This window comes from Daphnia pulex, chromosome 10, assembly GCF_021134715.1.
Source record: "Daphnia pulex isolate KAP4 chromosome 10, ASM2113471v1".
NCBI lineage: Eukaryota > Metazoa > Arthropoda > Branchiopoda > Diplostraca > Daphniidae > Daphnia > Daphnia pulex.
Window position 1 is genome coordinate 4,708,102 of NC_060026.1, and position 138,706 is coordinate 4,846,807.

At 38.7% G+C, this 138,706-nt stretch overlaps 13 protein-coding genes and 8 long non-coding RNA genes across 31 annotated transcripts; 10 read left to right on the forward strand and 11 right to left on the reverse strand.

Annotated features, from left to right (window-relative positions):
- Positions 1-24,004: 24,004 nt before the first annotated feature.
- LOC124204265 lies at positions 24,005-25,095 on the forward strand. The gene is made up of 4 exons (XR_006878803.1): positions 24,005-24,240; positions 24,323-24,539; positions 24,619-24,739; positions 24,806-25,095. It is a non-coding gene; the product is annotated as an uncharacterized LOC124204265 (long non-coding RNA).
- A 1,729-nt stretch (positions 25,096-26,824) lies between these two features.
- LOC124204266 lies at positions 26,825-27,864 on the reverse strand. The gene is made up of 4 exons (XR_006878804.1): positions 27,585-27,864; positions 27,278-27,501; positions 27,085-27,208; positions 26,825-27,018 (listed from the first exon to the last, which is right to left on the reverse strand). It is a non-coding gene; the product is annotated as an uncharacterized LOC124204266 (long non-coding RNA).
- Positions 27,865-29,180: 1,316 nt separating this feature from the next.
- LOC124204264 lies at positions 29,181-31,416 on the reverse strand. Of its 4 annotated transcripts, none has more exons than XR_006878801.1 (7): positions 31,280-31,416; positions 31,112-31,202; positions 30,980-31,053; positions 30,662-30,918; positions 29,778-30,578; positions 29,548-29,704; positions 29,181-29,475 (listed from the first exon to the last, which is right to left on the reverse strand). It is a non-coding gene; the product is annotated as an uncharacterized LOC124204264 (long non-coding RNA). The 4 variants fall into 4 exon arrangements; XR_006878799.1 differs by having other exon boundaries at positions 30,662-30,900; positions 31,280-31,415; XR_006878800.1 differs by having other exon boundaries at positions 30,662-30,921; positions 31,280-31,415.
- A 103-nt stretch (positions 31,417-31,519) lies between these two features.
- Positions 31,520-33,784, forward strand: LOC124204274 (ethanolamine kinase 1-like). 3 transcript variants are annotated; one of them, XM_046601320.1, is made up of 8 exons: positions 31,520-31,655; positions 31,735-31,906; positions 31,961-32,098; positions 32,157-32,419; positions 32,478-32,704; positions 32,910-33,132; positions 33,220-33,300; positions 33,369-33,784. In XM_046601320.1, the coding sequence occupies exons 2-7, from the start codon at positions 31,778-31,780 to the stop codon at positions 33,284-33,286; spliced, it is 1,047 nt and encodes a 348-aa protein (XP_046457276.1). In that variant the 5' UTR covers positions 31,520-31,655; positions 31,735-31,777; the 3' UTR covers positions 33,287-33,300; positions 33,369-33,784. The 3 variants fall into 3 exon arrangements, with proteins under 3 accessions (XP_046457276.1, XP_046457278.1, XP_046457277.1); XM_046601322.1 differs by lacking the exon at positions 33,369-33,784 and having other exon boundaries at positions 32,910-33,164; positions 33,220-33,252; XM_046601321.1 differs by lacking the exon at positions 31,735-31,906 and having other exon boundaries at positions 31,534-31,655.
- A 78-nt stretch (positions 33,785-33,862) lies between these two features.
- Positions 33,863-34,782, forward strand: LOC124206084. The gene is made up of 4 exons (XR_006879557.1): positions 33,863-34,153; positions 34,219-34,347; positions 34,413-34,556; positions 34,622-34,782. It is a non-coding gene; the product is annotated as an uncharacterized LOC124206084 (long non-coding RNA).
- A 102-nt stretch (positions 34,783-34,884) lies between these two features.
- Positions 34,885-35,607, reverse strand: LOC124206083. The gene is made up of 2 exons (XM_046603722.1): positions 35,146-35,607; positions 34,885-35,082 (listed from the first exon to the last, which is right to left on the reverse strand). The coding sequence occupies exons 1-2, from the start codon at positions 35,473-35,475 to the stop codon at positions 34,969-34,971; spliced, it is 444 nt and encodes a 147-aa protein (XP_046459678.1). The 5' UTR covers positions 35,476-35,607; the 3' UTR covers positions 34,885-34,968.
- A 531-nt stretch (positions 35,608-36,138) lies between these two features.
- Positions 36,139-38,208, forward strand: LOC124206082 (lysosomal-associated transmembrane protein 4A-like). Of its 2 annotated transcripts, none has more exons than XM_046603720.1 (7): positions 36,139-36,501; positions 36,578-36,902; positions 36,965-37,052; positions 37,124-37,174; positions 37,239-37,344; positions 37,426-37,534; positions 37,604-38,208. In XM_046603720.1, the coding sequence occupies exons 1-7, from the start codon at positions 36,373-36,375 to the stop codon at positions 37,861-37,863; spliced, it is 1,068 nt and encodes a 355-aa protein (XP_046459676.1). In that variant the 5' UTR covers positions 36,139-36,372; the 3' UTR covers positions 37,864-38,208. The 2 variants fall into 2 exon arrangements, with proteins under 2 accessions (XP_046459676.1, XP_046459677.1); XM_046603721.1 differs by having other exon boundaries at positions 36,224-36,501; positions 37,124-37,169; positions 37,234-37,344.
- Positions 38,209-38,751: 543 nt separating this feature from the next.
- On the reverse strand, positions 38,752-48,817 carry LOC124206081. 2 transcript variants are annotated; one of them, XM_046603718.1, is made up of 17 exons: positions 48,262-48,817; positions 46,130-46,406; positions 45,924-45,953; positions 45,551-45,666; positions 45,323-45,447; positions 44,989-45,104; positions 42,913-44,913; positions 42,269-42,469; positions 42,114-42,194; positions 41,915-42,001; positions 41,646-41,781; positions 41,058-41,342; positions 40,820-40,957; positions 40,388-40,674; positions 40,097-40,266; positions 39,799-39,995; positions 38,752-39,737 (listed from the first exon to the last, which is right to left on the reverse strand). In XM_046603718.1, exons 1-17 carry the CDS (start codon positions 48,409-48,411, stop codon positions 39,656-39,658), a joined length of 4,479 nt encoding a protein of 1,492 aa, XP_046459674.1. In that variant the 5' UTR covers positions 48,412-48,817; the 3' UTR covers positions 38,752-39,655. The 2 variants fall into 2 exon arrangements, with proteins under 2 accessions (XP_046459674.1, XP_046459675.1); XM_046603719.1 differs by having other exon boundaries at positions 40,820-40,954; positions 48,262-48,799.
- A 3,186-nt stretch (positions 48,818-52,003) lies between these two features.
- LOC124204940 (three-prime repair exonuclease 1-like) lies at positions 52,004-53,421 on the reverse strand. Its single transcript, XM_046602188.1, has 2 exons — positions 52,667-53,421; positions 52,004-52,587 (listed from the first exon to the last, which is right to left on the reverse strand). The coding sequence occupies exons 1-2, from the start codon at positions 53,066-53,068 to the stop codon at positions 52,165-52,167; spliced, it is 825 nt and encodes a 274-aa protein (XP_046458144.1). The 5' UTR covers positions 53,069-53,421; the 3' UTR covers positions 52,004-52,164.
- Positions 53,422-54,047: 626 nt separating this feature from the next.
- LOC124204941 (biogenesis of lysosome-related organelles complex 1 subunit 6-like) lies at positions 54,048-54,969 on the reverse strand. Its single transcript, XM_046602189.1, has 4 exons — positions 54,675-54,969; positions 54,502-54,589; positions 54,339-54,425; positions 54,048-54,269 (listed from the first exon to the last, which is right to left on the reverse strand). The coding sequence occupies exons 1-4, from the start codon at positions 54,791-54,793 to the stop codon at positions 54,150-54,152; spliced, it is 414 nt and encodes a 137-aa protein (XP_046458145.1). The 5' UTR covers positions 54,794-54,969; the 3' UTR covers positions 54,048-54,149.
- A 262-nt stretch (positions 54,970-55,231) lies between these two features.
- Positions 55,232-57,643, forward strand: LOC124204937 (exopolyphosphatase PRUNE1-like). Its single transcript, XM_046602186.1, has 8 exons — positions 55,232-55,495; positions 55,597-55,793; positions 55,851-55,883; positions 55,959-56,013; positions 56,088-56,295; positions 56,359-56,774; positions 56,837-57,046; positions 57,127-57,643. Exons 1-8 carry the CDS (start codon positions 55,460-55,462, stop codon positions 57,469-57,471), a joined length of 1,500 nt encoding a protein of 499 aa, XP_046458142.1. The 5' UTR covers positions 55,232-55,459; the 3' UTR covers positions 57,472-57,643.
- An 845-nt stretch (positions 57,644-58,488) lies between these two features.
- Positions 58,489-64,614, forward strand: LOC124204935. 3 transcript variants are annotated; one of them, XM_046602184.1, is made up of 13 exons: positions 58,489-58,649; positions 59,468-59,641; positions 60,609-60,789; positions 60,975-61,073; positions 61,199-61,276; positions 61,584-62,351; positions 62,496-62,768; positions 62,851-62,996; positions 63,078-63,199; positions 63,273-63,491; positions 63,574-63,672; positions 63,823-63,872; positions 64,090-64,614. In XM_046602184.1, the coding sequence occupies exons 2-12, from the start codon at positions 59,606-59,608 to the stop codon at positions 63,857-63,859; spliced, it is 2,058 nt and encodes a 685-aa protein (XP_046458140.1). In that variant the 5' UTR covers positions 58,489-58,649; positions 59,468-59,605; the 3' UTR covers positions 63,860-63,872; positions 64,090-64,614. The 3 variants fall into 3 exon arrangements, with proteins under 3 accessions (XP_046458140.1, XP_046458138.1, XP_046458139.1); XM_046602182.1 differs by lacking the exon at positions 63,823-63,872 and having other exon boundaries at positions 58,490-58,649; XM_046602183.1 differs by lacking the exon at positions 63,823-63,872 and having other exon boundaries at positions 58,490-58,649; positions 60,612-60,789.
- A 256-nt stretch (positions 64,615-64,870) lies between these two features.
- On the reverse strand, positions 64,871-67,126 carry LOC124204939 (N-acetyl-D-glucosamine kinase-like). Its single transcript, XM_046602187.1, has 8 exons — positions 66,774-67,126; positions 66,632-66,683; positions 66,486-66,570; positions 66,312-66,410; positions 65,990-66,242; positions 65,802-65,925; positions 65,447-65,621; positions 64,871-65,380 (listed from the first exon to the last, which is right to left on the reverse strand). Exons 2-8 carry the CDS (start codon positions 66,676-66,678, stop codon positions 65,111-65,113), a joined length of 1,053 nt encoding a protein of 350 aa, XP_046458143.1. The 5' UTR covers positions 66,679-66,683; positions 66,774-67,126; the 3' UTR covers positions 64,871-65,110.
- A 458-nt stretch (positions 67,127-67,584) lies between these two features.
- On the reverse strand, positions 67,585-70,670 carry LOC124204936 (DDB1- and CUL4-associated factor 10-like). The gene is made up of 9 exons (XM_046602185.1): positions 70,128-70,670; positions 70,049-70,065; positions 69,858-69,971; positions 69,572-69,783; positions 69,241-69,491; positions 68,860-69,180; positions 68,559-68,797; positions 68,162-68,489; positions 67,585-68,091 (listed from the first exon to the last, which is right to left on the reverse strand). Exons 1-9 carry the CDS (start codon positions 70,335-70,337, stop codon positions 67,768-67,770), a joined length of 2,016 nt encoding a protein of 671 aa, XP_046458141.1. The 5' UTR covers positions 70,338-70,670; the 3' UTR covers positions 67,585-67,767.
- Positions 70,671-71,129: 459 nt separating this feature from the next.
- LOC124204942 (polyadenylate-binding protein-interacting protein 2-like) lies at positions 71,130-72,502 on the reverse strand. The gene is made up of 3 exons (XM_046602190.1): positions 72,287-72,502; positions 71,735-72,096; positions 71,130-71,676 (listed from the first exon to the last, which is right to left on the reverse strand). Exons 2-3 carry the CDS (start codon positions 72,089-72,091, stop codon positions 71,587-71,589), a joined length of 447 nt encoding a protein of 148 aa, XP_046458146.1. The 5' UTR covers positions 72,092-72,096; positions 72,287-72,502; the 3' UTR covers positions 71,130-71,586.
- A 25,649-nt stretch (positions 72,503-98,151) lies between these two features.
- On the forward strand, positions 98,152-99,104 carry LOC124204279. Its single transcript, XR_006878807.1, has 4 exons — positions 98,152-98,250; positions 98,325-98,527; positions 98,586-98,938; positions 99,006-99,104. It is a non-coding gene; the product is annotated as an uncharacterized LOC124204279 (long non-coding RNA).
- Positions 99,105-99,111: 7 nt separating this feature from the next.
- LOC124204280 lies at positions 99,112-99,614 on the forward strand. The gene is made up of 3 exons (XR_006878808.1): positions 99,112-99,227; positions 99,292-99,442; positions 99,508-99,614. It is a non-coding gene; the product is annotated as an uncharacterized LOC124204280 (long non-coding RNA).
- A 38-nt stretch (positions 99,615-99,652) lies between these two features.
- Positions 99,653-100,533, forward strand: LOC124204373. Its single transcript, XR_006878855.1, has 3 exons — positions 99,653-99,786; positions 99,845-99,963; positions 100,057-100,533. It is a non-coding gene; the product is annotated as an uncharacterized LOC124204373 (long non-coding RNA).
- A 13,666-nt stretch (positions 100,534-114,199) lies between these two features.
- LOC124204260 lies at positions 114,200-115,874 on the reverse strand. The gene is made up of 4 exons (XR_006878798.1): positions 115,630-115,874; positions 115,347-115,571; positions 114,783-115,274; positions 114,200-114,721 (listed from the first exon to the last, which is right to left on the reverse strand). It is a non-coding gene; the product is annotated as an uncharacterized LOC124204260 (long non-coding RNA).
- A 1,152-nt stretch (positions 115,875-117,026) lies between these two features.
- LOC124204155 lies at positions 117,027-118,179 on the forward strand. Its single transcript, XM_046601182.1, has 3 exons — positions 117,027-117,038; positions 117,108-117,348; positions 117,911-118,179. The coding sequence occupies exons 2-3, from the start codon at positions 117,112-117,114 to the stop codon at positions 118,115-118,117; spliced, it is 444 nt and encodes a 147-aa protein (XP_046457138.1). The 5' UTR covers positions 117,027-117,038; positions 117,108-117,111; the 3' UTR covers positions 118,118-118,179.
- Positions 118,180-129,506: 11,327 nt separating this feature from the next.
- LOC124204180 (accumulation-associated protein-like) lies at positions 129,507-131,670 on the reverse strand. Of its 2 annotated transcripts, XM_046601228.1 has the most exons (3): positions 131,143-131,670; positions 130,830-130,928; positions 129,507-130,754 (listed from the first exon to the last, which is right to left on the reverse strand). In XM_046601228.1, the coding sequence occupies exon 3, from the start codon at positions 130,677-130,679 to the stop codon at positions 130,170-130,172; it is 510 nt and encodes a 169-aa protein (XP_046457184.1). In that variant the 5' UTR covers positions 130,680-130,754; positions 130,830-130,928; positions 131,143-131,670; the 3' UTR covers positions 129,507-130,169. The 2 variants fall into 2 exon arrangements, with proteins under 2 accessions (XP_046457184.1, XP_046457185.1); XM_046601229.1 differs by lacking the exon at positions 131,143-131,670 and having other exon boundaries at positions 130,830-130,944.
- Between the last annotated feature and the right edge of the window lie 7,036 nt (positions 131,671-138,706).

Consider the following 138,706-nt stretch of genomic DNA (forward strand, 5'->3'; position numbering starts at 1 on the left):
GCAAACAAAAGATATTTCCAACATTTTTTAAATAGCACAATTTTCTGTTTTTTTAATTAGGTTAATGAGTAATATTGTTTGAAGGTTTGGCGCTAAGTATTTTCCCATGAACAAAGTAATGCAGTGGACCCTTGATACGTCTGTCTTTAAAAAAAGAAATCCTGTGCTTACACAACAACAATATCTATTATAAAATTGTGGGACACCAAAATTATAGTTATATACCCATGGACTTTTTGACGATGTGTTTTCTGTTGAGGGGTACAAATGTTCGATGGACTTGGCCATCTTTAAAAACTCCTGTGCTGTAGGAATTTTTTTTTTCTATCCTCACCTAAACTTACAAGAATCTGCAATTGTACGGCAAGATAATTCTAGACTAAAAATTTTTTTGAACATTGTTATGTTCATGAAAATTGCCGCAAAAGCAATTTTTTTAAATTTCTATTGGGCAGAGATTCGGAGGCTGAGTATTACCCAGTTTATTGCACCTAACTTTGACTTTTTACATATGTACATGAGGAGAGTAGGGGGAAAATTTACAATAGAACATTTTCATCTTTGTGTGGAAACTGGGCCTGACGGCAGCTCTGGTGTGGGCAGACCAGTGGCAAAACAAGGGTGTAAAACAATGCACCTGTCCGGCTTGGTTAGGCTTTGAATACCACCGGCCAAGCTATGTGTTCAAGAAATGCATTAATTACGCTACAAAACATGTGCTGTCAAATTCAACTACTGCGTAAAAGTCAAATGGTATTAATGATGAAGAAACAAGACAAATAGGAACGAGGAATTGTTTTCCTATTTTGAACACAGCAGCCTGCATGTTTTTCAAACAAAATATGAAACCCAGTTATAAGAAAACATCTCTCATGTGCAAACTTCTCATTTCAAACAAACAGTTATAAAAAAGTGCAACAGGATCGATGGCATTGAGAGTCTGGTTTGTTACAAGCACAATCTGCCCCTCTAGGATCACGAACTGGAATTCAACCGTTTCCTGAAAAGGGATTGGCAAATAGTTGAGCGAGCGTTTGGGTTGCTGAAAATGAATTTGCGCAGATTAAAATTGTTAGATGTTTTCCGACTTGAAAGTGCTCGCACAATTCTGATGGTCACCGCATGCTTTCACAACTTTGGATTGCAAGTAGATGGTTGGATCGAGTTTGCTCCACAAGTACGTGACAATAATGACGACGAAGAAAATGAGAATTTCTTCGCCGATGAAAAAGAAGAACTTCATTTGGGCCTAGAAAAGATAAGGAGGATAGCAGAAGAATTTGAAGTTTAAAATTAATATTTGAACAAATTCAAAATCAAAAATTCTTCTATGGAAATCTAATGTTCTTTTTCAGGACTGTATTTCATAAAAAAACGTTACTTCTTCAGAACAGCTACACAATCAAAACAAAGTGTAAAGAAAAATAGTTCAATGGTAAATGAAAGTGACAAGATTCTGACCAGAAATTATAAACATAAACTGAATTTCAAATTTTCTCTTTGACGGCTAACCAGCAGATTCAAACTTAAAAATATACTTGATCGACCTAATCTGGAATTATGTGGTTTTAAAAAAAATATTTCTGACTGAATTTGCGAAAAATTTCTATGGAAGCTTGTTCCATTGCCTTTGCTGCAGCAATAATAGCGTCGTTTTTATCCTTTGACGATTGATTTTTACTTTTTATTGATTCAATTAACTCATTGTCCCTCTCCCTGCAATCTTCCTCGAGATCAATCAAACGGTCAAGGGATTCGCTATTAGTAATATTTTGACAAGATCTTTTTGCGGCGGGACATGGCTCATTTGTGTTGGCTTTTTTCACTTTTCCTCCTGCCCCAACTTCAAATACGTATGGAAGAGCAGTTGTATCTGATTGGTCTAAAATTTCATCCATCACAGCAAAGAATGGCAATTGGGATCGCCGTCCAGACGAAGTCTGAGTCCCTTCTTTAACTTTCTTAAGCTTGTCACTGATTTCATTGTACCGTTCCTTCATCGATTTCCACTTAACCGAGCAGCGTTCACCAGTGACAGTAACACCATTATACTTTCCATGAGCTCTGCTACCTGAGTTGAAGGGAAAACAGTTAGAAATCGTCAAAAAACCGGCAAAAAATAAAACAACCAAATTACCTCTCCCAAATTTTCTTTTCCGTCTCGTTTTTCTTGTCAAAACAATCAAGGTCAACGGTCAACGGTCAAAACGACGGAAGTAACTGATTAAGAGATGAATTTCAGCTGGTTTCCATTTTGGCCCACTTTTTGATATTTCGGATTGTGATGTGATGGTTTTCTCAGATTGTGTGGTGATTGACACAACGGGTGTTGCATTTACATTTAAATTTAAATTGTGAGTCTTCAATTTTCCAAAAAGATAACAATTAGAAACCTAAACTTGTAGAAGCTGTCCCATCACAATGTTCTCGGAATGGAGCCGTATTAGCATCTAAACAAATAATAGATATATATTAGTGCATATGTAAGATGCGGGGACCTTTGATCAAAATAGCTGGACGTTTTTGGGAGGTTTGACATAGAACCCGTATAATTCGTCAAAAGGAAATGGTGGGTGAGCCTATGGGAGAATCACTTTGATTTTGCACAGGTGAAGGAGGTCGAGAAATCCATAAAAACGTTCTTTATACGTTTAACCAGTTAGTCATCCGATTTCCGTCTGAGTGTTCTTCTCTAAATCTCTACCTAATACCAACGTAGCGTGTATTAGATTTGCTATTCCAATTTCATCGTTCCCTTCTTTTGTGGATTCTGACACTTCAGCAATTTTTATTGTTTCAGAGTCTTTTCCTTCCGACTCAGATTCGTCTCGCCTAAGCATTCTCTGTTTCTTTTTTAGTCTGGTATTATAAGCTGGACCTTTTCTCGGGTCAGTTTCTTTGATTTTTCCGTTTTACAGGAAAATCAAGTAATAAAAGTACAACGTACGGTACTTTTTACTTTTAAACGAATAATTTAATACAGTTTTGCAATAGTAACTTCCTTTATTGGATTCAAGATGTTTTTTTTAGTTTATAGTATCAATATCCATATAATTCATTCTTTCTTCTTTACTTTGGAGGGAGGTTGAATCCGGGAACTTATTGCAAATTCACAGTACCATTACACCAAACCTTATCAATAATTTTTGCAATGCCCAGCATGTTTCATTGCTAATTATTCGTAAAACACCCCATCGATGATATTTCGATGAAGCTTTTAATTTGCCAAATATATGGTTTCAACAAGATACCTCGGGTAGTACAGTCATAGGTGAAAGTGTCTTTAGCAAGCAAATGGATCTGTATGTTTTATTTTTAAATTGACGGTAGGGATTCTACTACGCCTACTGTACCCCCAGTATTTGACGCCTTTTTCTCTTTGTCCTTCGTAGGTAAAGGAAGACTAGAATGGAAAGAAAAAGTGAAAAATGCATCGGAGAACGGTAAGCACCGTAGTATATAACGTTTTAAATCTTTTTGCATATCCCTTTATTTGCATTTTGTCTATTGTTAAACGTCTTGATGACGAAAAAAGCTTAAGTCCTTGAACAGTTCAAACCAGTGCTCAGTTGGAATTTTTCTTCACGACGCATGCTTTCTGTCAACATTTGTGCCTGTGAATTACTCTCTAAAATCAATTGATAATTTAAGTGAAAATCTAAGGAAAACGATTTGAACATAACAACAATTTCGTCGATGTCTAGACATCATTTATTGGCGTTCTCATCACATTTTTCAAAATTAAAACAATCATCAAAGTGCTCAAATCCATTAAATATTCATAGAGTGTTAAATCTCGAAATCTTCTCAAGGCTTGAAAAAGATAAATTTCTCTTGAATTATGTGAGGCTATAAAATGTAATTGGTCTGATGTACATGTTTATCCTGGACAAAATCTATGTACCACATGCATTAAAGAGAAGGTGAAATTGAAAAACAAGAAAATTGTGAAGAAATCAAAAACTTCGTCCAAATTAGATGACATGGAATCCAAATAGACGCTCATGCAAGATTATTTCGATTATGAAAAATGAACTGCCATATGTGAGATGAAATATAATGAGATGAAATGAATGAATTATGAATGAATGAAATATACAACAACAACAAACAAATACTTTTCAAAATTTTTATTTAGATAAGGAACCTCGATTGCAATCCACCTTCAAGAAAATACACACGGAATGTTTGAACATTGATATCATCTTGCATCTCAGTCGTGTGATGGCCCCATCATTGGGGACTGGCTCCCGGGCAGATCTTGCTCTTCCTCAATTTTTCTGGCTAATTGAGATAGCACCACCTGCACTTCTTTCTGTAAATAATCAACACGATAAATTAAAATGTTTTTTGGGCAATGAAGGGGGATTGGGTAAGGTGATAACTTACCACAGTCAGTGACACCTGCTTGCCTCCTGAAAGCTTGTCTTCTTGAATTTAAATTTTGATCTCTCCTCGTGCTCACACCAACACCTGGCTCTCTTTTGCCCACCAGCTTCGTCAGAAGAGTTTCCCATTTCGAGATCATCCTGCGGTTTCTTTGCAGGTTACTTGAACCCTGCATGAGAAAAAAGATTTGGAAAAAAAATTTTTAAATTTTTTAAAATTTAGGGCACAAATAAGGATACTTACTCTTTGGTTTTGGCCAATCCCATTTTTCACGCAGGACATACTGCAACGGGGGCCAAATTACAGATTTTGCCACAGCAACAGCAGCCAAACCCAGAATGCCTTCCCCAGAATGCCTCCAGTTCTGAATCCATTGCTGTTAAAATTGCTGTTAAAAAACGAGTGCGACTGATGGGAAGGAGTAACGTCAACGTGGTCGGTGAGAGAAAGAGAAAGAAGCGGGAAGACGAATGAACAGTCCAAGATTTTACTTTTAGCCTGCGACGTTTTCAGATATGGCAAAGTGATCTATTTGATAAAGAACATTTCTTATTTTATATTTCGGTCAAATGGAAGGGTCATGGACGTTCAGGCCCCGGCGTTCAGGCCCCTGCTTTCAGGCCCACTTTTAAAGTGGGCCTGAACGTCTAGCTGTTGGGCCTGAACGTCCAAAATTTTAAATATTTATTTTTCAGGACAGTGGCGCTAGTAAGCCTGTTTCCGGCATGTTTACTTGCAATTCGGTAGGGCGTACACGCAGCTCTACTGTATCTTCACGAACAGGAATAGGGAGATCACACCGTAAACTCCACTCACCAGCAACAAGCTGGCTGTCTGATGGAGTGATGACAGGGGATGGAGTGATGACAGGGGTAATGACGATGTTGACGACATTGACAGCCATATCCGGCCAATCATCGAATTGAATCATGGAAGTTGGAAATCCAGCACAGTCGATTGGGGTTAAGGTGGACACGGCGACCGTAGTTGTGTGTTGTGAACGCAATCCTGCAATTGCACTTGGCCTTGCAGGAGGTTCACTGGTGGTTGGCTGCTGTGGTGTCGGCTCCTTTCGTGATCTCATAACCCGTTTGGTAGGTGGCTTGCCAGGGTTAGCTTTGGCTGCTCTTTTGGGGGGAATTGCAGGCACTTCCACGGTTGTAAGATGACTTGAAGTGGCACACTTCAAGTAACACTTAACACTAATCACTTCGTTGTTTTTTTTTTCATAAGGACGTAGTCCTGGGCTGACAGAGTGCCTGGAAAAAGACAGGCCCGATGAACATATTCTTGACATTCCATACATGTCACAATTTGGGGATTTCTTGTCGACGAGAAATCCTTCTTGCACTTGAAGCAAGATGTAGTTGTAGGGAGAAATGCTGCCATTGTAAGATTGATGAAACTCGTAAGATAGAACAAACTCGTATTTCAAAGTTGGATTGACTGACGTTCGCGGTAGACTAATAAAATGGAGTTGCCAGATTTCGAGTCGATTTCGAGTCAGCCAAGGTGATTTGAAATCAACGCATTGCGGCAATCAAAACTGTTCTCACAAAAGCTCAACATTTCCTTCAGTTATCTCTTCTCAACATCCCTGGTTTCTTGTATCTTTTTCCCTAAATAAAAAATAATTATTCGTTACTATGATTGGTTCAATATAATAATCATAATAAACAACCATCAATTAAATGTTGTAAATAACAATGATCAGAAAATTGATAAAGAAGGACACAAGACGCAATGGAACCGTCGTAGAGAGTCGTAGAGTGGTTGTCGTAGAGAGTTGTCCCAATCTTCAAACTCTATGCCTTTTGAGTGATAGTTATAAGTTGGTCAGTACTACTGACGAAGGACGAAATTGTTTCAAAAAAGATCAGTCCATACAAAAGAAACTTGAGATTCTGTGTTTAACCTCAGAGAACTATTGGATTTCTCCTCAAAATCTATTGACTCTATTGTCCTCCCCCTCACTTATTTATATCTACATTAAAAGATGTGACACCCTCACAGACAAAATCCCACATCGAGTGGCAAATCTTCATTCTTTCTGCAATCTGGAGACCTTAGTATTTTATCGCTGTAGTTATATCACCAAAAGAGGGGTTGATGTTTTTATGAAAGAAACTAATCCCCTCAGAAAAGTTAATATTGGGGACTGTGAGAAGATTACACAAGAAAATTTTAACGACTGGGAAAAGACTGCCATTTGGATAAAAAAGAATTGGCAAATTAACTTTTATGTAAGCGATTATTAAAATGTAAAAATGGGTTTTTGGTTACGTTCGAAGTTGCGTACAAAACGCCATAAATGAACTAATAAAGTTGAAAATCTTTATCTGGTTTAGAATTTTGCTAGAGTATCTAATATGACACCCAACTTTTGTACGCAGGGAAATATGCAACGAAGTTAAGTCATCTAAGATTATTTTGAGGATTCGAATCCCAAATGTAAAAAAATTTTCATCGTGAGCGCTTGTGACGAAGAAATTAATCAGCGTTATATGTACTTACAAACCATTGGCCAAAGAGCGAGAAAAGTGAATCTGTTTATTCATATAAATCTATTTCCTCTTAAAGACTCCTACAGGCTTAATTACGTACTTAAAGTAATTAAATTCTTCGTGGGAGGACGAGGGGATGTTTAGAATGTTTTAGGTTTTAAGGCACTCGTCGCACGGGAAAGGAAGACAACAGTGGACTTAATTTCGATGGCAGCAGAAGCAACACGATTTAACACTTAACAGTCGCCCTTTCCGTATTTGACCAACCGCTGCAAGCTTTTGACCGCCTTTGACCGTACTCCAAATCCTTCCGTCATACATTTATCTACAACAATATTTTACATTTATTTAGTATTTGATCTATTATAAAATTAAACAACATAAACAACATTTAACTTGTTTTTCTCAAGCTAATCATGTAGGCTAAGATGTAACGCCATGGATTCGGTAAAATGGTAACGTGAAATAGAAGCAAAGGAAAAAAATACTAATATACGGGCGGGTACCCATTGATTACTACAGAACAGGAAATGTTAAACGATTTTGCAATTTGACTTTTCTTTGTGATATTGATATCAATGTAATTAGATGAGTTGTAAAACAATACCTGTTTTCCCTATTCACTAACTTTACCCACTTTTTGTGTAGCTAGTAAGTTTACTCATATTAGCTGCTCACAAAATTCCTTGTTCTGAGTCCAAATCGTTTTGTATTACAAGCTTAAAATAAAATAGAATATTTTTTTCTTTTTAATAAGGTTAGGTCGGTCACCGCCTCAATAAACGATTTCAGTTTGCCTTCACTTTCAAATGTTCAAAAATGTTACAACATGTAGTCACTGCAGATCAAGCTGAGAGTAACTGGAAGTCAGAGCTGGGTTTAGAGTACTTCTTTTACAATCATGATGACAGAATTAATTTATACGTGCTCAGCACTACTCAAATGATGAACACTTATAAGAAAAGACGTAATAAATATATTTTGCTCTCTACACTCGCTATACGTTCTGGAATCTGGATAAGCATAAATTATTAATCAATCTTTACAATTTTGCAACCTTTTTCCTTATTAGGTAAATTAAAATGTCCTGCGGCCTAATCGAAATATTCATTTTTTTTCCTTATTTCAGTCGATTTCAGTCGATTTCAGTTCTACCTATGTCGGTTAGTCCTAAGTCGCCATTGCCAGCCCCTGAATTTATTATTCAAGACGATATCTTTTCCAGAAAATTGTTTTCCAATTAAAAACAGACAAGGATTTTTAGAGGTGGAATATTATTTGAAATATCAGCCAGAAAATTGCGCAGAAATATTGGCAAGTTTCTTGACGGATTCATTGAGGATCCAATCTTACTGTAGGCTACTTGTTTTGCTTTTTGTAGATTGATAATTGCTTAGGGATTATTTCCGAGGAAGCAGCCATAGATCCGAAGATGATGATTTTTAGTATATTAAGCTCTTTATTTGAAAAAAAAAGACAAAGAAACGATCCTTCTGTTACCCATTCTTAAGGATTCTATCATATTTGAGGTCAACTACTTGCAGACCATTCGACGAGGAGTAAAACTGGATTCAAACTTGAAAGGTTAAAAAGCACTGCCTCTTTATTAAAATTGCACTCCAGGAAGCTGTTAATGGCAGGAGTTTTGGCACCGACAACTTTCTGTTAAATATAAAATATGGATCGTGCAACAAGGTCTACACAAAAACAACACATGCTTACTACACACTTCTGTCTCCAAAAACAATATCCGAATTCTCAATGTGAATAGCTTTGCAACAAGTATTTCTGATTTCTAGTCGAAAGTAATTACGAATAAAAACCCAAAATCTCAAACAAAATGTATCCAGAAATTTTTTAATGACCTTTGATATTGTAATGTTTAAGATATTATATCCAAAACCCTTCGTGAAAATATTAGAATTTCTGTAAAAAAAATCAATTTTAACAAGCGATCTCCCACTCAACCGGACCGAAATACCCTCTTTTTGGTGGAGGTATTTTTCGGATCGTAATCCGGAAAAGGACTCTAAAAATCCGGACTATGTTTATTCTGTTCAGAATCACGAGGCGATTCCAACGGAATAAAGTCCGGATTTTTATCTTTTCCCGTTCACGAGATAATCGGGATTGAAAATCGTGAAATATCACGAAAATCCAAAGTCTCCCCCTCCGACTACATCGCTTTTAGCCGTATATTCGGCTTCTAAAAAAAAAATTGATAAAAAATGTAGCCCTTTCATCCCTATTTCAGAATCCCAAAGGATTTTTAATAATTCTTTAAGATTCACCCATTTCGACACATTTTTCAGGTCCTATCTATATACATCGATATACAAGGCCTTGATACATAGGAAACAAGGTAAAAAGCGAAGGAGTGGACAGAAAACGGGGCGGAAAGCTGGCTTGAAAAGCCAGCTTGAAAAGCTATTGATCCTCGTCTATCCTCCACTATCCATTCTTCATTAGGTCTTCGTCTCCTCTTTATTCATTTCCTTCCTTCTTTCATTTTGCTGTCTCTTCCTTATTCCTCGTCTTCTCACTTTTTTCTCCATCCTCCTTGGAATCTTCCTTTTCTTCTTCCTTGCCCTTCTTTCTTGGTATCTTCTTATTTCTCGTACTCGTCCTACTTCCACAACTCAGTTTTCCGTAGGACTTTGCCATTTTTTAACCGATGGTCCAACCTCCTAAAGACCGTCTTGTCCTTCCTCTAAGAAAAGCATGTTTACTGGCAGTAAACTTGTGTTTAGCTATATAGCTAAACAATTTTGTTATAGAATCCCGTCTATTGTATGTATACATAAAATTATTGTCGGTAGATAAACTCATTTGTTTACTAAAATCATTTGTTTTCTCTTTCTGGAGTGATTTCATTCCTTTCATTTTGGTTCATATAGTTTCACAATCTAAGGTCTGATTACGACCCTCAAAATGGTTTATAAGACCTATAGTTCTAACGTTATGTAATAAGAAAACATTACTGAAAATCACGGTTATCATTACTTATCTCTCAATAAAAACAAAATCACTTTATATTTAAATAACGTTTATGAGTGAACTTATTCATTTTAATGTCATTAGCTTCATGGCCATGAAGAAATCCGGTTTTGCACCTTTCTGGTAGTACCATTTTATTATTCACCCATTATCTGTTTTCGTCCATAATAGGAAACACAAACTAAAATGATGAAGTGCAGAAAGAAATTTAAATGTGCAACTTAAATTGTATTATTCATTTTCACTGAAGATTTCATTATCACCCAAATATACAATGGAGAACAGTACATGGCCATCTTTAGATGAAACCAAGGTCACGATTTTAAAGAATTTTTCAAAGAAGAGAAAATCGAGTTTCAGGGAATCAGGATACATAGTAATACATAGTGAGGTAAGCAAATGCCTCCGTCATTGAGGTAGTTGAACTTCGTTTGTCCGATATGTGGAGGTAGTTGAATTGCAGTGTCGTCGACTTTGAGAAAATATTGCCCGTTAATATCTGTAATCCTGGAAAGAAGCATCTTTTCTGCCTCAGCTGTTGCAACTGCTGGAAAGACTACCCTCTGAAATAAAATAAAATACTTTATAATTCAACAAAATATCGACTTATAAATATGAAAAATATTATGGAAAACTAACATCGACTGAATGAAACAACACTGGTCACGATTCAGATGTCGGGGTTCTAGACTTTCTGTCCTTTCCTGTCTTATTGAGTAGAAAGTTGTGTAACAACAAATGGAACTCAAGGAACGTGACTTTCAAGGTGTAAAAATAAATTTCAAAACTATGAATGAAAATAGAAACTCTTATATATCGAAATTTTCCTCTGCCTTGACAAGTTTTTCTAACGTAATTTTTACCTCGTGCGTTTTTGTAACTTCTTTACGACATTACGTAACATTTTTTAACATTTTTCCACGATTGCACGGGCGATTGTCGATTGTCTCGGGCGAAGAATTGCTTAAAAACTTAAACTCATCTTCAATCTAAACGAAAAATGATCAATTATAGATGTGTTGTCAAGAGTGCTAACACTTCTTGGCTAAAAACTTGCAGGTTCATTCATTACAGTCGTGAATATTTGTTCAATATTTTAGTTGCTGTGACCTTGTCTTTAGCTATAAACTTCCTGTGGCTTTTTCGAGTCATAGCAAACTTTTCCAACATCTCTTCTCGGTAGTTGTTCCGTTTATCTGGGGAATCGAGCACCTGCTCAGGCAGGAATTTTTCAGCATCAAGAATGTCTTCAAGTGAAACTAGTGTTCTATAGCTAAACAATTGCGTTTTAGAATCCCGTCTGAAACATAGTGTTTAGGTATTTTATCTAGACACAAGGAACACCCACAGTCAGCATAGGTAATACTGTAGCGCATTAAAGGAAACCGAAGAAATTTGTGCTCATAAACTCAGGTTAGTTACTGCGTCTATTACATCTCTGAGATATTTTTTTTACTTAACTACCTATTTTCATTTTGCTATAGCACCTTTCTTGAGCCGTCGATAATCTTTTCTTCGAGATTGACTGCAATTTCTACAGCAGCAACATCCTTCAAAAACATGATTTCTGACGCCAAAGAGGACAAGAACTCAAGGTCTCGCATACCATAAGCAGCCTTGACTGCACTCACGCGTACCACTATTCGAAACTCTTCAATAAATTTTGTTATTGCAGCGAACCATCCAGATGCACTACCATGCTTTCCAAAACATTTGGTAATTCAAAAATAATTTTTTTTTTCTAGTTAAGGCTGTTTGTAGTGTCATAGATAGTGGTGTAGTCCCCACTACCAAAATATAACCCAAAATTCATTTCACAGATTGAGTTCTTAGAAGAATGGATTGCCATGGGAATCTGCCTGGAAAAACTGTTTTTTATTTTTGTCGGAGTGTCGTTGAATAGGAACTTAACCTACGTGATCCCAAATTTCCACAGTGATATTGGAAAGAACTCTTAAATTTCCTTTCAAACCGCAATAATCCCTGGGACTCGCATTTCATCGGAAGTCACATTTCCGCTATTATGAAAACTGTTTTTAGAGGTAAATATTTAAGATTAACTTGATATAATTTAATCTAAATTAATAACATTTCAAATAGCATCCCAGCCAAGGTGGAATCCGTATGGTAGAGGACGTAATCGTACGCTTTGTAGTTTAATCGAACCTACTTCATTGGAAGATGACTCGGACCCAAGTTGGACCCTGGTAGTACATGAAACTTCAACAGGTAGGTAATTTCGCACGGGGAGCGCGTTTTTTTCCGTTTTTTTTCTCAATATCAAAATGATTAAAACAGTTTTTTTCACCGACTATTTTAAATGTAATTCTATTCTAAATTCATTTGTTTTAATTTCCAAAATAGGGTTTCCGATATTGAACTTCACAGTCTACTTAACGTTTTCCTGTTATTTGACATTACTGAAGAAGAGAATTACGAAGGGAGTATTCTGCAAAATTCCTTGAGTATGAACTCGGATTCCTTCCTTTCTGTAATTGAAGTAGTCGATGAAGCAAGACAAGTTGTTATTACTAATGTAATTGAGGTATAAAACATTGTTGTTGCTCTGGATGATGATATCGATGAGGTTCGTCACCAGTCATCATTTCTTGCGTTGAAGAGTAAGTTATATTTTTTAAATTTCATAAACTCATGCATGGTAGTATCTAGATCATTTATATTTGTTAATATAAATGTTATCTATTTAATAAGAGGGAAGGAGCTATTAGTGATGGATATTGATACTTCGTCAATAATTCAGATTTTCCAATCACAAGAGCCTATTACGTACAGGAACTGGGTTTCTTAACAAAACTTAGGAATGATATAAAAAAAGGTAAATTTAATACAATCCTCATTGTTTAGTTACAGCAACATTAATGTCGTGTTAAGGTAAAACTCTATAACCAGCCGAAATCGTCATATACTGTAGCAACAGTAACATGCCCCATTGGACAGCAACTGTGTATAAACCTCGTATAAACCTATAATCAAAATGAAAATAATTTTTAACATACACGGAAATGCTGCATGAAAAAATCGATGCTATATTGGAACGTTCAATTAGTCCACTGAAAGAAACCGAACCATTTTTATCTTATTAAAAATTTGATGGATTATGACATTTGAGGGATAATGATGTACATCAAGTCAGCAAAATATCCATGTAACAACTGCGTCTCAAAACCGGAAGTTGTCTGCAAAACCTCTGAATTCCAACATTGGACCCACAAAAATGGCTCCTATCAATAAAATGAAATAAAGCAAAACATATAATTAATTAACTAGTTAAGCAATAAATGTTAACATAATGCAAAAAAAAACAGAAAACAAAGATTATGTTTACTGATCATTTTTTAACCAAATCATGTAAGACGAGTAACCTGAGCCCCGTTCAAATCCGGGGAACTTTTGTCTAGCGTAAAGTCGGACTGTTTTGCTATTCGCTTTCCTGTAGCACGATCTGCCCGTAATAGATTTTATCGTGGAAAATCTGCTCAGTACCTTACTTGAAGATTTCGTCATCACGGCGATGCTATAGACATCTGGTGGTGATGCTGGTTGTTGCGTCATCAAAGATTGCGTCATCACGGCGACGACATCTGGTGTTGGGCATGTTTGGGCATGTTCCATTTTGGGGGAGGAATGCGTTTAACTCGTCTGAAAAGGAAGTGCAAACAAAAGATATTTCCAACATTTTTTAAATAGCACAATTTTCTGTTTTTTTAATTAGGTTAATGAGTAATATTGTTTGAAGGTTTGGCGCTAAGTATTTTCCCATGAACAAAGTAATGCAGTGGACCCTTGATACGTCTGTCTTTAAAAAAAGAAATCCTGTGCTTACACAACAACAATATCTATTATAAAATTGTGGGACACCAAAATTATAGTTATATACCCATGGACTTTTTGACGATGTGTTTTCTGTTGAGGGGTACAAATGTTCGATGGACTTGGCCATCTTTAAAAACTCCTGTGCTGTAGGAATTTTTTTTTTCTATCCTCACCTAAACTTACAAGAATCTGCAATTGTACGGCAAGATAATTCTAGACTAAAAATTTTTTTGAACATTGTTATGTTCATGAAAATTGCCGCAAAAGCAATTTTTTTAAATTTCTATTGGGCAGAGATTCGGAGGCTGAGTATTACCCAGTTTATTGCACCTAACTTTGACTTTTTACATATGTACATGAGGAGAGTAGGGGGAAAATTTACAATAGAACATTTTCATCTTTGTGTGGAAACTGGGCCTGACGGCAGCTCTGGTGTGGGCAGACCAGTGGCAAAACAAGGGTGTAAAACAATGCACCTGTCCGGCTTGGTTAGGCTTTGAATACCACCGGCCAAGCTATGTGTTCAAGAAATGCATTAATTACGCTACAAAACATGTGCTGTCAAATTCAACTACTGCGTAAAAGTCAAATGGTATTAATGATGAAGAAACAAGACAAATAGGAACGAGGAATTGTTTTCCTATTTTGAACACAGCAGCCTGCATGTTTTTCAAACAAAATATGAAACCCAGTTATAAGAAAACATCTCTCATGTGCAAACTTCTCATTTCAAACAAACAGTTATAAAAAAGTGCAACAGGATCGATGGCATTGAGAGTCTGGTTTGTTACAAGCACAATCTGCCCCTCTAGGATCACGAACTGGAATTCAACCGTTTCCTGAAAAGGGATTGGCAAATAGTTGAGCGAGCGTTTGGGTTGCTGAAAATGAATTTGCGCAGATTAAAATTGTTAGATGTTTTCCGACTTGAAAGTGCTCGCACAATTCTGATGGTCACCGCATGCTTTCACAACTTTGGATTGCAAGTAGATGGTTGGATCGAGTTTGCTCCACAAGTACGTGACAATAATGACGACGAAGAAAATGAGAATTTCTTCGCCGATGAAAAAGAAGAACTTCATTTGGGCCTAGAAAAGATAAGGAGGATAGCAGAAGAATTTGAAGTTTAAAATTAATATTTGAACAAATTCAAAATCAAAAATTCTTCTATGGAAATCTAATGTTCTTTTTCAGGACTGTATTTCATAAAAAAACGTTACTTCTTCAGAACAGCTACACAATCAAAACAAAGTGTAAAGAAAAATAGTTCAATGGTAAATGAAAGTGACAAGATTCTGACCAGAAATTATAAACATAAACTGAATTTCAAATTTTCTCTTTGACGGCTAACCAGCAGATTCAAACTTAAAAATATACTTGATCGACCTAATCTGGAATTATGTGGTTTTAAAAAAAATATTTCTGACTGAATTTGCGAAAAATTTCTATGGAAGCTTGTTCCATTGCCTTTGCTGCAGCAATAATAGCGTCGTTTTTATCCTTTGACGATTGATTTTTACTTTTTATTGATTCAATTAACTCATTGTCCCTCTCCCTGCAATCTTCCTCGAGATCAATCAAACGGTCAAGGGATTCGCTATTAGTAATATTTTGACAAGATCTTTTTGCGGCGGGACATGGCTCATTTGTGTTGGCTTTTTTCACTTTTCCTCCTGCCCCAACTTCAAATACGTATGGAAGAGCAGTTGTATCTGATTGGTCTAAAATTTCATCCATCACAGCAAAGAATGGCAATTGGGATCGCCGTCCAGACGAAGTCTGAGTCCCTTCTTTAACTTTCTTAAGCTTGTCACTGATTTCATTGTACCGTTCCTTCATCGATTTCCACTTAACCGAGCAGCGTTCACCAGTGACAGTAACACCATTATACTTTCCATGAGCTCTGCTACCTGAGTTGAAGGGAAAACAGTTAGAAATCGTCAAAAAACCGGCAAAAAATAAAACAACCAAATTACCTCTCCCAAATTTTCTTTTCCGTCTCGTTTTTCTTGTCAAAACAATCAAGGTCAACGGTCAACGGTCAAAACGACGGAAGTAACTGATTAAGAGATGAATTTCAGCTGGTTTCCATTTTGGCCCACTTTTTGATATTTCGGATTGTGATGTGATGGTTTTCTCAGATTGTGTGGTGATTGACACAACGGGTGTTGCATTTACATTTAAATTTAAATTGTGAGTCTTCAATTTTCCAAAAAGATAACAATTAGAAACCTAAACTTGTAGAAGCTGTCCCATCACAATGTTCTCGGAATGGAGCCGTATTAGCATCTAAACAAATAATAGATATATATTAGTGCATATGTAAGATGCGGGGACCTTTGATCAAAATAGCTGGACGTTTTTGGGAGGTTTGACATAGAACCCGTATAATTCGTCAAAAGGAAATGGTGGGTGAGCCTATGGGAGAATCACTTTGATTTTGCACAGGTGAAGGAGGTCGAGAAATCCATAAAAACGTTCTTTATACGTTTAACCAGTTAGTCATCCGATTTCCGTCTGAGTGTTCTTCTCTAAATCTCTACCTAATACCAACGTAGCGTGTATTAGATTTGCTATTCCAATTTCATCGTTCCCTTCTTTTGTGGATTCTGACACTTCAGCAATTTTTATTGTTTCAGAGTCTTTTCCTTCCGACTCAGATTCGTCTCGCCTAAGCATTCTCTGTTTCTTTTTTAGTCTGGTATTATAAGCTGGACCTTTTCTCGGGTCAGTTTCTTTGATTTTTCCGTTTTACAGGAAAATCAAGTAATAAAAGTACAACGTACGGTACTTTTTACTTTTAAACGAATAATTTAATACAGTTTTGCAATAGTAACTTCCTTTATTGGATTCAAGATGTTTTTTTTAGTTTATAGTATCAATATCCATATAATTCATTCTTTCTTCTTTACTTTGGAGGGAGGTTGAATCCGGGAACTTATTGCAAATTCACAGTACCATTACACCAAACCTTATCAATAATTTTTGCAATGCCCAGCATGTTTCATTGCTAATTATTCGTAAAACACCCCATCGATGATATTTCGATGAAGCTTTTAATTTGCCAAATATATGGTTTCAACAAGATACCTCGGGTAGTACAGTCATAGGTGAAAGTGTCTTTAGCAAGCAAATGGATCTGTATGTTTTATTTTTAAATTGACGGTAGGGATTCTACTACGCCTACTGTACCCCCAGTATTTGACGCCTTTTTCTCTTTGTCCTTCGTAGGTAAAGGAAGACTAGAATGGAAAGAAAAAGTGAAAAATGCATCGGAGAACGGTAAGCACCGTAGTATATAACGTTTTAAATCTTTTTGCATATCCCTTTATTTGCATTTTGTCTATTGTTAAACGTCTTGATGACGAAAAAAGCTTAAGTCCTTGAACAGTTCAAACCAGTGCTCAGTTGGAATTTTTCTTCACGACGCATGCTTTCTGTCAACATTTGTGCCTGTGAATTACTCTCTAAAATCAATTGATAATTTAAGTGAAAATCTAAGGAAAACGATTTGAACATAACAACAATTTCGTCGATGTCTAGACATCATTTATTGGCGTTCTCATCACATTTTTCAAAATTAAAACAATCATCAAAGTGCTCAAATCCATTAAATATTCATAGAGTGTTAAATCTCGAAATCTTCTCAAGGCTTGAAAAAGATAAATTTCTCTTGAATTATGTGAGGCTATAAAATGTAATTGGTCTGATGTACATGTTTATCCTGGACAAAATCTATGTACCACATGCATTAAAGAGAAGGTGAAATTGAAAAACAAGAAAATTGTGAAGAAATCAAAAACTTCGTCCAAATTAGATGACATGGAAGAAGCATTTGCGTGCGGGGAACATATTTAGTGATGACAACGAGGTTTTTTCACTAATGAGACCCATGTCTCTATCAAATCAATTTTCATCTACGCTATATGTAACACCCGCCATCCTTGATCCCAAAAGATCAAAAGAGAGGCAAGCAGGTGTGATTCTTAAGAAGGCAGAGAAAGTTAGAGGTGCTTTTCTCAAACTTCACGAACCTCTAATCAGAGAAGAGCTGTTATAATTAGTTCAAAATCCATCATTGGCAATTTCAATTTTACATTGTCGTCTGATTTATTATTAAAGAGGGGAGGGTATCAAAACTTTATCCCTAAATTAGTAACCTTCAATTAAATATTTTAGAAAAAAAATTAATCAAAACTTTTGATTAATTAAGATAGCGCATGAAAAATTCAATAAAAGTGTGTATTTTAAATCTTAGATCATCAAACAATGGGTCTAAAAATTAAGCAAAACAAAAAACGCGTGGGAAAAGTGGAATACGGCAGAATGAAAAAAAAACATTTTCATTTTGCCGTATTTTAAAAAATTATGGTCAAAAATGGACGAAATTTTGAAAATAAGTATTTCAGTGCAATAGAAAACCCTCTGTCCAAATTTTGCTCAATTCTAAAATATTTGCGCGCCAAGGATTCCGTGATTTCGGCTGGATTGACCCAGTATTGAAAAAACTTGAGGAAAAATTATAATGATTGGAATTTTCTTTCAATTATACAGATCACCGTTTCGTTTGGGGAATTCAGCTTAAAATGTACGGTGTCTCCTTTCTCCAGATGAAGAAACTCAGCCGTATGGCGTCAAATATACTCTGATAAATATCTCAACACTCTAGTTTCAGTAATATTACAAGAAATAATACAACAATCACGCCAACTAATATTGGATTAACATCACAGGTGGATGGGTGGATGCAACAACGAAAGAAGAAAGCAGACAACATGCGATGCATTACATTATTTGTCACTTTATGGAATTCAAATAGGACGCCCGTTTTGATAATAGCCACGGGCACCATCTATGAAGCCAATATTTTCCATATAATGAATTTTGATAAAATTGCAACAAAAATAATTTTATAAAATTACGAAATTCTTTCATTCAATTTAGATTATTGTAAAGAGTTTATTATTCTTGGGGTAAAGGGGAAAGTGTTAGTGGGTCCGAGTTCAGTTTTTTAAATATAATTTATGCTGGAACGGGTAATATCCAGTTTATTATACTTATACCGTTGTGGATGCATGATGGACTTGTGCTCATCTGCTTCAAATGTTGATTAAGAAATAACTTCACAAAGTGTATAGCACAATCACTTCTTCATGGCATAATAAATGTCTTATAGATCTTTTTCTTAAAGACGTATGAGACGCGTGAACGCGTGTCGTTTGTTTGGTAAATCGTGTATTTATTTCATCCGAGTATTTTGACACACTTTCGTAGGTGGAGGGACTTAAGATTTTAAGCAATACACGATTGATATAATGAGTTGTTCGTTTGTTTGTTTTTTTAGTTTGAGAACAACAAATTAAAAACGGACGTCCGACATTTGGACACATACGATAGATTATTTCTCTATGTCTCTCTAACGGAGAGGCATAGCCTTTACTATCAATCCACTTACTTTTAGGTGCTTTTTAATTCAAAGCAAATAGCAATATGTGATATGAGTTTTATAGTAAAAGCCATATTAATCAAGATCTGTCGATAGTTGCTCGATCAACACCAAAAGGATTTGCTGTGGAAAGACACAAGAAACCGTGACGAAGAGTTTACCGCTATCGAATTTTGAGGAGGCACACATTAAAATGCTCAAGTCGTTCATGTAGAGTGCCTGAATGATCGAATCAAATGCTGAATATTCATGAAATTACCACATGAAAAAGAATACAGTTACCTTTGAAAAGCCTCGAATAATCTTCATTGGTCAATCATGTTCTTCAATTTTATTTATTAAGTTCAGTTGGCGCGCGATTGAATATTGGCCGCTTGCCGGAAGTTAATAGGTAATGAGATTATGACGAAATAAAAAAAAGGAATTGGAAACCGTCTTGGTATTGAACGAAACCAATTGCAGGACTTGGTCGAAAACGTTGCTATTAACTTGGAATGTCTTTCGTTTATGACAATATTTCCTTAGTTTTTTCCACCAATCACACAGGAAATTTGCTTTCAGAATCTAGATCGCGTACATGCGGGTTGATTCCAAAATACCCTTTGGTCCAAAATACATGTTGCCAATCACTTTTCCAAGTCTGACAGAAATTGTAGACAAGGCAGAACCAGCACAGATTGATTCTTCTAGCTGATAAAAATTAGAAATGTCCATTCAACGAACGTTGGATTTCTGCAACAAGGCCTACCACACCACCAAAATGTACGTACAAGTATCCGAAAAGTACATCATGAAGAGAATCGATCACATGCAGTTAATGCGCACTCTTCCCCTCAGTGAGCATGAAGAAGGCAATAAAAAGTTGACAGAACCATATGAAGAATTAGTCAACACAAAATCTAGCTTTGGCGAATGCCAAAAATTAGCTGATGTTTAGTGTCTACTTGAACTTGAATCGAAATGGAGGATGCAACGCCCACATTATGTTAGGCTTTTCCTGGACAAAAAAGTACGCACCCTAACATTGCCTAAAAATCCTAAGGGAGCATTGCGACGAAACAGCTCTTTGCCCTGAATGCCAAGCAAATAAGGCCAAGAACTAAAATTACACTTATTGCTCATTATTGCACAAAATTACGCTCATTGCGTCTAAGTTTTCCGCCTTTTCCTGAAGATCTGTTTTCGCATCTTCTACTTCCCTCTGAACCTTTTCTACCATTTTCTTTTTAACGTTTGCTTGAATTCTCCAATTCCTCAATCTTTCTCCTAATTCTGGTTCGCAATCTTCTCAATGTCGTTATATTTCACATGTTGATTCTGTTATAGCATCAATTACTTGGCTTATCAGCTTATCCATAGTCCTAGCAGAGCTATAGAATATTTGTAGGGCCACTGCCATGTTAACTCCTCTCGGAAATGTTTTCCAGAGCTGAAGCCCAGATTGTGAATCGATAGTGAAAATCGGAGCAAAGATATCGATATTGAGGCTTGCCATATGTCCGCTTTTCCCTCCTCCCTACTACTTTGCCTCCCCCTACTCCCTCCTTTGCCTTAGGGTCTGTTGGGGTGGCCACTCCTTATCGATGGTGTAGGCTGACGTTATGACCCCAACAGAAAGGCAAAGAGGGGAGAAATGTTGTTATCGCCAGCCAAAATAAAGCATGTTTTATTTTATTTTATTTTTTTTTTGTTCTTCGCCATCACTAGAGTGTGCTAGTCTCCATCCGACTTTGGGGAAAAGGAGGTAGAGACTACGTCAAGACGAAAGCACGGGCGAGATAGGGAAGCTCCAGGCTTGAACTAGTCCATCAAGTTTGTTATGCCCCTAGTGGGACAGTAATGTTTTCATTGTGTAAAAAATTGTGTAAAAAATCAGTTTTTTAACTTGAAACAACTTTAAACTTTTATTTCATCAATCTTGATTTGAAAAACGTAACCACGTTACGCATTGTTGAAAAATGTATCGTTTCAAAAGATCATTTTTGATCAAAAGATTCTTTTGATACCTTGTTTGATCAGGGGTATGGAGAGATGGTTGCCAATTACCATGTTAAATTTCCCATAAGGGGTCGTCCGCATTTTACTAAAAGGTCTCTTTTAATGTCCATATGTCGCAACGTCCTAGATGGCGTTGATTCAAAGAGACCTCCGTATCATATCCAAACAAAATCGCTAGTAAAAAAGTAGCTTCCCGTCGAATTCCCTTATGGGAAATTTAACATGGTCAAACTTAACAAGGTTAAGTTTAAAGGTAACTGAAAAAAATCATGGGTGTGCGGAAACTATTTCCGCGTGTTTTTGCAAAAAAATTCTTTCTTTTGGGTAAGGGGATGGGAGATATAGAAAAAAACCGGAACTGTCCAATATGGGTCCGGTCTACCCTACATAATAGAGCTGATAGAACCGACAAGCCCGACATGCTTGTCAAAAACAAAACAGTTGATCAAAAGTGTAATTTCGACCGATAGATGGCGAAATCCACAAAATATGGCGCACATTTTAAAAAACTTTAAACAACTCATCAAGTTGAGAGAATTTTGCCGTTCTGTAATTGGCGTCAAATCTCGCTTGAAAGGCGAAAAGGAGTTGGTTCATATTAATTGTGTCCATGCAACGTTAAAATCTTTCCGTTGCAGATCTTTTTTACTCCTTTAATTAGTTGTGTCACGCTCGTGAGAGAAGTTGGTAGTGCTTAATGCGTACTGGTGCAACATTTCAAAGGATTAAAAGCTTCGTAATAACAAAGCTTTTTTGGCAGTTTTGTTCGGATAAGTTTTTATTTACCAATTTTTAGGCATTTCACTAGTTTTCAGGTACTTTTATTTTTCTAACTGCAATTGTATTGGATTTGTACCCATACAAATTTTTGTATTGGTAAAGTACATCATATTTTTTTTTAAACTTATCTAATCTTGGCCATATAATTTTTGTTTTTTAATTTGTTTATTTTTGTGTATACTTATAAGCTGGACGTTGTTGTTAATTTTCCATTCTTTTTGGATACGGGAGGGAAGTTGTTGCTTTTTTCAGGTTAATGGCTTTTGTCGTTTTTGAATTGCGGGTCCCCGTCGTCTCGTGAATTTGAACCTTGGGACTAGTTGTTGGTTTTTCTTTTTAGACAGCTTTTGAATTTTTCCCCAACCGAGTATATATCACTTTTACCTTTTAGGGAAGAAGGACAGTAGGCTACTATCTGTAGAGAATCTGGTCTCCAGTTTTTCTTTTCAGAGTCCAGAAACAACAGAAGTTGGCGGTTATCTCGCTGCTCAGGAAGCACCTTACAGAACGCATATCCATCTATAATTATCTATCTATCATCCAACTGGAACCGCCGAAATGAGACCAATCGGAAACCCAACTGCCGTAGTCGATCCTGAACTCCGAGTCTACGGTGTGAGTAATCTGCAAGTCGTCGATTGTTCCATGATGCCCAACGTACCTTCCGGCAATACTAACGACGCTCCAGCAGTAAAAATAAGATCATTCACTCGACTTTTAACTTTGTATTCCAGGTTTAATTTTAATGAATTTGAATTCCATCGCAGATTATGGTGAGAGAAAGGTGCTGATTTGATAAAATCCTACTTTTTGCTGAATGTTGCATACCAGAACGACATGATAATAGACTTGGATTTTATAAACATGGAATAGTAAAAAACATTTTGAAATTTGAAACATCGGTGGCAAAGTTTGTGTGTTTTGTATTCGTTTGCTCAAAACGTGATGAGCCTCTTATCCAGTGTACAGCGTGTTAATCATTAAGACGCACATTGTATATAAAACCTTAAAGGAGCAATTATTTTTTGGATATTAATACTTTTTTTCAATTATCGAAAAAGAAGTGGACATTTTAAATCAACTCTTTGCTTTGGAAATGCTCTAGTTTTTTATTTCGCCGTTTTTCACATTCTTTTTAGAAAAAAATCTGCAACTCGTCTTATTAGATCATTTATAGCGAAACGACTCGCCCAGTGCATACCTTATTAAAACAAAATCTGAATTTGTTTTTTTTCTAAGTTCTTGCGCCAAAGAAATCAAATTCAGATTTTGTTTTAAAAAATGTGAAAAAACTCGCATTTTTTTACAGAATCTAGGCATTCCATCTAATTCCCTTTAAAAATATAGAAAAAACAAGGAAAAATTATGAAAAATTTATTGGGAATTAAACAGATTTGAACTTTATGCTACTATTGTGGGAATCCACCGCTATACCCACTTAACTGTCAATCGCTTTCTTTCAATCTATTCTGACCATCGGGCAATGCAAGTCAGACACACAGGTATCCAAAGGGTGGAAAGAATCTGCAGAAATGTGGAACAAAAACCGATACTTACGACCCTCTGGCTAGGTACTATGGCAACAGGAAAGGGGCAGGGAACCCAAAATTGGTCCCACACAGAAGCGTATACGATGATGGGCCGTGACTAAAGTAGGCCATGCTTTTGGGAGGCTGTCACGTGACAAAAACCAAAGCCTGGTCTCGGGGGGTGTACGGAGAATGTTTTATTATGGGTTCGAAATAAACCATTCTCCGTACCACCCCAGTTTTTGAAGTTCTCCGTACCACCCTATTGTTGAAATTCTCCGTACCACCCTATGTTAAGACCCAGTGCACAACGAGGCTTGACAAGCCTCCGCTCATGGATTGCAATGAAATAAACGACTGAAATCCTCACAAATATCGGTTTATGGGGTTTAATAACAATATTTAATTTCCCTTTTAATTCTATTAAACCTTTTTATCATTCTATCTAATTATTGTGCGATGTATTTACTATCGATTCCTAAGAATCGATAGTAAAATAAGTTGTTTGTTTGTTTACGTTTTTTTAAACATGACGTCTTTAGACGAAAGAGCAGTGCAGAAGCTCTGCAGGCATTAGTTACGCCTGAAACTTTCGAAGGAATTGCACGATGAAGCTCAACGGGAGAAGCAACGCGTAATCGATCAACGAGTTTGAATAAGCCAGGAGAAATCTAGTGCTAGGCTTGTCTGTCAACCTGAGCTGGCCTCAGGAGCTAGAGCTATCAAGGAAGGCTCAATTAAGAAGTATCTTAACATGGTCAATGTAAGAAGTGTTGCTTTTGTTCAACTGTATTTCTGTTTTAAACAAGCTGTATTTAACTTGGTGTTTTCTTACATGTTTATAGACCTTGGAACGGAAGACCCAAAATCCCAAAAAGTCATATGGTGTAAATCCTGGCAATCTCAGACTAAGCGATTAAATAGTTTTCATGGAAAGCATGTGCAGGTGTCATTGAATAATCATTGCCATTCCATTGTCTTATTTGATTTGTGTGAAAACCAAACAGTTTTCGTGCAGTGTCAAATGGTGTAAGTTTCATTATGAAGGTGCTGAAATCTCAGGTAGCTAAGTTCACTGGTAATCCAGAGACATAATGTTAAGTTTAAAAAGTTTATTTCAACCACAATTATATTTTTATAGATACCCAAAGAATGCGTGTATTGCTGAATAGATAAATTTGATCGTCTCAATGAGAAGGGTGTTATCGTGACACAACCACATTTAAATAGTGGTGTATTCCCGTGACACACACTTGGTTCAGGTTAAAGCTACTTTGCTCACCGTATTACATATTTTATTTATATCTTGTCTCTCTTTTCATTTACAGTTCCTTTGATGAAACAAGATGGGCATGTTTGTTCGCTTCTCCGCCCGCTGAATCTTCGTTCGCAAAAGGTTAAGATTTCATGGATGAGTTTACGGAAAAGAAAAAGAACTATTGGACGAATTGTTGTCGGGCGTAGAGGCGTTTGAAGAAGGAGACTTCGGATATGCCACTGAAGCAACTGAAGATGGCGATTCGGACGCCTTAGCCATCAACAAATTACTATTATTTTCTTTTGCAAGTCTGTAGGCTAATGCATGAACCAATTTATTCCATACAAATATTAAACTGAACTCTCCAGTGTTTTACTTCAAGTTGCTCGAAGGAAGGTTTTGAAGTGCCGATAAATATAATGACCGACTCGTCGGATGTCTACTGGTACTGGGGCAGTCTATTTTCGTTACCTTATGGTTTTGAGTCTAATTCTGGGTTAATAAATGGTGACAAACCGATAAAAGCATCTATCTATATGAGAACTACATCTCGCCTGAATTTCAATAAATTCCCGTCAGGGAAATCTGCCGAAAATGAGGCTCAAAGATGATTTTCTTGGAATTTTAGCCGCCAAGAAGCTGGATTTTATTTAAATTTAGGGATAAATAGCTAATCAAAAATAGTTTTTATAAGTGAAAAAGATAGAGTATAAGAAGGACAACAACATACTGAAAATTGAGCAACTTTCTTTGGCTTATAAGATACGAATAGGGGTAAAAACGCCAGCCGTAGAGCGTGCGGAAGTAAAAATTCTTTGGCCGTTGATTACACATACGTGTGTACATATTATGCTGATTCTGAATGCATATTTCGATTCAGCGTAAAAAGTTGAGATAGAGGTGTAATTTTCATCCATATTGGTGGTCAGCCGCATAGTAGCGTGCGTGAAAATAAAAATTCGTTCACAGTTAATTACCCATTCGTGTGTTCATTTTAGGCTTATTACGACCTGATATTTCGATTCAAGGTAAAAAGTTGAGTCTAGGGTGTAATTTTCATTCTTTTTGGGAGTAGCCTGCGGGAGTTATTAGTTTACGACTTGTTTTTTTTTAAGGGAAAAAGCGCAGCAACTCGCATACGTTAACAGGGCGGACTTTTTTCGGAAAAAAGTTTGATCGCAAAAAATTCAATCCCGCAGGCTACCGCCAAAATGAATGAAAATTACACCCTAGACTCAACTTTTTACCCTGAATCGAAATATCAGGTCGTAATAAGCCTAAAATGAACACACGTATGGGTATTTAACTGTGAACGAATTTTAATTTCACGCACGCTACTATGCGGCTGACCACCAATATGGATGAAAATTACACCTCTATCTCAACTTTTTACGCTGAATCGAAATATGCATTCAGAATCAGCATAATATGTACACACGTATGTGTAATCAACGGCCAAAGAATTTTTACTTCCGCGCGCTCTACGGCTGGCGTTTTTACCCCTATTCGTATCTTATAAGCCAAAGAAAGTTGCCCAATTTTCAGTATGTTGTTGTCCTTTATATTGTCTATCTTTATCACTAATTAAAACTATTTTTGATTAGCTAGTAACCCCTCAACTAAATTAAAAACCAGCTTCTTGTGCTAAAATCCCAAGAAAATAAACTTTGAGCCTCATTTTCGGTAGATTTCCCTGACGGGAATTTATTAAATTTCATGCGAGATGTAGTTCTCATATTGATAGATGCTTCTATCGGTTCGCTATATTTTATTTACGCAGAATTACGCTAAAAACCATAAGGGAACGAAAATAGACTGCCCTAGTCGACATCCGACGAGTCGGCCATTATCGCACTCCAAAACCTTCCTTCGAGCAAATTGAAGTAAAAACACTGGAGAGTTCAGTTTAATATTTGTATGCAATAGATTATTGGTTCATGCATAATACAGACTTCCAAAACAAAATTTAGTAATTTGTTGATGGAGTAGACGTGAGCTCGTCTAAGGCATCCGAATCGCAACCTTCACTTGCTTAAGTGGCATATCCGAAGTCTCCTTCTTCAAACTCCTCTAAACTCCTCTACGCCCGTCACCAATTCGTCCAATAGTTCTTCTTCTTTTCCGTAAACTCATCCGTGAAATCTTCCCATTGTGCGAACGGAGATTCAGCGGGTGGAGAAGCAAACAAACATGGGCATCTCGTTCTGGTTTTTGAACAATTGCTTACTTATATCGTAGAATTAACATCTGTGCATCAATGAACACATCGTTCGATCAAAGGAACTGTAAATGAAAAGAGAGACAAGATATAAATAAAATATGTAATACGGTGAGCAAAGTAGCTTCTACCTTGAACCAAGTGTGTGTTACGGAAATATACTACTATCTAAATGTGGTTGTGTCACGATAACACCCTTCTCATTGATTTGTGACGATCAAATTTATTTTGTCAATATGCGCCTTTTTTGGGTATCTATACAAATATAATTTTGGTTGAAATAAACATTTTAAACTTAACGTCTCTGGATTACCAGTGAACTACCTGAGATTTCAGCATCTTCATTATATAACTTACACCATTTGACACTGCACGAAAACTGTTTGGTTTTCACACAAATCAAATAAGATAATGGAATGGCAATGATTATTCAATAACAACAGCACATGATGCTTGTCATGAAGACTATTTAATCGCTTAGTCTAATTGCTAGGATTTCCACTGTCTGACTTCTTGGGATTTTGGGTCTTCCGTTCCAAGTACTTGGTCTATAAACATGTAAGAAAAGACCAAGTTAAATACAGATTGTTTTTACAAAGAAATATAGTTGAACAAAAGTTACACTTCTTACATGGACCATATTAAGATGGATACTTCTTTTGAGCATCTCTTGAGAACTCTCGCTCCTGAGGCCAGCTCAGGTGGACCAGCAAGCCTGCTAGCACCAGATTTCCCCTGGCTTATTCTTACTCGTCGATCGATTATTCGTTGTTTCTCCCTTTGGTATTCTTCAAGCTGCGTATAGCAATTCCTTCGAAAATTTCAGGCGTAACTAATGCCTGCAGAGCTTCAGCACTGCTCTTTCGTCTAAAGACGTCATCGTTTAAAAAAACGTAAACAAACAAGTCCTGTTGTCTGCACCCAAACAACTTATTTTACTATCGATTCTTAGGAATCGATAGTAAATACATCGCACAATAATTATATAGAATGATAAAAAGGTTTAATAGAATTAAAAGGGAAATTAAATATTGTTATTAAACCCCATAAACCGATATTTGTGAGGATTTCAGTCGTTTATTTCATTGCAATCCATGAGCGGAGGCTTGTCAAGCCTCGTTGTGCACTGGTCTTAACATAGGGTGGTACGGAGAATTTCAACAATAGGGTGGTACGGAGAACTTAAAAAACTGGGGTGGTACGGAGAATGGTTTATTTCGAACCCATAATAAAAAATTTCTCCGTACACCCCCCGAGACTATGTTGAGAAACATAGTAAATACGTGCTCAAAACTAAAATGTTAACCCATAATAATACCATGATGACCAAATAACCTTTCCAATGATTCAACAATCAACAATCGTAATACTTAAAGACATAAACTCAACGTTTTCTTAATTTAAGAGACGAAGAGACGACGATTGCTTTCACAAGGGTGGTTGGCGTATATTCAATTTTACATGGCAACTGCGCATATGAACATGGCAACGTTGTTAACCGTGTTTTTGGCGCGAAATATTTTTAGCGCGAAAAACTGCAGAAATTGATTCTAATCAACTGTTTCGTGTTTCCACAATCTGCTCTATCAGAATCACTCGTAAGTTCAATTTTAAATATTTCAAGTTAATGTTTATCTAAATTTTGAACATTTTAGACTATGGCACCGATTCCCTTAACCACAACGATTGACGAAATTGAGGAAGCTATTTTCATGGTGTAATGAAGCCCATTACCAGTGCGTTGTTGAAAGAGGATCTTGACGTTCACTGGACAGCATATGGGACTTTTTTCTTCTGCCTCGTTTGGATGGGGTCCAAATTTGGGCCCCCAATTATCTATTTCTGCATGAGAAAGGCAAATGAGTGGCACAAGAAGAAGAAACCAGAGCATGGACAAAGTGTTTTGGAAGCGGCAGATCAGGTGGACAGCCAAAGCCAGTTAGCTGATCAGATTGCAACATAAGTTTTTCATTACAGTATTTCAACAATATGTGTTTTTAACATTTTCCTTTTTTTTTATAGCAAAATCCTGCAATCTTTGGACCAGAAATTGGATGCTCTAATTGCATCCAAAGGGAAAAAGGAGTAATATCAAGATTGAACATTCGTTTTGTATTACATTCAGTGGTTTACTATAAATAAAAAAAATTTCCACTCTTGTTTCTTTTCTTCTCTTTATTGGTTTTAAGCAGCTTCATTGCTGACGTACAGATAACAATAGACAACATTTCGGCAAAATGGACAGTTGTTTATTACAAGCAAGTAGTTTACGCCTTTGTTGCTCGGAACTTCAGTTCCACCCTTCTGAATGCAATGCCTAAGAACAAGTTGAGTTGGTGAAGACGAGTTGTCATTCATGTTCCAAATTCTGGCAGTACTATCGCCAGAGCCAGAAGCCAATAAATCAGTTGTTGGGTTCCAAGCGCAGATGAAAATTTCAGATTCATGGCCACGAAGTACAGTTGATTTGCTGGCAGGTATCTCTACTCCTGTTTCCTCTTCCCGGCATTCATAGGGGTTGGCTAATAAGAAATAGTTGAAGGGAAAATAAGTAAGCAGTTCAGGGGATCAAAGAAAAGTATTGACTATCTTACGATAGGAATGCATGGGTTCATCTCCATTGGAATTTGGTGGTTCTGTCTTTACCACTTGTGCTTTCTGATTGTTCTGTATTTGCTGTTGACGACTTGCAACATCAGGCATCACAGCATCAATGAGTGATAAGCTTTCCATGGGTTGTTCCGAACCATCCTGAAAAACAAATACATAAAAGAGTAAAAATTTGGTGGTAGATAAATTTCATCATATTTAAATTGTCACACACATCTCCAACACTGATCTCAGCTGCTGTGAAATGGAAACCCTTCTGGGGCACGTCAAGTGAAGAATCCGGATTCGGATTCGTTGGATTCGTCACTTGACGGTTTGGATTCAGAAAAGGGATTCAGGGTGCGTTCTGAAAAAAAAAAAAACTTTTACGCTGACAGGAGGTGGATACGGGACATCTTGCGGCGAGATTAATTACTTGCAAGATCAATGCTAATGATTTCTTTCTAAAGTTGACAGTGACGACGAATTATATGCGGAATTATGTGAGATGTATTTTGCATGATTTTAACAGATTTTACTATCAGTAATTTTTTATTGACATTGAGTTAATCTATTTGACCCTTTGAAGACCAATCTTTAATAATTTAACTAAAATTTACATTTATTGCATTGGTAATTCTGTCTGTTCTATGTTGTATGTTCAGAAATGATTCATTGGAACTGTTATTATTCAAAAGTTTATCAGAGAAAATATAATTTTATTTATCGTAAATCATTCCGGGTAGCCTAGTTATATATATTTAATCAACACATGAGTTCCGGTCGGGCCACGTAAAAAAGAAGAATATGATTTATGAACGACATCCCGCTTACACACGAAAAAGACGATCTTTCGTGTTATTAAATTGTAAAGTGTTTATTGAGAATAAGATAAACTGGTCGTCAAATTTGGTAACTCGGAGAAAGCTGGCCTTCTTTACCGAAAGGTGTTACAAAAGGGCATCGAACCCTTGGGGCCAAAGATCCATCTTTCTTTATTACCTACCTGGAAGATGAAGAAATCCTTGCAAAAAAACTTTCTCACAAAACAAAAAAAAAGTTACCACATTGCGCGGGGAATGAAATTTAAACCATTTCTTAAACCACTTTACAACTCACCTCAATCTATTCCTTGCTAAGTTGTAAATCTTCACTGTTTGTTATAACACCATAATCTGACTCATCTGCTGAAACGTATGGAGTATTTACTCCAGAGGGGCCTAGTGCATCTTGGAATATGTAGTTAACTTCTGTCCCTGTCAATGAAGTGTTCAATAACAACACATTGACTTAGACACTTAGTCGACTCAACCTGGCTGGGCTCGCAGGACTTGTGGTTTGGTGAAAGCTGTGGCAATCTAAATGATCAACGACAACTTCTATTAACTTTGAAATTAGAAAGGAAGTGAAATTACATATGCTCTAGTACTTCATTACTTGTGTGGTTGTGGAATCGCTGAAAGTTTCCTCAACCATGAGTGCCCATCGCCAGGCCATTGAGTGGAATGTTCCTTCACAATGGAAAAAAAGATTTAAAAATGCATTTCTAAATAGGTGACATAGGAATACCTTTCATTTGCTACAAATTTATCAATTCAAGCAAGGAAGACGCCTTCAGCGAAGGTCCAGCCAGCACTTGCAATATTAGCACAATAAATTCCTGCATGAATCGGCAAAGCAATCAATGAAATCCATACTAAGTGAAACAAACAGTGAAATTTATACTACTGTACCCACCACGAAAGCGTCTAAATCTAAAGAAACACTATGACTCCAATTGACGTATAGCTCGATCAATTCGCCAACAAACAAGGAATACTTCGCTGTAGCGGCGGCTGCAGTGAGATTGCACGGATTTTTCAAATCCCTCTACCGGCAATCCGTAGGAACTAAATTTCCCGTGTTAGCTGTGTTAGGCTGTTAGCTTATGGGAGACGGATTCTTCACTTGACGTACACGGGTGTACCCCTGGATGATGGTGACCATCCGGCAATGCTGAAGTAAACAACTGCAGACGACATCCAAATCAGATTGAACAATGAAGAATGAACATAAAGTTTTCAATATCAGAATATTTTGGAAGGTACGACCGTACGAGTCCGCTGTAAAAGAAGTAATGCTCTTACAAATTATTTTACTTGCAAGTTATTTATTATTTCTTCCTACAATTTCTGGTGAAAAATTTACATCAGTTACGTGTAGCAATAAAAAATAAGTCCAGCTTTGCAATCAATTATGGATGTCTCAACTTGCAAGACTGTTGAATTGCCAATCACAATTGATAAAAAAGATCTCATCAACAATTTGTGGGAGCTCATATTTATTTTGAAGCCCCAATGGGACCAATCTAATGTTAAACACAAAGTAATGGCTATAGATCTGTATAGACAAAATATTATATAAATCATAAATTTTTAGATTTTCAGTGATGGAATAACAAATTCTTTAGTGGGAGTTTTTCAAATTAGTGACAAACATAATATGATACTTGTACGTGTGTTTGGAGAAAATACTGAAAAAATCATTGATCGGAATGCAGAGCTAAAAAATATGAAGGTATTCAATAAAAAAAACAGAGGTAATTTTTTAACTTATTAAATATTTGTTCCAAAAGATTCTTCATACATTGGGGTTTGGTCCAGCATTGTATGCATCTTTCTCCAATGGATTAGCTTATCAATACTTACCTGGTGAAATACTGACAGTCAAAACTTGTTTGAATGAAAAAATTTATCCAAAGGTTGCAGAAAAAATGGCTCAGTTCCATCTACAGTATGATAATGTGAAGGAACGATTGCCCACTGAGGAGAGAAATTCATTTGGTCAATCTATCCTGTGGACCAAATTAATGAATTTTATTAAACTCTGTCCTGAAAAGTATGAAGTTCATCTCTCAGTAGAATCTAGAATGCTGCTACTTTTAGATTTGTTACAGGTATTGTTCAGGTGACACTTCAAAAGATAAACTGTTGGAAGAACTGAAGTGGTTAGAAGGAACACTTGTACACTTAAATAATCATTTGGTGTTTTGCCACAATGATTTGCTACTAGCCAACATACTCTATGACAAAGATCAAAATGTCATTGCATTTATCGATTTTGAATATGCAGGTCCAAACTATCAGGCATATGATATTGCCAATCACTTCTGTGAGTTTTCAGGTATGTTTTGTTAGGTATGTAATTTGGAATAGTAATAGACAAATTTAAAAAAAATAAGAATTATAACTAGTAAAACTTCATTCATCAACTACGTGAAATTGGATATACGTGCAAGATTCTCGCGAGAGAAGAATACATAAAAATAATGTAGCTACACGAATTGCATATGTGTACGAAATGTAAATCTCGTATACCTTTTTTTAAGGTGTCGAAGATTTCAACACGTCTCGCTACCCAGATGAAGAATTTAGGAAAAACTGGGTGACTTGCTATTTGAAGACCTTTTGTGGAGGTCAAGATGTTGGGAATGAAACTGTGCAGCTGTTACTTCATCATATCGAACTGTTTACTCTTGCAAGCCATTTTTTCTGGGGAGTTTGGTCACTCATTCAAGCTGCTAATTCCTCTATTGATTTTGACTTTGAAAAGTATGGTTGAGTGGCTGCATTTTGTTAATAATGTGTGTGAAAAAACGATCAAGTTATCCATTTAATTATCCATTTAAATTGTTACAGGTATTCTTCTTTGCGTCTCAATGAATATTTTAAGAAGAAAATTTTCCTTCGTGAAAACCAAGAATGAGTCAATGAGAACCGGTAAAAAAAAATAGCTCAGTCAAAAATACCCTATTTTCTTTGCGATTTAATTTTTGAATTATTTTTAGGTAGTGCAGTGTGTGATGGAAAACTCATTCTTTTACGGGAACCCTGATTAAACTTATTCACACTACTTCAGGATCCATTCCACACACATTTCTCTTAATAAACACTCGGAAGGACGATTTATCAACATCGTGGTTGTTTTTGTCAACAATGAATTTTCTTTTTTTTTATTTTTAAGTGCACTTTTTCCAATAGTTGATATACCTATTTTCTCATTAAATATTACCAATTTGTTATTTCATCCAGTTTCTTACACATAAGTGACAACTAAAACTGCCGATTGTCGAATTTTCTCTTTGAACTTATTGATCTGATTCTTGCCATAATACTTTTATAGGAAATTCAAAAAATTATAAGCCAAAATGTTATTGCGATTTGACCCTATCCCAAAAAAATAAACGTAGTTTTCGTGGGGCAATATAGGGCTCTTCGGGATCTGTTTTATTTAGCCGATTTATCTGGCAACGCAGCATGGCTCTAGACTTATTTCGAACAATAATGTAAAGTCAAAAATTTTTGCTTCTGAATCCAAACAGCAAGGCTCTACTGTTTTGACTAAAGTGTTTCTTGTGTGTTGAAATTTTCTTTCGATTGTTAACTGAAATGAGAATTTGTAATGTTGCTAAGTGTGGACGTAAGATCAGTGATGGTGTCAAATTGTATTCTTTGCCAGAAAACAGTGTTCGTCGTCAGCTTTGGCTTGACAAGATTAAGATTAAACGTAGAAAAGCTAATCGTCATACCAAAATCAATAAAATCTGGATATGCTCAAAGCATTTCTATTGAGGTATAATTCTATCAAGCTAGTTATTGCTATTTATTGCTAATACATACTCTGTTGTGCTATATTAGGGAAACCTGCAAAAGATATCTACCCGAGGCATCCAGATTTTGTGCCATCATTGTTGTTAGGGGATGAGCCACTAGAATTAATAGACTCACCTCTACTTTCTGAAATTCAGGATCATTCTTTGCCGATTGGTAATATTCAAACTACAAATTTACAAGTGTTTGTCAATGTAAAGCATTTCATTTTCAACTATTAGATGAGCTTGATCAACACAGCATTCCAAGTAATTGCGAAGAGAGTTTACACACAACCATAGAATGTGAACTTCCCAGCAATGAGAACCCATCGGAGACTACATTACATGTAGATTCATTATGCCATGAAAATACTTCACAGAGTGGTAAAGTAATTACATTTTTGTTTATTTCTTATTGCTTGCCTAATGCTTTTTTCCAATTTTAATAGCATTACTACAAGGAAACGAGATTGACTGTAGGCCTATACCAATTCCTGCTGTGGAGTGCTTAACAACATCACAAGTTAGCAATTCAACAACTAACCTGGACGATAATCTCGAAGGAGACTTATAGCGTCTACGATTAATCGAGCAAGTGTCTCAGTTAACGAAGCAAGTTGTATTGCTTCAGTTTAAGTTAGATTGTAGAAGCATTATCAAACTGAATAATGAATATTACAAAAAACTGAATATTACAAATTGAAAAGGACGATGACGTTTGCCAGTTTTATACTGTATTCCCTCATGAATTTCAACTGAATATACACTGACGATTAAAAGACATCCAATGTTGTTATTAAGTATTAACCCCTACAGCACAGGTACAATGAGCGTATATTACACAGCCATCAACACCTATTACAGCCCATGGTGAGTGAGGAGTTTCGCTGATAGCTTGAGATGGAGTTACCTAATTGTGAATTAGAACAGAAAATATAATTCATGTCAATAATAAACAACTTTGAGGGGTTACCTTAGCTTTAACTAAAACCACTCCAGATGACAAACACATTGCCATAAATTGTTTCAGCCAGCCATCGTTCACTGCTTGTTTTGACTCAGCTTTGAGACCTTTGAAGGCTCTCTTTGTTTTCTCCACATCTATAATACTTCTGGAGAAAACTAAGTAGGCGAATATATCCCCATGATCTATTTTGGGAATAATTGTGCAACACTGAAGTCCTTGTTTCCACAAATCTTTAGATAAACTGTAAGGGCAATCACACTGAAGAATATCCAATTTATCAAGGTATTTTTCTTTGGCTTCTACTGAAAGCCCACTAACATAATTCGATAAAGACATAATATTTCAAAACATGAAACACATTTTTCAACACACAAGAAACACTTTAGTCAAAACAGTAGAGCCTTGCTGTTTGGATTCAGAAGCAAAAATTTTTGACATTACATTATTGTTCGAAATAAGTCTAGAGCCATGCTGCGTTGCCAGATAAATCGGGTAAATAAAACAGATCCCGAAGAGCCCTATACCTTTAAACTAAAAGAAATTGGTTTCTCGCTGCAACTTTAATTCCATTAGATATTGGTGGGCGCATTTTTTCAACAAACTTTGTTTCTACCTAATTATAAAGGTCATTTTCAATTTGAAATTAGTTATTGTACGATGTCTAAAACATGGAAATGAAAGGTGTTACATAGCTAACTCAATTTTTTGGAGCGCCACGCTAATGAACTTTTCCCGTACGGTTTTTCGTGCGTTCTCTTACTACTTTTGGTAGTACTGTAAAAAAGATAGGATATTTTTTATTTCTTTTGCCTTTATGCTTAATGCTTCAGTCCCATTTTTAATATTCTCAATTTTCTAATATACATTCGCAAAACAAGCTTTAAAATTTTTGCTCTGATAGCATAGTTAATTTTATTTGAATACCGTTAATAAGGGGTGGGCCGGTGGGCTTATTCTTATTGGCTATGCACTAAATTCTGCACCCAATAGCGGCAAAGAGCAAGGAATTTTAAGCTACGGCAACGGCTTATTCTATTACTCGATACATAAGTAAGTGACCGATAAATTGTAAATCGATTAAACAATCGTACCGTTCCATTTATTATTGACCAACTTTGGCTTCTTCTAGTTTATATTCTAGCACAATTTCAGGATACCTTTATTTCATTCAGTTACAGTTTATAACTGCTGAATCAAGAATAATATTAAGAGAAGACTTTTATTAAGTTCACAATGCGTTTCAAGTTTGGTAATTTTGGTCGTTTGAGAAGTGCTGGAAGTCTTTATGAAGAGAAACGTTGGCGTTGTTGTCTTTGTTGTCATGTGAGAACTGGTACCATTTTTTTAGGCGTGTGGCATCTAGTAAGTAGATTTTTCCAAGAAATTGTATTTTATTTATTGTTATGCCATAAAAAAAATGTAAATAATTTTTTCTTAGGCTTTGCATATGCTGTCACTGGCTGCTATTGCTGTCCTAGTGTTGCACCCACAAACTATTAACCAAAAATCTGGTCCCCGTAATGGAAATGGAATATCATTTGCTGAAAATGACATTGACCAGGACCTACTTGCCATCCTCCCAACACCGCTGAGTGCTGAAATTCATGAAGAACCTCAAGCACTTCCATTATCAGAAACAATAACAGGATCTGTTCAGAATGCCAAGCCAAATACTGATTCATCTTCCAAACTTTTGTATGGATCTTTTGTTTATAAAGACTGGTTTGGTGAGCATCCACCTCCAGATCGTCATGTCACCTACCGTAATTTTTAATCATTCTTCCAAAAAATTTATTGTAGAAGTAATCAAAATTTTTTTATACAGAGGATCTGAACATTAGTATTGGTGTCAACTTCTGCACTTTAGGAATCACACTTCTTATGATTTATGGAGCTGTACGAGGAAAATCAATGTAAATAATTTTATTTTATTAGGCACAAAACCAAAGCTCTTATATAAATATTTTGAAATACCCATTTTTAGTTACATCATGCCATTTTTTTGCCTCCAGGCATTTGAATTTTTTGTGACTAGGTAAGATGTGTGGATCAATAAGTACCATAAAACTTTTATTTATAAAAATGTTATTGGCTACTAGTTTGTCAGTAATTGGGTACTTGTCATATGTACCAGACATCAGGCAAGTTTTGATTAAAAGTCCAAATATCCCATTGAGAAATGAATTACTTGCAATGGATCCACAGGTAATACAGAATTTTTCAAAGTTGCATTTATTTGCAGCATTGCATGATGTAATTTAACTAACTTTGTTATTGTATCATTAGTGTCTCTCTCTCTTGATTTTGGCGGGAATTTTGTTGATGCTTATGGCCAAAGCCTATTTCATCAGCATTGTTTGGAGTTGCTACAAGTTCCTTACTATGAGGGCTGAAGGTAATAGAGATCTAAGATTATATAAAGAACATCAAGATGCACATCAAAAGATTAAATTCTCATTTTCAGCCGTCCTTGAACGTGACAACTGTATATCTGGTATTGTCGATGGACAAAATCTGCTTGAAATACCTTCCTCGATGTGCTCACCTGGTTCAGATTTGCCAGACTATGCCACTGCTATGACCGATCCTCGTTTCGCAAAAAAACCCATTTATCCAGTTCCTCCTCCACCTTATGCCGCCGTAGTTGATGTTGCATCCGAGTCCGAGGCGTCTGAATCTGAGGCTGTTAACGTTGCTCTTTCTCCGGAGTCCCCCAAACCCTAAGGTGATTCTTAGTCAATGGCAATTACGAACTTCTAAAAACGTTGTTAAAGTTCGGATCGAGAAATCAACAAGCATAGTGCTACCAAGAGTTCACTTCTTATAATATTACTTTTTTTTTAACACGCTTCGGTTAATGAGAATTAGGCTGCAACCGTAGTTTTTGTTTAGAAACGCTGAATTTCTTTCGTCTCTTCTGATGTATTCTACCCCTTTGATAAAGTCCCGGTATTTAAAAAAACGGGTGGCACCTACATCACATATTACCAGAAGATGCTAGAAATGTGTATAAATAACCTCTTTCGATTGACGTACTATACCTTTCCAATAAACTTAATATGGCTGTAATATCCTCTTTAAAAATTGCACCGTTAAATATTTCTTAAAATGATTATTATTTTTTACATAATTCCTTAATTATTTCATGGGCACTTTATTTATTTTAATGCTGCATACGTGAATTCTGGAATAGTGTTTTCAGCTTCGTCGATGTATTGTTAATTTATTTATTACCGTTAGTTTTTCTTTGAATTAGGGTGTAGTACCAAAAATTCTTTTTTCAATTCTTGTTATCCAAATACCGTTAAATATTAGGCAAGTGCTGATGTGTAGTTGGTGTCTGTAAAAACAGTTAGATCTACTTGATAACGGAAAGGAATGGCGAAATACCAATTACACCAAGTTGTTGACTTGGTTGACTCGAATCTCCAATTTGTCAATTTTTCAATTGCGAAAATTATTCCATTTGTTCGAATTCCCTGTTTCGATTTTAATAGGTCAATCTCTATATGCTAACTTGGCTATCCAAGATCAAAGAAATGAAATTGGTTGTTTGAAGCGTAGAATCCCAAGAATATTTTAGTTGCAACTTTTTTGCATTTCTGTTATGGGTTGTTGTTTTTATTAAATGTATTCACGATACTCATCAATTTCATAGACAAGATCTCTTGACAAATACAGTACATGAGTTAGATCCTCATTCACAGCAAAAACGAAATCAAGTTAACCGACTGTACACAAAAATGGGTTTTATAAATGGTAAACGTTCAAATTACCTGGATCATATTGATATTGCGTATGCTTAATACTATTTAAGGCCAAGGTGTGTTAGGATACTCCATGCACTTGTATCGAAATAAGCTGCTCAGTTTCAGTGTTTTGTTAGATTTTACTCTTTTACAATTAAGGCCCCACAGCAATTTAAAAAAAATCTACACTTACACAGGATAAGGGAAGCAGCTGATATCATTTCGAAATGGTTATCACTCGCACGAATTTGCCGTCTATCCGAACTGCTGCTGCTGCTCTGACGTTGGTAGCGTCGAAACACGCGGGTCATTTGACAAAAATGATAATTAAATTTGACGCGCAAGGACTTGGCCATGGTTTGCTAACTTATTCGCTTTTACAACATTTTAAATAAGACACGAGGATGATTTCTTTTTTTTTCTTGAAAGGACGTAGTTTAGGAGGAGAAATGCTTATGATAGCACGTCACTGGCAAACTGAACACGAATATTAAATGCACGCTAGCGTATATCATTTAAAAATACTTAACACAAAAGATATTCATTACTGATTTAGGACAGTCATAAGATTGAATCATCGGGAATCAACTTTTTCCTGTTTGTATGATTGCCAGTAAAAGGTCACAATTTGTATCGAAATTCCGTCATTTCCAATACGGCCATCTTGAAACGTAGTTTGGTCGTACGCCATTTGCTTAAACTTTGCATTTGTTGCGTGAAACGCGAGCAACAGTTTAGATAATTAGAATGTAAGGTAAATCAATGATTTACAACGTCACTGGCGTGCAATTCCTTTCGTCGCTGCCGTCGCTGCATTCAACGATTCCGTTGCAAACATGACTCTTTGGCCTATGTGGAAATGAACAAATTATAACGTCGTCGACAATATTTTTAGGCAAATTAAACTTACAGGCACTGCCCTAGGAGGCATCGGTGGCCGTTGGTACAGAGCGAAGGTCTCCTTGTACTTCGATAGGTCCCGTTGACGACTTGATCTATCCATGTGACATATCGAGCCACTTTTGTGTAGACCCCAGGGCGGTTGGCTCTTGCACAACCGTATCCGTTGCTGGTGACACCTTGTAGCGTCCATCGACCATCAGGTTCCTATTTGAATAGATTCGATCAACAAAACAAGTCAATTCATTTCCATAGCTCAACAGGTTTCAGAATGATAAAAGTTAACGGATAGAAATTGAACTAGATACCTCGCACATGAGGGGTCCGCCAGAGTCGCCCAGACAGGCGTCACGGCCTCCTCGATCGAATCCGGCGCAGAACATGTTGTTGGTGAGACGATAGAGAGGAAGGAAAAGTGTCCTCTTTCGACACTCTTCTGTCGAGACTAGAGGTAATTGCACTTGCTGCAGGGTGTCGGCTGTTATTGGCGAATCACAAATCAAGAAAGGAAATGGTTTAACAAACAATACCAATGAACAATAACAATGCAACGGTTATGTTGTAATCCATTGTTCAAATAGCAGTAGGCGGATGCTTACGGAAAACGCGTCCTGTTTCGTAGAGTTGTCCCCATCCGACGACGGTGCAAAGTCTTCCGTCGCGGATGTCGGCCGTGGGTGGGGGCAGACACACCGGCCGGATGTAGTCGGTGAAGCGAACGGGTTCCTCCATGCGCAGGATGGAAATGTCATTGACAAAACCCGTGTCAATGTATCCGGGGTGGATGAAGATGTGCGAAATGACCCGCACCTGTTCGTGTGGCGACAGCAAATTCGATCCCCGACGAAGAGCTCCGAGTCTGGCCACCCAATGGTCATCTTGGGCACTGTAAAAGGCATCATTAATTTCTTATTACATCTCGGAGAATAAAGTCAAATAAATGTTTTCCTTGAGTGTAAAAGAGTCACCGTGAGAATTATAATTGTGAATAAAAATACTCAAAACATAATAAGGAAGCGGAATCGACTTACTGGTAGAAGCAATGACCGGCCGAAACGAGCCACTGCGACGAAATGAGGGTGGCGCCACATTGGAAATCTCCTTCCTTATAGAGGGCGGCTTGCCAGGGCCAGGCACCAGGGGTCGAATTCGCTCCACCCACGATCCTTCTCGAATATTCACAATTGCAAAAATGGCGTTGAAGCAATTTCGTCGACCCGACAAAAATCTCAATTAAAAAAGTTAAGGGCTCCGCTCACTAGTACATACCTTGCTCTCGTCGAGACCAACTGGGGCCGGACACCACACTCGAGATCGCGGCAATGGACGTGAACGACTTGACGCTTGGCGCATTTACTTGTCGTGTAATCGAGCATGGAAGCTCTGGGTCTCGCCACCAATGCTCCGCTGTCTTGGTCCAAATTGTCGAGTGCCAACTGGTCGTCGAGGTTCTCGTACTCGTTATCCTCATTTCCCGATTCCACCAGCTCAAAATATGAAGAATCTTGACTCGATCTCGAAGAGTCCAGCTTCTTCTCGGCTCTCTCCAATCCGCTACTCAAATCAGCAAATTAAATTTGTTTTAATGTAGTTGGGTGTTTCCCTTATTAACGCGACAAAACCAAAAAAAGGAGCTGTGCGACGGGTAATGAATTCAAACTTTAGTGCGCAACAAGTTTCAGCTAGAAATTAACGTACTTTTTATGTATAAAGAACATGATTCAACTTTCAGAATTAAATGTTTAACAGACTGGTTTACATTTGGGCATTTCTGGCAAAGAATCAAAATTTCTACACGTTCCAAATATTTTTTAGAAAAAACAACCAAGATGTAAAAAATATATGCTGGCCACTCACGTGAATGTCAGTTCTCTGCAAACCGCTTTTCCGAGGTCGTTCACTTGGAAAGATTGGCGGAGTTTTTCAACGGCGGTCTCAAAATTCTGCATGCAAAGTTTACCCCATCGGCCTTCTCGACGGACCATCAGATAACCTGTTTTATTGACGCGTGTGGAATATATAAATTGAGCAATCTTCCATTAACAGTGCTTTAAAGTGAAGGAACACATATCTGACACAATCAAACTATTTCAATATGAATAGCTGAAAGAGAAAAAGTACTATACCTGAATTTGAATAGCTCATTTCTTCGGTGGAGTCCAAGTGGTGGGCTAAAGCGATGCAGTGCCGTTCGTCGTCTCCATTTGGGCAATCTGCATTGAAGAAACATTTCATTTTTAAAAGCCGAAATTCCATCCATGTTCCATCTCACGCACTTTTGATTTGGAAAGAGAAAATGAAAAGTTAAGGCCAAATGTTTTATACCTCGAAAGCCATTGCAAATCAAATTTCGATCGATGCACACTTTGCTGTTCGGGCAAATGTATTGGCCCGGACGGCACCACTCTGCAAAGGAAATTCAGACGCATAAGTTAATTTTAGTCGACGTCTGGACGACGATTAAATATTCAAGATCTTACCACACTGGTTCTCATCGGAATAATCCCAGCAATCGACAATGCCATCGCAAATTTTGCGTGACAGGAATTGTGCACGCAGAAAGTCGGAGCAAGTGCAATTCAGCTCGTCCGATCCGTCACGACAGTCGCTCATTTGATTGCATCGCGCCAGCGCCGACACGCATTCGCCGTTCGTACACCGAAACTGATCGTCGTCGCAATCTGTAGTGGAATTTTGTTCGATGATTATTTTATTGGTTAAATTATGGCGGCCAATTTCTCAATAAATCAAAGAAAATATTTTAGTGCCTTGTAAAGATATCCCAACTGTGTTTTAAAAATAAAAAAACTAATTGAAGCATCAAGAAAGTAGTACTGTTAGAGACCTTGATCGTAAAAATAAAGCAATAAAGTAGAACAATTACGTTTTATAAGGTACAAAAAATATTCTACGCGCTGTCAGCCTCGTAATAATTCTACAAAGACTAAATTAAATGGAAACCCAAGAATCATAAATAACTTGTAGTTAACCATGAGCACGAGTGCTGGATATGGCCGTTGAACAAGTATGTCGACAACTGATCTTGAAAATACCCGCCATAATTTAGAATCGATCTCTTATTCTTAGCAAGAACCACAAATGAATTAACAAAAAACCTATTTACCTGCAACTGCAGTCGTGAATTCCGTAGGCCAGTTGGTGACAACCTGTTGGATGTTTGGCCCCCCGCTTGTGGCAATCTCTGTCGACGTCGTGACGCCGGCGTCCTCATTCAAAGACGTGACTGAAGTAATAGCGGCCGGGGTGCTGACATTGGTACTAGTACTAGTACTAGTGCTAGTATTTGTGCTGGTTGAATTTCGTGTATTATGATAAAGGGCGTTCAAAATAGCCGGTCGAAAAGGCATGTGAGCCCAAGGTTTGAGCCGATCGTCATCCACTTTCTTATTGCTGGCCTTATTTTTCATGTCATTATTTTCCAGTTGCTCCTGCTCGGCCAATGTTAGGGACGGAGCGGCCCCGTCCACTTCCACCAGGGACGGCGATTCGCCAATGGTCAAATCCGCCAAGAGCTGCGACAGGACGTCATGGACACTTTGGCCTTGATTCAGTTTGAAGGTGTAGATGGGCGAGTTGGTGTGGCTGCTGCTGCTGCTGCTGCGGTGTTTACTTATTATAGTCTCCTGGCCGGCGGCACCTTGAGGCGGTTTCAAGGTGCTGAACAAACCTTCGATCGGTAGGCGCGTGCCGGCCGAATTGTCCCGCTGTTGAGCCTTACTCACTTGGGGTCGGGCCACGGGTCGTCTCACCCGAGGGAAGAAATCCGTCAGCGACTCGACTTGCGTCTGCCGATCCGCCAATTGCAATTCTCTCGGGTTCCGCGTGCTGCTGCCCGCCACTGCCGACGATGACGACGTCATCAAATCCAATTGAAAATTGTCCGGCAGAGATTTCTGCGAGCGGGGACTCTCGACCAATTTGAGCGGCTCTTTGGCCAGCGACAGCGAAGTCTGAACGTGAAATGATTGAGGCAAGACGACAGCCGAATCGGTGATGGCCGTCCGATTCATAGTGGACACGATGAAACCGGCCACGGACAAGGGCCCCATAGGTGGTGCTGCTGGTGCTGGTGGTGGCGAGTCGGTTGAATTCTCTTCCCACGGTTTCGGCCGTAATATCGGCTGGACTCCCGTGTATGACACAGCTGTCGGTTTCACCGTGAAAAAGCGCGTGGGCGAGATGGGTCCCGCGGGCAACTCGGCATTCGTGGAATTATTAGCAGCTGCTGCTGCCTGCTGTTGCTGTTGCTGTTCCTGCTGCCTGGTCTGAGCTAATTTGACGTTGTTGAGTTGCGAGTTGAACCACTGGAGGAAGTTGAATTTAGTCGGAGTCACTGGAGAAGTGCTGGCTTCATCCGGCGAAGCTTCAGCCTCGCCGCTAGCCACGTCCTTCTCATTTTCGTTCAATGCGGCACTGGCGGAGATGACGCGGCGGTCGTGTTTGACGTTTGATTGTAAATCGGCCGTCTGCTTTTGACCTTCTTCTTCGACTTCATATCCGGCCGGAGGTTCTTCTGCGTGATTTTCGAGGCCGATTTGGTAGATGTCGGGGTCGTCCTCGGGTGCGGGTTGATGATTTAGCAGCAGCGCGTCGTCTTCAGACTCGGCCGGGTGCGGAATCATCGAGGCCGGCCTCTGCTCCAGCTGGGCTCTGCCCGGCGGTTTCAGGTTCACAATGAAAGGTTTCCATTCGCTGTCGTCGTAACTCAGTCGGGGATCTTGCGTCGGAATCACAAGCGAAGAATCGGCCGTCATCCGCCGGGTGGTCTCAGTCGATGAGATTCTGGGCGGAGTATTAGTGGTGGTGGTGGTGGTTGACGTCATCTCCGGAAGGGACGGCTCAGTGGTCGGCTCCAGACTTTTGTGGTTGCTCTTCTCACTGATGATGTCAACATCCGCGTCGGTGGTGAATAAACTCTCGTCTTCGGTGGTGTTGACGACATTTTCGTCGACGTCATCATCGGCAAATTCAATCGGATGAACAGCTTTGTTATGAATCGAATTTCCCGCGTCGTCGTCGTCTGCTTCTTCACTTTCGACGCTGTCGGCGATTTGCAAACGCGATCGCTGACTCTGGCTCAACATGGCCGGTGACGGAATATGCCCTTATCGTTCAATAGAAATCATTCATTTTGATTGAGAATTTGTCAGCTATAGGTATCAATGAAAAGGGAATTTACTGTGAACTTTGATGGTGTCGATGTCGACTACGACGGACTTGAATGCGACTGGTTCGACAGCCATCACCTCCTGGACCATTACGTCTCGGACGGATGATTCCGTTTCGCCAATTTGCCTGTTCCAGACACCAATAATCAAACTTATTAAAAAATCGACACTTGCTGTGCAGAACAAATTAATTGTCGCCCAATATTATTTAAAAGCAATTGCAATTGAACCCTGTCTCAAAAGAGTCAGGCAGAAAGGAAAAGGGAAAACTGGCCGGCTCAATGGAGCGCCTTTTCTTTAGATAATACAAGTCAAACAACATCAGAACAATGTCGACAAACTCACACTGGTATTTTGCGGCGATCAAAGAACAATCGGAAGTGAACGACCAGACTGCCATTAGTGAAGCGCTCCACCGAACAGCGTCGAAATGATTCAGACAACGGACTAGCCTTGTACACACTGTCAATCTATATAACGAGAATAGGCCATAAAATATAAAAAAAAACGCAATTTAGTTAGTAGTAATTTTATTTCAAGGCACTCTTGGCCTATTATTCACGATTTTCTTACCAGACGTCGATAGCGATCGGATTTCGTACGGAATTGGGGACTAGTCGGATCAGCGAGGTTGAGGCGGAAGTTATCCCCGCGGCTGATTCTCAAGGAACAATCAAATTCGATCTCATCTGTTTAATTACGGACAACAATTAAATTTCAAATAAACGGCGCACCGTATAGAACCACACGATTCAATGTCAACACACGTAAAACCTTGGCTCGATCGTAAAAATTAGCGACCACACGCGCATGAGCGTATCAAAGTAAATTGATTAAATTTTCTTTGTTTTATTTTCCCTTAAAAAAAGACATATTTCAAAGTGAAGGCCTTTTGTGGCTGCTAACTAGAAATATATAACTAGTAACGATGACTCTGTATACTTACATTTATCTCCGTCCGAGTGATTAGTCATAACTGCAGGTACAAAACACAACGGGGAAGTCCACAGTCGACCGGAACGAAAACAATTTCCAAAATATCAAAAGTTCCAAGTTATTAAATTTGTTGTTCTTGGTTAAAACGAGAATAATCATCTGACACAGATTAAAGAGAAACGGGACAAGGCAATCGGGTAACATAGAATTTGTTACCTCCAAGATAAGCGGCCACGGCAGCGATGCCCAAAACGGCCAACACGACCAGAGTGGCCGTGGTGATGAGCAAAGTGCTGCACACTTGTTTCTTGTCTTTCGGATCTTTTCCGCCACTACCGGGCCGGTAGAGTTGGGACGAATCGCTTCCCCACATGGAATAAGCCGGAATGCTGCCGGATACCGGCTGATCTCTGACGGATGTCGAATAAGGGGATCCGCTGACGTAAACGCCACCCGGCATGCCGGCACCGTAAGACAGTGAACCCACAGGACTCTGTTTGGGCGAAACGACAATAAATGACGTGAATAACAAGTATAGGATTGCTCAAAGCGACGACGATGTGCGTGATCGAGTTCATTAGCCAACGGCTACTAAACAAAAAAATAAAATAAAATAAAACATTTGCATTCAACGGACGTGCCTGTCGGTTCGGAAGTTTGCCACTCCTTGACACTGATTAGTGTGTATATGTTAAGGTTATTTCCACACGTTTTTTCATCGTCAAGTCGACAAAAATTAAGTCAAGATCAAATGCAGCCTCGTTCATTCAATAACGGAGCTAGAACGGAGTTAGAAGAGCTTGCCGCTTGCGGCAAGTTGCCCTTTTTATAAATTATCCATGGTGTAATTAAATCGAGATCATTTACTAAAGAGAAGATTGTGATGCCGACGTTTTAAGAAAGAATTATTTCTCCACCACAAATATGTAAAAGCGGCTAAGAAATTAAAAATAACAATTTACGGAATAAAATCTTTACTTCTCGATTACATTTGACGCATTAAACAAATAAATTCATTAAGGAAACGCGCGGTGACATTTTCAAATGCTCTTCCCTTCATTCAAAAATGAACAGACGGATGTGTACGAATGTAAAATTAGATTTTTTTTCCTCTTCCAAGAAAATAAAGTTACATCATTTTTCTTTATATATACGCTAGCCATCCCTATCCGTCATGTGGCTCAAAGGCAAAGGTCAATGGACAGGGCGTTTTATTCTCTCGCAAGAATCGCCTCAGGGACAGATCGTTGACCAACAGGTGGGAAAACGAAGAGAGGAAAATCCGGCTGAGCTGCACTCATGCAATGATTTTCTGATTTCATTCAAATCGGCCAGCAACCAAAAGCCAAATAATTTAGACGGAATCGCTGCTGGGAATTTATATACCGGTATAAAATCAACGATTGGGGAAAATGACAAGGACATTAAATCTATAGTCTTATACACAGGTAAAAGGGAATTCGTTGGAGTGGGGGGAAAGACCAATAGTATAAATGTTATCAAAGAATCTAAAACTATTGATGAACCACTTATACCAATCCCCTCCTGCTGCTCCAGCACACACACCCCCAGCTTATTTCCACGGTCAAGGTCGGTCACAAGCCCAGCACTCGAATGATTGAATAGTTTAGGCAGATGCGAAAACTGCCCATGAACTTGACTGGGATAATATAAGGAAAGAAATTCAAAACTCGTCAGAATGCACCACACGTGCTACCTTCTTCCGCACTCGTTAGATTGGGACTGATGATTATCATTCCTCTCTCAGGTAAAAAAAAATAAATAAAAAATTTCAAATCGTTTTGGTTAATTAGAAAATCGCCGGCTGACGAGATGAAATCGTTAAAAAGGAGAAGCTTTTTTTTCCGTTTTGGTAGCAACAAACTACAAAGCGGAACAAACTATACAAAATGTCCACGGTATACGTCAACCGCAAGAGAAGCAGACGTTGACCACACAAGTTAGATCAAGGTTGAGTAATTTTTAATATTTCTTTTTTGCGGGAAATGAAAAGAAAAGTAAAATTAAACCCCGGGAATCCAAATGACGAATCAAACAGCTGATACTCTCAGCAACAACTTGGTACTTGTGTGTGTGTGAATGTATTCTTTGTTTTTATACTTTCAAGGTCTCCCATAACATGCTCATGGATCCCTGATCACGTTTTCTTACACAACACACACACATGGTCAGGGACTGAAATGTTACGATTTCTTTTTTCAAATATCGAACCTTTGGGCCTTATTAACTACTTTGACGGATCAGATTGTCACGATTTGTGATCTCATTAATAATGGGCGATGATGAAACAGAAATCAGATATAAAACAGACGGTGATGGATACTTACGGGCGGAGGATGGGCAAAATTCCGGGTGATTTGACGACCTTTGGGTTGCGCCGCTGACGGTCGATGACGACGTGATTTTCGATCTTCTCGACTCGTGTCGCTGCTCTCTTCCATTTCCATCACAGACATGGACGGCGAACTACTGGACATAATTTTCGACCTTCTCCGAATTAAGAATCAATCGTTTTCCAAACGTTCTCTCTGGTTGGTTCGATTTTTCAAATGCCAAAAAGTGAGAGTGAAAAACGGGGCTGGCAGCAATTCAGTTTTTTTTTCCGACACCGATTACCACGTGACCGAAAAACCCCCCCAAATACAAATAATTAAAATAAATAAAAAATCAACAATCACTCGACGAGTAACCAAACAAAACGAAACAAAAAATAAAGTCCGAGCCGAGTGCGCGCGGACCGGGTTGTTGCTGCTGCTCGTGAACGAGAGCACAGACTCAACACTGAGAGGTTCACGACGAGAAGTGAGAGAGAGAGATACAACAACAACAACCGCTCCGGTGGCAGCCCCAAGACTGAATGCTTCTTGACCTTCACTCCACCTTGGTATATTTTACATTTTTACCTGTCGGCTACTATACTACTGGCTGCTGCTGCTGCTGCTGCTGCTGCTGCTGCTAAGGTATATCGCGACGCTAACTTGCTGGTACAGCGCTCTACTGCGGTCGCTGCTGCTGCGCAACTGTCGGACAAAAATAAACATCCCGAGAAAAAGACAATATAATAATGGCCAGGTGAAATAAAAATAAAAAAAATATACACCCCAAGAAGCAGCAGCAGATGTGTCGCACGGAAAATGCACGCTGCTGGTGGTGGTGGCGGAAGCTATAGTGATGAGCAGAGCACGGAACGATTGAAGCGCTTCGCGTATTTAGTTTTTCTTTTTTAGTTAGTTAACGCTAAAGAGGATTGTCCTTCACGCCGCACTGGCAATCATCAACTTCCCTTTCGTTTTCTTTTCTCCTTTTTCCCAAGGAATAATAATAGTTGTAGTAAGAAAAAACTAAAATTATTTCTCGAAGAAAGGGAAAATCTTTACACAAAATAAAATGAAAAACAAATTCCCCGAGGCTCGTTTGAATAACTCCCGTCTGCCTTATTATTCCACTATAGACTCGTTTACTTCTTTATTTTTGTTATCGCCATCATCTATCTGGATTAGACCACGGCCAACTGGCATGGTCCTTCTTATAGTAGAGGCATCCACCTTTCATCCCAATGTCATCGACTCTTTTTCTCACAGCCATCAGTTTCTTTTCTCTTTTGACCATTTGTTCATCTTTTGTGTTGGTCTATTCTTTATTCCCTATTAAGAAGAAAGGAAAAGTAGTCACGAAAATGTACGGATAACCACGGGGCTTGGATTTCCCTTGTAGACCATTGGGTGACGTGCATTAGGTGATTGGGTCATCTGCTGTTGTTCAAAATTGATTTCCCACTGATGCTTATACATTCAGACAATCAAATTAAACGCCACACTCTTGCGTGTAAATAAATGTATTTTGGGAGACATTGCCACCGAGTTCAAGGTACTATACTTGACTCGTAATTTATCGGAATGATTATGTGTTTTCTTTTTTGTTTCGGTCGACGTCATCATTTCCGACAGCGTCATCCGGTGGGTTCGGGCACCGTGTCCTCTGTCAGCATTATATTTACAACATATTAGATATTATTAAGGTAAGATGACTATCAGTGCGAAGGTGGAATCCATTATTGTTACGTTTCACGAAAGAAAAACACGCAAAAAAAGGATAGTTAAAAAGAAAAAAGGAGAAAAATAAAATTAATTTCTGAGATAAAACGTTAACGAACAAGGAGCGAGCGAGAACTTCCTGAAAGTGACTATAGTTTGTCGGCATGGGTTTTTGAGTTTTCTCCGCCATGTGGTTCACGAGTCTCAGTTTTTCCGAAGGACCGAGGAGCGAACAGCGGCCCCCATCCAAAGGGTCGTTGCCTCCCGTCCTTGAAAATAGGCAACACGCTTGGACGCGGTACAATAACTCTTACTTTTCAACACAATACCAAAAGGGAAGAAGAAGAGAAAAAGAATAGTATTCTTCACGCATCATCTCCTTGACAGGTCCCCCCCCCCCCTCTCGTCTATTTCATTCAGCCTTTGGGGTCCGCGTTCAATTGACGGAACGATCTCTGCTTCTGGGCTCTTGGATATCATATTATTTGGATATTTGCATTCGTCTCAAGGCAGTTTTTGGCGCTGAACCTCTTTTGAATTGTAAATCTATTGTTGTGCCAATATATACACACAAATCGATGGCTTCGTCGTGGTTGCTGATGGCCAAATATTTATCGATGGATTGGATATCCGAAGCCCGAGGTGCGGGCGGGGGAAACAAAAGTGCAGAAACGTTTTGTGGGTGGCTTGGGAAAAAATAATAAAACAATACACAAAAGAATAGGGTAGAGATATTCTCCACTTTGAAGGACGATCCCACAGTAGTGCAGTATAACTATAAATGCTCTTGAAATTTTTTTTTCTGAACTTGACGTTTGTGGCTAGCTACTCGTTCACATTGTTATATTGACGATACTTAAAATACACTTTCGTTTTTTCCCCTCCCCATTTTTTCTGGACTCGAGGGCGACTCATCTGCTGATCACTTCCGTCGTTTGGTTATTCTCGTTCAATGGTGAGACCAACAAGAACACACGTTTTCCGCAAATTATTTAAACACCTGTTTCAAAATGGCTATTATTGCCCAGACCGGAAAAACCTAAACTTTTATTTAGTCTCCCACTTATTACGTGGAAAGGAAATGGTGAAACTACGCCGAGCGTGTATTTAATTGGGCAACTGAGTACGTGTATACCGCGGGAATTAGGATTCGCAGAAGAACACGCAATTCTTGGCAAGCCTCCGACTTGCCTGTAAATGGCTTATTATTCAACCAAATTTATTCCAGACATTGTCGTGTGTTTTTCTGCATTATTATTTTCCTTTTGTGATGTTACTATCATTGTGCAGTCCGTGTGCGCCCTTGAACCGCTTTGGAATTACGTAGTACAGCAATAAACAACAATATTTAAAGTGATATATACTTGAGACCAATGGGGTATCGTTTAAGTATACCAATAAATAGAAACTGATTCGCTCGTTCCTGTCGTCAATAATCGCCGCGCAATAAAAATCGAATTTCGTGCACCATTAAATTTTCTGGATAGGGCGATAAAATAGGCAAGCAACCAATGAAATGTAGGGCGAAATAATTTGGTCAAGGTTTCAATGGGCTTCCATCATTTGAAATCCTTCGCGTGTTGTTGGTTAGTGTAGCGAAAAGGTTTCATCCAATCATCCATCCACAAAGACCAACATTGTACCGATACTGAAGGTTAAGGACAATCTACGAGGTTTTTCAACAAATATATTTCTCACGCTCAGTGCTTATGTTTTTGTTAGTTTTACGCGTTGCATAAATCAAAATTTGACTATCATCCGAAGGCCTCTTCTTCTGTTGTCTCTTATGGTACTGGGTTGCAGCAATATGACGGATCCGGTGAGGTTCGTGTTTGCATCCTTGCGCATGTTATTTATCTTTTTCTATTCTAAGTGGTTAACAATGTTTAGTCGACCTTGACATTTTCGATTGAACAGTTCATGTGTGTTCAGACTCAGAGCCAACAAATTTCAGTTAAAAATAAAAAATGAAAAGAATCAGAATGAATATAAAGAGTTATTTTGGCACAAAGCAAAAAGGATGTTCTCTACATTGTTAAGTTGTAAAAATTGTCAATGTATTGAAAATATCGACACGAAACTCACATAAAACATGCAAGTTAAATTTGTCACAAAAAGGTCAATTCGAGTTTATAAAATTTGTAGTTGACGCAGTTGACGTCGATTGTCAGTTAGTCAAATTCTAAAAATACTAAATTACCAGCACTTTTTGATACTAACGAGCGGAATGGACTCAGAGTCGATTGCATTTAAAAATTCTACAGGAGTTGCTATGGCTGCCAAAAGAAGCGCAATAACATCAGCCTCAGCTTCGTGTGACATTGGAGGCTTTTCGCCATAAACTCTTTCGTACACGTCCTCTAATCGAAATGGTAATCGTTTCCTGCATTTCGGTTCGCCATTTCTGTTTCCATATTGTTCATTAACTTTCCTCTTTTCGGGCGTTTTCTCATTTATAAGTTGAAAGGGGTTAACATTGTTTGACACAGGAAGGGGATCAGCGAAATTCGTCATAACTGTTGGGCACGCGAAGTCCATGATGGCGATTGTTGAAGGGTTATTTTGTAATTTTCGAAAGATTATTAATGAATCGGCACAAAAGATTCCTCCGGGTAATTCCTATGATTTTTACAGATACATAAAAAAAATTTAGGATTTTTTTTTTTAAATAAAGACAAAATGATTGCTTAAAATTTACCTTTCCCAATTTTGCTATTTCAGACCTGAGAATAGGAAAATCAAAATTATATCCATTATGAGCAATCAGACAGATTGGTTTCTTTAGCCTGTTCAGGAAACTGTAGATAAGATTGAAAACATCTTCGTCAAATCTGCTTTGATGTTCCAAGTTGTAGTTGTCAAGTTTTGTTTTGTTGGTGGCCTCTGGATCAACAAGTCTGGAGGGGTAAATACAAAGGTTCAAACGATTTGTGACACGTGGCATCGCTTTGGGTTGGCCATTAAGAAATTGGTGTCTCTCAACAGCACAAAAAGATAGTTCTGTTATTTTTGGACAATGATATGCAGGAAGCCCTGTGGTTTCAAGATCGAAAAACACAAGACTGTTGTATGTTTGTGGGGTATCCAAATCACAAGACATATTAAGTTAAAAAGTGGGATCAAATGTATACTGAAATTTGAAACGACTGCACAATATTCCGGCTTCAGCTCAGAAGGCAGACATGATTTGACATGAACATAGAACAAGTTATATATGCTCGCTTATCACTACTTGTCAAGAATGCTGCCCAATGCCGCTGTAGACATTATATTCCGCCTCTGAATAAAACAAGGGAATTACAAAATACTTCTAAAGATAGCACTCATAATCACTGATTCATGCTTCCACAAATTGTTATCGCAAAACAAATCCTTGATAAAGTCCTTTGTTTTGTTTGTTTCTACGGCTACACACCGCGACTATACTGAGGCTAAGCGAAAGCGGCTGCTTTTATAAAATGATAAGTACACCAGTAGCCACATTTGTTTTCGCTTATCGATACACCATCTGGACACGCAATCCGCTACATGGATGATTTCGCCACTGTCGTTTTTTACTTTTTAGGCCGCTTCCAGCCTTCCACTGACTTAAAATGGGCATTATTATATAGAAAAACTTATTTTTGTTATTTAGTAAAAAAAAAAAGTTACAAAATTTTTTTAAAATGGCTGCTTGTGGACTGTGACGCACCCGTCATGCACACTAGCCACTAGAGACTCCGGCGTATGCGCAACATTCATGCCCTGTCATTCGAGCCCGTTTAATTCAGGGATGGGCCGGAACCCGGAATGTCGAAAACGTGGTCCTGAATGGACGACTTTAGTTTACAGATAAAAATACCGTATGATAATGGTTTAAACGAAATACTGTAAGTTTTTTTGCTTTATACAAGATGTGTCATTTGCAGGAAAATATTATTTTAATACATGAGTTGTCAAAATAAAAATTGATTTTTCACCTGATTTTTATTTTCCTAATGAGAAAAATAGATTATCAAGAGGCAAAGGCAGCTCCAGCCTCCACCTAATAACTAGCCTTAATTAGATAATATTGGACACATGAGAAAAAAGGCACTTGACAAGTTTTTTAAATTTGTATTATTACGAACATTTCTGGAATTTAAATATACATATTTAGTTATTATGATTTTTTTTTTTTTCAAAATGACACGTTTGTTTGATTAATTTCTCTTAGCGGGCCTGGCTATTAACTGTTTTTCTCGTTCCAACTCGCGATCTTTAGCTTGCTCCCGCAACAGTGCTTCATGTTGTTTTGACTGTTGAAGCTTTAATGCTCTTTTCTATTCATGCAGCCACAATTTAAACAATTTAAAATTTGAATCTTGTAGCAGCATACTTGATCATATTACTTTTATCTTTTGGGATCTTTCACTTAGATCAGCCATTTCTTTCTGTAGACTAAGGAGTTTGTTTTGATAAATTTTAGTCTGGGTAACCTTTGTTAAAAAAAATTAATTATTGATGTGTAAATTAAGTTACAATGTAAAATGTAATAAAATCATATAAACAAACCATTTCATAAACTTGTGTATGCTTAATAGCTTCACTGAGACGATCTGTTTGTCTGAACACCTGTCCCATTAACATGTCTTGTTTGGCTCTGTTAAAAGAAAAATAATTAAAAAAAAATCCTTGATACCAAACAACCACCAAAATTATTTCAAGTTACACAATTATTCATTTACGTTAGATCTTGGAGACTGTCTTCTGCAGCTACAAACTTGGGTTCATGGTTTTCCAAGAGTGCCCTAGCAAGATTATTGATGGGGGCGTTGTTTGACGACACATCATCTTTACCAACCATTGCGTGATCAAATAAAAGAATAAATTAACAGAGTTATCAACTTTCCTCCTGTTTCACTAATGTTTTGTCCAAGAAATAATTGTTATGAAAAGCTTAGCACACTTCATGACATCAAGATGAAATTGCATGTGTTGTTTTCACCGTGTTTTCACTTTCAGTACGAAAAATTTCTGCTGTTTGGTACAAAGTTGTCAAATCACATTCACTATTAAATTTACATTTAAACAGATACCATTTGAAATCCACAGATTATTTGATGCCAGAAAATTGAATATCTACGTATAAAAAATTTTTAAATCACGAATCATTACGATTAAAAGTCAGGAGCGTTTATAAAATTTCGTGATTCTGGGCCATAGCAACACAAAATTGGTAACTACTAGCGCCAAAATCCAAAGGCTATTGACTCTGGTGGTGGTTATCAAAAGGTTTCTTGTTTACTAATAATAAGAATACACGAGGCAACTCCGGCCTTATCGTGTAACAACATCCGAACTATTAATCCCGAAACTTTTCCGAACCCGAACCGAAGGAAGGTGGTGTAAGGTTGACTATGATTTACGACTCCTAAATGTGCCTTTAGATTTCGTAGTCACGCCGAGTTCGGTCACACACAATCTACTTTTCACCGATTCAGTGGTTGGATAAAAATCCCAAAATAAAAACATGGAAAATTTTCTTAGAAAATCAAAAGCCAAATTGGTATGTTCTCCTTTCTTGAAAACTTTCTAGACACTTTATTTTTACTCTCTGTACTGTTTTTCATTAATTGACTAATTCCATACTCATCTTTTGATTGGCAGTCTGAAATTGAATCACTTGATAGTGTTTGCATCATTCTTGGGAATGAATCCTGTGATTTAGACTCAGCAGTCTGTGCCTTAATTTTTGCATACTTTTTGGAACAACAGAAAAAGTTTGCTTCTGTTCACCTTCCTGTTCTCAACGTAGCTAAAGAAGAATTCATCCTGAAGACTGAAGTTGTTTATTTCCTAAAAAGGTGTATTGAATTAATGATAAATTTAAAATAAAATAAAATACCATTACTTTTTAATAGGTTTAACATTTCGTCTGAGCTGCTCATATTTCGGTAGGTTTTGTGTCTCTTCAAGGTCAATGAAAGATAATGCATTGGGTAATAATATTACTCCATTGTTTATTTTAGAGATGAAATCTGCTTCAAGTCATTGCAACAAAATAGAAAGTTGAAACTTGTTTTGGTAGGGTTTGTTTGTTGCTTGGCTGTGTGTCCTTTTGTTTGTATTAAATTGAATAATAATTGTTTTCTTGACAGGTGGATCACAATATTTTGCCAAATTCAGATTTCTTCCTAGATTCATCAATTGTTCAAATAGTTGATCACCACAAACAAGAACATCCCTTTTCAGAGAATATTGACATGCTGATTGAAACTGTTGGTTCTTGCAGTACTCTGATAAGTTCACTTATTTTTGAAAGTGCACCAGAAATTTTAGATACCATTTCTGCTTCACTTCTACTTGGTAAGTGGTAAAATTAAGTATATAAACTGAATCAAGTAAACTTTAAAATATTTTGTACTATAGGGGCTATTGTAGTAGATGTGGCAAATTTTTCTCCAACTGCTAAAAGGGCCACTGCTAAAGATGAAGAAATCTTTAATAAATTATTGAAACTGGTACCAAACATATCCAAAGACATCCTATATAGGGAGCTTCAGTGCGCAAAGGAAGACGTTTCCAATCTCACATTTGAACAATTGTGCCAAAAAGACCGAAAAATCATCGAAATTGGTGGCATTATCCTTCCCGTTTGTGGATTTCCATTCCTTTGCTCTACATTGCTCGCAAAACATTCAGATCTTGCTAGCAAGCTGCAGGGTTTTTGTTCAGTTTTGAACTGTCATGGAACAGTGTTGATGGGCATTTCGATAGATGAAGAAACCGACATCGTTAAGCGCGATCTTGTTGTGTATTCACACCTTGCATGGTTGAAAAATAGGGTATTATTTTCATTTTAAGAATTCTTTAACTAACCTATGATAAACAATGTTTTTATTATTAGTTATGCCGGGAACTAGAAAAGGCCGATGATCCCCATTTAGATCTTCATGTCGTTAAATCTAATGCCGAATATGTTTACTACAATCAAGGAAACACTACAGCAACTCGTAAAGCTATTCTTCCCATGTTGAAAAATATTTTGTCGAAACCGGAGTCGACAAATAGTACATTTTCTCAACGTGGGGAAAGAAGCCTAAGTATCTCTAATGTGGTAAGATAAGAAGTGTTTAAATCATCATCACTCTCATCAATCATCACTACTCATAATTCACCATATCGGTTATATTTCAGGATGGAAGTCCCGAGGACAGCTCATCTAATTCAGGAATTGACACCCCAACTAACAGTTGTAATGGCGATGATGAAGAAGTTCAACATTCATCAGCGGCTGTGAAGTTGTCAGAGTTTCATGCTGGGGACGTGTTTGCAAGCAAGGAGTCAAAGAAGTATTTGTCATTTCGCCAACAGGGCGGTGAACTTCAAAGGGGAGAAAGAGATCCTCTTACTCCCGAAAATAGTTTTGCCGAAAGTCACTTCGATCAATCGTACCGAAAGTTTGTGCTCAATCATATGGATTCTGATGCTATCATGGAAAAACTTCGCAAAGAGAATTTCTTTCGAGAAGCGGACGAATGAATTTATTTTTTGAATACGAAAATCTATCAGTAAAATTAACCAACTTTTGGATCATTATTAATTACAGCTACCTAGCTAGTCAGTTGGGGCAAATTTTATCTCTTCCAAATTTGGTCGATTACGCATTTATACATGCACCGGATGAAATAAATATGTAAAATTATTAAATTCACTGCCATAGTTTCATTTTGGCATTCTGCTTTAATAGTTTTGTAACACCATAAACCGATTACATTTTCCGCTTTAGCCGCTTTAATAAAAATAAATAACGTAGTCAAAGTAATGTCATTTTAGAAGTAATAATCAAAAAAGAAAGCCTACGCATTTTGAGAATGGCAAAGAATGGCGTGGTTTCAGGAATCTTTCGATCTGAGTTCTTAAAAAGGTCAAGGGGATCAGTTGCGGACTTGCGTCAGATTACATTATTTACGACATTCATCATTAAATTGCATGAAAATGTCATCCACATTTGCAGTTGGGGAAAATAATGCTTTTTTCATCAATTGAATATGTATACCAAAGCTTTCTAAAATAGCGCATTATCTTTTTTTATTCTAAATAAAAGAGCTGGCTTTTCTTTTTTCAGTGCTATTCTTATTAAAACAGCATGACAAACAAATGTACATTTCTGCTGGTGAAGTATCCAGGCAGCTGCGCGAGATGTGTGCGCGATGAGATGCGCCTGAATATTGATCGATAGTTGGGGGTCCAAGAGCTACGCTGGGAGGCCGATTATAAGACGAGTGACGTCTAAGAAATCCATGAATGTCCTCATAGCAATTGACAAAAATCCAAGCCACACTTGAGAGACAACACTAAAAAAAAAGAGAAAAAAGTAAAACTCCAATGCGACAGATGAGTCAATCACAATCTAGCTGAAAGGTGTGCTATTTGGCTATCCACCGATCTTGGCCCTTAGGACAATAGCAGTGGGACCCGGAGGGGAAAAGTGCACCGGTCTTTCTCCCCCAAAGGGCCCGCGCATCTATCTGTATGTATTACGTGCCATTGGAATCCTGTTTTGTTAGTCTTACGGTGTTAGTCAGTTGGAGTGGAGGGTCGGGTCTGTGTTACTCGTCGCTGTTTTGACTCGTTTTCAATTTTGTGCTGGACACCACAGGAAATATACATCAAACTTGTATCGTGCATTCGACTCTGAAAGGAATTCACACGAAATTGTAAGTGAGCTGTTTGTTATTTTAGCCCATTTGACGATTGAAAGTGTTGCCCCTACGTGGTCGTATAGCGAAACATGGCTGATTGATGCAAACGTAGAATCGGTCGTCGCAAATCCTTTGGCCTTTGGTGACATCCGAGAACAAGTAGAAAAGTAACAGACACGAAATTCTTGGTGTCGGGTCACCTTTGATTATTCGAAACTTTCTCGTGTTGATCAAACTGGCCAATGAATCAGGTTGACTGAAATTGGAAAGTGGGTCTGAGATGTCGGGAATAATGTTATTTTTATTCGACGGCCTCTCTCTTTTCCCGTGTCTGCACTTGCCGAAGATGACGACGGTACAAAAAAGGAAAACATGAGATGTGTGTATATTCTCGTTGCGAACACACTTTAGGTGGAAAGTTTGGCTTGCCTTGAACCGAATGTAGGAGACTAGCAGAACGCTCGACCTTTTTTTGCCATACAAGGAATCAGTTAGAAAGAACAAAAAATACCTTTCAGAATTTATCAAGCTCCAACCTATTTTCATCAAAAAGAACAATGGCCGTTATAGCCTGAGAAAAGTGTAAACTTTTTCTTAGTTAAAAAAAAAAAAAAAATTACGAAACAGTGGGGCGTACTTTCAGGCGGCAAGCATAGAACACGTGACAATTCATTTGTCACGAGACCTTGAACTAACCCTTAAATAATTTCATCACAACTAAACAGGAAGCGCCACGTAGCTCGGTTATTCTTTAGATTCGCTCAGAATGCGTGTCGCCGGTGATACACATATTTCTGATTTCCTCTTTTTTTATTTTCTATATAAATGTCTAGGTGCTAGCTGCTGGATCGATCACGTTAAAACCTCGCAGTCTTATCCACTCCACTCGACAGACGGTTTTCATTCTTTGTCGTGCAAGGAAGGGCCCGTTGACAACTCGTACATCGGGGCACCGACCAACGCTGGAAAAAATGGAAGTTCAGTCCATCACACCATATCCCTATCAGGTAACTGAATAAACAAAGCATAATTATGGTTTTAAAAATTTTCTTGTTTTGGCCTGTGGTGGTGGTGGTGGCCATTCAAAATTTCAAATGTCTGTCCCACCGAGACCGCGTTGCAGCCATGCTTGGGTCAGTTGGACTATTGCGGTCGCTTCATTTTCACACATGAATGAACGAAAAAGAATCTACGGCGGGGAGGGAACTCGGCTCGGAACAGAAATGTTTCCGGTGGTTAAACACATTCTTTTATAAAAAGTCCCTCGGCTCTTGCAATTGTTTAACTACATCTATGGCCAGGGAAATTGCGTGACCTTCCGTATTATTCCCTCACCGATAAACTTTGATTAAAATAACGATATTGAAATCGATGACTAACCCAAAGTGGGTCGATAACTTCAACTGTTTACTTAGTGAGAATTAGGTAACCGCGGCTGTATAGCGGTGAAGCATTTTGTCGGTGGCTAACCAGCAGAATTCAACACTAGCGCGTGAGTCAGTGAACCTCAAAAAGATTTAAAAGAAATAAGAAAATCAAACTGAAGAAGTAGTAAAAAAAAAAAATAAATCATCCTCATTCTCTGTGGCTTTAATTGCATTCTGTCGAGTTTAATGTCAAATACCATTCGCACTCCACAGCGATTGCCGACCAAGTCTTTATTACGCGTGTACTCTTCGCCCTCTCATCTTCTTCCGCTTTTTAACACTTTTTCTCACTCTCCTTTCGCCCTTTTATTATTCTTGTCTTTTCTCTCGTATTCGTTCACCACATTCAGAGCCGTTCATAGACCTCCCTATTGTGTGTGGTTATATAAAGAATGAGTTGAGATGGGTTGCGCAGTTCCTCCCCCCCCCCCCCCCCCGCTCAGTACTGTTGGGAATATGATTAAGATAGATAAGGCAGCGTGATAAACGGTCTGTGCTGGAAATATTTTTGTCTCTGGCGGCCCATAATCGTGTTGACTTTGATAAGCAGGCAGAGAAGAAGCCGAACCTGCTAGTCGAGTCGGCCAAATTGGAAGTGTCTCGACCAGAATCAAGTCCGAAAAATTACGAGAAACAACAAGAAGAGCACGAAGAAGACAAGGAAACCCACCATCATTTCGGGCTGGACTTGGAACTACCTCATCCGGATCATTACTTGCCAGAAACTGGTTAGTACCATGTCAAAACTTGTAACGGCAGAAACTTTATCTTTATCAATCACACACATTTTCCTTGCTATTCTGATTTATGACACATCGTTGGGTTACCGTTAGATTTATTTGGAGTTAGATGCCCTGTATTATTTTTTTTTACTATTTTTACTACTGCACAATTTCTTTTTTTTATTCTTCAGTGGATTTTCCCAGCAGTCCCAGCGCCATGATGAAATATCGGGTCGCCGACGATGACGAGTTGAGCCAAGAAACCGAAGATCACCGACCTCAGCACAATGGTACATTTTTATTAGTTACAAAGGTTTTATTTTTTCAGGATTTGAGTAAATGATTGAGCTTTATTTAAAAAGGCAAACCCTTAGAAAAAATATATACCTTTTTACCTTTTTTATTTGGAAAATAGACGCAGTCACGGATTCAGAGGACGAAGAGTCTTTACGGGCTGTCATTGACCCTAACAATAGTGTGCGCTTAAAAAAAGGTTTGAAAGACTTACCTTGAATATTCTTTTGATTTTTTTACGTTTCGTGGTTTTGTGTCTTGTTTAGTGTTGTTAGCTGTTGGTTGGTTTTCTTCTGTAAATGGCAAATTACTTTTCGGAAATACCATTGCCAAGAGTGTTTTCGAGCTGTAAAATTCAAGCACATATGTTGTGTTTAAGCCAATTTCCCAACACACTGCTCCTTTTGCTTTTTAGTTATGTTCTCGTCACTTGCAGTTGATTTTCATTTGATTTTTAGATTGATCTTTTGTTTCGTTTGGTTGCTCTTGCATGACATTTTATGTAGAAGAAGAATCCTCCGACTCGGCCAATGTTAGCGACACTGAGGAATATTTCGAAGACTTCCACCTTCCCATGACACACCAGAATAGCATGTCTACTCGGCGGAGTTTCATGCGGAAAATCAAGGCAGTTGACATGCGCGTTCCCGATGCCGATAGAATTGAAGGGATCGTGAAATCTGGCCAGCTGAATCGACACGGCAGCATACGGCGGAAAATTGTTCCGCAACCGCAGGATTTCATCAACGATAGTCTTTATTCCGACCAATCCGAATCGAGCCCCGTCAAGTTCACTTCGACACCCAATCACACTTTCGCCGAATTAGACTTAGCCAACGACACGATATTCATTCCTGAGCAGCCAGAGCACGACGAGTACATTTTAATGCCCTATTCCAACAAAGAGTTTGACAAAGAAACAAACCTCACGCCATCAGCTGAGAATCCGAATGTCATGTCGACGGAAATTGCGCCGCTAGACGATGGAACCCTCTTGAAAATCAAGGATTGCCTGGATGCTGAAAAAGTCAAAGACATTTACACGTTAGGATCGACGTTGCAAGATCTTCTGTCTGCTGCCGAAGTCGAAGAGATTATCAGTAATAGCCATCGTTACAGTAATGTCATTAGTCAAGAAATCCTGATTGCCTTGAGCGAAAGCAGAACGCCCGATGGCTTCGATCCGGCTGCCAATAAGAACAAAACGGAATCGGGGCCTGAAATTTCTCCAGCAGTCAGTAGTGCACCTCCTGATTTGATCGACTCCCAAGACAGTAAAATATTTTATTTTATTTTTTTTTTTTTTTAGTTTTCTGTTGCAAAAAGTATCTTTTCGCGCATGTGAACTGAGCAGTCGGAAATCACCTGCCAATGCGGAGAGTTCTATTTTTTTTAATTCTGTCATTATCGACTTGCAGGAAATCCTGACAGAGGTGAAACAACAAGGATCAAAAAACGATTATCTGCCATCGATGACACGGCCCGTGCGTGCGACGATGATTCAGACGATGACATTAATCTGAATGTCATCTCATCGATTGGAGAAGAAGAAAATGTTTTCACCGATAACGTCGGCCGCCCAGACACAACATCCAAGTCTGAATCACTTCTCTCTTCACCAATCGATGGCTGGGATCTTAGCCCGGACGGCATCCGTACGTCCGGAGGATTAGAATCTCCCTTAAACGAACGTAATGTTATACCAGGAATTGAATTTGCTACTCTACGGAAATTGCTCAGCCTAAAAGTTTCCATAATGTTGACGACACGCAGGAATGGACAATTCTAGGACTAAGCCCGACTTGATTCCCGAGACGTCGGTGCCAGAAGAACGAGATGAAGAACGCAACTGGCGATCTGTAGTAATAATGGGCTTGGAACGCAAGATCGACTTGAAGGTTATCGAACCTTATAAAAAAGTAACACTGCTATCCTGTTTTTGTTTGTTTGTTTTTTTTCAACCACAGTATTGGGCTCTATAAATCAATTATTGGTTGCAGGTACTTTCACACGGTGGTTACCAAGGCAACGATTGCCAGACGGCCGTTATTGTGTTTAGCGCTTGTTTTCTGCCAGATCGAAGTCGCGTCGATTACGATTACGTCATGGAGCACCTCTTCTTGTAAGATTTTATGAGACAACTTGTGCCTCGAGTGGCCGTCATTTATTTCTAATTATCATTTTTTTAAACAAAGGTACGTGCTGACGACGCTCGATCAGCTTGTAGCAGAGGACTACGTCTTGATCTACTTTCACGGCGCCACCCCCAAAACTTGCATTCCACGATTCTCTTGGGTGAAAAACTGCTATCAAATGATTGATCGAAGGCTGAGAAAGAACCTTAAGCGACTCTATCTAGTCCATCCAACTCTTTGGCTCAAGGCAGCTGTGCTAATGTGTCGACCGTTTATCAGGTTTGCGTTGTTCTTTCACGCCAACTTTTGGCTGCGTGCTGGGCCCTGACTAATTCAATTTCTTTTCCTTCCTTTTATGCAGCACCAAGTTTAGCCGCAAGATCGTGTACATACCTAACTTACCGTCACTCTCCGCTGAATTGCCCATGGATCACGTCTGCATTCCCGACAGAGTCAAGCAGTAAGTATCTTTATTTTGAACGTCTCAAAATTGACTAACAATCCCCTATACCACTCATTGCGATAGCTAATACATATCTCGAAAGAGAATATGAGACTTAAAAATCAAATGACAATTAATATCTTAACCTGCTGGCTCATCCTTTTTAAGGTACGACATGCTGAAAGAGAGTTTAGGCAATGGATAAAATGACTTTCCAGGTATTAGTCCCAGTACGTTTAGCACGTGGAATCTGCATGAAAATGTGGCTTTCCTGCACGCATTCCGTTTGGCTATATTTTTTGATTCTGATGTTATTACTCTTACTCGCTTTGTACACACCAAAACCCTGTTATATATAGTTTGTCTTTGTATTATTACCAAGCCAACTGAAAATCTGGTTTGATTCTAAACTTGTTGGTTGTCGTGTTTTTACAGGCTGGAGTTTTCTTTAATGATCCAAGACATCAAGCGGAGAAAGGGATTGCGGTAGAATCCAGAGACAATCGCTTCAGTCCGGGTTATTTTTACGTCTCACCTGGTCATTAACAAAATGCCAATGCAAATTGGCTTCAACGAAAAAGAATTAATGGGTTTAAATATAGCTATAGTGTGTGGCAATAATGGAGTAAGATGTTGTACAATTGTGTCGGCAGTGTCGCTAGATTTTCTAAAGAGTAAGATGAAAGTAGAGACATCTTTTTTTAAAAATCTAAAAAAAAATACATATATTATTATTTATCATCAGTTTGGTATGAGGCGCAGCGCCTGTGTGATGGTCACCCTTTACTTTCTTTGTAATATGTGCGTGTTGCGATAGAAATTGCGAGTTATCTTAATTTGGTGCCCTGAAGGAGAGTTATCAGAAGCCGATTCAATTAAGGTCCATGTAATTGGATCACAACCGAATATTGTTTTGTATCTGCTCTTTGGTGGTGCCTCAATAAACCAAATATAATTTGACTTTCATGCGCAGCAAAAGTCTTCAGAATATGTGTGTCGCTTATGCTTGTGCGTTGTGCCCTACTTGATTTTCCAAGAATTGTTTCTCATCCTTAATACAGATAGCGTTGCACTACAAAAAAACAACAACTTGAATTGACCGAGTCCGTAGTGTTTGGCCTAGTTTTAGGACTTTAAATTAAAAAAGAACGCAATGACTGGATATCAAAAGTGTGCAGATAAGACAAATTTATAGGCGCTTGCCTAATAACAGACGTGAAATGAACGTGAATTTATTTCTCTCAATCAATCAACAAATAAAATGGAAATACAGCTTCAATATTAAACTGACAAGTTGAACCTTTAAACCTTCTCTCCCTTACAAGTGTCCTATGACAATTACTACCAAAATTTTTGGACAAAATGTAGCTGTAATATTTTATAGTCTTCTAGTTTAATAGACTTCACTACTTGATAAATGCGTGCTCACACAAAACACAGGATGATAATGTATTACTTATATAGTTTTTGAGAAGAAAACTTTGGAATTAAGGCTATAGTCACGCGGAAACTCAATTTTGGCAAATTTAGCGCCCATGTAGGCAGCTCCAACAGCCAAAGATGTTTGTAGCTGGAGCAAAGTAAAACGCTCAAGCGAATGCGAACTCTTTCTGGGGCCTGGCTGCGTATTCACGCCCTCCAAAAAGCCTTCCTCCATCAAACTAAAACTCTTCCAAACGGCTCCAACGCAAATAATAGGTAATCCATTGGGCTCGTCAAGAAGGTCCTGTAAAAAGTCAATGATCAATTTAATATGACTAATTTTGTTATGTGTGATGGGCAGTTTTATCACTTTGCTGATCGATGGAAGTAACGCGCCGACATACTCTCCGAGAGACCGTCCAGCTTCACGGAAAATGTGACAACATAAAGGATCGCCAGCGTGAGCGCCATTGGCGAGTTTAGCACATAGCCCAGCGAAAACGGCTTTGCTGAATTTCGTGTAGCAGTGCTCCAGTAATCCAAATCTGAAGGCAATAGAAAATCACGTTGAAATTGAGAAAAATAAGACTTAAAAAAGCAAAAGTATCAAATTTTGAATTCACTTAAAGAAAAATAAGTTATCAACTGTAAAAGTAACAGAGTGCGAATAGTCTATTCTTAACAGTAAAAAAAAAAAAATAACTAGTCATTTATTTTAAAATTACCTATCGGCGATGTTGAAATGTTCCAAGATTGCCTTTTTCATGACGGCAGTGTCATGAGGAGGAGGACGCCTGTTATCTTCTTCGTCTATGTAAATCTTTATTGCCTGATCCGCTACCCAGAAAGCTGCCAAGAAACTAATATTATGGCCAGCAGCAGACTATTTTGTTTCAAGACTGTCACTACTCACCACTTCCTTCATCTCCCAAGAGATAACCCCATCCTCCACATCTTGCTGTCGATCCATCCGGATTCAAGAGAAAAGAATTTGAGCCAGTTCCAGAAATAATCACTAAACCCCCATTTTCACTTGCAGTGGCAATGGATCCCACTGTGTCACTACAAACATAATAACTGGCACTTAAAGAAGGAAATTTTTTCATAAATCCTTGTTTCAGTTCTTCATTTGTTGCTTCATCTTCACATCCACTCAGAGAAAGTCCCTGACATGCCAATGTCAAAATAAGTTTCAACTCCATTTAACAATTTAAAAAAACAAAAAAGAAGCATACCAAGGCCTTCAAGGGCAAGTCTAGAGGTAATCCAACTTTCTCTTTCCCTTCTTGTATCATAGCATGGATCCTTTTTTGGCATTCATCCATTCCAATAAGCTAAATATACATATATATATTTTTATAAAATTGTTCTTTAATTATGCCACAGTTGCAGATAAAGAAAATATTCACCCAATGGTTTGTGCAAGGTCCCTGCAGTTCAATAAGTTTTTTCCCTTTGCTGTCAAACAGCACAGCAACTGAATGGCCACCTCCCCTAGAATCGAATTAAAACATGAGGGCATGAATAATTTTAAGACTGATGAATATGAAATTACCCTTCGATTCCTCCAATAATAACCAGCGAATCTTGAGAGTCAGACATTTCGTCTAGGCAGTAATGAAACGTTTCTCCTTTAGCTTTCAAACAAAACGCGCGAAAAAACAAAACAATAAAGCGTCAGAAATGCCTCTACTCACTAGGATGCTATTGTTGTTCCAAATCCAACTGTGTTGATGTGGCTGTAACAATTCTTCGTTCCTCGTTGGCTGATCACTAAGTGACTTAAGTGTGGCCCCTGAACGCTTTTTACAACCCAAAAACTGCTATCCACTGATAATTTTATCAACTTCTTGACAAATGCTTGTTGCTGAAGCTGGACCACAACATTTTATGAACACTTTATTGACAGAGAAATTGAATTTTTGAAGATAACCAGATAGGAAAAGAAATGATGAAACAAATATTTCGGGCCTGCCAGGTAAACGTAGGGATTTATGAATATAGTTCGCCAGACGGCCGGATACCGACTGGTGATGGCAAGCTTTAGCGCCACGCAATTATATAGATACCGAGCACAGGTGTTCCGAATTTAGAACAGCACGCCACTCTCTCCCTGTGGCCAGGTATCACAACCTGAAATTCGAATTTACACTCGGATTTCTGAAATTTTTACCTTGAGCGCAATGAAAAAACTTAATTGACATAACGTAATACGTATGCATTATATGATTTAAATATATTGAACAATTTTGTTAGGAAAGAGGCGTAGCCCATATATCGTTATCTATTTATCACGCAGGCACTGTAATTATGTCTCGTCTCGTTTCTATGCTGCTTTATGCAGTGATCCTAAAGATATTTTGAAAATTCGACCTTGATCCCTATCTCAAGTTGGTATTCTAACTTTGCCGATTCTCAGCATTCAGTAACACAATACGGATTGAGTAGCTCGAGAAACAAAGAACATAAACGATCAAAAATGGGCATTCAAGGCTATCCACACATTGGTTCGCAGAACTCACAATTTTATTTCATTTCTTTTCTGTACAAATTTGTTAGATTTCTATACTTTCAGATCCAAATGAAATTTCGGTGAACAGTCGCACTTTTAAAGGAACATTTTTGAGTGGAGTAGAATTTAAATAGAGGAGCTGATGGAATCTGGATTCGGTGTAGGAAAATCCAACGCGGCTAAAGAACAGGTTGATGCCAGACGATCTTTCCACCAAGACATCCCGAGACAAAAAGTGGATGAGTAGGACTAAACGCCGTGGATAAAACCACATCTGAATGTCCTTTGTTGGCTGTTAATTCATGCAACGCGTAGGGTGGTTCCTTTTCGTCTCCGTCACAGTGTGTGCCGCTAATGGCTGACGTCGACAAACTGTACGTCATATCTGAACACTGAGGATTAAATGTAAGGAGTCGAACACCATTATCAAATGGACTCGCAATAACCCGCCCATCAGGGGAGAAACACATTTCTTTTAAATAACCATGTCCCACATTTGGCTCCTGCTCAGGAAAAAAGAAAAATTTTAGTACAAGTGTTTAAGTATGAACAGATACAGAAATAATAAATCACCTTGACGAAATAAGTTATTCGGTTTAGGTTTGAATGGATATGCATCTTTAAATCTCCCCTACTCTCCGCATAATAAGTCAACGACGGTGGATGCCGACGAATGCCATGACGAGACCTTAAACGGAATGGGTCAAGGAGATGAACAGAATGTGCGGCTAAATCAGCCACGGCACGGACAAAATGAGCTGGATTTTCTGAATCTTCCCAAGCTACGCCCTCTCTTTGAGACTCGTCGCGCTGTCCTGTTACAAGTAATGAACTAGACGATGCTTCACCATTATCAGGTGCGTTGTTATTCAACTGGACGGCTGGAAGAGGCGTAGAATTTCTGACCATAAATTCAAATTCAGATTTATGAAATGCAAAGCGGACAAGCAAGTACAATATGCAATAATACCTGTGATACATACGATGGCGGATTCGGAATTCAGAGTAATGGGCGTCACCTTCGCCCGATTGCGCACGACGAAAACTTTCCAGTGCCTCAAGTACTTCTTCGCTTGGAATTCTGACTTCTAAATTATCTGTTGATTCATTCGCAACAGTGACTCTATCAGAGTCGCGACGAAGATGGAAGCCAGCGGCTTCTCCAGGTCGAGTTCCCCATTGCAATGGAGCGGTAATTCGTACTTCCACCTATATGAGAAGAATTTCATCGACATTTCTCTAAATTGGAGAGATACACTGATCACTTTTACCTGTGGACCTGGAGCTACGTTTGTGGTAGGTACTCTCGATTGATGGATATCTTCATCACTCTGATCAGAAGAAGAACTGCTGGAAGACGATGATACAGGATATGAAGTGGTTGGCTGACTTTCCTCGTTTTCAACCCGAGGGCGTTGTCGTGAAATAATTGGCGAGTCCACAGAAGTATCCTGAATGTCATGGACACAAGTCCATTCAGATTTATCCACGTTGCTAGTATTTCGACTGACGACACACCATCCTTGTGGGTGAACATGCAAAGAAGAAACGACTTCGGCTTCATTTCCTATTGGCCAATCGGAAATCAATTCCTGTAAAATGCAAGCCTCAAATATTAATACATAAACATTCATAATATTCTGCATTTATACTATTCGATTTCTTTTGGATGTGAATAGATGACTAAAGTCGGTAGCCAGTGAAATAGGTGTCTGGCTTATTTGCATCAATCTATACATGTTGGGTTTAAATCCAGCAAGGTCTTGATTAAGGGTAGCAAAATCTAAATTATGGATAACCATAATATATCCACCAGCAGTGCTTAACACCATTTTGCTGTTATCAGGAGTTAATCTCATCCTCATTAGACCTTTAGTGTGGAAAACCCTCTGACTCATAAGACCTGAATAATAAAATGTATGTTAAAATATATATTTACAAACAGAAGTGTTCTAAAATAAAGTAAGATTTTATGAAAGTTACCTTGTTCAGTGTAGTTATTGATATCCCAAGTAAAAACACAGCCATCAAAACCAGAAGTGACAAGTAAGCCTTCTTCTTTTACAAATTCAATATTCTTCACCCAGTTGGAATGACCTCTTAAAGTTCTCATTTTCTGCTTCAAGTTTCTGATATCCCACAATGCAATGGTAGTGTCATCGGAACATGTGGAAAATGTTCGACAGTCAAGAAATCTAAGAGTAAAAATTGTATTGTAACCTTTTTGTTTGCTTTTCAGAAGTCAACGTGAAAAGCTAGATCTATATACTTAACACAGTTCACTGAGTCTGAATGTGAATTATATACACTATGGACATCTTTTCTTGTTATAGGATCAAATACTATGAAGCTCTTTTGTTCACAAGCTGCAATGAGAATGGATCTGGAGAAATTCAGAAATCAGAAATATGTGATTGAAGTGGATTGAAGAATCAAAGAGTTCAATGTTCAGTCACTAACCCATCAGGTGAATACTCCTTCAAATTTAATAAAAAATAAAAATTATTATTTGTTCTAATTTCATTTCATTTAATTTTACAAGATTGAAAACTCCACCATGCCGAGCACTACTTCCTGATTTGGTGCTTGTTGACTGATCCCAAAATCCATATTTAGGATCACTTGAAAATGATTTGTAAATCCTTTGCTGGAAATAATCTTGAAAACCAAGCGGGAATTTGTTTCCGAGCTCGCGCTGAAGCACAAACCTGCTCACTGTATGCGATGAATATGACTTATATAGTCCCATTTCTTTAACTGTTCTTGTCTAATGATGTTTATTTACACTGGACACCATACCCCATGCGTATTGTGAACAGTCAATAGTGAATTTTTAACGAAAACGATTTTTTTTGCATATAATCATACGATATTGCATGAACGATTGATTACTACAGACTGCTTATTTTCATTCGAAATATTGTTGAAATAACCCACTCTCGGCACTCTGCCTATTTGTTCAATTTAGTTCACAAGTGAATATTACAAACACACACAATTGACAATAATATGAATAGAGAATAGGAGGCTTGGGGGCCCCGACTGTCGGAGAAATTTTTTTAGTAGGTTTGATACGGCGCTTGCATGGACTTCAGCGTCACTTGTGGGCTGTGGCGATAGTTTGAAACAATCGTTTATATTATATATTATATTAAAACAATAAACATAGCGATATTAAATCATGGCTCGATGTAGACCTTAGGCAAAATTAAAGTCTGAGGGTAGGTATTTTGTATGAAAAAAAAAAATTTATACGGTAGCATCAGGCTACAACTAGTCAACTACAAGCTTAGAACGTCAAATGCAGCAAATGTTTTCTTAACTTCAAAGCAAAACAAATAGCAATAAATTACGTAATCAGTTATTTTTAATGCCAATAGCTCAGTAGTATTTCAATAATGCGGCAAATAGTATATAAAACAAAAGTATTAAAATATTGGTTGTGAACTTGTGACATATAAATAAATGCACTAGATTCCATTTAATTAATATCAGTGGCAAAATTTTAAATGTTTCACCGATACAAATCAAATACGAATTATTGTTTTTAAATTTACAATTTATTTACATACAGATAAAGTACAATTCGACATGATAGGAAATTATGAATGTCAAAGATTAGAGTTCCTTTTAAGAGTGAGTCGAGATGTTTGCTCTGGTACAAGAGTTAAGGTACACAACAATCTAGAAATAAAGGATACATGGAAATACAAAAGGAGAAAAAATACCCAACATAATCTTAACATCAACACCAACCCTGGAAATAGTGGAGAAAAGCAGATAAGATGAAAAACAAAATCAAGGCACCAAATTCAAAAAAGCTATGATATTCACATCACTAACAACATAAGCTGGTCACCTCATACAAAAAAAAAATTATAATAATTAAGCCATACACCTTGCATCAAAGTACACTGTTGAGATTCCACTCGATTATGCACAGTTGCTAAAAATGATAAACAAGTTTCAATAGCAAGTATCATCAGTCAATTACTTAATTATAGTTCATCTTCCTTTTTTGTGACTGACGATGATGAAGACCCAAATCGTGGGACAAACTCTGCAGCATCAGGATTTAATTTGCTCGACTGTATTACAAAAATGATTATAGAATTTGTTACAGAAAATTACTTCAGTTTTAAATACCTGTGCAGCATTATCATCAACAGTAAGGTTCTGCAGCTCCTGAGTAAGAGCATCAGCTGCTGAACCATTGTGTGTAGCATTTCCATTAGCTGTTTCATCATTTAATGAGGCAATGTAAAGATCCATTTCTGCACACACATCATCAATACACTGTTGTACAAGTGCTTCTTCTTCCAACTGCAGCATTATTTGTTCTTCAAATTCTTCTTCATTTTCCATCCACATGTACTCTGAAAAATCTCCTTCCCGACTTGGTGAATGTGGGCCATCATTCAATCCATCATCAGAATCTGCATTATTGCCATCAACAGAGTTATTGACAATCTGTTCCTCAGACTGGTTTGGTGGAACTTTCATGTTTCCTATCAGTAAAAAAGAATTTTTAAAGGTGAAATTCTATTCAAGAAATTGGAAAGGCACATGTGGCATGATACAGGAAGCATGGTGTGTATAAGACAGCAATATTAAATATAGATTATTAAAGTTCAGCGACACAGAATCATTTGTCGAATTAATTAGATACAATTAGATACAAAAATTTATATCGCTTACCCGTTGTAAATTACTCGATTTGCCTTAACAGGAAAAAAATTATCTAAGAGACTGAGACCAAGTGAATTGCTTTCTTGTTGACCTAAAACCGTGGCTTGGAACCAGTAGACTATGCTTGTTACAGTGACTCATGAGTTGGTTTATGAAATCGCCAGATGGCATCACCAGGCATCGCCGAGAAAAAAAGCATGCGGACGATGCGGCGGCGCGATGTGGCCGCCGAGTAGATTCAAGATATGAAAAAGGAGGTTACCGCCTTACCGGGAACAAATTGCAACACAAGATGTTTTCATGAACTATGTTATTTGTACTATATTTATAGTAAAAACCCTGCCCAGAAATATAAATTTTTGCTATAAAAAAAATTTAAAACCACAATGTAAAAACTTGAAAATGTAATAAAATAGAGCGAATTTTTATACGGAAATAAAAAATTTTTGACAGCTAAGGAATGTTCCCTTTTTATTAATTATACTGCCAAGTTTGAATATGATAGCATTAACGATGTGATGATGTAGTAATAAAAATAACTGTGAGGAACAATGCCTCAAATTTCATCAAGCCACCAAAAGGTGTTTTACAAGGGACCTTATGGCGGAATGTCCCTCCGTAAATTCATTATATCTAGTAATGGAGTGGTCCTAAAATTTTGATTTTTTCTAAAAAAATACTCCAGATAATAATTTACAAGAATTTAAAAGTCGTTTGCAAATATATTTAATCGTTCTAAAGTTATTCAGCTTAAATATTGCCGATTCCGCAATAGTTCACTCAGCCACCGCCGCATACACAACCAAACGCAATTTGTATGCGGTGGTGGCTGGGTGAACTAAAGCGGAATCAGCTTTATTTAAACAAAAACCAACGAAATAAGATATGATAACTAGCCGGGAAATAAATAGTGGAGCAGGGCGCAAGTCCTAATGGCGATAGCTTAAATGCGTCACTGGTTCCAAATTGTCATAAAGAGACATAGTTCCCATTTTCGAATTATTCCAACGACATGCGTGCCGAAAGTAAATGTAACCGATTGCTTTAAATTCCGGTAATTGTGGTTATAAGATCCAATGCTGTGATGTCCCGACGACTTCATTTCCAAACAATTTATGTCCCGACGACATATGTCCCGACGAATTAATTTCCAAACGACACAAGTACAAAATGTTAATAATGATCCGTAGGCCTACGGCTATTGAATACTGGCAACGTATGAGACTAGTGACGTTTTTTGAAAATATGTAGCCATCTAGCGCTCAGTTTGACATACAGTACCTACCGAAAGTCTTTGGAAGCCCGACAGGACCTTATGCAAAAACGCTGTTTTTGCAGTCCTCTAAGTAGGGGAGACTGGAATAAGACGGGACGGGTTTCGTTTGCCCCCTATATCTCCCAAACTAATCATTTAATTACTTTAAAATTTTTTTTTATGTATTCCTTATTGTAATGTACCCCCCATATTTTTTGTATAATTTTATAATGAACCATTTCCCCATAAAAGACCTTTAAAGTTTACTCAGATTTATGGGAGGAGACTATTTTTTGGGGTAAGTGAGGACACTGGGGTGGGTGATGAGGGACGTCCTCCGTTTTCGTCTTAAAATTCATTAATAAAATTGAAAAAAATTGAAAAAGTGTTCCACTGCATAGACTCTTTGAGTTTATAAATGTTTCAATTTGATTATTTTGTTAATGAACCTTTTTTCTTATATAAACAAAATTCCTTATGAAGCAGTAGGATATCCTGCGTTGCCAGGTCAGGAAATCAAGCCTCTTTAAAATGCTGTACGCTGATTGGCCTGTAACTGTCCCAAAATAGTCAAAAACAGCTGTCCCGATTTCCCGGTTTAGACACTTTTTTTTAAAAGTTAATACTGTCTAAACTAATTGATCTAAAATTATAATTTTTTTCCTAACGATCAAAAAATGATTTATCTTCATTTCCATATTAAATTTACATGCCATTAGCGTTTATTTGGTTCTATAAACATAAAATGGCGGAGACAAAAATAACTAAAAAAAACCGTTTTTTTAGTTTTGTCAATAACTCATACAGCCACCAATAACGTCTTTCTCTCACCCACCCAGATCGAACCTACGAACGAACAAACCAACGAATCAATTCGAACCAACTTCTCGAAAATACCAACTCGCTGACTACTATCGTTAACCACGCCTTCAACGGTCTGGAATCATGGACAACCTCGATATAATGGCCGCCGCGGATTTGTTTAGGCTTCGAACAACCATGAAACGTGAGCACACGAACCTCGTCACGCGAATTCACGGGATGATCAGCAGGCGAGCGTCGCGGGTCGAAGTCGAAATGTTGTCAGCAACTCTCGCAGGTGTGCTGGAGCGTATCACCGCAGTTAACGATCAGTACGTTATCACTGTCGGGCTCGATGAACAAGAGCAAGCAGCCACGGAAACTTATATTCAAGAAGTAGCTGCACTAAGTGAACAGGCGCAGCTTGCCATTCGAGGTTACACCCAGGTGGTGGCCAACAGAACAGCTTGGAATGTCACTGACTCGAACGCTGGCCGCAATCTACAACCAATTACGGAAGAAGTTCCAGATGAAGCGCCCGAAAACGAAGTCGCAAACCAAAACCCAATCGTCTCGGGACTTGCCAGGAGTCGCAATCAAGAAGGCGACATAGGAGGTGTGCAAACTGCTCAAAGTAACAACGCTGCCCAACAACCTACGATTGGCGCTTTAGTTTTGGGCTTGGATGGAGACAAAGGTGGCCGGAACGCCCCTGACGAGGCCAACCAGGCGAAAAGAAGAAGAATCGAGCTCGAGTTCGAACTCGAAAGGAAGAGGGTAGAGCACTCTCGCAAGATGGATGATCTGCTCCGCCAAAGTGAACGAGAAGAAGAGGATCTCAAAATGGCAATCGAACGTGAAAAAATTCTGGCTAATGCACTGGAAGGAGCGGTTGGCAGAGGCCCCATCCATTCTTAAACGCCAAGAGAGAGCGTCATAAAACCCATAGAACAATCGTCTCGACCACCACAGTCCTGTGAAAAAACAACGACATTCGCTCCACCCAGTCTCTGGCCTAAAATCGTAGTCGAGAAATTCAACGGGGACCCACGCAAATGGCAGAGATTCGCACACGGCATTCACGCTACCGTTCGCGACGCAAATATTCCGGACTCAAGACGTCTGCAAGACAGCATAATGGATGACATCCGTAAGAGAATGGGCCACATTTTCAATGGGTCGTACGTGTTTGAAACGGCGTGGACAGAATTAGAGAGCAAGTATGGAAATCCGGGTCTAATCATGCAGGCGCATAATCAGCACTTGCTTCAAGTCCAACCGTTTAAGGCTGGAGATTTCAATGCGCTCTTCAGTCTCGCCGCAGACGTCCGAGATGCTGTATCAAGCGTTCCAGATTATCACTTGAAAGAGTTCACGTATTCTACTGTAATTACGTCGCTCGCTTCAAAACTACCAATTCAACTACAAATCAATTGGGGTAAATTTGCCTACTCGCTTCGGCCGAGTTTGCCATCGTTAAGAGATTTTGACAAATGGATCGATATCGCCGTTGGGGCAGAAGAATATCGTGGAATTCGCCTCTCCACCCCCGGAAACAACGCAAACAAGCCGGCCTTGAACTTCATCCCACGTCAACAAAGCAACTATGGTCAGACCGGTAGCAGCAACTATAGTGGCCAGAAGGTGTTGACCAACGGGTTCCAAGGAAAGATCGCTGCTCCAAAATGTCCTGTCTGCAACGCGGATCCAGGTCACCGCTTCGAGTATTGCAACACCTTCAAGCGCATGTTGGTTAACCAGCGTGCCGCTCTCTGCGCTGACAACAATTATTGCTTCAAATGCCTGGTTCAAGGTCACTACGGAAAAAACTACGACCGCACTGACGTGAAATGCAAGAAGTGCGGAAAGGCCCACAACACCCTGTTGCACGGAGCTGATCATCCATTCCCGTCTTCTAAACAGCAAGATGCGTAATTGGCCGGACGGGACTGTTGTGCATCCGCACAAGAGAAGAAGAAGATGGCAGTATGGCAACAGGGCGAACGAGTGAGGACAGACGACAAAGGGAGAATCAAGAGTGCGGAGGGGATCCACGGCAGGTCCGAAGATAACGGAGATTATCACTTTTGGTGTCATCGCATCGTCAAGTGTATTGAGCCGTATTGAACTGACTCGTCGTTTGTTAAATACAGCCCCCTTCGCTGATCATCGTGTTGTGTGTGTGTATATTATTTCCGTCCAAGCGGATAGCAATCCGTCACATGTATACTGTGCTTTTTTCATTTGAACTTATTCATAACATCGACTTTTTTTTCCAGAACTGGGAGTTTTACTTGATTCCACATCGCTGTTAACATCGAAAATAAAAAAATAGTTGATTGTTAACCTCTTTCACCAAAATTAAAAACGGTTACATATTTACTTACACTTTGACATCTTTACTTGATGATGGTATGGCTTCAGCCATAATTGAAGAATCAAGTCAAATAACCAAAGTGATTATTTCTTCTAATCACCACCAAGACGCGCGGCAATTAAAAAAAGAGTTAGAGGTGGTGTCCAAGATACCACATTGAGAGTTTCCAAGATACCACATTGAGACTCAATTATTTATGGCCAGTTTTCAGGGGATTACCTTTAATGACGGGGGCGTTAATTTCCTTCGCACTGTCGTTTAGCCAGGGCAGGGTTTAAAACTGCCAAGGTTTTATCTTTTTGTTCAAAAGTTGGAACAATATTTCCCACTTTTAGCATAAGACTTATATGTTCTATTGCGTAGACAATATTGTCCGCGAATTTCAGACATCTGTGTCTCCTTTTCGTTGAGACAATATTGTCCACTATTGAAAGTGGACATATTTCTGTGGGAGTAGAGCGTAAGAGGCCGTGGTAGAGCTGAGGCAGGAGGTCGCGCTGGAGAAGTCGGCCATGCAAGAGGTCACGGTGTTGCACCTCCACAGCATTACGAATGGGATGCAGCTATGGCGGAGTTTTTGTACCAAGATAATGATCTCGTCGATTTTCCTTTCAATAATCCTATGTCAGCAGCTAATGCACCTGCAAATACGCCGAATGTTCTAGTAGCCGCGCCGAATGCTCCGGTTGCCCAGGTGAATGCTGGGCAAAAAGGAGTTGAACATCCACAGAACAGAGGGCCATTGGTTGGATCCAATGAAACATTCCCCATATGCATGTTCAATGTGGCAGATCATGGCTTTTATGGCTTCCGGCATTGCTTTTGCCTGCCTTGCCTCAATCAGTTACTGGAAGTTCACCAAGCCGGTGCACGAAATCGTAGAGTGCAAACAAATTACCCTGTCTGCAGGGAACCGTATCTTCTTGCGTTTTCATTTTAAAAACATTCAAACAATTTCAAATTAATAATTTAACAATTGATTTGATCAACATCTCCACATCAATAATCTCCAATATTATTGCGGGTGATTGAAAATTTCCTATTCAAAAATTTGCAAACAAGAAGTTATTCGACCTCTTAAATTACTCTCAAATAAGTTATTGAATGACTGATTTATCAACGATCTCTATACAAAGCGGGTCTCATTTTGGTCATTCAAACAATTTGCAACCAAAAATTCTTTCTTTGCTTCATATCTTTTCTTCATGTTTGTAATACAGAAAGAAAAATGTGTTTTAAATTTTAAATCCCCTGTTTGTTTGGTTTTATTAGTTTGCGTTTTTCTATTTGCGAAGAAAACAAAGAAAAAACTGCGCGACGAGCTTTATTAAATCACCGCGTTTTTTTGTGTTTATATAAACCTCCCGTTTGACTAGAAGAACCAAAAAAGAATTCTTTTCACAATGTATTGGGAACATAGAATGAATACAGTTTGCATAAGTGATAGCAATTAAAGGGGAGAGAGAAAACTGAGAGAGAGAGAGAGAGTCAACCTGCCGTGATGCGGGCGAGGCGACGTCTGGCAAGAGATGGCAAGAGAGAGAGAAGCTTCGACCTACCTCAGCGGAGCAAAGGTCGCTTCTTGAGATTTCTAGAACAAAGAGGGGGGGTTAGAAAAAGGGGGGTGAGAGAGGGTAACAAAATGAGGGGGCAACGTTGCAATATGTTGAGAAATTGGGTGCGAAATGGATATTTCCGACAAACAAAGTTTTTTAAAGAATAGCGAAAGCTTCATTAATAATTATTCTACAAAATATTAAGAAAACGAAGGAAAACAGAAATAAATGGGGTAAAACCGATTAATATTCACGCACAGTACTAGCTATTTGAAGAAAATAATGAAAGTGCTTAAATAAAAATGCTTCAAAAAGGTTCTACTGGTGCTTGAAGGGTGAACGAATGATTTCTACCACTTTTCCAATGTCTCTGCCTTTAACAGCAAGAAGTGTGGCCAGCCAACCACCTTCGTTATTAAATCCCATTGCCAACATCATTTCTAGGGCTGCCTCAACGTTGGGGTCTCCATTAACACCATCAGTGACCACCAGTCCAGCATGAACCAACTGGTCAGCAGATGATAGTGATCCTTGGTCATCTTCCTCCGGTGGCGAAAATGAAGGTGGATCATCTGTCAATGACCAGAAAGGTGAAGATTTGAAAAATGAAAATTAATTGGCAGTGCTGACAAAGATAAGGACTAGACAACCCGCTATGATGGGAGCTCCACTACAGACTGAAACGTCTACAGGAAACACCATCATCCACATCAGGAGCTACTGGTCCTGCTGAGACCTCCAGGCCAGCACATGCTGCAGATCCTTGATAAGACCGACCATTGAAGTAACTAATTTGCGGTTGGTTACCTTCAAAGTTAACAACAAGGGTCTATTTTTGTATCTGACGTCGCTTGAGGTGAATGAAACCCCTGCAGGAACATCTGAAAATTTTGAAAAAACAAAAAAATAAATAAACACTGTGATTTTAGAAATACAATAAAAACTTACCAGATGTTAGAATTTGATGGTTGTTAACTGTGTTGTTAACAGTTATGCTTATATTGCCACTAAAAAAACAATTAATGTTTTGGTTGGAAATTTCTACGGGAATTCTAGTCGGCATAAACTTATATGCTTCAACTTTCCTCACGTTGAACAATTTCCTGTACATTTTCATGTAAGCTGCAATATTTGCTTTATTTTTAAGCCGATCAAGAGCAGTAACTTTAAATTCTATAAAAATAAAAAATAAATTACTAAAATGGTAATTAATTTAAATCTTTATTTAAATTACTAATCCCGTTGATTGTGACTGAAAGCTCCACTCCCAATTCATTCCTCATTTGGAATAAATTCGTTTCTTTTTCCCATTTTTCTTTTCGGATTTTTGAATCAAGAATTATGGCTTGATTAAATTCTGGCGCTAAGCTGCAGGGATGCCGAATTTCAGAATAACTAGCTTGGAACAAATGACGTATGGACATTAATGCCATTTACCATTATGGGACATAATTGCATGGATTTTTTAAACACTGGACCTGGTGTATTTTTTATTATAATACGCCAGGACATAAATCTTTTGGGAAAACTGGCAAAAAATAAAAATAGTGGAATTTCTTACATATGACGTGTGGGTAATAAATAACATGGGGAACTTGACGTTATTAGGGTCTTTTGGCGTACATTTTATTATTTTTAGTGCATAAGTCGCAAGTTATCAATGACGACTGTTGCTTGCGTACCGCACCAATAAATAGCTCTAGAGATAAACTTTTCATTAAGAAAAAAGCAAATGAATTTTCGAGGACCGAAATAAGAAAGGGGACGGAAATATTTTAAAGAAAATATAACATTATCACGTAAAAAATCGTCAGATCATTATTTTAACTTTTATTCACTTGTTTAAAGAGGGACTGCAAACACGTCCGACTCCACAGTACAACATTTCAATTTGCTGATGACCGACCCCTTTCTTTCCCACTTTATTCTTCCCTTCCTTGACTGTCCTTCCATTCGTACCCTTTTGGGGTCGGATACAATATTCCCAAAAGATGTCTTGATTGGTGATTCTCCGTTAGATGAACTGGGGGAGGGGTTCCATTCGTTTGCAATTTCCATTAAATTTTTGGAACGATACGAGGGTTCTGGCTGTGATTGAAAGCTTTCTTGTCTGAGGAAGTGCTCTCCTCAATCTGACGTAGATTTTTTTGTTTGATTACTTACAGATTATTTGAAATAGTGAAAAGGAGACTGTTTTTATTTTTTGGGTTCCTTTCTTATTTTTGTCAGGATCAGAAACAATTTGTGGGGAATTTGATGAAAAACGAGACAGTCTCATGAAATCATCGAAATTTTGTTTTGCGATTTGTTAGAAAGAGTTCGTTGATCGTTTTCGCTAATAGCTGATGAGAAGAAATTGGAATTTGTTGTTTTGCAGTTACTGCCACGTTTTTAAGGGTTGTTACTACTATTAGGAGGAATTTGTTTGGTTCTATTGCTATTGTCATCACTGCTATTTGTGTCACTAGGCTGCAAGACAAATGTTTTTTTCTTTTGGTGGCTGAAATGTTTGAGTTTTTTAGTTTTTAAAGTAGAGCGTTGTAACGGAGGACTTGAATTAGAAATGCCATCAATGGTCTTGGATTTCAAAGAATTACGGGAATCTGCTGTAATACCAGATATTTTTTTTTAAATTACTTGTACTGAAATTTTTTTTACAGGGTTGGTGATGATTGATTTTTCTTTCTCTCTATTTCCGATATTTAAGTTTGTGGGTTGCGTCACTTCTGAAACATTGCTGCTGCTTGGATTGTCATTTTGGATATCCTCATTTCGCAATGTGATTGTTTCTTCTCGTTCTTTGTCTCAATTTTCCGGTTTATCTTTACGCACTTTATGGTAGTGCTGTATTCTTTTCCAAGAACAAGCATTTTACTTTTTAATATTTGTCAAGCATAGCCAAATCTTTTTCTTTATCAACGAAAAAAAATTAAAGTTCGTCAAGGGTGGCAGTATTCTTTGAAGTGAAATCTAGAGGGTCACGAATAGATGCTGACATTTTATCGTGGATTTTCATTTTCCTGAAGAAGCGCAATCTTACGAGCTACTAACTTCCCGTCTTCAGATCTCATTTCTATTTCATCTGTTATCCGGTCTAGCTTGAACTTAGGATGGACACTAGTGGCAATCACGAACTTTTCGTCTTGCAACTATCAAGTGCCAAATCTATTGGATTGACTATAAAAATATATTAGATAAACAATATGTATAATATATTGTAGAGAAATTGAGAAACCTGTTTTCGATATGAGCCAGAATTTCTCTTCGGATGAAAGCCCCAAAACCATTAGATTGAATGTTTTGGCTAGTAATAGTTTGAATTTCTTGCTTGATTTTCGAAACACAGGGCAGAACGCAGCCGAGGAAATTGTTCTTTTCTACTTGTAGAATGTCGAGGTAGACGGCAATTGGCTTCATGACCAATTGGAATTATTTTAATAGAATTTGTTTCTTGTCATCAAGGATCTCTAATAAGGTTATCTAGCATATATATCGCCAATTGATATGATTCAGTTATTTTCCCATACCTACTATTTCCAGTTCTACGTCGACAAAATTAAGATCTTCATTGCCACTATTAACAAAACCTTACCTGTTTGTGGTACCCTCAATCGTCGAAAACTTGGAAAATAGAAGTGGGGTTTAAAACCGCCACAAATCGATACCCATTTGCAGTACCAAAAACTGGTACCTAAATCTACCGTTTTTTAGCGTTAAAAACCACCAATTAATAATGGTGGTTTAAACCCCCAATTAACGATAGTTTAAACCCCTTGAATCTCGTCTTTTCGAATGGGAATATTTGTACACTTTCATCTGTATGAGCCTAATTATTAGAAAAGATTCATAAAATTGGACGTTCTCTTGAAATGTTTATTGGATATCTTTTAGTCTCGTGAATCATTTTCAATTCCAAAAACTGATTCCCACAATTCACAGTACAATCCACAGAAAGCATGTTATGATTTAGATTGTAAAGTGACATCATCTTTCAACTCCGGTTTATTCTTGCTGTTATCGGGCTTGGTTTTCGTGTTTTTCGATAGCCGACATGGCTTCGGCCAAGGCCTTTTCGCAGTCCGTCGAGTGCTTCATCGTGTATGTACCGTAGTACATGCTGACCTTTTGGTCTCCCACGTATTTGGTGCAGTTTTTGCAGTTGATCGCCAATATGATGGACGAGTTGGATTCGGTGAGGAATGTAAATGGTCTTCTTTTCCTTGCGTTAATGTGGAGTTCCTTGATTTGGGGCTTGTATGGTGGGATGATTCTTAGGGTGGATTGGTGGCGTAGGATGTGTTCGGTAATTGAGTGAACACCGCTTTCACTTCCGTGCAGGTGCACGGTTTGAAGGAATTCCGTATCGGCACTTGGTTCTGTTGCTTTTGAAACAGCTCTTCCTGTGTCTTCAGTCGTGAAGATTGTCCCTCAATTGAATGCACGCGAAATCGAGCATCCAATGATTCAATTCTTCTTTGCTGTACATAGCATCTTTTCTTCTGAGGGTTTGCCAGATCAAATTGTCGACATCTTCCTGGGATGGCTTAGGTTTGTTTAGTCATTTGTAGCTGTGTTCTAGTGCGGCTTGCACTTGATGACCGACTGCCACTTTCTTGTTGCATTTTTTGAAAAAGAGAATTTTCTGTTCGATTTTCTATCCTGGAGTTCTGGCGACCTCGAGGTGCGACAGAAAGGGCATCGCATCACGAATTCCGTTTCTTCATCGAGTAGTTTGAGTTCACCTTTGATGAAGGTGTCAATGTTTCGAGCGAGTTTGTCGGAGAGTGCTTTGTTTCAGAGGAATGGTTTTAGTATTTGCACTCAAGAGAGAATGTGGTTCTTTCATTTTTTAATGGCATCTACATATCTCATATAAACAGAAAAGCTTTCACTTACGGGATTTAGTGGCAGCGTGTTGCTTGGAGTGGAATCGATTGAAGGTTTTGAGATTGAAGGGGCGCCATTTTTATCTGTTTCTTGTCCGTCGTTTTGTAACTAGAAGAATGTAAAAGGGTCAACCATTTCGATGTTGGTCTGGTGTTGGTCTACGTCACGTTTTAATGTCATAGCCAGTTGGTTTTCGATCTCCGATTGGCCGTAGAGTCAGATCATCATGTGGGTATGGAGGGTGAGACGCGATTGTTCTTCCACAACTTTCAGCCAGGCTTTGGGTGCTCCGAAAAGTCCTCCTCTTCTGTAAGGTCGTTACTTCTACAAACTCCAAACGATAATGTCCTCGATGGCGATTTCGAGAATGTGTTGGAAATTCAGAGCGGCTGCCACGGATGATTTGAAAGTAAGGCGAAACGTTTGGTGCCTTTTGGTATGGCGTTCGGGCTAGGGATGGATTCTTTAGCGCCCAAGGCGTACCACATGACTTTGAAGAATTTGGCGTCGTCTCGGCTGATCGTTAGCCAAATGCTAGCTTTCCCGTTGTTGGTGTGAGCTGCTCAGACGTCCTCTCAGTTTCGTTGGGAGGCTTTTTGGAAGTGTTGCATCATTTGATTGGCTATCTATGGTAGGTAAAAATGTGGAAGTGAGGCCTCTGGCACTGGCGGGAGTTCGTGGTGCTCTCTTCCCTAAAATTTTACGCTTGATGCATTCGCTCTGGTAATCAGCTATTTTTTTAAATTTTCTAGTGGAACTAGAATACGCTTCGGCGCAAGGGATCGCTTCACCTTCGGCGTTGATTTCTCGGGAAGGTTAATTGGCTCGAACTAAAGCCATGTTGTAAGAAGAGTTGTGGGCGATCATGTCCGGCGAAATCCGGCTGCTGGAATTTCCGCGTGCTGAGATTAGTGAAGTAGGCAATGAGTGTCTTTTTGGAGATGGGGATTTTTTTCTCCTCGCTGAAGCCCGATCGACCAAAAGGAATCAAATCTGGGTAGTGGGTTTCCAGGTAATCTAGATCGCTGTCGGAGACGAATTGCTGTGCGGGACGGACGACCAAGGTGTTGGTTGACGGTTGGAAAGACTTAGTTGCGCTGGGAGGCAAATGATCTGCTCCAGTTGAGTTTTGGTTTGGGTCGTATTTTTCGCGTATGGTTACTGTACGAAAGATCATCAGGAAATCCCTTTCTTTCTCGGCTGATCGAAGTAAGGAATCGCCTCCGCTTGCAAAGGTTTTCGTGTTGGAAAGATTCCCCTTTCCTGGGTCGCCGTCTGATAGTTTTCGCAAATCTTTTTGGTCGACAAGATAGACATCAGGCGATTCTTCATTGTCAGGAAGTGTGGAGAAGGTCTCTTCGTCGAAGGGGAATTTCTTCATGGCTTCGTTGTCAACGCTATGCCAGTATTGATTCAGTTGGCGTATTTTGGTAGGCTCGAAGATTTTGTTTTCGTGAAGGCGATTTTCCCTTTGTTCAGCACCGATGAGTCGCTGGTGAAGGGGGAGACTATGAGCACTCGAACCACGTTATCGCTGGGTGTGATGGACACTTTCTCACCAACGCCGTAGACGTGACCTTTGAGATTACTGCCTCCTGGCCCCGTTTTGCCTTAAAATGTTTTTCACTCTGCTGTAGGGTTGAACGGGTCTCATCAGACTAAGGGATTCGAAGGACATGTTTTGGAGATCCGCTGGAAGTTGGCCCACTCAGTTTCCATTGACGATTGCCAATTTTGGCAATTTCCCCGTTTTCAGTTCTGGTAAACAGGAATTGTATGATTGATCGCAGAAGATCTGCTTAGCTCTGCGTTGGTACACGTTGAGGTGTGAAGTAAAACACCGTTGGGTTATAGCAGTACGTTTTGAAACACATCTCTGATTTACCCAGAAGAAGTTGTGATACATCGAATTGTTTTAGAAGTTCTGGGTGCAAATGTTTGGTGGAGTTCCCGGTTCCATCGGGGGGTTTCAGTATTTCAAACATTTTTTGGGGAACCTTATTGAAAAGGAAACCATTTGCATTCGGAACCTTTATTGAATTTGTTGCATACTGCGCAAGACACAATCTCTTCGTGGAATCGATCAAAAATCAAATTGGTTATTTTTTTAAGTCGTTCCTGGAAAGAATTTCTGACATTCTTGCCTCATCAAGTTCAAACAGTTTTTCGGGTTGGAAACATTGATCCTCTTTTTTTGAATTGTCGTTTTTTCACTTTTTTTGGGGAAGTGATTAATTTTCTCTCGTTGGTCAGTTTTTTCACTTCAATCTCGTTCTTGGACCCTCTCATGTTTATTTAGAATGTCGTCTATTCCTACGGTTTGTCTATGGTGACGTCATACAGTTCTTTCTCGTTCGTGAATTTTCCCAGTGTTTTGTTGAGGTTTGCCATCTTTTTCGGTTGCATTTGGTTGAAGATCTGTTGGTTGGATAGCAGATCGGGATCGAAGGCTCCGTTGTCTGACGAGATATCCTTACTGGGAAAGAATGATGAATGTTAACAATGTATGAATAGATCTGCATGATGTGAACCTAAGATGTGTTCAGGTCAGTTGCAATTATTGTTACATTCAAGAAATATCATACATAAATATTGAAAATTTCGGGGTATCTACTGTTAGATACCAAAACAGTTTTACGAAGTATTATTATTTTTGTGTGAATTTAGTATGCAAATATTTATCTATTGGTCGGGATATTATGTTACTTTGTTTGCTCGAATTCATTTCATCCTTGGTCGTTTGAATCGAAGGTGTTTTGCGGTCGGAAAGCTGGAGTTCGGACTGTAAGTTTTAAAAATGATTAAGTATACAGGTTTATTTGACATTTTGTAGTCTGAGTTTAACATTTTCGTTTTCGTTGTTTCCGATCGCATGTGACATAAATGTGTAATGGAAATAAGAAATAAGAGTTACCATGTCAATGTGAAGAATTGATTTTTCCTTATTTCGAGTTGTTTTAGTGATACGTGTTTTTGTGTTTTTAAATGTCTTTTTCAGCATTTTAAAGCCAAATCTTTCTTCAAATCTTTCTTGGATTGGAGTTATTTGTGGCAGTTTAAACCCCCCTGTTTATGGTACCCCGTACCAGAAAATGGCGGTTTTAACTACCATTTATTGTATGATTTTTAGTAAACCGCGCCATAAATTGGTACTAAAAACCGAGTATCAAAAATTGGAGGTTTTCTCTCCCACATATTTTTATTTGTTGAAAGCAGACAAAACATTAAAACAGTTTTGTTTACATGATAAACGCCAATGAATTTCAAGGGTAAGCAACAGATTCAAGCAAATCGTGATAAACTGATATTTTTAAAAGTAGTTTTTTTTTGTAATAGATAATAAGTTTTCGAATGAGTTATCGTAAAGGCGACAAGATGGATGACGAAGACGGTGATACTCGTGTGGTACTTGCCAAAGCAGAAGAATTTTGACAAAGTCTGTCCTTTGAAATGAAGGCGTCAATTGGGCTAAATAATTATAGTGCATTAATACCATTCAGTCAAAAAGAAAACAAACAAACTTGTAATGTTAAATAACTGAGTTTATTGTATAGCACTTTAAAGGGACACATTGTCAAGAAAACAGCTGATTCAGCTAATGTAATTATCGCTTTTAGTTTAAAGATATTAGCACACACACTTTAACAATCTTGACCCATTAGGAAAAAGTTGTCCAAACTCAGTTTTTGTAACAATGTAATTTACTTCAGCTGGCAAATCATAGCGACTCACAAAACCTGGTTTGTGTAAAGAAAAAGTGCGAAAATCTTTGAGGTCTGACATTGAAATCACTGCATGAAATTTGTCGTTTCGTTCACAGACTTTGCAAGCCTGAAATCCGAAACTTTGTTGAGTTTTTCTTTAAAATCACAGTCCAGAATTTGACATGCACAATCAACTGTTTGACTTTTTAAAGTGTGATATTTTCTAATTAGTGCCATTATCTACACTACAGTAATTCACAACGCTAAAATAACTATACCAAATTAAAAATTTGCTTGAAATCAACGAGCAGCTGTCAATCAAGTTTCTTTAGGCCTACAGTTAACACCGTTGACGAACGTGTGTATACACCTAACAACATTCTAGCAGATTTTAAATTTTTCATTATAATAATTAAGAAAATACTCTAGGTACTATGCAGCTATTATCAAAAATTAAAAAAAAAAGAAAATACCAACGATTCAAAATGCGATAAACGTTAAATATTTTTAAAAAAATTCCGAAAAATCACAAATAAATTTGTGTGTTTGCTATATAGCCCAATTAAAAAAAAATGTTTGGTTTTCACGCGCCTTCCAACGCTACGCCAAACACGACCAAGCTTTAAAAAATTCTTATTAATGCGCAGAAATGTATGAAGAAGATAATAAAACAGTGATGGTGGAAGTTACTTTTATCAATCAAAGAAAGGCTGAGTATGAACTAACTTTCAAGTCTCGTGAAGATATATGTGATGTAGACATTTTAGAAAGCAGGCTGAAATTGAAGTGGAAAGAAATACTTTATTTCATCCAAAATGATGGCGTGTGTGATTTTGCACAGGAAAGCAAAATGCTTAAGGGTAGATGGTCCTCAGTCGGGGAAAACTCCCCTATTAAACATCTGTCTTTCTGGAAATGTCAAATTGGCAAACGAAGGAAACTAGACTTCACTTCAACAATTTCACCAGAAACCGAGCCAGAAACCACCGATGACCCTGCTATTTTTGACATCATTTTTGGTAAGAGTTCATATTCCTATGTATTATTTTAATTAAATAACATTTAAAAATGTGTATTTTAAAGATGGTGCCACCGTTCCTAAAGAACAACTAAACCTGGAAAAAGAACAAGATGTAAATGATGAAGAATCTGCTGAAATTATCGTTCCACCATTCCCAATACAATCCCACCATCCTCCAATACAACTAATAGTCCAACCCCAAAAACATCAATGGAATTTGACGAAAAATCAAATTCAGTTATATCGAAGAGGAATAACATACTGCTTGCCACCCAAGGAAGCAATTAGAAAATCTGGACTTCAAGAAGTGGAACATGCCTATCAGCTTTGGATTGATTAGGCTTTCCGACGTTCCGGCCCACGTCTTTCCGGCCCTTCCTTTCTGGCCCAAATTTTTTTTACTGTAATGTAGACAATTCCGGCCCACTGATATTATTTGTATTTATTGCACATTTACATTAGATATAGACAATAGACAATTTATGTTCCTAATTTGTCGTTGGCAAGAAGGAAGCAAATAAAAGGCACTGTGTCTGCCTCAACCCAGAGAAGTTCAAGCAGTAGATATAGGTTAAGATGGGGTCTTTTTGGCATTCTTTTTAGTATAGAATGATAGCCCTCGACAGGACTATTTGTTGTAATGGCCACATTGAAAGATGTCCACATTTTTTGTTTCCAAATTAAATGCTTGATCCAAAATATTTTGACATAAATAAAATGAGCAATCGTAAGAGCTCCTCAGGCTTATGATTTAAGATTGATAAAGGAGCTTATAATGAAAAGATGGGGCAATAAATTTAAAGACATTAGTTTCCTACAAAGCCGACGTATTCTAGGGTTGTTACAATAAAATTTAGACAAACCAAGCTTCTGAATATTCCTGGAAATCGCTTGATAAAAATGGAAGCAACAACCATGAATTTAAATTCCCGGAAAAACTCTTGAAAACCCCTTCCATGCTGCTGATTCAAACCTAGACTTACTTCTAAAAATTGCAAAGAACCACGAGTGCTATACGGCCTAAAAAGTTCAGCAACAGCAAATTATAAATAATAAAAAATGAGATTTTGACAATTTCATTTATTTTTTCTCGTTTGTGGTACCCTCTAACCACCAAAAGTAATACTCTTTTTAACAGTTTGTCGGAATCTTCGTTTCTAATAATGTAACCCCTCTATCTGATTCCTTAACTAAAGAATCATTAAACCTTTTTTGTTGTGTTTCACGTTAAAGTTTTCACGGCCTTGCAAATGTTCGCACCGTTGTCAGCCACGATAAATTTTACTTTATCCGCATGCTTGAAGTTTTTCATCACCTATTGAATCATATTGGCAATTGCATCGAATAATAAGTCTGGAGCAGTTTACAATGACTAGCCTCCCTTTCACTTTCAATGAGTTTCCTTAGCTTTTAAACACACAAGGTATTCGCTCGGGGGTTCAAGCCACTAAACATTGCTCGAAATGAGAATGATTCTACTAATTCAAGTGGTCTTGCCTCATTGATAATGTAGATAAAAATTTGCTGATCAACAGCACTCTTCTCCTTATTTGAAATAGGTTGGACCACGGCATAATTCAGTTCTGCTTGGTGAAGTTTTGATCTTTTTTCTATGAGAACTTCATTTCTAGATGTGGACTCTGGGAAATATCTCCTCTTTTTTTTTCTTGAAGAGTTTTTGGAAATTCAAAGTAGGTCAACGCCTGCTGCTCATACCACATTTTTGGCTCCTTTGACTTGGAACCTGAAGATAAATTGCTTTGAGAATGAGAAACATTGGCAGTAGACCCATCTATGTATAGATTCATTCAACTTATCTTCTAAATCTGAATTAACAGAATCATCTTCGAACACTTCCCAAGCACTTACTTCACTTTCATCTAATGTTGCATTCATTTAAACTCGCTTCTATTCATATTCTGGTAGATGATTTAAGTGTGAACTGAACGATAAGTGAGGACTTCAAAAATAGAATGATAGTTAGTATTTTAGATCTTTAATTAAGTAAATAAAAGCTGCGTGGGCTACGTACTATTTAGTCTGAAATTGAGAAGTGGGCAGTTGGGCACAGCGCTCTGGTATTAGTCAAGTGACTCAATCACTCAAGTGATAAGTGAACGACAAGAGAGACTAAGGAGTGAGGACAAATTGTCATTGAGGTCTAGAAAAATATAATGATATAGTTAATATTTCAGAGTAAAGTAAGTAAATAAAAGTTGGGCTACGTACTATGTGTCCTGATACTCTAATAGAGTAGGGGAGACTGGAGTAAGGCGGGACGGTTTTCGTTTTCCCCCTATATCTCTCAAACTAATCATTAAATTTGTTTATTATTTTGTATTTATGTATCCCATACTGTAATGTACCCCCCCCCATATTTTTATATAATTTTACAATAAACCATTTTCCCATACAAGACCTTTAAAGTTTTCTCATATTTGTGGGAGGAGCCTATTTTGAGGGGTAAGTGAGGACACTAGGGTGGGTGGTGAGGGACGTCCTCCTTTGTCGCCTTAAAATTCAATTAGAAAATTTTGAAAAATTGAAATAGCGTCCCACTGCATAGACACTATAAAATAAAAAATGTTTCGATTTGATTATTGTGTTAATGAAAATTTTCTCTAATATATAAAAAGATCCTTATGGAGCAGTAGGACATCCTGCGTTGCCAGGTCTGGAAATAAATTTTGGGTCACAAAAGACCAATCAGCGTACAGCTTCTTTAAAACGCTCTACGCTGATTGGCCCTGATTAGTAAAACACAGCTGTCCCGATTTTCCAATAAAGACTATTTTTTAACGTTAATATTATCTAAAGTAGTTAAAAGAAAATTATAATTTTTGTTTTTAAAGATCAAGAAATGATTTAGCTTCATTTCTATATTAAATTTACATGCCATTTGCAATTATTTCTTTTTCTAGAAACATTAAATGACGGATTAACTAAAAAACCCGTTTTTTAAGTTTTATTAATAACTGATACAGTTATTGACAAAACTCAACCAAATTGTGTGCCAAAGTAGATTGTATGTATCTAAATAACATACTATTTTTTTAAATTTTATTAAAAGCCACTATCGACTAGTGTCCGCATCCTTCAGTCTCCCCTAATGGTCTAATGGACACTTGGTGGCTTCAATTTTACTTTGAAATTGATGAGAACAGCGCTCTGGTATGTACCTGTACGTAGTCTAATAGCTGATACTCAAATAAAGAAATGTTATTTACGTTTACGTAATATCTAGTAATCTACTCAGATAATTAAATGGAGTGGAGTAGGCCTAATACTCTAATAAACTAATCGGTAATGGACGCTGGAATTTTTGTCTGAAATTTTAGAAGTATGAGGAATCGATGACAGCTTTCGGTATTAAGTCAGAACAAGATTGTGACATACAATTTTCAGATCAAATGACAGATGTAACATAATGTGAAAATTTTATTCCAAATAAAAAAATCATTGATTTAAATCAATTTTATTGAAAAACACTAAAATCAGAATAAAAATTCAGAATCAAATTTGGGTAGGAATAAAGAAATCGGAAAGTCAGGTAAATTGATTCAAATCAGCGATTCGAATCATATTTTGATTGGAATAAAAATTGATTCGGCAGATCACTGCAAATCCACTAAGTAACTTCCAGTTAATTATCGTATAGTGAATCATCCTTTATCACTGCTATAGGGTGGTTCAAGGTTGCCATCTTGGCACGGTATTTATGGACCCGTAGTAAAACCACAACGCAAAAGCATTGGCATTGTCCATAGAAAAAGGGTATGAATGGAAAGACAAAGGAGAGTGAAAAAAGAGGGACCGACCCCTTTCTTCCCCACTCTATTCTTCTCTTCCTTGAATGTCTCTTCCATTCGCACCCTTTTGAGGTCGGATACACTATTCCCAAAAGATGTCTTGATGGGTGAATCTCCCTCAGATGAACTGGGGGAGGGGTTCCATTCGTTGGCAATTTCCATCACATTTTTGGAACTATACGAGGATTCATGCAGTGATTGAAATAAGCTGTCTTTGTCTGCGGAAGTGCTCTTCTCCATATGACGTAGGTTTTCTCTATACTATTTTGTTTGATTCCTTTAAGATTCGAAATAGTGAAAAGGAGACAGTTTTTTATTTTTTGGGGTTCCTTTCTTATTTTTTTCAGGATCGTATCAATTTGGAGGGAATGTGATGAAAAGTTTTTGCGATTTGTTAGAAGAGGGTTCGTCGATCTTTTTTGCTAATTGCCGATTAGAAGAATTTGGAATTTATTGTTTTGCAATTACTGTTACGTTTTTAAGGGTTACTACTATTTAAAGTAATTTGTTTAGTTGTATTGCTATCGTCATCACTGCTATTTAAATAGCCTATTTGTGTTACTAGGCTGCGAGACAAATGTTTTTTTTTCCGTTTGGTGGCTGAAATGTTTTAGTTTTTTTTATTTTTGTAAGTAGAGCGTTGTAAAGAAGGACTTGAATTAGAACTGTCATCAATGGTCTTGGATTTCAAAGAATTACGTGAATCTGCGGTAATACTGGAGATTTTTTTAATTACTTGAACTGCAAATTTTTTTACAGGGTTGGTGATGATTGATTTTTCTTTCTCTCTATTTCCGATTTTTAAGTTTGTGGGTTGCGTCTCTTCTGAAACATTGCTGCTGCTTTGATTGTCATTTTGGATATCCTCGTTTCCCAATGTGATTGTGTCTTCTCGTTCTTTGTCTCAATTTTCCGGTTTCTCTTTCCTTTTTTGCAAAAGACGGAATTTTTCTTAGGCAGCATATGGAAGTAGTAATAGACAAGGCGTCAGGTTACGTCTGGGTTGGTTTTGAGTGGTATCCAAATGAATGGTTGTTTCAAAAGCGTTGATTCAACCGAAAGATGAGGATATGGGAATCAATTGACTGGAGACATTTTTTTAAGTCACACCCTGTCTGTACTTCTCACTTCAGTTAAATGAAGAGCCCGATAAAAATAATGAAAAAACAACACAAAATTTATTTCCCGTGCGTTTTTTTTTGTTTGGAATAAGATATGTTATTCCGTAAAAATCATCGAATATCACGTACGTAAACTAATACTGGACCGTACGTGTCACAGAAGACACTCGTTGACCCAGCTGTGAGCTATGCTACAAACAGATCTTTTTAATGCAGAATGAACAAAGTACTGGGAGAAAATATATATATGGCCGATGACCCGTTTGAATATATATGACCGGTAGATTCTCATTAACCAAGTCGTTTAGTTTGGAATTTTTATGAGAGCGAAGCTCTATCAAACAACTAAACGGAAGAGTAATGTTCTCAAAATTCCGCTCAGTATTTTTCCTGTGATGATAGCTGGCCCGTACGAATTTATTTGATAGATTAATTCCCATTTGCCAGACCGAAAAGATCGGATTTTCATAAGCGCGGAGCTCGATAATGTGCTCGACGCATGCGCGAATGAATAGTCACGTGATCAAAACACAGTTCAATATTATCTTTTGGGAAAGAGAAGGACCCAGATAGACCCTTGGGAAAGTTTCGTTTACACGTTGTCAACTAGGCAACGGGGACTTCAGTAGCCAAAGATCAATAATCAAAGACAACCCACCTCGGTTGCGTCTTCAATCAATTTCAGTCTACTACGAGGAGACTAGACCCGTACGATCATTCAGCAGAGCCGTTGAACTCGTAAGTCAGTTGGCGCTTCTGGAAAGAAAAAAAAGAGTAAAGGCGAGAGGAAACCCCAGAGATCTGTGAACAAACGGGAAACAAATTTCATGAATCAGAAACTCAGACTATCTCACGGTCACTCCGAGTATGTCCCATGTAACCAACCGATCCCGATCTTAATGAGGGGCCAACAGTGGGTCAGTGCAAGGAGGATCCGTGATCGGAAAAAATAACCAGTCGTTCACAAGCGTCTCAGAGAGGGTTGGACACTTCCTCTTATTTCCTGTAAACGAAGAATTCTAACGTCTGGCAGACTACCGATATATCAGGCGTGGCTTCCTCTGTACGTGGTGCAATGTACAGGTAGGTTTTGGTTGAGCCCTTATAATTAATATACTCTCTTTCTCGCCACTGATGGATAGCCGTACTTATCCAAACGGACTTTCCTTCCGTTTCCAATCGCTCTTTCTGTTCGGTAATCTGTCTGAATGATTAGAATTTCGATATTTGGATATCGATATAATCAGTAACGATTCCAACAGTCGTTCGCATTCTGCACTGATTTCTTCTTTTTTCTTCGTGGTTTATGAGTTATCAAATATTCCTCTGAGTTTTTTTCATAACTGGTATTTGGCGTCCACTGGTTGATATTCTTTATCACCCAGGTTTAGGTACCAAAGATAATATAATGCATCAGTTTTCTTTGCACAGTTTTTCGTAGAATAGGGTCAGGACTGATGAAATTCAAAAAATAATGTCTTGTACTAAAATTAAGAGAAAATAAAATAAAAAATATTTCAAATTTAATTTGTGTCTCGGAAAAATGTATTTTAGAAGTTATTGACTTTAAAGTTTCGATCACGTGACTGTGGTCCGATTTAAAACCTATAGGAAAAGATCACGTGATTGACAGTTTGGCTTTACTATTGACAGATTGGTTTTCCTTTTGTACTGTCACTGTCAGGCTATGTCTGTGAAATATGAATTCTAAAATTTCGAAGAAAATTCCACGAAACAAGCTATGTGTAGCAAAGTTGTGCCCCAACAAAAGTGCTGATTCAACTAACAAGATTTTCATTAGTGTGCCTGCCCCTGCAGAAAAAATAAAAGAGTTTGGCTTCATGCCTGATGTGGACGTAATCCAGCTGAAATTAAGAACAGTAATGTATACGTTTGTGAAGACCATTTCAATGTAAGTTTTAACAAAATATATCAATGTAAAACTTAATAACTGGATTATTATTTCTAAAATATTAGATGGAGGTTGATTGCAAAGACCTGACAGAATACAAAAGTTGACGCCACAAAAAATTGCGATGAACAAAAATGTCATTCCCCACAGATTTCCATTGCTGCAATCTTTTGGTATTTGTTTCTTGTATTTAATTTGTGGTTTATTCAGTCATTATAATGATTTGGTGTACAGTATCCTGCAAAAAAAACCGAACGGGAAATCTCCACCTGTCGGTCGTTTTTGTAGTCGCAAGAAAGCGGTTAAGAAAAGAAGCTAAGTTTCACGGCCTGATGTTCAACACCTGAACTACTGTGATCTCTGATCTGTCAATATTGTAGTTTTTGCTCTTTGGCTCTTTGCTAGCAAGGCCAGCTAATTACAAATGTTGTGAACTTGTTGAGTGATTTTTTACAGTGAAAAAGCGTTTTAAGAGTATTATCACACGGAGAAGTGCTTAACAGTAAAAGAAGAAAGTGGCTGTCGGCGGCTTTAACGAAAAAACAATAACAGGCAATGAAAAAAAAAGTTTGTCGAATTGAATCGGCGTATGAAGCCTTTGAATTACATTTATGGCAATGAATTAATTACTGGAATTACTGGATCTCATGATTTCCTCCTCTACAAAACACTGCAGGTTGTTGGTGATATATCGCCCACCTGAGCGCCCTCGGCAACAGTCTTTTTCAGTATTCATCTCCGAGTTTGAACAATTACTGTGCTCATTGGCTGACATCAAGGAAGATCTGGTAATCGTCGGAGATTTCAACATTCATGTTGAGGCCGTCGACAACTGCAAAGCTCGATTATTCAACCAGCTGGTTGAGAGCTTAGGCTGGACTCAGTTGGTGGATGGGCGGACACATACTGCTGCTCACACCTTGGACCTCGTCCTCACACGCACCGGTAGCCCATTTGTCGTCAACGTGCAAGTCGGTGACTTGGTGAGCGACCATCACTTGATTACCTGTTCAATTGGTCTTGGCCGACCTCAGAGGAAGAAGATGACGGTCTCTTGCCGTGACTATCGATCAATTGATCTGAATGACCTCGTTGACGATCTTCTACAATTACCTCTGATCCTGGATCCAGTTTTGGATACTGATGACTGCCTAGCTTCCCTGAACGGCCTTGTCGACCAGTACGGGGATATCCGCAAAGTCATTGAAAATCACGCTAAGCTGCAGGTAAAGGAAGTCACGATCCGTGACCCGGCTCCTTGGATCAATAAGAGGATTCTTGATGCTCGTCGCGCGCTGCGTAAGGGAGAGAGACTTTGGCGTTGCAGTGGCTACCTGGAGGTTCACCTGGAATCTTACAAGACGCTTGCTTCTGACTACTCAAAAACTATAAAAACGGAGAAAGGTCAGTACTACTGCTCAATCGTCGCAGACTGCGGTGGTGATCAGCGTAAACTCTACAGACTCGTGGATTCTTGGCTTGGTAGGGAAAAAGCTTGCGTCCTGCCTGAAGAAAAGAGCGCTACTGACTTGGCAAACCGTTTCGCTGCATTTTTCAACGACAAGGTGGAGAAGATAAAGACGACATTGCTTGCTGAGAGGGAGAGGATCGATCCCAAGTGGGTCCTGGGAGCTGATCGCTTTCTCGACAAATGGAGCGAGGCTGATTGTTTTAATGATTTCAGAATGGTGGGATGTGATGAAGTTCGTAAGTTCATCATGAATTCTCCAACCAAGTCATGCGTCATCGATCCAATTCCTACGTCTCTGCTCAAGAAAGTCTCTGATTATCTCACCCCTTCCATCACATCAATCGTCAACCTTTCTCTTTACAGTGGTGTCTTCCCTCACCAGTTCAAGAATGGCCTCATCACTCCTATCCTGAAGAAACCTAAACTTGACGGAGAAATTCTGGAGAATTACAGACCAATCACGAATCTACCATTTGTGTCAAAACTGATTGAACGGGTTGCGTCCTCTCAGTTAAACGAACACCTTGCACTCTACGACCTCCTCTCACCGTCTCAATCGGCGTACAGGGCTGGACATTCTACCGAAACTGCCCTCCTGGCCTTACAGAACGATCTGCTCCTGGCTGCTAGTCGTGGTGATGGCTGTGTCGTACTGCTACTCGATCTCAGTGCGGCTTTCGACACAGTTGACCATGGGATTCTCATCGATCGTTTGTCGTCTCACTGCGGCTTAGGTGGTACTGCTCTGTCTTGGTTCGCCTCTTATCTCTCTGGAAGAACCCAGACTGTCGTCATTGATGGGGCACTCTCTCATCCAGTCGATATCATTTATGGAGTTCCTCAGGGCTCGGTTATCGGTCCAAAACTTTACACAATATATGTGAACTGTCTTCGGAAGGTGGCTGCTGTCCATGGCGTCAAAATACACCAGTACTCAGATGACACGACCGTGTACCTCGAGTTTAGGTTCCCGCCCGGGATACCTGACCAGATGGACGCTCTTAGGATCCTGTCTTGCTGTGCTGGGGATCTCGCCGACTGGTTCGCATTCAACTGGGTCAGACTAATTCCTGACAAGAGTGATTTCTTGTACTTTGCACCTTTTGATCTTGCTTGTTTGTTGCCTCTGTTTCCGCTACGGATGAAAAATCAAGTCTTGAGCCCATCCAACTCAGCAAAGCTTCTTGGAGTGACTCTAGTCAGCGATTTATCTATGGACAGTCAGATTTCTGCCGTGGTAAAATCATCCTACTACCAACTGTATCGTCCTGGGAAGATTCGAAATCAGCTTACAACATCTGCTACAAAAACGATGGTTCACTCCCTGGTCATCTCTCGTCTGGATTATGCAAATTCTCTTCTCGCGGGTCTGCCGGCCTACAAACTCAAGTCTCTTCAAGCAGTCCAGGATTCAGCAGCTCGCCTTATCTACCGCGGCCGGTCAATCTCGACCGAGGACGCAAGGTACCGCTTGCACTGGCTCCCAGTTCAGCAAAGGATCGATTTTAAGATCCTCTTGATGGTATTTGACTGTCTTACGGCCTCAGCACCACTCTACCTCCAAGAGACAATCAACTTGCACGTCCCAGGCCACACAGGACTTCGATCATCTGCTCGGACACTCACTGTTGATGTTCGTAAGGCTTCTAGCAGAAGATTGTCGAGGAGGGCGATTCCCAGAGAGGGGAGACGAGGAGCTTACGTGAAACCATTCGCCACAAAGGAAAAGCTGCTGATGAGGTCTTTCTCCAACTATGCCCCGCACACTTGGAATCGTCTTCCAGCTCTGATTCGCTCCACAACCAACCGCCCAGCTTTCAAGAAACTTATTAAGACTCATCTATTCTCCTTAGCGTTCCCTTCATTTTGTAAATAATGTAAGTTCGTAGCACACTCTGCCGTCATTTGATCTTTTTTGCGAAAGTGCGGGATAAAAATTCAATACATACATACATACAATTAAACATTCAACTTATTAGTCAAGAATCTGCCGTTACGGATGCCCAATTACAACCAAATTTGGAAACTACGACAAAATTTGTTGACGAACCAGTAAAAGGTGGAATAGATTGAAATCCAGTTGCCCCTTTATATATTCTTATAATGAGTCAATGTTTTACTCGGTTGGAACAGGTTTGATGACCAACTGCCATTATCGAGCAGCATAACCAATTTACTTGTCAAATGTTTGAACTTACGAGATACATGGTTAACAAAACCACCAGTTCTAACTATTATCCCCCCCCCTCCTTGTCCAAAGATCAACAGCGGCTGGAAAGCTCTGATCCGGTCTCTAAACTTGCTAAAATTGGGGACAAGACCAAAAAGGCTCTTACGTAAATCGTTTGACTCACTTAATTATTTCAGTTCAAATTATATTGCTTTTGTTTTCAGGGCAATTAACAAACCTAAAACAGAAACAAATTAAACAGCTTGCAGCACAATTGTCTGTTGAACAGCAGCTCTACTCTAAAGAAATTACTGAGGCTTGTGTTTGCTCCGATCAAGCCAGAAGAGCTGTAAGAGATTGAGCTTTATATATTTGTTGGTTCCTTCTGAATACCCTTTTCTGTGTTGATTCTTTTTAGGAAGCATTCCAAAGTTTGGCTTCAGATCCTGGATTGCATTAAATGCTACCTGGCCTGTGCACCTTTATCGCTGAAGGCGTTCGAGTTAATGTTGTTCAAAACAAGTTGGCACCTGTTAAAGCACTGCTTTCCAATCAAACGCTTTACCTTTAAAAAGAAGTGAGTTTACATATTTGCAGTTCTTTCCCAGCAGCTCCGTTATTTATAATTTCATTTATATTTTCAGCTTCACGAATGAGTTCCTGCTGTCACGTCTTGCATGGACAGCAAAAACTTTGTCTTCGGCAAGAAGTGGATAATCATTGGGCTTTGAGAGATTCTCTTCTCGCCTGATTTGCAAAAATTACCCCACAACGACGAATAATTGCAAGACTCGTGTCGCGGTTGTTCTGTTGAGCGCTGGGCAACGACAAAATGCCATTGGCGTCATTTTACCACGCCCTCGTTGGTAATTTCATCATCTCGTAATGCCCAAATGATTTAATCAATTTCTCAATTTTTTAAAATTACAGGATCATCCAAATTGGGAACGGAATTGATCAAAGCCTTCATTATTCCGAAAATACGAACGATATAGGTGGACGCATCGAACTTTACTTGGATGGAACAGGGCAGGCCAATGCCGATCGGATAGCAGCCTCCCACATCAAGCAATTGACGATCGTATGTCTTACCTTAAAAATGTGTTCATCAGTCAGCTTCTATGTTCTTATTTTAATTGCATAAAGTCATGAAAGTGACGCGCCAATCGCCTGATAACATTGACGATTACCGTCAGGAGTTCGGGTACCTTGGGCCGGCTCTTCACGGCGCCGTAAATAGAGCCCGATCTCAGAACAGAACTCCGGCGGCGTCGTCTACTGGCATTTCATCAGCTGCATGTAAGGATTTTGTGACTCATTCCTAGGGTGGTGATATCAGGGTCAGGCCTAATAATGGAAATAAGTTAAACAACTTGCTGGCCCTTAAAATCGTCATCGAAAAGCGAATTGAAAGTTTTTTTTCAAGTTAGTCTACTTGTGCGCTAAAAAGCCATTCTCTTTAACATTGACATATTTTTATCAGGATCACTGTTGTAATTTTCTAATCCAAATGTGCTAGCCGACAACCTCCGATCGCTGCGTCATACAGTTTTCGTCGACGATTTGGATGTCACTTTGTCAGAAGAAGAGGATGTGAATCAGGTGGCCCAGGAAGTGTTCCATTTGTTGACTAAACAATATTTTTACCGCTCCGACAACAGAAACACGAAGATAACGTTTCGCTTTTATTTTTAGGACTACTTGTCAAAATTTTTGGCGAGGATCTCTGCACTGACGTCTTAAAAACTACTATTTCATGCTTAACGGACCCTCTACTTAATCGCGACCTTGTTTTAATGTTACTCGATTTCGTCTTTTTGCAAATCCTCCCAATATGTGCTTTCCAACATATGTGTTGTTTGTCGAAGCTTGTGTACTGAAATCTTGAATTGAACTCAATGTTTCGAAACGTTAGTTGACATGCCGCTGCAAGATTTCGGTTAGGGGAAAAACATTCATTCTAAACTGAATGAAAGCAGACCTGAAAAATTCAGAAGCACACGGTTCAACCTCGCCAGCATGATATATTACTTTTAATTCGGATAAACGCCTGTGTAACCGACGAGAAATACAATTCTAAAATCGTATTTTGCCGCTTCTAAAAAAATACTTAATACACTAAAAATACTAAATTGCTGTCCCATTTTTCCCAAACAGCGTCTAAATGCCATACACACCACACCATCGGGAGCGCCTAGAGTCGGTAACCCTAGAAAGGAATAAACAATACAAAATGAAAATGCCCCTAGGCCATGTCTGGCTTATGTCCCATCCTTTTCGTCTCATTCCACTCGCCCCCTCCTCTTTTTTTGTCATAACGAAAAAATAGACAAGTACAATACTTTGTTTGTATTAGTTAATTTTTCTCCCACTAGATGTTTTTTACAATTAAAATCGCGTTCGGATTTTATTGCAGGGTACTGTACATGTATTTCAGCAACAACCAGTACATTCAATTTAGTCGAAGAACCAACAAAGCAACAAGTGTTACACCAACATCCAGCAGATTTTTTTATTGAAGAAGAACTTATAGAACTATTGAAGAATGAAAGAGAACACCTCAGTAAGTTATTATTGTGTATTATTGTATTTATTTTATTGTAATAATTATTATTTTTTATAGACTTGTGCAACTTTAATGTCACATGATGACATCAGCCAAGACATGAAGAAGAGACAAGGCATGAATGTCGACCGTGTCACACCAGTTCAATTCTGCATTAACATTATAATAGAATGTCGATTGAGATCTTGATGATTGTGCTGTAAGAGTATTGGACCAGTTCACAATTTCTTGGTAAAAACTGTTAGCAGGGCTTGATTTTCGAAGTCGGTCGACAGGATCTTTTGATTTCTTTGACTTATTGGAATACAGTGCCCTGGCCTCGACAAATTAAATAGTGCTTCCAACTCTGGATAGTTTTCTTTTCTTCCAGTAAGCCTTTACTTCCGTAACGCTGTTCTTTTCACTTTCTCTATGAAGCTAGCCTAACATAGCCATGGAATGTTTGCAGCCACCAGCAGAGGCCACAAAGTCATGACAAACGGCAGATTTTATTTCTGAATTTTCCAAGTCTACTTCAACTTGAACTCTATAACTTTTACTGCGAACACCTTGTTCGGGGCAGCATGCTGCAATAATTGTGCAGAACTTTTCCGTTCTTTATATTTGTACATAGCCAATCGCTGTATTTCCATAGGACTTGCGTCCATTTCTTGTTGCTTTGACACAACGGATATCAGGGGAAAAATGAAATTAGAATCTTTTTTTTATGTTATCAGTAAACATATGTCTATCGACTACAGGAATATTATTTGAATCAGCGAAAGCCGTCCAAGATACGGTGACACATGTTGTATTCTCTAGGTCGTTTGAAAAAATACTAATGCGAGCTAAAAAAAGTTTTGAAACTAACGCACTCTATTGGTTCCGCCGATCATGTGATCCATTTCTATTTGTTCTTCATGAACCACCGGTAATACCGGAAGATCACATGACTTTTAAGCCACCTCCCCAGTTTTTTAGGGAAGTCATGTGATCGAAACTTTAAAGCTAAATAACTTCTAAAATACAAATTTCCGAGACACACATTAAATTTGAAATATTTATTATTTCTCTTAATTTTAGTATAAGTCATTTTTTTAATTTCAACTGTCCTGGCCCTATTGTTCTGTGTAAATGGCTGTAACTTCAGGTATACTTTTGACTAAATGAGCGTCCTTCCTTTGCTTTTTCGATTTCAAATCACTAATCTTTCCGATGGAGGACTGGTAATAAAAAATTAATATAGCATTAAAGAGTTCTATATTGATAATCCAATTGTTACCTACATACCGGTTTGTCATAGCGAGGAACACCCCACATACAAGGTAAAGACTTCACTGGCAAATTAAAAAAGCCCCTTGGGCGCCTTTGGGATTTAGGTTTTGTTTAATTAGTTTCTAAAAGGTTGAAGTTTGTTCAAAAGTTGTTTTCTTTTTTTGTTGTGTGCCCTTTGGCTTTGAAATGTGGAACTTGGGAAACTGACATTTTAAAACGTATCTGATCGATCTTATTGGTGTGAAGTAAAGTAAAGGGATTGAAGGGGTTTAACTTTTGTTGGTTGTACGAAGAATGAAAATTAATTATTTTCATAATACAATGCTTATGTTATTTATTTTTGCAGTCGTCGTGGCAATTGATATAAGTGTGAATTGCCTTTTAGAGTTGTATATTTTCCCGGTAGGTGGTTTCTTCTTCATGCAAGGCCGAAAAATGTCCAAACGCATTTTCAATTTATCTTAATTTAGAGGGCGTAGAAGCTAGGCCGCCCAAACGATCAAAAACAAAGTCGTGGTTGTTTATTAAAGATTAAATATCAGGGAAAAAAATTATTTTGTAATTTAGAATTAAAAAATAAAGAAAACAATTGTAAAATCTAGTAGATCAAGCGAGGGGTCGTCGTTAAAATTTAACGTTTCGTCGGAATACGTATGTTTTCGTTGGTGTTACGTTTTAAGAAAAGTTTTTCATCTTGGGTGGTCTGTTTTTGTAAATGACTAAGTGTGCTCTGATCTGTTGTTAGTCATGGACCGATCAAGTAAACGTCCTGCTGCTTGCTCATCTTCGTGGGCCCAGAAGAAAAAGCACAGTAGAGATACGCCTGTTTCGGAATTTAAAGAAGAAAATTTTAGTCAGATAACTGATTCGATTAAAGAGTGGGACATTTTGTTTATGTGTTGTGACACTCTGCTGAAAGATTCTCCTGGCGGGAGGTACAAGATTCTTATTGTTTGTTGTATGGACGCATCATGTTTTTTTTTCAAGTTGACGGCCATGAGCAGCAAAGGGGATTTCGGTTTGTTAGACGTACAGTTTAAAGAAATAGTATTGTTTGTCTGTTGTTGTAAGGACTGTTCTTTATATTTAGATTAGAAAAAGCTACATGTTGAAAAATGGTGTAGTTGTTGGGAAATGTGGTCGTGAGTCAAGTTATTCGTGGATGACTGAAAATCAATTTGATTTGAAAACTGATGCTCATTCCAGTGTAATTTATTAATTGTTCATTTCTGATGGTGTTTGATTTGGCGTTTAATTTGTATTATTGGTTTGCTTTTTTTCTAGATCACTTTGAATTCCAAAGGAGGTGTACCTGACATGGTGTATACGTTTGTGTCGTTGGAAAGCATTGCATCAATCAATGATGGCCAAGTAATAGGTATGGTAATAGAGAATAGAGGTAATAGAGAAGGTTTTCAAAATTGTATGGTTGTTTTTGAAAGATTTTGATTTTCAGATACATTTGGATATGTTTGTGATATTGGTGGCATGACTACCAGCGTTGTTCATGAATCGTTTGGTGATTACATGTTGGTGAACATGACTATTGGCTGTACCAATGAAACCCGAGTTTCGTCTTATAATGTTTCATTTGTGATTGTTGATCTTTATGATATGTTTTTTTAGTTGCTTATTTCAGGCATGGGTTTCGGTCATGGACATTGGTTTGGGCGATCTGGAATTCAGGAAGATTCAATTGTGGTTATCAAAGGGGTGAAGATTGAAAGGCGAGTGGAAGGTAGTGTTGGTGATACTGAGGTTGATACATAGATAGATCACTGAATCGGCATCGTTGGACTGAATATCAAGAATCAATATATATCCTGGTGTGACATTGCATTTTGTCATTGATGAGATGGCCGATGTTGCGCTCGCTACTGCAGAAAATCTTCCCACAAATTAAATTGGGTTTGGATATCCGGGATGGTTTACTTTTCCGAATAAACCATCGCTACTGCATCGAAAAAAAAAAATTATTATAAATTTAGTCTTGTACATTAATATTCCCATACTAATTTGATTGTCAGAATGACTTTTCAAGATATTCGAAAGCTTTTTCGTTTGGGGGTTCACGAATACCGTAATATCTTGTACAAGTAAACACCAAAGTCATGCTCTCTCGTTTGGTTTTTTCACCAAAGTATGTATACTTATGTTTGGGTTTCACAGTATTCGAAAAAATACACTCGACTACCGCACTCATAACAGAATCCATTTCCATATCGTTGATACGTGCAACTTGACTGTCACAACGCTTGAAAATTGGTCCAAGCACGATCGGCAAAGGTTTTTTCCCTCTCTTGGCTGTATAAGATCTAGTCATTTTCAATAACTTGAAAAATAAACTATTGGAATTTTTTTAAAACTTTCGTTGAGCGATCTGTTTCAGTGTTTCGTCATCTGTGTTCTGCAGATATTCAAAACATGCTTGTTCCTCATCAGTGAAGAATTTTTTGGCAATTTCGTTAGATTGATTTTCATTTCTGATTGTTATGTTGTAGTAGTTGTTTTGTTGTTGATAAATTTTTTTGGGTGTGAAGTTTGGTCCCAAACCACTCAAAAATGGCTTATTGTTTGTCATATTCGCTTGCTGGTTTTCAGTTTCGTTTAACATGTACTCGAATATGGAATCATGATTGCCTACATTTTCGGCACTAGTGTTGAAATTTTTCACATTCGGCACTATGTACAACCAATTCGGCACTGTCAACAGTTTCGAAGGACAAACCGTAATGTACTGGGTATGCACATTTGGTACTAAGAACTACAAATTGGGCACTGAAACTGACAAGTTAATGAAAGAAAAACGAATCAGAGAACTCATTTTTTTATGAAAAAAAAAAGAATTTTATTTGAAAAATGAAAGTAAAAATTAAGCATGAAGTTCACAGCAGCGATCATCATCAGGGAGGGCTTTAAATTTTTTCGCATTAAAATCAGAGTAAAATTTTGCAAGGGAAAGTAAAAGAGACTCGGACGAGATTTTTTTGCTGTTGTGGTAATTACACAATCAAAAAAGCTTTCCATTTAATATGGTATATGTTTTGCGCTCTCTTCTAAGTTTGTGTCCTTGAAGGAGCATTTCTTTGTACATTTCGGAAATTTGGGATTCTTTAAAAGGACATCAATAAGGAGATAAAAGGGCAATCCATTACGACGGCGGATTCCACAATGTAAATTTAGCATTAAAATTATACACACCATCTACAATAAATTTGGCTACTCCATAGTGGCCCAGTAGACTTTCGTCATCCGTCTCATTTAAAAGGGGAAAATACGCTAGCTTTGAGTAGCCGTTGTGAAGCTCTTTGGTCATCCTTTCAAGACCATCAATAAGTGTTTCTTTGCTAGAAATGCCTGTCTTTATTTCGTCAAACTGCCCAAAAAATTTACCATCCATTCCAGCTTCACCAGTAAAAAGATTTTCTTTCGTAAAAATATTCAAATCTGGAAGCTGAAATCATAAAAAAAAGAAAAAAAATTCCGAATGAACATAACCAATCAAAAAAATAATCATAACATCATTAGTAAGTATTAAAAAAATTTACCTTATCCACATGTAAGGTATACATATGGTCGGCCAATTGATTGGGCAACTCCTCACGACTTCTCGAGTTGCTGGGCAGATCAAGAAGTCGTTGCAAAGTAACATTCGGCGGGAAACCATTAATTCCTTGCTCAGGAACTTTCCATTCCAATCTGTATAACGGACATTGTACCTCAAATAAAAAGATCATAAAAATTAGATTAAAGATAAAACAAAAACTTAAATTTACTTAATACCATGTAATGTAACCAATACTGTTTGACGATTCCCGAAATGCAAGGCCCCATGCAAAACGTGTGCTGACATGGTAGCACTTTCGGTCTGCGGAACCGGTCCAGGCACACGCTGCACGTCAGCAGCTCATCAACCGTATCAACAAAACTTTGCATCTTCAATGCGGTATAAAAAAAGACGTCCCGCAAGACCGCAAACCTTCATGAAACGAAAAAAAAAAGAAAACAAAGAAAAAGTCATCACTGGACGAAACTAAAAAGTGGAAGCAGGGAAGATTTCCGTCAGCATGTTAGAAAAATTGGTTGAATCAAACAACGCCTTCTTCGCTCCCTATTATCTCGCATTCCTCATCATCAAAGAAATGGAAGGGTAAAATAAACAGACTCGTATTGTTAAGATGTTAAGAAGAAGTGAAACAATTTTGAACTATCACATTCGCATGCAAATGACATTTTATCGCAAAATCAACAAAAACATCGCTAATCTATTAGGCCATCACATCGATTCTATCAGGGCCCTACTGGGCAGTCATTATTGGAAATTTTCATTAAGTCAGTTACTCCCTGGAACAAGCCGGAATCAATGGTAAAAAAATGGAGAATTTTTTTGAACAAATGAAAACTAAGTGCATCATCCAGCCAAAGTTAAACGATGACGAAACTGTTCCGAATAAAAAAGCTGCTATCCAGCATTTTGCCATCATCCACAACGTTGACGAACCAGTGTCGCTGGAAGAAAATGTAGCATCGGCTTTTAAAACTGTACTGATGATGAATGAAAAGAAATTGGAGAAAGAAATAAAAAAAGAAATTGGGATCATGTCCACAAGAAAATCTTTCTGGAAGAATATGATCAAAGAGAGAGTTTTGGAATATGCATTAGATTTTGTCATCATGGACGACTCTGATTGCGACTTTAATCCTAAACTTGATCGAGACGAGAAATTGACAATCGACTTCGCATCAAAGGATTACATTTTTTTAAACTAAAGCCTTACGCAGCAATGCAAATGTATCTGGAATGTAGTAAGGAATTAAGATTTGATCACCTGGGACAAGTATGTCTAGCATGCTCTTACCTAGTATGCCATCCCTCGACATCATTATTTGTACGGACTTTACGGTGATGCTGACACCAATTTGCAATCGGCTATGTAGATGAATTCAACCATGTGTTTGTGACGAATCCAAACCATTTTTTAAAAGCTTTCGGGCGTAATGGTTGACAATATCACGTATAGTCGATGAGAGACGTTCAGAATTGGGAATGATTTTGGCTTTCGGGAGAAAGTGTAAACTCATAATTTGTTTGCAAAGAAGGGGCACAGATTTATCTGTGCGGAAGTGTGGCACTAGTCCAATTTTTTTTTGAATTGCCTTAAAAGGCATTGAGTCAAATGGAAATCGCAACCAAAAATTTGAACACCTTCGCCAAAAACAATTCGAATGCTCTGCAAAACGGCCTTTTTGAAGTCACAGATAAATTCTACTACACGTGTTTACTTTTTAAGAACATATTTAAAAAGCAATTAGAGGACCTTTTCGTCTTTGCGTTGTCTTAGCGACATCAGAACATAAGCTAATGGGACTTGCTTGTTTTGTGTACCACTTCGCATCATCGCATGAATGGTCCACAACTACATGAACGGGGCCTTAACAATGCTAAAAGTTCCTTCGAGATACCACCGCTTCGTTGTTTTTAGTGGTTTAAAGTTGAGCCTTAGAAAAGAATAATAAATGCCGAGCAACATCGACATCGATGTCAAAAATTTTAAAAACCTGGGAAAGAGCTTTTTCTAGCAACTTGAACCTTAAGCTGATGGAATTAGGTGGGCGAGAATCTTTCCTAAATTTGTTTATACTATGACACCAGTTTCCAATTTTGGGGAGCAAATTTTTCTTGTTACTGGTAAAAAGTTTATATAGAAGCGGCTCTACTATAGAATTGTCTTATCTTTGTGCTTTATGCCATTGCGCTTGGCGTCTCGCAGAAGTTTAAGATGGACGTCAAGACAGTGAAGTTGTTGGCGCTCAGGAATGTGTTCACGTTCAAGGACAAAAGTTTGACCAGTTTGCTTAACATACGACTAACAGGAAAGTTTCCTTCTTGGCCGGTAATTGCAGCGATGAAGCACAGTTCCGTCTGAATTTGTTCTCCATTTGCCAAACTTATTGTGTACTTTGGAGAGATCGACGAGAAAGATTGATCCTCTAAAAAACAAAAAAAAAATTAAAATATGAAGAAAATAAATAATGACAATAGGCATACCGTTTTCCTACACCATCCAGAAACTACCACCACGTGAACATATCCTTCTCAACGTGAATATTGTTCCTCTTCCTTGAAATTGTATGGGTGACCAACTTTGGACGTTCTTGACGTTTTCGGTTTTTTGCTTGCTGCTCTCGAATGTTGGCTTCAAACACACCCCAGTCAGTTCCTGAACTCCTGGTTTGATTTGAGAGATGCGACGCCGATTCATCGTTTTCTAGTGGGGAAGGCATTGGCCAATCACCATTCACTCCAAATTCAAAATGTTCAAAATGATTGACGAGATGCGACGCCAATTGATCATTTTCTGATGGGGGAGGCATTGAAAAATCAAAACTTACTCCAAACTCTAAATTCGGCGGAGGAGGCTGCGGCAAATCCCAGTCTGGGTAATGGTCAAATTGTTCTGGTAGAGGCGGTGGAGGAGGACTACACTCGGCGAAATTTTGGGTGGAGGAGCACTACTTTCTTGTTGGTTGTGTAGTGGGCCGTCAGACCTCTGCAAAGCAAACTCGGTTAAATTTTCGAATGGAGGAACACTACTTTCCTGTTGCTTGTGTAGTGGGCTGTCAGACCTCTGCAAACTAGATTCGTCGAGGATTGTTGGAATCGTTTGTCTGCTACCTTTCACTGGGTGATTTGGCGGCCAATACCGATCCTACAATGACAAATGGCAAATTGTTTGTTGGCGAACCAATAGAAGTTATGGCGGAAATAAGGTCTTGGTAAAAGTAACGCCTAACTCCAGAACTCAATAACAGCTAAAATCTAAAAATCTAGTTTAGAATACATAACGTGATTGAATCAAATATTAGTACTGGTCACAGATAAATTTTTCAGCAATGGCGTTATTAGTTGCGTGTCCGTCCAGTTTCTTAAAACCAATTTTCCCTATGTTGTCTCCCGTTTCCTACCACGTTATTATAAATATTTTTACTTCAACAATGTAAATGACTACCGATCACAGACAAATCCCTTTTGCTACATAAACAATTAAGGTTGTCTGTGGTGTCAAGTATATTACAAAAAAGTAAAGGGTACCATAGGAATCAAGTACACTTGAATTCTGGGTTTTCTTCTTCATATTTCAGAAATCTATCCTTTTTCGAACACTGCTTTCCTTGCTACAATGTAATTTACACAAAAATGTTTTAAATTACAGTTCACTCCACGAAATTATTTTGAATTGAAACTTACATGTTGAAGATCAATCTAATTTGAAATTTTCCATTCTCCCCTTTTTTATGGTAGGTAACAGTAACGAAACAGTCTTCGGACAATCCAGATATTGGCCTCCAACTATATCCCTCAACTACACAACGTGTCGTCATTTCCTATGTTAATTACATTGGCGAAATCCATATTTTTTATCTTTAACGAGCAATCCACCACTCAAGCGCACCACATGGACCCCCCTTTTTTCCCATTCCGCTCTTGGGTCCCCACCAGGCTTGTGAGTATCGCTAGCGCTCCCGATAGCAATATTAGCGGCGATAGACTTAAATGTAGCGCTAAAACATTAGGCTGGATGTAGCGTAATGTAGCACCGGTTTATTCTAAATTAGGCTATCGGAAACACTAGCATTGATATTAGTTATTGTGATAGCGATAAAATAAGAAAACTTTTCGTAATTTCATTGTAAGACTGCCTAAATTTAGAGTTTCGCCATTAATTTGCAGGATCAAATCTCAGAGAGTCCTTGCTCCGGATCAATTGTCAATGGCAAAGCAAATTTTACCTGGCGATAAAAAATATTTTTTTATTATTCTTGGAAAACCCAAACATAACTAACATTTGTGGCAGATCCTATCAGGATTGCAGTATCAACGTTCTAAAAAGATTAAGAATACCAGAAATATTTAAGTGTTACGTGTCTATAGTCTACACTAGATTTTTTAAAGATATAACTCGGCGGTGATGTTAACAGAATATTTTCTTAGATAGGGCGAATTTTGTTTAAAATTTGAACCCATATTGATGACTTACATTTTGATTCCCTTAAGTTTTGTGATCTAATCGAAAGAATCTCACAACAAAGTTTGTTTAAATTTTTTTGCAAATCTAATATAATTTTTTCAAGCTCACGAATATTTTTCAATATTGCTTTAAGTATCGCTATCGCTCGCGGCGGTAGTTTCTCGCGATAGTATCGGTAGCGGTATCGGAGATACAGGTTAAACTAAATAGCGCTATCGCAACCGGTGATATTGCGGAGACTATCGATCGATCGAGGGACTCCCTTACCGAAATTTTCTCACGTTGCTGATTCATACAAACCCATGATATTTCAGTCTACTAAAATGATCAATAATCCAATAAGGAATAACATCCCCAAAAGAAAAAAATCGTCCAAATAGACCACGACCTAAATGCCCTATGCTCGAAGTCACACGACGATGGGCTTAAGAAGTTTAGTAAACACCCATGGGCTTGATGCCAAACTGAACGCCATGCAAGTGAATGGCCAAATCTTCCCCACCAATGAAACTGTAAAAGATGTTGGTTTGACTCATTAACGGGAACGAGTAAGCGTTTCATAAAACGATCTTTTCCATTCAGCAACCCCGGTTTGAACAAATGCTTGGCGTTCTTCAACCCCTCCATTTTGTAATGTCGATGAACGAGAAAACTATTTAAGGCTTTTATGTGAATAAATGGCCTCAACGACCCGTTACTCTTCGGCCTAAGAAAAAAAAATAAAAAAAACCTGGCTTTCAACCTCCCTCAAATCTCCCTTTCGAATTTACTCAAAAACTTCCTCGTCGGCTATGTTAAGTTGAGATTCCGACAAATTCATATTAGAGGCCAGTTGGGAATGGAAGGAGGGATTAGTAAATTGTAATCGATAGCCATTAGAAACCACGCTCAAAATCTAAGGGTCATTTAGAACAGACGACCAGTTAGAGGCAAAGAAACGAAGCCTGCTTGCTATTTGGGCTGACGCGTCAGGCGCATGGATTGCGGAAGGAAACTTATCTGTTAATGACAAAAAACAAGGTAACGAATCAAACAAAGGTACATACCTGGCACGGTTGTTGGAATTGAAGCCGGCATTTCCCGTACCCCGGCCTTGGAAGTAACTCGGCCGATTTTCGTTGAAGCTACTGTAGCCATCTTCCGAGCCGTTGTAACCTCCTTAGGAGCCGTTGGTGCGATTAAAATAAATAAAATAATTATCCTGATTTCGCCAAATAAAACAGTTTTGTTGCATGAGTCAAAGGTTTCGCCATTAATTAAATTTAACCCTCGTTTTTTCACGCTCTAATCAGTTTAACTCAGCTAATGATAGAAAATGGGGAACCTTTGTATTATATCGACGTTAGATTGTTTAAATAAAATTATCGCTGTATTAGTGTGTATCATTTCGTGAATTTCTCGTCTTTTTTTTAAGTACATAGCTTTTATCATATTTCGAGGTTTTACCACAGCTCCTGGCCAAGATAACCCCCGGGTTTAATGAATTCTTTGGTTAACCAGAAATAATACATCGACTGCAAATCTCCAGTGTCAACAGAATTCTCCTGACCGAAAAAAGGTGGCAGTAAATGTCAACTGTCACCCAAATGTCCTTCGTTTTCGGTCACTATCCGGCTGGGCTCCCATGTTATCTAAAAGCCAATTCTGTCATTTCCACAAATTCTGGCAAATAATATACAACGAAAGTTCAAACAATAATTTTTAATTAAGTACGAATAATTTTTTTAGAACTTTTTCTTTCAATTCCTGTCCTCGCTCTGCCCTACCCGTTATGAAAGTGTATTTCACATTAATGAGGTGAATGTTTATCTTGTAGTTGCTGGCTACGTCAGCCGAGTTCTGCACAATCCTACCACAATGCAAATTTTCAACGAAATATGTGGCACAGATTAGTCCAATGAAAAAATCATCCTTAGTTTCCAAACTCTTTGTTTCTTCTAATAGCAACCAGGCATCAAACAAACTGTAACAGCCCTGCTGGAAGTAGTAATGAAATCTGCGTTTTAATAGAATGAAACAGTGTTCTGGCCATTATGAGTTAGACGTCGTTTCATACGTCTTTCTTTCTGAATCCAAAAGATGTACAGGAGTAAACTAAAGATATAAAAAAGGGCGACATTATAAAATAGTAATTATTGGAAAATTTTAAAATTGTATCGTTGCCATCAATGACGCCTAACAAGGCTGTGGTATAGACTCAGTACAAATTTTGGTTGATGGAGTCGATTGGTCTTTAAAATAATTTTAACTGTGGCTTTTCCTTAGTTATTTTTCTACCTAATTTCAAGCGTATGTGTCCACACGTAATAAGACGTTAATTTTCATCTAGCGATTTCCGATAATTCCATCTAATATTCATTCATTTTCCAATAAGTCAGACTGAAACGTTATGCTGTTTTAACCCCCATTCCAAACAGGAATTCTGTTCACTTGCTATATAGAAGGTACAGTGTAGAACGTTCGTCTCAAACGGATCCCAAGTTCTGGAATATGCACGACAACTTCCATTTTTTACATCGAATAGTTATCATTGTTACTTTTTTTAAGGATGGCTATCAGAGAAGCCAAAAGTTTTAATTATTACTTTACTATTACTACTACTACTTTGAAGCATTTTTCAAACATCCCGAGGAAACCACAGCATCGAGAACTAGACAAATGACAATCGCTGACGTGTTAAAATTATTGTTAAAGGATTAGCCTACTAAAGTAAGGAAAATGCTAAAATTTTCGTGAGATGACAATTCTGATCCGGAAGAAGTGCGCAATTGTTTACCCAAATCTTGACTAAAGACGAAGTCGTTGCAGCATCTACCACTACCTTAACAAAAGTTATTGAGAAAATCTTGTTGATGAAAATAACTTGTCCACACCACAACCAATTTTTAAAATACACGTTTACACTAAGACTAAAAATCGAATGCCCGAAAGCACAGACTATAGGAAATAAATTACAATAAAGTGCTGTATTAATTGTGGTTTAAAATTTTCTCGTTACCTTTTTACTCTTGACATTGGGTAATGTTTTGCAGGGACAGACACTTTGTGTGGATGGACGTTGATGACATTTCTTGGTTATTAACGCTTAATAATGAAATAGTTGGCAATACATTTTCAGTCACAACTGTTGCAGACTGAAATTGCTGTTACATAAAAAAATTTCAAACGTGGCAAACTACGACTTTTCAAAAATGCCGTGCACGTTGGAACAGCCAATAGTTGTTTGAACAACCATTTGACAGCCACTCTTGAAACATTTGAATTGTAACGTTAACGATTTGCCTGCAGGCATTTCGTGTTCAGATTGTTTCAAGAAGGTCGGGTATATACTGTTAAAGAAAATTGAAAACTAATGTGACAGTCATGCCACAATGAAAGGTGCTAGTCATCTGCAAGTAGGTGCTTCTGTTCACTTTCGCACTATTTTATTCACGTGTTCACGTGTTACCATTGGAAATTGTTACCAATTTGTAGTAAGTTTAGACTTCCAACCATTAGATTATAAAAATTGTTGTTAAGGCACATATGATTCGGTATAAGACCAAGCAGATTGTTGGGAACGAAACTCGTCCCCAACGACCGCGACGACGAGATCCGGACGCACCAACCGAATTCCGGCTCACCTACAGGAGTATGATCTTCGGGGCCCCCGATTAGTGGCCCTTTATTACACCCTCTTGATTGTTCCCAACTCTTTTTGCCCTCCCCCCCGCGTTATCTTAAGATATTGGGGGGTTGTCGGGCCCTTGGTGGCAATTTGCACTTAGTACTGTACAACTTAGTCAGAAATACAAGCGGGTCACAATCAAACATACAAATGTCATTATCCTTAAATTCATCATAATCTCGGTAAGGTAAAATTGACACTCTTCCTTCCGAACACAAATTATTCAATTAATTCGTAGTATGCTAAACAAATCCAGTGTGGTGATATGCAATTTCAGCTGCTCGTCATGCCTTTTGCTCTTAAGTGACACAGAAGTCAATATAATAATTCTATCGTTGCGTAGGGCACGTGCAATTTATTAACCAAGTAGCAGGAACTGAAACTTCTTCTCCAAACGGAAGAACAATATGACGCACAAAGCAGGCACACAATGTACAAAGCACGTTATATATGTAAAACAAATTAGGAAAAAAGCTGCGACGTGGTTTGGTCTCGTAAATTTATACCTTAACTCGTTTTTTTGTAAAAAAAGTTCAGACTCAGAGCGGCTTTAGAAGGAAACAGACGAGAAATAATGGGATTCTTCACGGCAGTTTTTCAGGCCTTTTTTCAATGACAGATTTCAATAGTGCTAAACTTAAATATACTTTGGGTGTATATAAAATGTGAAGCTAAAAATATACTATGTCTCCCTTACAGTCACGGCAAACCCATCTAGGAGTCCGTCGCACTCTGGAACGTGAATCCAATCTGTTTTTGTCGATAGGAATAAGTTTTTTCCATGTATTCATACACTTTTCCAGTGTTTTCTATTGAAGAAACGTGAGTTTTCATCCATGAAATCTATATAGAAGGATAAATTATTTGCGTTGGAATTCCAGAACAAAAAAAAAACTGACTGTACCATTGACTTCAAAACGTTATCGTCTTCAACTGCTGCTTGTTTGTCTGTTTAAAATTGTCCCTTTTTGGCCTTCTTTCTCTTACTAGGAACGCCGGGATTCGTTTCAGAATTTTTAGTTTCGTTATTGATATTCGGTCGTCTTTTGCGGATTCCGTCTCTTCTCCAAATTTCTTTTAAATGATTTTCAATGAATCCCCCAGTTTGAGGGTGAAAATAAACGTCAAGAATAATCTTAAATTCTCCTTGAGAATCAAGGTTCTTTGTGCCAAGACACGGGAATGCTTTCATAATCCAAGCAGCATACAGCTTCTTTGTTTCTGTGGAAGGATAATACTGTAAGGGATCTTTTCTGACTATGTGTTGACACAAAATTTTAACAACAGCAATTCTTTCATTGTGTGTTAAGAAGTCTTCATTTCTGTCCATGAATTTGTCAACAATTTCTTTCCCTGTTTTGTTTTCCTTCAAAATGGAAATTACATTAAAGCCCTTCTAAATAAAGTACAAGCACACATTAGCCATCTTTCAGATTGATAAATGAAATGTTAAGAAAAACCCGATTACTTCATTAGATGGATGTTCTGAAGTTGACCCACTTCCTTCATTGACGATGACATTCCCAGCTTGCTGTCTATGGTCAGTATCAGTAGGAGAATTGGGTATACTTTCTTTTTGTTGACGTAAACTCTGAATCAATCCTCTCAGCTTAGTAACTGGCCCAATTTTCAAACCATAGCTGGCCACATCAGCATCATTCAATAGAATCAGACTCCCCATCGATTTCTTTGGCTAAAGGAAAAAAATATTACAACTCGATTAATAACTCTTACCCTAACAAATGGATTACATTTCAATATTGTTGTTGTGCTTTCACTGAATCCATTTTTTCTCAAAAATGTTTCCACTTCTGCGAGTTTTAAAATCCATATCTGTGCTTGTGATAATGCTGAAGCCTTTTAGTATTCCAGAGTTTTAGAATATTAATTAAAAGGGGAAAAAGCAAAAAGAACAGTTGTAGGTGGTATTCGTATTATACAGTTCAGATGGGTACACAGAAAGAAATAAAGCCTTATTATATTTTTAGAGAGGGCGGTTGATTTCATATTGACATTGATAAACAGAAAAAGATACTAAACAACATGTCGTGGTCTGACATATGTGTTTGTGTCATTTGAAAAATTTAAAAGTAGAACAAGTGGTTCCATCAACGTTTAACTGTTAATGTGGAGAATCTTTTTTTATTGGGGATTTTTTCAACGAGAAAAGCGTGTACTTACTTTCAAATGAATTGGTTTTTAAAACGGAGATTAAGAAAAAAATATCACAGTCACTTTGAAGAATTATACTTGAAATTTTAGCGAACTTGGATAGGCCAGAGTTGGTTTCAAAGCTTCTTTTCAAAACAATTATAGTGTCTGAATGATATTCCCACCCCCTACTTTAACCCATTTAGGAAAAGAGACGGGAAGGACTTGATTAAAAAAGATGCTACAAATGTCAAGAACTGATTCTTCTACCCATAATTGGACGTTTACGTTCAAGCCAGTTTTTTAAATTGGCCCAATAGTAAATTTAGGAGAAATTACTTCATTCTCTAATAAGTTCAAACAGTGAAGGCGTTCCAGATGACAAGCTAGGGATTTGCAAATATTAGTGAAATTGCCGATGAACTGTGCTCTGCGTTTCATGACGTAATGAAACGATTCGAACGAAGGAGAGTGTACAAGGTTCGTGCTCCGCTTTCGCTATGGCACATTGATGGACACCACAAATTAGACCGGTAAATTTTTTGTGATGACCATTTTTTTCAACTGACTTATTATAATCCGCGCACACGCACACAACGAACATATTACTGTTTGCTAACAAACAATTTTTTTCTACAGATACTCATTCATCATCCACGGAGCCATCGACGGATTTTCCCGTTTGATCGTAAACATATCATTGGAAAATAATAACTGTTCCGAAACAGTTATTGGATTATTTGAAAAGGGAGTTGAGGAATGGCGCTATCCAGCTAGTGTAAGGTAACACAGTTTACCAATGAAGTTAGTTCATCAATTGATACTTTAATTTCGAATTCATAGGTCTGACTTGGGAGGGAAAAACGTACTAGTAGCGGATTTCATGATAAACGCTAAAGGAGTGGATAAAAACGCGTTTAGAACTGGAAAGTCTGTTCACAATCATAGAGTAGAGAGGCTCTGGAAAGACGTTATAGAGCGCTGCTATATATTTTATGGATATTTTTGGGTATTGAGAGTGTACCTTTCTTCTTATTCTTCTTGTTTCAGATTCATTTCTTTTTTACACTATTTACAGAGAAATGGAAACCGAAGGTGTACTAGACGTCGATTCCAACCTAGATCTTTTCTGTCTGCAAATAGTGGCCACGAACCTCATTCAACGATCCTTACAGACCTTTAAAGACTCATGGAACTGCCATCCACTTCGAACAGAAAATCATCGCTCACCAATGCAACTTTATCACGATGGTTTGCAGCATTTAAAAACCCAGCAAGATAACGGAGCCATAGAAGGCGAAGATACTGAGCTGATCCAGGTAATATTTCAATAATAGGGTTGGTGCATGAATAAGGGATTTGATTGAAAAAAACATCATCAGAATCAGTTTTTCACGCTGATTGTCATGGTATTTTTTTATATTTTTAAAATAATTTCTTCAGAGCGTAATCTGTGTTCAAAGTACAGTTAGGCTCCTCCCACTTCAAAACGGACCCCCCGCCATTTTTCCTTAAAATGGGATGAAGTTTGTCTTTTTCCCCCCTTTTCACCCTTTTTCGTGCTGCCTATACCCCCTCTTTTGCCCTTAGGGTCGAAAGGCGAAAGACGAAAAGGGTGAAAAGGGGGAAATTTCATCCCATTTTAAGGACCGCCCACCAAAAATGGCGTGGGGTCCGTTTTAAAATGGGGGGAGCTAATCTCAACTTTGAAGTGAGATTACGGGGGGATATTATTATTTTAAAAATGTAAAAAAATGCCATGAGAATCAGCGTGAAAAACTGATTCTAATGGTATTTTTTTCAAACGAATCTCTTATTCATGCACCAACCCTATTCGTAATTCGTCTTGTAGTAAGTCTAATAATATATCCCCGTTTGCAGGGACAGAAATTAAAACCGATTTCGAAGTGGTCTGGTTACAAGGATACCTTCTATCGTTGTGTAATTGATCAATTTGGAGTGAACATTTCCGAAGAGGAACTACTCTGCATTGTTGATCTTATTAATCCAGCCACCATTGAAATTTGGAATGTAAAAAAGAAATTCATTCAGCTTAAACTATTTGTTCTCCAAAATTTTGATGATTAGAAGTAAGTCAACCGAAGACTGAAATAAATGTTGTAATGTACGGCTTGCCGTCACAGATTGCAGCTATTACGGTCTTAGTTGCTTTATTTTATTTTTAGTTTAATAGTAATGGATCCAAGAAATTTTATATTCTGATCTCGGATATTTATTTAGCATTTACACTTAGGGTTCATTTGTTAGCCATATAAAAACATAGGCCATATAAAATACTTAGGGTTCATCAGCTAGCCATATAAAAACATTTTAGACTACATAGAAATTGAAAAGAGAGTGATGTTACTTCACTTTTGCGTCATCTTGAAGTTGCGTGTCAAATTAATAGGAGACCATTCCCATAAATAGTGAGAAACCCATGCACCCAATCTATTGGTCCAACCCAATATGGCTCTTTATGTAACGTTAACTTTTTGTTGATGTAAAATGACTGTCAGATTGTGGTCAGAAATAAATGCATTGTATTTAGCACATGGATGGAAGGACAAGTTACCTTTTATCAAGTGTGTGGAATAATGCACTAATTCAGTTAACGAAACAGAGGTAGTCTTCTCTTGAACAAGTCAGGAAAGTAAGAGAGTCTTGGAACTTGAAACGAGGCTTTCAGCTGACAGACAAGGGGATTAGGGTTAAACAGCAACCTTTTAGGAATCGTGCCTTCGCTGGGGTTCGGCAACTTAGTTGGCAGCGGAGATTTCTTTGAGGCACGACTAGGTTTGAACTTCAACTCTCCCGCTCAAACCAGAGTAACTGAAGAAATTAGATTGGGACAGGAATAATTCCAATTTGATCGCGTAGGCGTTCAAACAGTGGCGTGGCTAATGGTTTGGTGAGAATATCAGCAATCTGCATTTTTGTTTCAATGTAGATGATGTCGATTTTGTTGGATTCTAGCTGGTCACGGATGAAGTGATATCGTATATCGATATGTTTCGTTCTTGCGTGAAATACCGGATTACGGACTAGTTGAATTGCGCTTTGATTGTCGCAGTGGATCTTAACTGGATTTGGATTGGCCAGGTCGATGTCTTGAAGTAGATGCCGGAGCCAGATCGCTTCTCTAGATGTCTCGCTGGCAGCGACGTATTCAGCTTCAGTTGTTGATAGCGTTGTGCAGGTTTGGCGTCTACTACACCAGGCAACCGGACCTCCGTTATGAGTGAAAATGTTGCCAGTCGTTGAGCGACGGTGATCGAGATCACCTCCGTAGTCTGCGTCACTGAATCCATTGAGTTGTTGGCTGCTCCCGCTGAAAAGGAGTCCGTGTTTGCGAGTACCTGAGATATAAGCCAAGATTCTCTTGACGGCCTCCCAGTGTGCTGGACCTGGATTTTCACAGTAGCGCGATACCTGCCCGACAGCAAAGGCGATGTCTGGTCTGGATACGATGGTTAGGTACATCAGGCAGCCGACAGCCTCGCGGTATGAAACTTTTCTCATCACAAACGTTCCGGATTCTGTTGTTGGTGACATGGACATTGTCAGACGGGAACTGGGGTCGGCTGGTGTAGCTTTTGGATTTGCTGAGTCCATATTGAACCGGTTAAGAATTGTGGCTATGAATTTTGCTTGATTCACGTACAGTTGGCGTCTCGCACGGTCTCTTGTGATCTCCATTCCGACAAAACAGTCAGCGGGGAGTGCGCGCATTTCAAAGTAAGTATTCAAGTGTTTGAGGACGTCTTTGATGACTTCTGCGCTGCTACTGCATACAAGGCCGTCGTCGACCCAAATTGCTATGAGCGTGAGTTCCTCCTCTCGACGGCGGAAGTAAATGCAGGGGTCGGCAGTGCTTCGGGAAAGACCAAACAACAATAAAAATTCGGTGAACTTTTGATTCCATACCCGGGGTGCCTGTTTGAGTCTTTAAAGACATTTCTTGAGTCTGCAAACTTCCCTTTCTCTTCCGGCCAGGACAAAACCTTCAGGTTGTTCAAGGTAGAGTTCTTCTTTGACCACTCCGTACAGGAAGGCGGTCTTCACATCCAGCTGGATCATTTCCAGGTTGAGTGAGGCCACGATTGATAGAAGAATCCGCAGGGAGTCATGTTTGACAACAGGAGCGTAGGTTTCGTCATAGTCTTTACCTTGCTTTTGTGTATACCCCTTGGCAACTAGGCGGGCTTTGAAGCGTGTTGGGGTGTTGTTGTGGCCAGCTTTTTCTGTGAAGACCCATTTGCTCCTAATGACTTTTCGATCTGGTGGAAGTGGCACTACTTCCCAGGTGTCATTTTCAATAAGTGATTTGTACTCGTCAAGGATTGCTGGTTTCCAGGAATGGCGATTTTTAGACTGGATTGCTTCTTGATAGGTTCGTGGCTCAAAATTCTCTGATGTTTCGGCAGCTTTCATGCTGATCCACACCTTAGGTTTGCGAGTCCGTAACGGATATGGCCGATTTTCACATGTTGGCCTTTCTTCGATATTATTTTCGTTCGGCTCGTTTCCATGGTTACAGAGAGGTGGTCCAGTTCCTTCCTCGATTGTGTGCACGGGATCAATTGTCATGCTGATGGCTGGCAAGAGATCATTTTTCGTCGGTTCATCTTGAGCAGATGGCTTTGATTGATGAACAGGCAGAGTTGATGGATGAACATGCAAAGTTGGTGGCTCAGCAGGTTCATGTCGCTCTTCAGCTTTGTGGTTTTCATCAAAAATGATATCACGAACTATCTGCACCTTTTGAGTTTCCGGAATGAAAACTCGGTAGCCTTTGGATGTTTCTGAGTATCCCAAAAATGTTACTTCACGTCCTTTTGGATCCAGTTTCCGCCTGATCGAGTCTGGAATGTGAATTAACGCTTTAGAACCAAAAATTCGGAGATGTGAGATATTTGGTTTACCTCCATTCCATGTTTGGTATGGTGTGACTTTTCCGGTGCTGGATAGGGTTCGGTTCAGCGTGTAGACAGCAAAGGCTACTGCTTCCGCCCATAGGCGTAGAGGTAGCTTCTTTGCATGCAGTGAGCTCCGGGCTGCTTCGACCACTGTTCGATTGTCCTTCTCTGCGACTCCGTTCTGTTCCGGAGTGTACGGGATGCTTGTTTCGTGGCGAATTCCTTTAGAACGAAGCCAGTTGTTAAATTCTTCTCCTCTGTATTCTCCACCATTCTCAGATCTTAAAGTTTTTACTGTCTTACCGGTCTCAGTTTCCAGTCGTGCAGCATATAGTTTGAAATGGGTGGCTACTTCAGATTTGTTTTTCAGGAAGTTCAAAACTCGCCAACCACTGCAGTCGTCTTTGAAGAGAACGTAAAAGCGAGCTCCACTCAGGGATGTTTCCTGCATTGGCCCACAAACATCTGAGTGAATTAGTTCTCCTACTTCTTTTGCTCTGATGCGCCCGGTGGGAAATGGGAGGCGGTGCATCTTTCCATAGACACATCCTGTGCACACAGGGACTGTTTCGTCTTTTTCAGATTTGATGCTCAATCCTTCGACCAGTTGTTGGGATTCCATCCGTTGGATCGTTCTCACGTTCACATGGCCATCCGCTGGTGCCAGACAGAGAGTGAGATAGGACATTTAGCTGCAAGGGCGACCTCTTCTTGGGCAGAATTGACTGTGAGGTTTAAAAGATAGAGTGTCTTTCCTTTTCTCTGACCAGTTATCTGTACAGTGCCGTTCTTGGAGAATAAAACTTTGTTGTTCACAAAGTGGACTTCAGCTCCCATCTCAGTTGCGGCTCCAATGGAGATGAGGTTGATACCGAGCTTTGGCACGAAGAGAACATTTTTGAATGCTCCTGTACGGATGACTCCATCGACTGTGGATGTGAAATATACATCCCCATACCCGTGAACGTTGATCAGTGCTTCATTAATTCCTTTTACGGTCCAGGTACCGATTTCCAGCAAAGTGAAGTTTGATAGTTTTGATTTCTGGTCCGTCATGTGCTGAGTTGCGCCTGAATCGGCGAACCAGTCTGCATTGTTTGATGTTTCTGCGTCAGTTGAGGATGGAAAGCAGAAATCAATGTTGTCTCTGTTCACGGTTGCCGGATTGGCTGTTTCACGTTTTGATCTTTCATCTCGTTCCCGGTTTCGGCATTCCGAGGCGATGTGGCCCTGTCCTGATCGGCCAAGGTTGATACAGTAGCTGCATTCGACTTTAGGTTTCTTTTGAATTGGGGTTTGGCCTCGTCTTGAGCCAAATCCTCCTCTTGAGCCTCTCTGTGTAGTTCCACGACTATGGTTGCCTCTGAAGGAACTCGTTTGTTGGGGTGTGCCGGCAGCAAAGAAAGCTGTGTCTTGTGGGTCGGCTTTTCCATCGTTGTACATAGCTGTCATGCTTTCTTCCTTCAGTATTCTTGCTGTTAGAAGTGCAACCGTTTTCTCTTCTTCCACGACATTGTCCCAAGCGGGAATGAAGCCTCTGTAGCTTGGTGGGAGAGTACAAATAATCTTGGTAATGAGTTGGGCTTCTGAGACTAGCTGGCCCATGTTGCTGAGCTGTTCAGCCAGGTTATCAATGGCAGATATGTGACTCATTTCGTCGTGGCCTAGCAAGAGGAGAAAGAGGACCGAGTGAAATCAGTTTTATGTCCAGATACCATAATGATTTATGTGGTTACCTGCTTGGAATTTGTAGTGATAAAACCGTTGCATAACTACATATTTGTTCTCAGCAGCGTTCTTAAGATGTTGGGAGGTTAATTTCACCCAAATTTCGTTTGCAGTTTTGCAACCAAGAAGGGTATTCTGTAAGTTGGGGTCGATGGTCGATAGGAGGATACGACGTGCCAGAACATCTTTCTTTTTCCAAGCCATGATTTCAGCGGGGTTCGTCAACTCAAGTACACCAGCTTCTGGATCGTTTTCATTTGGAATCATTCTATAATTCTGAGAGAGAAAGAAAGAATTCACGAGAGAAATGGTATAGGTTAGTTTAACCTGATACTGACAGTCTCTGTGGTGGGATCACTTGGGTGACGATAGGCATCACTTGGGTTTTTCCCATCACAATAAAAACTTTGGTACATATTATGCGAGTTTTATATAAGTGTGTGTTACCTCATGTGGGATACGAGTGGTTCCATCAACTATGGACAGCACTTCCTGTTCTTCCAGTGATACAAATAGACCGAGTTTCCAAAGTGGGAAGTTGGTTCCATTGAATTTAATGATGTGGCTTACATCCCTTCACCCAGAGCAGTTCATTTCTGTTTTACAGTATGGCGGTTTCGTTAGAACCTGGGCCCATAACCTGTTGATGTAAAATGACTGTCAGATTGTGGTAAGAAATAAATGCAATGTATTTAGCACATGGATGGAAGGACAAGTTACCTTTTATCAAGTGTGTGGAATAATGCACTAATTCAGTTAACGAAACAGAGATATAGTCTTCTCTTGAACAAGTCAGGAAAGTAAGAGAGTCTTGGAACTTGAAACGAGGCTTTCAGCTGACAGACAATGGGATTAGGGTTAAACAGCAACCTTTTAGGAATCGTGCCTTCGCTGGGGCTCGGCAACTTAGTTGGCAGCGGAGATTTCTTTGAGGCACGACTAGGTTTGAACTTCAACACTTTTTTCCTAACCTCTTGTTTCCCATAGTAAGAATGCTGTGTGAAACGACGAACTTTGCTGCGAGAAGAATTTTGGGGGTGGGAAATCAGTCTGCAAATTTGACCATCACAGCATCTTCACCATGGGAAACAAGAGGTTAGGAAAAAAGGTTTACGTAGAGGCGGGGCTTCAAGCTTAATCTCTTGCAGTCTTGCTCTTGTTTTTCCAAATAATACATCAATTGAGCTTCAATCGTGAACCGAGTTAGACGCATTGTTTTTACAGAGTTCGTTTATTATTCGTTCACTTTGTATTAAATATGAATCGAAAGAAACTAGAAAAATTGTTTCGGGACTTTAAAGCTTCCTTAGAAGCAGCAGCAGCAAGTGACGACGAGGACAGAGTAGATGGTAAGCATTTCATTTCCGTAATCTTTTATTGAGCCTACATTTAAGATAACATTTCTAAAATAATTCAACGTAGAACTGAAACGCAAGTAAATTTAATGCAGAGATAAGGAGATGGCCAACTCAATGGGAGAGCCAGCAGTCGACGCTGCCCCATTTATTCACCCACCAGAACCACCCCAAAACTCTCTCCCTACCACCCTTCGCGCTACGCTAGCGCCCCTACCGACCACTGCCCGTAACATAGTCGGCAACGGCGGCAACCTTTAAAGTTTAAAGGGGGATAGCTCCGTTTAAACAAGATGAAGGGGGGAAGCTCCGTCTTCGGAGAATTCTTGTTACCGCACAAGGAACATCCATTTTGACCTTGGTTTTATATATTTCTCTGTAAATGTGAGCCGGTTCACTGTTATCTAACATAAATTATTTTAGTTTAAGTGTTGCATTCGCAGCAGTCAGATGCCTTCTCTTTGTAGTGCAATTAATTGTATTTCGAAGCGCAGTGACCCAAATGTTTCGTTCTTTACCTTTCCCAAGGAGGAAATTCGACGTTCGATATGGCTTAAATTCTGCCCACCGGGTTTCATGCCCAAAAAAAGTTCAGTATTGTGTACTTTACACTTTAACAAAAACGACATCAAACTAACACCGAGAAAGATTTCCCATAGACGACAAAACCGCTTACTCGATCCAGTAACATTGGATGTCAGATTGTCGCAAGCAGGTGAACAGATAGTTCTCATTAATGTTTCGGTTTATCGTTGAATATGTGTACGTCGGTGTACGTTGAATGAGTGATAACTGCTTATTCAATAGAACTTATTGGGTCCGTTATAGATTCCAGTTTAGCGAATAGCAGTTCGAAACGTCTTTTGTTTGAAGAAACTCTTGTAGAAGTGAATAACGACTCACCAACTAAGAGAACTCGTCTGGCCAGCTCCTCGTCTTCGCCCACCACTGAGAACAGTGATGAGAATAATCTGACCATACTTGAGGACAGTTTCCAGCAGGGAGTGACCAGCCAAGACGAATTCAATATTCAAGAGCTAAGAGAAGAGAACGCTGATCTTCGGGAAAAAATTAAGGTCTCGGAGGAACGTGATAAGAAAAATATGGAAGACTTAAATGAACTAAGAGAAGAGAACGTTACTCTTCAACAACAAATGAAGATCCAGAGCGAATGTGAAAAGCACAAGACGAATGATTTGAATAGACTTCGAGAAGAGAACGCTGCTCATCAACAAGCATATCGGATGCTGGAGGAAGAGAAATTGAAGATCCTAGAAAAATTAAAACAAAGAAGAAAAGAAAAAGATGCTTCCTACAGTCGATTCAAGCAGAAGAAAAACGAGACATTAAGAAAAAAAAAAGAAATTTGCGTCCCGATTCCTATGACTGCAATACAAGTACAAACTGTTCCGGAGACGGTGATGCAGACTGAAATAACGAATAGCGCGAAACTAACAGATTCCCTTAATGCTCTTGCTATGAAGACCGTGAAGATAAAAGAACTTTACGTTGAACTGAGAAAGTATAAAGAAGAGCTCGCAAAAGTTCACAACATGTCATCTGTCGCAAGCAAGCTGTTTGAAAACGAAAAGTTTAACCATAGCAAACCAGCAAATGGTTGACGTTACACAGATTTCATAAGAAATCTATCAGTAAACCTAAGCTTCTACTCTCAAGCAGGATATGAAAAGTTAAGGACAATATTCACTCTACCATCACTCACCAGTATCAAGAACCATCTGGCTAAGTCGGCTGTGCATCTGGAATCCTGAAGAACGCCCTTGCAGAAATACAACATAAAATAAGCGAGGGACAACTTGCAGAAGCAACTCTTTCTCTTGATGGAATGGCGATCAAGAAAGGAATTCACTGGGACAGCAAGCTGAAAAAATACTTTGGTTTTGATGAGTTCCCGAGCGTACCGACTGCCGAAAGTGATAAAAAGAACGGATCCGTTACCACTGAAGCACTCGTCTATTATCTAGTAAGCCTCGATGGGCGATGGAAAACACCGGTAGCATACTACTTCACAAACCATGTTTACATTAAGCGTCTTGCCAAATTAACAACCGAAATTTTGGTGGAATGTGCCAACTTTGGAGTTACAGTGACATCTGTTGTGTTTGATGGTTTGCCCACAAACATACAAATGGCCACACATCTGGGTGCTAATTTTAAGTTACCTGACGTATTAACTACAGCAACGACAAGGCGACGAAACAGCAGAGTTACCACCAAGAATGACTTGACTAAACCATTCAATCCTTATTTATAACATCCGTCAACAAATGAACCGGTATACGTGATGCTCGAGGCCTGTCATATGCTGAAATTAGCAAGAGGTTTATTGGCTATGCCGCAAGAGTTTTATTGCCGGGATTCAGGATTCCTGCCAAATGGAATTATATAACGGAGTTATTTGAATTCCAAAACAAAACTGGATTTCGTCTTGGAAATCGATTGACTCGTAATCATGCCTACTTCCAGCGGCACAAAATGAAGGTGGCACTTGCAGCCCAAGTCTTGAGTCAATCAGTAGCAGATGCTCTGCGACATCTGCGCGTCAAGTTAAAGGTGGCGAAGGTAATAATTAATTTGAATTTATGTAACTTTCAGTCATGAATTGACAGTCATGAATATGATCAAATTCTCGAATTGATTTCTGTACAGTTTTCTGGTAGCGAGGCAACAGAAGAATACTGTCGTCGGTTCAACAAGCTCTTTGATATTTTAAATTCATGGAACGTCAACGCAAAGGGCGATAAAGAGCCATTAACCAAGACAAATTTAGAAGAGAAGAAGAAGGATTTGGAAGACCTAACGAAATTTCTAAGGCAACTGAAACTCCCTAATGGACGACTAGTCTCTGTCAGCAAGAAGAAGACCTGCGTAATTGGATTTCTCATTACAATTAATTCGACAATAATGCTCTCCTCGGAGTTCCTGAATAAAACTGATGAGCCGTTGGATTACATCGTGACTCGTCATATGCAGCAAGGTCCGTTAGAGCATTTATTCGGCATGATTCGGCTTCGCTGTGGTTTAAACAACAACCCTAACGCAATTCAGTTTAAGGGTATTTTAAGAAAACTGTTAGTTATTAAGAATGGTGGTGTAACTCCTTCACTTTCCTCAAATTGCTCCATTCTGCCTGTTGACAACGTATCAGACGACAATTCCCTTTCGGTCGACGCTGAAATTATGTTAGACATGGAAATATTTGGCTCTGATAATGATTTTAATAACTATTTATTGCAGGATCAATTTACTGATCATTGCCTTGCTTACATTGCCGGATACCTCATTACCAAAGTAGAAAAAGCTGTTAAAGGTCCAGTTCAAAGAAGTGCTTTGTTTTGCAATCCAGAAGATCCCCTTGATTTAAGTCTAGCAAACGTGGCTGAACTAAGAGGCAAACGTGCCATCACTATTCCGTCGCAATCTGTCTTCAGATTGGTTCAAACAGCCGAACAATTGTTTCACTCGTTGATTGTTCAAAAATTGAACACACTCTCAAATGAATGTAATCTATTGGAAAAAGTCGGACAAGAGATTTTAAAGGCTATCAATTATAGCACCATATTTCCTTCATTAAAATCTCAATTCTCTGCTGCGTGTGTTGAGGAGCTAGTCAAACTAATAATTTTTCGATATCTCAAACTTCGATTCCTAGCATTTACCAAAGTATTCAACCAAAATTTGTCAACTGCAACTTCTAAGAGAAATTTGTTAAACAAGTATACGTTGTTCATGAATGAATAAACCAAGATCCAAAGCCGTCTTCATCTTTCTCTTATTTCCGTCCTTCGGGGGAAAAAATAAAAAGAGGCTCCAAACCAAGAAACAAGATGGTGATTTGGAGAAGAAAAAAAAGAAGAACGGAAGGAACGTGAAGACGATTTGGAGAAGAAGAAAAAAGAAGAGCGGAAAAAGTTATTCGGGAAGGCAATCAAAGGTTCTATAAAGTTCAACTTTTTATTTGTGGTTTTTAGCAGTGTTCCTTTAGTCACATCATTTAATTTTGCTTAGTTCCAAATTCATTTGAGAAAAATTGCATTGTCTGGCCAAACAATGTCTGAGCGAGCCAGTTAGTTAACCGGCTAATACTTAACACCTTGAAAAAGCGGGACTATGGGGTCGTACTACTAAGTTTTTAGAAAATGATGACAAGCTATCGGTGAAAAACAAAATTGAACAGTAATTATTATTTTTTTTGGTTAATTTTTCAATCGACATTCTAATAACTATTTGAAGGACATTCCCGGAGTTGAAAGGCGGATTTTAAAAAATGTTGAAATGCAACAAAAACGGAAAAAGCTTATTCCCTATAGGATATGGCCCTCTTGTTGATGGAAGAGCGCTTAAAGCCGTAACTAATAGGAACATTTATCTGTGTCCAATTCAGAAGGACATAGATATGGACGAAGCAACCTCTTCTGGATCGTCTGGTGAAGAAGATGGGTGCAATGAGGAATGTTTAGTATGTGGAATGTTAGTTCCGCTAACGTTTTTGACAAGTCATGCTCAAACATGCACGGTTCAACAAGTTGAGGATGATTGGAACAATTTCAATACTTATGATAACGATATGAATAATTGGGAACCTCAAGCTGTTTTACCTGCGGAAGGTTATATTTTTTTTAATTTCACATTTTTTCCTTTTTCAAAACAATTTCTGTTACCTGTTAATTGTTTAGCTTTGATAAAATTCGAAGAACATCGTGAACGCATAATGGAGTATTCCGATCAAGAGGCCTACTTAAATGTTGAAGAAAAATCCAATCGGATTAGTATTACTTGAGGTGCATATGTAACTGATTTGATGACGGCTGCAAAGAATCCTGTTTTTATGTAAGAGCTATCGTGCTTTCGCATTAGGCTATCGCTTAAATTTCAGCCGTTCATTTTTTTAGAGCGAAGATAAAAAGACCTTTGGTCGTGACTTTCGGTGGCGAAGATGGATCAGACGGAGGATGCTTAAGGAGAAATTTACTGTCGATGGTGATAGATCATGCAAAGGATGTTTTCTATGTTGACCCTGATCAAGTCGGAATCGACCAGGATGAACTCGATGAGTTATATTTCGCGCTTTCAATTTTTTTGGGTACAGATATTTTCTGTATTTATTAAATTCTTATCTTGATTTCATTTTCTATTTTCAGGTATTGCTATTATCCAAGAAAAACTATTTCCTTTTCTACAAACTTTCAACAATCTAAAATCGCAGTATGGTAGGAACTTCAAATATCATCCGTTGAACCGAGGATTAGCGCTCTTCGATCTGGACAAGGTAATGATTGATTACAAATTTGTTATCTTTTATTGCTTAATTTTGCTCTTCAGATAGGTGTTTGAAGATAAGCAATTTTTTGCCTTATTCGCTGACTTTCCAATTACGGTTCAAAACAATGGAATCATTGAACTACGACTTCAAGGATGCAAAACTTACTCCAGAATTGAAAATGTGCCATAAGATCTCATTTACTTTCTTTATTCAACTCTTGAACAACGTCGAGAAGGGCAAAGTTAGTTTACCTACGAGGAAAATGACTTTAACTGACGTTTTTTTATTTTATACTGGATTAAAAACGATCCCAGTTGCTTTTGAAGGTTTTAAGTACGATCTGAATTATAAACTAAACGATTCTACAAACCGATTCCGTCCGATCACATATACATGTACGGGATGTGCTCAACTCACTCTTCCATTGTTGAGAAATACTAAGACATGGAGGAAGGGTGGGTTGACGCTGTTCTAAACAATGAGAATGGCTTTGGGTTGCTTTAAGCTAAAATGAAGAAATCGGATCGGGATTTTTTCGTAAAGAAACGTATGCTTACTTCTCTCTTAAAATGTCTGGGCGGATGAAATAAAATTGGGTACACGTACTAATCATTCTTTTGAACGGATGTGATAAACATTGTTTTTGTTTTTTTCCACTATGATGCCCTTTCCAGCACGTTGCGTATCTTTCCCGGCATCAGCTCGTCCGTCAAGTCCAGCATTCACGTCTCGTACGATATTCTGCCTTTCTACGTTCAGTTGAGGTACAGCATGCACAAGCTCATCACGTGCAAGAATCCCGTCTTGCCCATCAAGTTGAGCTGCTCCAACCAGGCCAGCTGGAATTCATCGAGCTAACAATGCCTCCCTGCATCTTCGGGCAACTTGTTGGCGAGCATCCACATGAGGATGTGCTGCTGGTGAATAATTTGATGAGCACGCTCGACTTGATATTCAAAATTGAGTTGATGGGCAGGCCCGATCGCATGAGCAGGATTGACTGGATAAGCAGGCTCTATTGGATGAGCAGGCTCAACTGGATAACCTGGATTGACTGGATGAGCAGGCTCGACTGGATGACCTGGATTGACAGGTTGAGCAGGCTCGAGTGTATGCACAAACTTGACTGGATAACCTACATCGACTGGACGAGCAGGTGCAAATGCATGCACAGGATCGACTGGATGACCTGGAATGATAAGATGAGCAGGCTCAATTGCACGCGCAGGATCGACTGGATGGCCTGGATTGGCTTGATGAGCAGGCTCGAGTTCATGCGCAGGATTGACTTGATGATCTGGATTGACTAGAAAAGCAGGGAAGAAAGCCGACATCGGACGAACAGGAAGCCTTGGATTAGCCATCCCTTCATCAGCCACCCTTCGAGTTCCTCTAGAAAGAGGATACGCGTGGGCTGGCAGGCTTGCGATAAACAGTGACTACACAACATCATTAAAAACTGGGAATGAATGGTACAAAATGATATTTACTTACGACAACTTCTTCATGCTCACCAGTAGCTAGATAAAATTTCGATACAGAATCCAAAAAGAATTCAATTGAAATTGAATTAGTGCGTTGTTCATTTTCCAAAATCGTGATTCTAGTCATTCCTGCTTTGAAATCAAGTTGCATTTTAGTGAATGGTTTACGAATTGTTTGCCCCTCTATTAATTGCTTTAGTTCGCTGGCAGTGACATTTTTAAATACCTTGTTAAATTCTAAAGCAAAAATAGTCTTAGGGGAACTCAAGTTGATATTCTTTCTAATAATGTATTAACCAATCCAAGCTATCAGACCAGTGCGGTCGAGAAATTTGGCGTTTACCTTTCGATTGATGGACTCCATATTTTTATTCGTAGATATGTCTTTTCCTTTCAATGCAAAACACGTTGGGGCCATAAATTTCAATCCAGGTTGTTCGATAATAGATTAACAATAATCTAAGCTGTTCTTGAATACGTGGACTCACTAAGCCTTTTTGTCCCTCAAAATATGCGCCAATAATCTGTAATAGAAGAAAATATCAATCAGCCTACATTTTGGCAAACAACCGCATGGCTACTAATCCACAATTATCTTAGTGCCATTTTAATTAAAATTGTTGTCACGTAGTCAATGTAATTATCTCCAAAGCCTTGATTCAACGTAGTTGGATGTAGATATGGCAGGGAACCCAACAGCTTGACAATTTTTTTTACCAGTGGAACACTATGGTACTCCCGTCCCAACAGGCATACGTTAGTCACCCGTCTATGAAGAGTCTAGGATTTAAAATTGTAAAAGGTTAAAAGAAAATTGTAGTGTTTAAGATTAGTTGCATACCTAGCAATAATGATAGTAGCATCCACAAATAATTCCAATGATGACTTTAGCAAGAGCATTCATCGTGGCTCTTTCGAAATCGCAGTGCATTTTTTTGGTACCTGAAAAATAATTTTTTTGTCCATATACTGACCGGGAGCACCCCTTACCGCATTCATCCCCAATGCATTCGAGTGCTAATGATAAGAAACTTTTTTTTTATACTTTTCCAATAATCCGGTAAAGTTTATGCAATGTTTTAACTATTCCTTTCAAACAAACATCGTATTTGCGACGGCACAAGGATTTTTATTCATAAATGATTGACATCTATCGATATTCATTTCGATTGCAATGGGTAGACGTCTAGACGAGTGGGTAAGTTCAGAGGATTTGAAATTAAAAGCTAGGCGAAACAAATGGCGGTCATCTCATGTAGTATTTTTACGAGTCCATTCAAATGCGAGTTCCTTAGCTGGACTATTAGCTAGACAACTTGTTTTACTTGATTCAAAGACGGCCAGAGTGGATGTATCGCTGGTGATACTGTTCTGATCCAACGTATTCATGCCCCGAAAGCCTATGCCTTCGGCCTTCCCAGCTGCCATAGCCGCACCTAGAGCCGTCGTTTCCGTCAGTGGGTCTCACTGTAAAAGAATACGTGAATACCTTTTTTTGTTACCTACTGTCAATTAGTCATCAACGTACCTATGCGAATCCGGAGAATGTCGGTGCGAAACTAGACCAAAAGATTTTTTTGTGTCCTTCCACCATCAGCACGCAGCAACGTCATATGAGCACCAGCGGCGTGAATCTTCACTTTCGCTCACTTCAAAAATGCCCTTTGTTTGATAGCACACAGATTCCAAAGTAGCATGATCCAAATGGGCCCAGGTAGTAAGGTGGGTCACTCCGTAAACGACTCTTCATCATGAAAAAAAAATGGTTGAATAACGGGGGGGGGAGTAAAGGCCCATAAGCAAGAGAAAAAAATAGAATCTACCCTTGTTAGTCAAAGAAGAGACTGATTTCTCGCATTCCTGAAAGTCAGAAACCAAAATAAGAGCCAGACCGGCGAGGTGGTGACAGTTGTTGATCTTTCAATGGCTCAGCAGTACGGTTTCTTATTCTTCCCCATTTGGAGAGGCCACGTTTGTAATCAATTCGTGTTCTGATTGCACTGGCTAGAAGTAATGCCTTGTGTACAGTAGAAACCCTCCAGCACCATACGTCATCTTAGTTTGTCCAGGTTCAAGGCATAACTTGCCAATTAAAGTCGAATGTTGGTTTCCTATAGACAGTACATAGTAAATGGCAACTATTTATTAAAGATGCTCAAAACATTTCTTATATCTTCTATACAACATATCTTCTGCCTATTGTTTGTGTCTGTGATAGTGGTTTGAATTAAAATGTCAACTCTTCTTCGCACAAGTGCCATATGGCAATATTTTCAAGTGAGAGAGGATAAAAAGTAAAATTGGGTTTGTATTCTTTGCAAAACTGTAGGTTTCTGAAAGAACACGTTAACTCAATGGAGACATTTAGAACTCCATCACAAAGAGGTAAGGGAAGAGCTAAAGGGAAAAAAGCAGCCGCTAAAGAGACGAAGGCGGAAAGATGACGACGATTCCCACCATTTATTGGATAATGATTCTGGACGGATGGAAGATGATGCTGACTCTGTTCCTTCTACTAGCGCTTCTGCCGCACCAGGTTAGAAAACAAATCGGCAGTTTGACATTTTCATTATCAAACGTTTATATGAATATCCGTTGAAATTTTATAATTCATATTTAAGAATCTAAGTGCTCGTCGTCGCAGTCGTCATTTAATTCCACTTATTCTGATTCTGGGTCGGCACCGTACCCTACAGGCGGGGCTCACATGCAAGCTATTATTCGTGGGCTTGCTCTATTCATCGTCCGAGGAATGCAAACCCTCTCTCTAGTTGATGATGAACATTTCCGAGCGTTTGCTAAGGCAATCGATCCATGAATAACGCTTCCATGTCGCAGTACTCTCACCAAAATGATTTTGCCAGAGCTTTACGCGGAAGCGAAAGCCAAGATGTTAGTGGAGTTGTCTCAAATGAATAGTGTTGCTTTGACAACAGATTGTTGGACTTCGTTGTCGATGGTCAGTTACATAACTGTAACTGCGCATTTCATCAACGACAATGTCAAAATGATATCGCGTGTCCTTAATACACGTATCGTGGAGACTAGTCACACATCTGAAAATCTGGCAGAAATCTTAAAAGGTATATGTGCGAGATTTAAAATTCAATTTACCAAGATTGTTGCGATAGTCACAGGCAATGCTGCTAACATTCTTAAAACCATCAAGGACATTCTAACGCTGAAACATGTCCCCTTTTTCGCTCACACATTGAGTATTGCCGCCAAAGCCGCCATTCACGATGACCCGCAGTTCTCTTCCCTTATCGAGAAATGCCGCAATATTGTGACGTATGTCCATTCAAGTTCTCACGCTACTGGCAAACTAAACATGTGTTGTGGTGGTATAGCGAAAACTAAATTACAACAGGACGTTCCCACCAGATTGAATTCGACATTCGCAATGATAAAGAGTCTCATGGGTAATATATTTTTTGAATTAATCTTTTAATTTGTTCGTGGTTCGGTCTTTTGATAAAAAATTCGATTTGTTATTCTAGATTTGGAAAGACAAGTTGACGAGGCTTTGCTGCTATGCCATAGGTCAGATTCAATGCTTGGGAGTGGGAATGTTTGGCCGCTGCCCTTCGACTTCTTGAGCCGTGTCATTTCTTCACAGCTGATTTGAGCTCTAGTACATATCCGTCAGTGTCCAAAGTTATTCCTGCTGCAAAATTATTGAAGGACCAGTTAGAAACCATCACCTCTACAAATCATTACGATGCACTCATCATTATGAGCAGTAATTTGAGGATCAACATCGGTGAACGTCTCATAGATTACCGGCTAAATTAAGTCCACTTGATTTCAATATACCTGGATGCTCGGTAACTGTAGTGATACGATATAAAATGCAAGGAATCTATTGGTCGCTGGTTCAACTCCGGCTCGAAGGAGAGCACTTGTGATTACGCATTGAGTGGGCAACAGAAAATAGAAAAAGCTGATAGTCATGTATATTCAATAGAGTGTAGTAATGGAAAATCCTATATGTACTATTGGGGTACGCATATCTACAACGGAGGGTTGACAAAATCACCGTGTAAATATGAAATATATAGCTCAAGAATGGGACACCATTAATGGCTAGTAATTGTAGCCGGTAACAAACGGTGTTAGAAAAGTTCTGTAGCTCATTGGTCTAGTGGTATGATTCTTGCTTTCTGTGGCTGCGTGTCCGAGAGGTCCAAGGCGCTGGTTTATGCATTAAGGCAAGTCACTTGCTTTTTTTATGTTTTTGTTTGCATTTGTTTTTTGTTTTTGTTGTTTATGATTTGGTTGTGCATATTTGGTTCCTTATTGTGTCCTCTTGGTTTTTCTGTTATTTTATGGCCTTTTTGTTGAAGTGGGGTTATTCTCCACCTTTTCTGTTTGGCTAGGGAGATATACCACTTTTTGAAGGGATAATGTCTGCCTTCTGGCCAAACTCTGTTGATTTGGATTTCGGGAATATGTTCCCGAAATTGCACATGTGAACGGTACATGGGTTCGTTCGTACGCTGAGAGTATATCCTGAGGAATTGTTAGGTTTGGTTGCTGTATTGGACAGACAAAACCAGGTTGCTAGAGCTACTTTTAAAACTGAAGCTCGTACTAGAGAATTTTTGAATGAGTTCGAGGGAACTGCAAAAGCCGTAGTGAAGGGAAGGGAATTAACAGTAGTAATTCGAGACAGTAATGTTGAGGAGAAATTTTTCAGAATCGCCAGAATTCCGCAGAATCTTGACTTGGGGGTCGTCCAGACCCGTCTTAGGGAATTTGGAACCGTAATTGATTTGCGTTGGGAACGCTATCGTTCCGTCGAGGGAGACGACGTTATGTACCCTGTCCTTGCTACTTGGATGCTCGTTCGCATGACAGTGACTAAGAACATGAGACGAGAGGGTCAACGTCCGACTCACAGACTTTGTGACGACGAATCCCACTTTAGTAATACCTGTCCCAAGATCAGACGAAACAGAGAGGCTGTGGTAGAAAAGACCAAAAGACGAGACAATTTCAAGAGAACAACCAACGAACATCCCAGAGAAAGTTACAGAAAACCCAACTATTTCTCCAGAGGCTGTTTTGAAAGATATGCCATCTGGAGAAAATGACACAATTGAGATTGACTCTTAGACTAACGATACAGAAACGGCAGAAACAGAAAATGAACGACTAGAAATTTCACCAGAAATTCCACCCGGACAATTTCAACCTTTGCACTCTTCCCCGACAGTAATCCCAGAAACACAGTTTGAACAGGCCTTACCTCCTGTTGACAGGTTGGATTCTTTGGATCCCATTCCTGGAATCTTTGAATCCATGGACACAGAAATTCCACCCGGACAATTTCAACCTTTGCACTCTTCCCCGACAGTAATCCCAGAAACACAGTTTGAACAGGCCTTACCTCCTGTTGACAGGTTGGATTCTTTGGATCCCATTCCTGGAATCTTTGAATCCATGGACACTGACGTAAACCCACAGGACACTCATCAATCCGCAAACAATTCAACTAAACAAGAATCATGGCGGACATTTACGAGAGATAAAAGACCAGTTTTTAAACGAACTTTGACTAGTAAAAACTCACGACCTTCTAGAATACCAATGGCACCCCCTCCAAAAAAGCAACAATTAACAAATCCAAATGACAAATCTTAGAGTCGCTTCAATAAATACCGGGGGTTTGAAGTCGGTCGAGCGTCGACAACTTCTATTTAATTTCTGCAGGGATGCCGATTTTGACATTGTGGGACTTCAAGAGGTGGCATTTCATAGTTGTCCAATTATTGAAAGTCGTTACCACTTGTTTGCTTACATGGGTCCCAAGTTGGAATCCAATTGCCGTTCCGTTTTTGTTGGGACTCCCAACAAAAACGGAACGGCAATTCTTCTAAAACATGGCTTAACCATTCGCGTTTTTTTATAGATCCAGATGGAAGGCTTGTCTCAATTGATTTGCAATCTTTTAAATTTATAAACATCTATGCTCCATCGGGTCAAAACGTAAAGGAAGAGCGAAACAGTTTTCTTAGACGTACCGTTCCTGCTTATGCTTTGACCTCCCGTCTGCTCCTTGTGTTGGTTCATGACTTTAATTGTGTGGACGACATCCAAGATAAATCTCAAACCAAATCACATTCCCGTCCATCCCAAATTATAAGCATTGCTTTAAAAGAGATGATCGCTGAATTAGAACTAGTAGACATTTGGAAAAAAATAAAAAACAATGAACCTGGCCACACTTTCCATCATCATGCTGGTTCATCACGACTTGATAGAATTTATGCTAGTCAGATGTTTGTAGATAATTTTACTTGTATCTGCTTACAACCTGTGCTGATTATAGTGATCACCAGTCGATACATCCCAGTTTTAAATGCAATCTTGATCTTTCTCGTGGAGCAAGGTTCAGTGCTAGTTTATGGAAATTAAATACCTTGGTATTGTCAGAAGAAGTGTTTCAGAATCAAATCACTCAGTTCATTTTACAATCCTCAAGGCATCATCTTAGGGAAAAGAATGTAGCAAATTGGTGGGAGAGTGTCCTGAAACCAGGTATCAAGCGCATTTCGATTGCTTATTGCATGCAAAGAGCAAGAATGGTCAGGGAAACAAGGTCTTTCTATCAAACATGCATTCAGGAGATTTCACAAACAGATCCTTTTGACTGGGTTGCCTTCCAAGAGTCGAGGAAACTCAAAGTCGTGGGAGGAGAGTATACTCAGGGGTTTTGGAATCTGTTCTCGCTGTTTTGATGGCCCAGAAACAGAAGAAGCAAACATATTCCATGTTAGCCGTGCCAAGGATAACTTTCGTAAGTGTAGCTTTGAGAAGATCATTGCCCCCAATGGCAGAGTTCTTACCTCCAAAGAGGATATTTCAAGAGAGATGATTTCACATTTTACGTCAATGTTCAAGAACCAACCTTCTTCTCACATGCGAGAGAGATTGCTGTAAACCTGCTCCAAACCTTACCACACCAATTTCCATCCTTGAAATTAAATCTGCCCTTTTAGAAACAAAAAAGAACAAGTCACCTGGTATCGATGGCATTCCCTACGAAATTTTCTTGACTTTTTGGGACGCGATTGTCCCTCATTTCCTTGATATGTTTAACCATATTCTAGAAAGGGATTCCCTTACACCATCACAGGGAAAAGTGGCAATTAGACTAATCCCCAAGTCTTCTGATACTTGTAGAATTTCGGAATTTCGACCAATTTCTCTTCTGAACTGTGATTACAAAATCATGGCATCTATCTTAGCGAGACGGTTGAGGCAGTCCCTGCCAGCTACTATAGGGCCTCACCGAAAAGGTGGGGTACCTGGTAGACTTATTTTTGACAATCTTCGCTTATTCAGGGACGTCATTCAATTCGTTGATGACCGGGGATGTCATGATTCTGACCCTTCTACTACGGGGATGGGGGGTGCTATAGTAGCAGTCGATTTTGAAAAAGCCTACGACCTGGTTAATAGGGATATCCTCTGGAAGATCCTGGATGTGATGGGTTATCTTGTATCTTCGTCCGTTGGGTACAAACTATGTACTCGGTAGCAGATATTTCAATTCTCAACGGCTCGGAGGTGGCGGGTACAATCTGTGACTTTCAGTCAATCCGACAGGGATGTCCTCTGTCCATGCATCTTTTTGTTTTGTACATCGAGCCTTTGCTTGTTCGCTTGTCGCATGTTCTCCAGGGAATAAGGGTATTTGTTCAAAACCTTATTGTCAGAGCCTTTGTCGATGACGTCACATTGTGTTTGTCTTGTGATGTTTACGTTGTCAAGGCTGGAAAGGTCTTAGACCTCTTCTGTCAATGGACAAGGGCAAGGATGAAAAAAAAGAAAACGAAAGCCCTAGGACTTGGGAACTAAAAACACCGATCACAGTGGCCACTTCCATGGCTTGAATCACC

Bases quoted from the DNA above. Each gene is read 5' to 3' on its own strand.
- LOC124204180 (XM_046601228.1), bottom strand. From the start codon at position 130,679: ATGGCTAATCCAAGGCTTCCTGTTCGTCCGATGTCGGCTTTCTTCCCT.
- LOC124206082 (XM_046603720.1), top strand. From the start codon at position 36,373: ATGCGTTTCAAGTTTGGTAATTTTGGTCGTTTGAGAAGTGCTGGAAGT. The intron at 36,502-36,577 runs GTAAGTAGATTT...ATTTTTTCTTAG, and splicing joins TTTTAGGCGTGTGGCATCTA to GCTTTGCATATGCTGTCACT. The intron at 36,903-36,964 runs GTAATTTTTAAT...TTTTTTATACAG, and splicing joins AGATCGTCATGTCACCTACC to AGGATCTGAACATTAGTATT.
- LOC124204939 (XM_046602187.1), bottom strand. From the start codon at position 66,678: ATGTCTGACTCTCAAGATTCGCTGGTTATTATTGGAGGAATCGAAGG. The intron at 66,243-66,311 runs GTATGCTTCTTT...TTGGCATGTCAG, and splicing joins ACTTGCCCTTGAAGGCCTTG to GGACTTTCTCTGAGTGGATG. The intron at 65,622-65,801 runs GTAATTTTAAAA...TATTGCCTTCAG, and splicing joins CATTTCAACATCGCCGATAG to ATTTGGATTACTGGAGCACT.
- LOC124204936 (XM_046602185.1), bottom strand. From the start codon at position 70,337: ATGGGACTATATAAGTCATATTCATCGCATACAGTGAGCAGGTTTGTG. The intron at 69,492-69,571 runs GTAACTTTCATA...TTTATTATTCAG, and splicing joins CAATAACTACACTGAACAAG to GTCTTATGAGTCAGAGGGTT. The intron at 69,181-69,240 runs GTATAAATGCAG...TGCATTTTACAG, and splicing joins CATCCAAAAGAAATCGAATA to GAATTGATTTCCGATTGGCC.
- LOC124204941 (XM_046602189.1), bottom strand. From the start codon at position 54,793: ATGGTTGGTAAAGATGATGTGTCGTCAAACAACGCCCCCATCAATAAT. The intron at 54,590-54,674 runs GTAAATGAATAA...TTCTTTTAACAG, and splicing joins GACAGTCTCCAAGATCTAAC to AGCCAAACAAGACATGTTAA. The intron at 54,426-54,501 runs GTTTGTTTATAT...TTTTTAACAAAG, and splicing joins ATACACAAGTTTATGAAATG to GTTACCCAGACTAAAATTTA.
- LOC124204937 (XM_046602186.1), top strand. From the start codon at position 55,460: ATGGAAAATTTTCTTAGAAAATCAAAAGCCAAATTG. The intron at 56,014-56,087 runs GTAGGGTTTGTT...TTTTCTTGACAG, and splicing joins GAAAGTTGAAACTTGTTTTG to GTGGATCACAATATTTTGCC. The intron at 57,047-57,126 runs GTAAGATAAGAA...GTTATATTTCAG, and splicing joins GCCTAAGTATCTCTAATGTG to GATGGAAGTCCCGAGGACAG.
- LOC124204155 (XM_046601182.1), top strand. From the start codon at position 117,112: ATGGAAACCGAAGGTGTACTAGACGTCGATTCCAACCTAGATCTTTTC. The intron at 117,349-117,910 runs GTAATATTTCAA...CCCCGTTTGCAG, and splicing joins AAGATACTGAGCTGATCCAG to GGACAGAAATTAAAACCGAT.
- LOC124204942 (XM_046602190.1), bottom strand. From the start codon at position 72,091: ATGAAAGTTCCACCAAACCAGTCTGAGGAACAGATTGTCAATAACTCT. The intron at 71,677-71,734 runs GTATTTAAAACT...TTTGTAATACAG, and splicing joins TTGATGATAATGCTGCACAG to TCGAGCAAATTAAATCCTGA.
- LOC124206083 (XM_046603722.1), bottom strand. From the start codon at position 35,475: ATGTCTTTATCGAATTATGTTAGTGGGCTTTCAGTAGAAGCCAAAGAA. The intron at 35,083-35,145 runs GTAACCCCTCAA...ATTCACAATTAG, and splicing joins TGGTTTTAGTTAAAGCTAAG to GTAACTCCATCTCAAGCTAT.
- LOC124204274 (XM_046601320.1), top strand. From the start codon at position 31,778: ATGGATGTCTCAACTTGCAAGACTGTTGAATTGCCAATCACAATTGAT. The intron at 32,099-32,156 runs GTATTCAATAAA...TTGTTCCAAAAG, and splicing joins CAGAGCTAAAAAATATGAAG to ATTCTTCATACATTGGGGTT. The intron at 33,133-33,219 runs GTATGGTTGAGT...AAATTGTTACAG, and splicing joins ATTGATTTTGACTTTGAAAA to GTATTCTTCTTTGCGTCTCA.
- LOC124204935 (XM_046602182.1), top strand. From the start codon at position 59,606: ATGGAAGTTCAGTCCATCACACCATATCCCTATCAG. The intron at 59,642-60,608 runs GTAACTGAATAA...GACTTTGATAAG, and splicing joins TCACACCATATCCCTATCAG to CAGGCAGAGAAGAAGCCGAA. The intron at 60,790-60,974 runs GTTAGTACCATG...TTTATTCTTCAG, and splicing joins TCATTACTTGCCAGAAACTG to TGGATTTTCCCAGCAGTCCC.
- LOC124204940 (XM_046602188.1), bottom strand. From the start codon at position 53,068: ATGTCTTGTGATTTGGATACCCCACAAACATACAACAGTCTTGTGTTT. The intron at 52,588-52,666 runs GTAAATTTTAAG...TAAAAATCATAG, and splicing joins AAATAGCAAAATTGGGAAAG to GAATTACCCGGAGGAATCTT.
- LOC124206081 (XM_046603718.1), bottom strand. From the start codon at position 48,411: ATGTCCAGTAGTTCGCCGTCCATGTCTGTGATGGAAATGGAAGAGAGC. The intron at 40,958-41,057 runs GTATGTACTAGT...TGAATATTCGAG, and splicing joins TTGGTCTCGACGAGAGCAAG to AAGGATCGTGGGTGGAGCGA. The intron at 40,267-40,387 runs GTAAGCATCCGC...CGCCAATAACAG, and splicing joins CGAAACAGGACGCGTTTTCC to CCGACACCCTGCAGCAAGTG.